At 43.7% G+C, this 105,394-nt stretch overlaps 3 protein-coding genes and 1 long non-coding RNA gene across 4 annotated transcripts; 2 read left to right on the top strand and 2 right to left on the bottom strand.

Annotated features, from left to right (window-relative positions):
* Positions 1-3,666: 3,666 nt before the first annotated feature.
* On the bottom strand, positions 3,667-48,458 carry LOC306978378 (NACHT, LRR and PYD domains-containing protein 3-like; the record flags this gene model as incomplete). Its single annotated transcript, XM_079576901.1, has 16 exons — positions 48,424-48,458; positions 36,079-36,102; positions 35,899-35,967; positions 20,324-20,371; positions 19,213-19,393; positions 13,418-13,516; positions 13,290-13,355; positions 13,045-13,226; positions 10,676-10,769; positions 10,328-10,604; positions 6,321-7,935; positions 6,087-6,251; positions 5,767-5,934; positions 5,509-5,676; positions 4,532-4,578; positions 3,667-4,169 (listed from the first exon to the last, which is right to left on the bottom strand). The coding sequence occupies exons 1-16, from the start codon at positions 48,429-48,431 to the stop codon at positions 3,667-3,669; spliced, it is 3,714 nt and encodes a 1,237-aa protein (XP_079433027.1). The 5' UTR covers positions 48,432-48,458.
* Positions 48,459-48,806: 348 nt separating this feature from the next.
* On the top strand, positions 48,807-63,337 carry LOC306978563 (heat shock 70 kDa protein 12A-like). The gene is made up of 4 exons (XM_079577191.1): positions 48,807-49,089; positions 59,469-59,693; positions 60,388-60,559; positions 62,108-63,337. Exons 1-4 carry the CDS (start codon positions 48,808-48,810, stop codon positions 63,163-63,165), a joined length of 1,737 nt encoding a protein of 578 aa, XP_079433317.1. The 5' UTR covers position 48,807; the 3' UTR covers positions 63,166-63,337.
* A 4,453-nt stretch (positions 63,338-67,790) lies between these two features.
* On the bottom strand, positions 67,791-75,512 carry LOC306978377 (heat shock 70 kDa protein 12A-like; the record flags this gene model as incomplete). Its single annotated transcript, XM_079576900.1, has 4 exons — positions 67,791-68,848; positions 71,404-71,575; positions 73,004-73,228; positions 75,231-75,512. The coding sequence occupies 4 exons, from the start codon at positions 75,510-75,512 to the stop codon at positions 67,791-67,793; spliced, it is 1,737 nt and encodes a 578-aa protein (XP_079433026.1).
* Positions 75,513-88,779: 13,267 nt separating this feature from the next.
* Positions 88,780-89,249, top strand: LOC306979035. Its single transcript, XR_013793934.1, has 3 exons — positions 88,780-88,881; positions 88,943-89,008; positions 89,072-89,249. It is a non-coding gene; the product is annotated as an uncharacterized lncRNA (long non-coding RNA).
* Positions 89,250-105,394: the final 16,145 nt, after the last annotated feature.

Raw genomic sequence — 105,394 nt, 5'->3', positions numbered from 1 at the left:
ATGTCGTTTTTAGCCCCGGTTTTTTAGCTCGCGTTGGCCACGGTCTGTGAGCAGCTGCTGAATCATGCGCTGCACCGCGCACGAGCCCCAGCTGACTGACTGAGCAGCGAGCCAGCCCGGTCACGTGACGGCTGTAAACACCGCGCGGGGAGGGGTGACGTCAGCGTGGTCAAACATTTCAAATAGATAAATACATGTGTGAATGTAATATGTGAAGTTTTATCCTTCGAAATGTTTTATCAGAAACAGACCAGTGTTAATTTCGTCGACTATAATATTTAGTCTTAATTTTAGTCAAAGTGATATTTTTGACGACTAAAATTGGACTAAAACTAAATTAAAAGTTTCTCATGAGACTAAAACTATGACTAAAATGTCCAGATATTTGAGTCGACTAAAATAAGACTAAATAAAAATGAAAAGGAGAGACTAAAATCATCCAAACTTCTATTGACCGTCTGAAGAGCCTCAGATCATATAAATTCACTGCCAACTGAGCAGCTCTGAGCTTTGTTCATGTGGGAGAAGCTCCATTAAGTCGAAGCCCTTGATTAAATATGATTATAATGAAGGAGGTGAGGGACAGGAGGGTGTTAGCCAAGCTCCCCTCCATCATGGACAACACCTCTCACCCACTGCACGGGACTGTAGAGGAGCTGAGCAGCTCTCTCAGTGGCAGACTGAGACACCCTCAGTGCAGGACGGAGCGCTACCGCAAAGCCTTCATCCCCACTGCTGTCAGACTGTACAATAAGACTGTAAAGTAACATGCGCAATAATCTCTGTATCAGCTGCACTTTATCCCCTGTACCAGCATCACTTATTGACATCCTGCACTAGGACTGTAACTTTACACCCCGATGTTTTACTTATATGACCTGTTCTAGTTTTTATCCTATTGTTATTGTTGTTGCTCACCTATTGTTGTATTTCTGCTGCTTGTTGTACATGGGATACCTCGTTTTTTATTCTATTTTACTGGTTACACATTTTCAGACAGGAAAATGTGTTTTTGCACAACTCTGAGTGAATTTTTTGTAAATTTTTTTCATTTTTTTTCTTTTCATTTTCTGTCATTTTTTTGTCATTTTTTTTTTGTCATTTTTTAATCTATTTTTGTCACATTTTTGTCACATTGTTTGTCACATTGTTTGTGATTTCTTTTTTTTTTCTTTTTTTGACATTTTTTTTGTCACTTTTTTGTCCTTTTTTTCATTTTTTGTCATATTTTTTGTCACTTTTTTTTCATTTTTTTTTCATTTTTTGTCATTTTTTTTTTCACTTTTCTTTTCTTTTTTGTCATTTTTTGTCACATTTTTGTCACATTGTTTGTCATCTTCATCATTGGAGAAAATGTGCTCGGTTCAGGTGGAAGTTAAGGGGTTAAACTGTGTACATGAAAAATGATCTGTGTGAGCAGAACTTCTATGATTGTCCAGTCCAGTTTCCATGTGACAGACGTGGCTGATCTACAGTGTGGTTTTGTCTCCCTCTGGCGGAAGCTCATGGCGTTACAGGACTCAAAAAAATCTAAAATTCCTATTTATCAGGGAAGTTTGACGTCATTGAATCTTTTCTTCAAAAGAAAAATCGAGGCAAAACCCCCAAGAAAGGTCATTATGATCAGCCCCGCCCCTTTGCATGCAAAACACACCGATATTTAGGCCACCAGAGGGTCCCCTCCCGACATTCTTGCTTTGGGCCCCCCTTGTACATCCAGAGCGTTTAAACATCACTGCTCTGTGTGGATTCCAGTGTGTTTTTCTTTACCTGGGCCATGTTCGAAGCAGAGACTAATAATAGATATATCAAATACATTAAATATTGTATGTACCCACATTGTACATTTTCAGTGTGATGCTCTCTGGCTCCACCTCCTGGATGTGTTTCAAAAATGCACTGTGCGAACTGAATAACCTGCAGACGCTTTACTGGTGGAAAGAGATGCCACTCTGATGTTGATTTGTCTGAATACTTAAAACACGGTAAAAGTTAGTTTTCCTTTACCTTAATTTTTCTGAATGTTTTTAAATGTGTTTGTTTATGTTTTCTTGCGGATAATTTGGTGTAGAATATTTAACAAGGCCACAAACCAGTGGTCAAGCTTAACCTCTTAACTCCCACTTTGACGGAGCGCGTTTTGTCCAGTTCAGCTTTACCCAAATCTAAAAGCTTCTTACAGCCTGCAGGTCAGTGTACATTTGAACGCTAAGACCTACAAAAATGATATAAGATTTTTCTTGTTGTGTTTCCATGCATTATCGTCACTTCTTTGTCGCTTTTTTGTAACTTTTTTTTATGCATTTTTATTGCGTTTTCATTTTGTTCACGTTGTGTTTTGAAGCTTTTAGATTTGGGGAATGCCTGGATACCTGGATAATAACTGGAGAAGAAGTGCTCGGGTAAAGTGGGGGTTAAGAGTTTTTAAAGCAGCTCCGTCTCTCACAAAAATATTACTTTTTGAAGCTATAATCGTGCAGAATGATTAACTTTGCTGTAAAAACTACCATCTCTGAAGAAGCTTGAAGGCCACACAAAATTGGTCTCAGGGCCACACTTTGGGCACCCCTGTTTTAGATCAATAAGGTGAGAAAAATACATTCTTATGACACAGAAAAGTAGAAAATATCGTGTTTGATTCCATTTTTATTCAATTCATTGTAGAAATGCATAATTTTCAAAAAGCGACACAAGTTTACAGATAAAGTCATGAATGATTTGATTTTCCGTTTACATTACATGACATTTATTAACATATTTTCTGAAATTAGGTTCCGTTTTCTTAAGACACTGATATGAGGAGAAAGGACAGTCTTTGACATTTCAATTTCACTTCTCTGTATTATAATCAATTAACAATGCCTGTCCCAAATCAGACATATACAAACAAAATGGGACCCAAAATAGAACCTTGCGGCACCACAGCTAATCAGGGGTCAGAGGATGAAGTCAAATCAACTATGCCGACCACAAAACTCTGTCTAAACGACACTGCAACCCAGTTTTGGAAGCAATCGATTAAAATCATATAATCAGCTCAGCAGCAATTAGGAGAATTCAAATGAGTTCTCACCTCGGTCAACAACTGAAACGAGGCGGACTTTCATGGTTAAATCATCATATATAATCATACACAGTGAGAACCAGATGTTTACATACACTTTATAAAAAGGCGCATTTGCATTTTTTTCTCACTCTCTGACATGAAAACAGAATTAACTTTTATTTTTCTTAGGTCAATTTTAAAAATATATTTGTCAAATTCCAGAATAATGAGAGAACATTTTCAACACCATTCTTTATTACTTTTTACAAAGTCAGAAGTTTACTATATCATCAATGTCATCACACGGATCAGAAAGAAGGCGGGTTCTGCGTCAGAGATGAACGAGCTGTGTCTGAAATGTGAAGGTCGACCCAAGAACAAAAGACCTGGTGAAGATGCTGAACCTGGGAAGAGTTTGTCATTATCCAGAGTGAAACAAGTCCTGCACCAACATGGGCTGAGAGGGAACTCTGCAGGAAGAAGCCCGACTGTGAGAAAAAAATATGCAAATGTGTCTTTTTATGAAGTGTATGTAAACTGGTTCTCACTGTAAGTAAAATGGTGTGTTTTGACTTATGTGAAACTGTTCACACACAAGAGTTAGTGCGAGCCTTTGCCGGTCAAGGCACCAGGGACAGGTTGCAGTCCCGTAGCTTGAACCCAGCACGCACAGGCTCAGTGAAGGTGGTGTGGAAAGTGTAAAGGAGCTCTAGTCTCCCGTAATCTTTATAAAAGGAGACGTATCCAGCCTCATAATCCAAGTACACGGCCACTCGTCCTGGGTAGGTGTATGGGGCAGGGGTTTCCAGTTGTTGGGACTTTCCATTATGATACACGCTGTAGCTTTTTGTGGTAACCCTCAGAGCCCAGGAGTGTGGGCTTTGACCCAAATCACTGTCTCGAATCCCGCTGTAAGTGACCGCTATACAAATACTAGATTTGGGTGTCAAGTTGAATTCCACCTCCCAGAAACAGCGGCCGGACAGGGCAGGGGAGCAGAGGACCTGGGGACTGGGGGCAGAAGATGACAGGGCTTGGCTCATAAACGTCACTGTGCGGTTGTTGTTTTCAACCTTCAGTCTCCTGTCGGCTGTGTTTGGGTCCAGGAAGAGTTCACAGAAATCTGGGATGAAGAAAAGTCAACGTTATTGGGGCTGACTATTCCAGAAAAAACATAGGCTCCCAAAAACAGTACAATGGTCAAATTAGAGGTTGATACACAAGACACAATAAAGATATTTGTCACCCTAAGTACAGTTTCTCATGATATTTGTACCAGATGTAATAACCCTGTGACAAGGAAGGTCTTTTGAATTAAGCGGATCCTTAAAGAGGTCAACATAAATATCATGAGTCTGACACCTGGTCTAGTTGCAGCAGGGGAATAATTAAACCTATACAATATAGGGCTTAATCTGCTCCACTAAAACAGGACACTGAGGGCTTCACATTGGTTCAGGTCAGTGGTACAAACAAAGCACCTACATTTGGTCAGGCCGTCTGTCAGAAACTGGGCTCCTGCAGGTTTCAGGCTGAAAGACAAGAAAACACTGTGACTGGCAGAACAGTTGATCTCTCACTCTAACATCCATCTGTAAATCCTCCAGTCTACAAATGTATCTGACCACTCATGTGGACAGATTCATTCCAGATTACATTCCCAAGGTGGGAAAGTAAACTCACCCCCAGTTCCACCCAGGGGGTGGGGAAGTCCACTTGGGCACACGGCACAGATATTGACGCTGTTACTGTTAAGGCGCCATATAAATACAAGTTCTTCTTCTACTCACCGCAGCAGATGCACCGTAATGACTCCAGCAAACTTAATTCCTGTGTCCTCATTTTGCTCTTCAGTTTCCAAAGCTTATTCCAGAGACCGGGCAGTGTTTGAGATTCCAGAAACTCAAACACCGGTGTTTGAGAAATTACGGCAAACTTCGGGTGCGGGTGGGTCGGGTTACAAAGCACACTTTTTTAAATTTCCTTATTTATTTATTTGTTATTTTTCATTTGTTGAAGGGCGAGTTTGGCTCATGGGGTCCTTTCAGGGAACCTGCGATGGCCAATTGTTGTTGCACCTTGTCACTGCTGCTGCAGTGACTTTATTCTCTTGGCTGTTTCTGTCAAATCTGTTGAGCCTCTGGGGGCCCCTGCTGGTTTGGGGGCCCCAGGCAGCTGCCTGCCTTGCTTGTGCATGACGGCACTTCTGACCCGAATTAACACCGTTTTTAGTGACAGTGCAGGATTTTAGAGGCAGTTGTGGTGAACAGGTCTGAGCTCATTCTACACATTAGGACATGGAGGAACATGTAGGGGGAGGAAAATACTTAATTTTAACATTTTTAAACTGCGTATAGTCCCTTTAAAATTATTAAAAGTATCAATACTTAGATAAATGTGACATTACAGTGATATATTGTAAAATGATGTTTTGTCCCTGCCCTTGGAGTCCATGGGCTCACCTGAGAGACTGCAGAGGGCCGTGTGGGGCCCGTAGAGCAGTCAGGTGCTCGGCAGAGGCTCCTGGATCGTTGTATCTTAGATCTAACTCTCTCAGACGGGAGGGGGAGGAGCTCAGAGCTGAGGCCAGTGAAGCCCCGCCCCTCTCTGAGACCCTGCAACCAGACAACCTACAGACACACAGGATCAGCCTCCAAAGGACGAATATTAAACATCTTCATTTTGATATTGGTTTGGGCTGTAAGGATCCTACGTCTCACCTGAGTGTCTCCAGGCGGCAGCTCTTCCTCCTCAGGCCCTCACACAGCTGCTCCACTCCTGAGTCCTGGAGGTTGTTGTTACTGAGATCCAGGTGTGTCAGAGAGGTGGAGCTGAGGACTGAGGCCAGAGAGCTACAGCTGACTCGGGTCATGCCACAGCTGGAGAGACTGCAGCAACACAATGAAAGACAAAATAAGTATCTTTTTTTACTACTTGGGTGTCCTGGTTTTTCTCTGTACACAAACAGAATTTCCCCTCGGGCATTAATCAAATAGTGTTTATGTCCCGATATCACAACACAGAATTATGTGTGTCTCACCTGAGTGTCGTCAGTCTGCTGTTGAGACGCTTCAGCTCATTACACAGTACCATCACTCCTGAATCTAGGAGGTCGTTGTTACTGAGATCCAGGTGAGTCAGAGTGGAGGAGCTGAGGTCTGAGGTCAGTGTGCTGCTCCATAGTTTCAAGTCACTGAAGGACAGACTGGAAACAAAGGAACGCCATAAATGCACATTTAAAGTAAAGCTTTGAGTAAACTCACAGTAAACTCACTCGGCTTTTCTTGAAGCCTTCACCACCGGCAGCAGCTTCTGTAGACCTTCCTGGGAGGGACAGAACTTCTTTAGGTCAAACTCCTCCAGGTCTGAGTCTGAGGAGAGTAAGAGGAAGCAGAGAGCAGAACACTGAGAAGAAGACATCTGTTTGTTAGCAGGACCTCCTTCAGTCATGATCTTCCGCGCCTCCTCCAGCAGACCGTGATTGTTCAGTTCGTTCAGACAGTGCAGCAGGTTCAGGCTCTTCTCTGTAGACAAACCCTCTTCGTTCAGCTTATCCTTGATGTACCCCACAATCATAGAGTTGGTTATTTGACTCCCTGTCTCAGTCAGCAGACTTGGCAGCAGCTTCTGATTGGTCGACAGAGACAGCCCCAGGAGGAAGCGCAGGAACATGTCGAGGTGTCCGCCTTGGCGCTGTAAGGCCTGGTCCACAGCAGAGCGGTAGAAACTTGCATCAGACTGGGAAGTGCTGCGCCGTAGTGACACTAGATTCTCTTTATAGCTGAAGAAGATGTGATGGACGTGAAGAGCAGCCAGAAGCTCCTTCATGTTTGGACGGGTGAAGCAGGCGACCTGAGAGTCATCCAGGTTAAAACTGCTCAGGTCAGAAACGTAGAATGCCTGGTTTCCATTCTGCAGCTTTTGAAAGGCCGTTGTTCCCAAAGGCTGAAGAATCTTCCAGGGAGTGGCCTTCTCAGAGGTGCTGTTCCTGAGGAAGTTCTCCTGCAGGAAGTGGATGTAGAGCCTGGTCAGGGTCATGGGCAGCTCGTGTTTCTTATTTATAAAGTTGTAGATGATCCAGCAGAAGTCTGGGCTGCGGCTCATGATACGGAGGCTGGGGTTGTTCTTGATGTGTGTGATGACGGCTGTGGCTTTCTGCTCGTCTCCGAACCTCTTCCTGAAGAACTGCTCCCTCTGAGGCTCGCTGAACCCTCGCACCTCGGTCAAAAGGGAGATGCACTTAGCAGGGATCTGAATGGCCGCCTCGGGGCGTGTGGTTATCCAGAGGCGAGTGGAGGGAAGCAGGTTCCCTCTGATGAGGTTCACCACTAGCTCCTCCACTGAGGCGCTCTTTGAAGGATCAGTCAGGACCTTGGTGTTGGTGAAGTCTAGAGGAAATCTGCACTCGTTCAGACCGTCCAAGATGAAGAGCAGCTGGAGGTCTTCAAAGCGGCACATTTCTTCTGTTCCACTAAAGAAGTGCTGGAGCAGTCCCTCCAGGCTGAAGCTCTTGTCCTTCAGTTTATTGAGCTCTCTGAAGGTGAAGGGAAGCAGCAGCTCGATGTCCTGATAGACTCTGCCTTCAGCCCAGTCCAGACTGATCTTCTGAGTCAGCACAGTTTTCCCGACGCCGGCCACGCCCTCAGTCAGCACTGTCCTGATTGGCTCTCCAGATTCAGATCGTTGTTTAAAGATGTTCTCAAAAGCTAGAGCGGGATCTGCTGGTTTCCTGACCCCATGTTCCTGATACATCTCTGTGATGTCGAGTTCCGTGTAGATCTCTTGCAAGGGGGCGGGGTTTCCTGCTGTAGCCCCGCCCTCGCACACCTGGCTGAACTTCTGCTGCAGGAGAGTCTTCAGTTTCTGGCGACTCACACGAGCTGTTGGCTCTGTTTAAAAGACAAAAACAGCTGAGTGAAGGTCGGGCCGACAGTGAAAGTCCTCATTATTAACCAGACGAGACACAGGAGCCATTTCATTTATGTGACATTTACTTAACCAGGAAAGTCCCACTGAGATAAAGAGTCTTTTTCCTTTAGTCGTGGCCCCAGCAGGGAACCTATCGTGCATATTTTTAGTGATGGGGAAACCAGAGTAGCCGTACGAAACCTACCCAGGACCAGGAGGTAGGAATGTGCGAGCACTTTCCAAAAATATATAGTTTATGGTACCCACAAAAGTGGGAACATGTTGTAAGGGTTTTGGGGATTATTTCTTCTTCTACTTCTTCTACTACAACTTCCGCAATTTTCAACCAGTGAACAATAACGAAACTCACAGATTTTAGCCCCAAATTTCTAAATATTGGCTCGATAGCACCACCTCAGTCTTTTTTAACATTGCGCGGTCGGACACGGCAAAAATAAAAATGGTCATAGAATTAAAAAATCGGTACAGACGTGCAAAAAATATTATGATGGCAACGCCTTCCACCATATTGGATGTCAGCCAAAATCTTCCTACAAAATCTATGTCTTTAGTTGTGGGTGGCATGGTAGCGCGGCGGTTAGCGGTCGTGCTTCACTAGGTCACTAGGCCCCAGGTTCGATTCCCACCTGGGCGGGGCCTTTCTGTGTGGGGTTTGTATGTTCTCCTCAAGTGCAGAATCCGTACTTGTGAACTCCTCAGGTCTGTTCCGCGGAGTTCACGAGTGTGGGCTCGGCTTGTTCAGCTTTTGGAGCGAGTGAACTCGATGACATCACAGGGAGTAGCTCATTAACATGGGTCTTTGAGCTTTAACAAAATGAATAACCTCATGTGAAAATAAAAAGGTGAAACACTGCAGGAGAAGTGGAAAGATGCTGTTAAAGACATCATTATAAACTTTTGGAGTAAAATAAAATGTTTACATTTTAGTCAGTTTCACATCATTTATACATTCATAGCCTACATAAATAATGCATTATCTGTAAAGTAATTAAACATTTAAATCTTATGTGCAAACTGAAATAATAATAAAAATAGATTAATTACTTCTTTTTTTTTGCTTTGGGGGTTACACATTTTAAACTTAAAATTGAAACTTTAAAATATGAAACCGTTTTTTAAGTTTCCATATAAAGATTTGTCTGCAACGCCCCCCTCAATAAAACAATGTACAAATAGAATGGCGGCGGCACGGTAGCGCAGCGGTTAGCGCCTCCGCTTCACAGCTAGAAGGTCCCGGGTTCAGTTCCCACCAGGACGGGGCCTTTCTGTGTGGAGTTTGCATGTTCTCCCCGTGCCTGCGTAGGTTTCCTCCGGGTACTCCGGTTTCCCCTACCACTAAAAACATGTGCAATAGGTGAATCCTCCAGCCAGGTGATTCTGACCATCAGCCTGGCTCCACATCATGGAGACGGGTCCCCGGGCGCGGCACTGCCGTCGACCACTGCTCCTGACGGGTCGCCCCAGCGGCATCGAAGGATGGGTTAAATGCAGAGGACAAATTTCCCTACGGGGACAATAAAGTATACAAACAAACAAAACAATGCAGGCCTAGAGAAAATGAAAGCATGACCAAGTTGTTTCAACACTTCTGCTCAGTAAAACCTGTCTGAGCTGGAAACTCTTCTCTAGGGATGAAACGTCACATGGCGGAGTTTATTTCCACAAAACGATGACGATGATTGGAACTGAGGAGTGGCCGCAGGCGGAGGCTCGCGGTGATCCACGTGCTCAAAGCCAAATGAATTGTGGGAAATATAGCTGGCGGAGAACGCACAAGTCTCCTCCGATGCATGCATGGTGTCCTCGGTGGAGCGAGTTTACAGCAGGGATTCACAGCAAACTTTCTGCTTTCACAGGTCAGGATGAATGATGTGGGTGAATGAATGATGGTGGTCAGAGGGACCGTTGGCACTTTGTGAGCATGTCTGTCAAAGGCGCTATACAAATGTATTTATTTTGATTTTTAGGGATTATTTGGTCGGGACGTTTATGAACATACATGGGTCTCATGCATGTAAATACGCCACACCGGATTGTAACATTGGGCTAATTTATGTCCGTTGTACTGTGAAACACATTCTCTTTCATCCTATTGTACATGTTTTTAGTGGTCGGGGAAACCGGAGTACCCGGAGGTAACCTACGCAGACACAGGGAGAACATGCAAACTCCACAGAAAGGCCCCGTACAGGTGGGAATCGAAATTATTGAACCCACAGAGCTTCTCTCTGCCTATCACAATGATAGCACTTGAATAAAAAAATATATAAATTAAATAAATAAAGTCTTTCTATAGCATTAGAAATGACTATAGTTTTGTAGAATAGTCTGTCATAACTGGCTTGGTCTTACTGCTCCTTGGATGATCTTCTTTGCGTGTTATGGCAGTGGAAGGCTTCGTCGGATCCTCTTCTTTGTGTTTCACTACAGTCAGGAGCCTCCTCAGACGCTCCGCCAGCTGCTGGTCCATCCTCATCAGGAAGTCCAGGGTGATGCTCAGCACAGCCTCTCTGCTGCTCTCCCACTCTCTCTCTGGGGCATCCTCTTTGGGGTTCTCTGAGCTCCTCAGGATCTGGCGGAACTTCGTCAGCTGTTCTTTTACAAATGTCACAATGTCTTTCTCCAATCTCTGCGTAAGACAGAGACAGGGTTTAAAGTTTAAACTGCACAAACCTCTGAACATGATTTAACAACACTTACTGCAAACACAGGATCCAGAGGAGTCGGCTGATGCTGAACAACATCTCGAGGAGTCTGCATAAGCTGACCGTCACTTGGTTTGTTCTGGTCCTCTCTGTGGAGAACAAAGAGGCAATAAGAGGAAACCTGTCAAATTAATCAATTGCATGCAACACATCTTTAGACACTTCCCATTGTTTTTCCCCTTTGAGCTGCCATTTATCGTGGTGGGTTTTTTGAAGTGCTTGAATGATCCTTGGAGTTATTTTGTCTGGAGCATTATGTCTCTGGTAGGGTCTCCCATGGCATGGCCCCAGGTGACGGGCCAGACTAAGAAACAGTCAAAACCCCTATGGACAGATATATGGGGCCCCGGCAGGTGCCTCAGCAGCCAATCCTCACACAGCATCTGACTGTGGGAATGTGTCAAAGCTCTCGATTTACCGGTTAATCTACGTTTCTACTCTCACCTATGTTCATGAGATCTGGGCCATGACCGAAAGGACAAGATTGTGGATACAAGCGGTCAAAATGTTTTTCCTCTGCAGGGTCTCTCTTAGAGAAAGGATACGATGCTCAGTGAACCAGGGGGAGCTTGACATAGAGCCGCTGCTCTCTCAAGTTGAGAGGCCCATTTAGAGGAGGCCCCGGGGAAGACCTAGGCCTCGCTGGAGGGACCATGTCCCTCACTCATTGACTATCTCTACCCACCTCCCCTCCCGTAATGTGTATTATCCTATATCATCCTCTTGTGTATAATTGTGTATGTTTGTGCTTTGCTTTATTGTGATTTCAACTTTCAGCAACAAAAAGGGGCGCCTTGTACGTCTGCCCTGGTGCGTTTTGCGCGTGTGCGCAAACACACCAGGTAAAACTCCTAGTTGTGAACCTGTTCATGACAATAGCAATAAAACCTATTCTGATTCTGATATCTTTGTGTCCTGGAGTCGCCTCAGGATCCTCCCAAAAAAGCAGGAGGAACGTCAGGGCATCTCTGCTAAGACTGCTGCCTCTGCGACCCATTAAGATGAATGGATGATGGATGAACAGATGGACGCCCCAAAAAATCTCATGAATTGTCTCACACCAAAGCTGGCCATGAAGAGGAGGCTCTGCTGTAAACTTCTACAGAAGCAACGCTCTGGACCTAAATATGTCTGAAACGAAGGGGATTGTGGTCGCGTAAGAGACAAGACACTCTCGTCTCATAGCAACAAGCGCCTATTTTCAATTCTGAGATACTAAAGATGGAAGAAATGTCTTCTGTTCTGAAACTGGATTCAATTACAGAGAGGTGAAGTTAGACTCGTCATGGCTTCAGCAAGAGGCAACTGTCCTAAAACACATTTTTGAACAAATAAATATAGACTTCTGATTCAAGCTGATCTTTTATTTGAAACACTGTCAGACAAAAGCAGAATCCAGCGCTGACCATCAGGATTTTACAGCACTAGCATTATCCCTGTGTTTCAGAAAAGAAGAAGATGCAGAGTTTAAAAGTCTGCAGCATAAGGGGAACTGTCATGGAGTCGTCTCCGCTTTGCTTTGGAAGAATGTCCCATTGTCTCAGCCTGACCCAAAGCTTCATCTGTGCGAAGAAGAGAGAGCGGAGGTACGTAACAAAGTCAGGTGGTTCTAAAGGAGAAAGTTCAAACCAGCCGATACCTGGGACAGATAGTTCTGAGGTCAAAGATGGAGCCTCGTGTTGTTGAGGTGGATCCCTACAGGGTTTGGAGGAAGCATTGGTCAAACTGATGAAAGTGTGACATGTGAGTTGAGGTAAGTACAGACATGGCTCTTCTCTTAAACCCGGTGAAGAATGTAAAATCGTGAGCTGCACTTGTAGCTCCGACCAAAGTTTGCTCTGCTTTTTGCGGTGCTGGTGATGTATTTTGCTAATGACCTGCCTGACAGAGATCATTGCCTCGATGAGAGGAGGCTCACTCTACGATCAGTGTCCAAAATATCAGACACTGCTTGATACTGTATGTGCTGCATCTCGTCTTTGTTTATACATGTTTTAATCTTTGTGACTGTCGCACTGAAACTGAACTATGGCAGAACATTTTGCCCACAACTTGTAATCTTTGTCTGAAAAGCCATAACTGTGTAGTGTACGGCTTTAGACAGATGTGACTGTGACTGTCATGATAGTCCTTTGGAAACAACGAGGATTTTAGTAAATCCAGTGTTTGTGAAAACTTCCCAAAGAGAGTAGGATTGCTGCTACAACTAAAATGTGTTGTGTCATGTTTTGACAGATGCCCCTGAAGCAACAAAAAATACCGTTTTGTTTTAATCAGGGATAAGGGTTCATCAATTAAAATCACATTGCTGAATGATAATAGATGCAAGACAAGAAAAATGATGCTGTGAACAAAGGCCAGTACCTTGCACAGTGTGTTGTGAGTTCAGCAGGGAAACACTCCCAGGGGTCGACTGCACTGAGGCTGTCCCACTGAGGCTGCAGAGGGGTTTTACTCAGGGCCATCAGACTGAATAACCAGAAGAGCTCAGACAGCAGCTCTCTGGACACCTCTGGAGCGTTCTTCACAGCTGCACTACGGAAGTCCTGAGAGGAGAAAGGTTAGTTCAGTTGCTGTCAGCAGGCTGTGTTTGTGTTCAGAAAACACACCTGTTTGTTGCTGTGGAAGAGCGCGAGCTGCAGGTTCTCCAGGCTGCAGCGCAGATGATCCTGGACCTAAAGGAGACATGGTTAACGTTGTGGACAGAGTTCTGTGATGACACTGTTGGATGAAATACCTTTTTAGGAAGCTCGTTCTGAGACATGGTTTCGGTGAATATTGCGTACAACGCCTTCTTCACCGAGTCCGTACGAGACACAGCTTCTTTGAAGACGCCCTGAAAGGTTCAGAAGTTACATTTAGGACAAAGTCACAGTTGAGTTTATATCACGGGTCTCCAACCTGGACAACAATTTCCCTGTTTCTCCAAGTCTTTCCACATTTCTACAGAAGGCGGACTCAGGGGGGCGCTAGCGAGCCAGCAATGGAGTAAGACGCTTTTGCAGAAGCTCCCGCTGAAAGTAAATTAAAAGTTCCTAAAAGCAGTATTTTACAACCTACTTCAATACATTCTGTACAGCTGAATAACGTTAAGACGCTAATAGTTCATTCCATGCTTTGTTTCTGGCTGAAATGTCGGCTGGTCTGAGGAAATACAGCTACCAAGGATCAACGACGGCAAGGCCTGGTGTATCCTCGGACCGGAGTACTCAGAAAAACCCGAAAGCAGCAACGAGCGCTAATGCCTAGCATGGAAGAAGAACGGCCTGAGCTGATCAACATGGACATCGTGGAATTAAAGTCTGAGGTCCTTTTGTCTATCATAAATGATATTGCCGGGGTGTTAAAGGAGGAACTTAAAAAAGCACTCGCTGAAGATTTTGAGGACATTAAGACGCAGGTGCAGAGTGTGAAGGATGAGATCGCCAGCTGGACCTTGTTCACTGTTTTATGGGGTTGGGAGCCAGCCAGACGATTACTTGTCTTTATTTAATGCAGTACTCATGTTTTTTTATTCCCATTACTTTCTATTTTTTCTCAATTACAATGTTTTCTGTAAACACCAGTAATGAGTGTGAGTGGCTCGCCTAGTGACTGTTTGATAAACATTGTTAGTTGGAATGTAAAATCTCTGAACCATCCAGTTAAGCGTAAAAGAGTCCTCTCCCATTTACATCAGCTGAAGTCTGACATAGCGTTTCTTCAAGAAACTCACTTGCGCATCTCTGATCAATCTAGACTTACAAGTAAATGGATAGGCCAAGTATACCACTCCAAATTCAACTCCAAAGCACGGGGAGCTGCAATTGTAATAAACAAATCATTACCTTTTGTGGCTACAAATATTGATGCAGACCCAGCTGGACGATTTATTATTGTTGTAGGGACATTATACGGCGTCCCTCTGGTACTGGCAAACACGTATGCCCCTAACTGGGATGACGCAGATTTTTTCAAGAATGTTTTTTCACGCCTTCCAAATATGGCGTCACATAATGTAATTTTTGGTGGAGACCTAAATAGTGCGTTGTCCTCTTTGGATCGCAGCTCCCAGAAGGTTAATTCGGTCTCTAAGTCAGTACGCGTTATCCGTTCTTTCCTGGATACGTATGGGTTGGCAGATGTTTGGAGATTTCGAAATCCATCCTTACGCAAGTACTCATTCTTTTCAAATGTTCATAAAACATTTTCCCGTATAGATTATTTTTTTCTGGATAAAAAACTTCTCCCTCTAGTCACAGACTGTGATTACAAAGCCATGATTATTTCTGATCACTCCCCTCTAGTTCTCTCCTTGCGGATTCCAAATGTAAATAGTAACTACCGACCATGGAGACTAAACCCGTTGCTGTTTGCAGATGAAGAATTTAACGACTTTATGCGATCTCAAATTGAACTATTTGTTAGTATCAATCAAACATCCGAAGTTTCACACTCAACTGTATGGGAGTCCCTCAAGGCATACTTGAGGGGTCAGATAATCTCCTTTTGCGCAAAACAGAGACGAATTGAAGCTGAACGCCTCAGTAAATTGGCTGATGAAATAGTTAAACTAGATGCCGTCTATAGTAATTCACCTACTCCCACATTATATAAACAACGATTACAACTACAGACCGAATACAACCTTTTATCTACAAGACAAGCCGAATATCTTCTCTCTAAATCTCGAAGTTGCTTCTATGAATATGGAGAGAAGACAGGTAGGCTTTTAGCACAACAACTACGACAAAGAACATCTAATCAAGCTATACCAGAAATACAAAACGATCAAGGAGTAAAATGCACAGACAATTTAGAAATAAATAATAGCTTTTTGAAGTACTATCAAAATTTATACAACTCCACGCCAACTAGCGATTGCTCTGGATTAGAACATTTCTTTCACAATCTCAACATTCCTTTACTGGAAGCAGATGCAACTAAAGGTTTGGAGGAACCAATCTCTAATGATGAAATTCAAAGGGCTTTGAAAAGCATGCAATCCGGGAAATCTCCTGGCCCTGACGGGTTTCCGTCTGAGTTTTATAAAGAATTTGCCCCTCAAATCACTCCATTGCTAAAATCAACATTTGACAAATCCTTTATTTCACAGTCTCTTCCCCCAACAATGCGTCAAGCAGTCATTTCTTTAATTCTTAAAAAAGATAAAGACTAAAGCCTAAATTGCAGCTCGTATCGTCCAATATCATCACTAAATGTAGACACCAAAATCCTTGCTAAGGTGTTGGCTCATCGCTTGGAGAGAGTCTTACCTTCCATCATCTCACCCGATCAAACAGGATTTATTAAAAATAGATATTCCTTCTTTAATATTAGACGCTTACTAAATATAATGAAAATAATGCCTCTGAAGCAGTAATCTCACTTGACGCCGAGAAGGCATTTGATCGGGTGAGGTGGGATTTTCTTTTCTATACATTGAAGAAATTTGGATTTGGGGAAAATTTTATTTCCTGGATAAGGGTGTTATACTCATTCCCTCTTGCAGCTGTTCGAACTAACAACAATCTATCTAAATATTTTCAGCTTCAGTGCGGCACAAGGCAGGGGTGCCCTTTGTCACCCCTCCTTTTTGCACTAGCGATTGAACCATTGGCAATTGCCTGAGGCAGTGCAGGGACATCAAAGGGATCCTTCGTGGGGAAACGGAGCATAAAGTCTCGCTTTACGCGGATGATATGCTCTTGTTTATCTCAAACTCTTCACAAAGTCTCCCAAAAGTTCTAGACCTGCTAAAGGAATTTGGAGCAATCTCAGGATATAAAGTTAATTTTGGTAAAAGTGAAGCCATGCCCATTGGCAAAGTAATAGGGGAATTATCAACTACTTTAGATCCTTTCAAACTTAGCTACAATAAATTCAAATACTTGGGTATATGGATCACACGCAACCACAAAGATTTATACAAAGAAAATTATCAGGTGTTACTATCCAAACTAAAACAAGATTTTGAGAGGTGGGAGTTGCTGCCCCTCTCGCTTGGTGGCAGAATTAATACAATCAAAATGAATATTTTTCCAAAATTTTTGTATTTATTTCAATGTCTTCCTATTTTCCTGACCAAAACCTTTTTTATCAATTTGAACAGCCACATTTCCTCTTTCATTTGGAATAAAAAACCACCAAGATTAAAATTAAGTATATTACAAAGGCCCCGGAGTGCAGGGGGCTTGGCACTCCCAAACTTTCAATTCTACTACTGGGCGTCCAATGTGAAAGCAATACTGTACTGGACAGAGGGGAATGATAACTTACCATCATGGGTAGCTCTAGAAAAATTGTCAGTAGAACATGTCACACTTGTATCTCTGTTATGTGCCAGGTTACCTCTAAAAAGAACAATCTCCAGCTTCACGTCGAACCCACTGGTTATTCATTCAATCAAGCTGTGGAACCAGTTCAGGAGGCACTTCAAATTGACCGAACTATGCCTCACCGCACCGCCGCAAAGACATTGTATGTTCCCCCCATCATTAATTGATGAGGCCTTTAGTGTCTGGACAAGTCTTGGAATAACATCGTTGCATAAACTCTTCATTGACAATGTTTTCAGTTCTTTTGAACAGCTGAGGACTAAATATCACATCCCTGGATCCCATTTCTTCAGATATCTACTGATTAGGAACTTCATTGCCTGTAACATGGACTCCTTTCCGTCTTCCCCATCCCCATCACTTTTGGATGATATCTTCAAGCTCAAACGAAATACCAAGCGCCTAAGTGTTATTTATGGATTGTTAAATAACTACAAAATGGTGACATTGCAGATACTCAAAAACAAATGGGAGGAAGACTTGTCTGTGCAGATTTCAGATGAGACCTGGAAAAGGATTATTAACAGAATTTTTTCATCATCTATTTGTCTCAGGCATGTTGTTATACAATTTAAAGTAGTACATCGCCTTCACTGGTCCAAGACCAGATTGAGTAAGATCCGAGAAAATTTCGACCCTACATGTGATCGGTGTAAACAAGATCCAGCCTCTTTGGTGCATATGTTTTGGACATGTACAAAATTACATAGCTTTTGGGAACACATATTTGATATTTTTTCTAAAACGTGTGGTTTTACCCTGAAACCCTGTCCATTTGTTGCATTATTTGGAGTGACTATGGATGCCCGTGTGACAAAGGCACAACTCGGCTTGATAGCCTTTGGTGCACTGTTGGCGCGTAGAAGAATTTTATTGAATTGGAAGGATGCACATCCACCTGTATATGGACACTGGGTTAGGGATGTCATGTTCTATATACAACTAGAAAAGATTAGATACACAACAAAGGGTTCTGTCCAAAAATTTTATGACATCTGGAGACCTTTCCTTACTCGGTTTGGGGATTTGGATGCAGGGGATATCACTGTGTAATGTGCATGATCTATTACTGCATTGTTTATTATTGCACATTTTGTATTGGGTCTGGCTGGCTGTGGGTGGGGGGTAGGGTGTAAACATAAATTCTCAATAAACACACCTTGATCAAAAAAAAAAAGAAGGCGGACTCGGATGTGATCACTGCCTTGAGCAAAAAACTGAAGTCACATTGACAGATGCGTTGTCTCTTTTTGTTTTGTGACTTTGTGACCAGATGTTTTTTTGATATATAAATATAAATATATACAGTTGTGCTCATCGTGCTCAAACCCCTCCACCACGTTAAGGTGGCGGTTGCAGGAGGGGGGATAAAATCTACTGAACCTCCACAAAAACACTGCAAATATGTACAAAAATATCCAGCAGAACAATGTGGAACAGAAACCACAAATGCAGTTTGCAAAAAAAGGCAAAAAACGCAGCTGTACCAAGAAAAAGGGTACACCCCAACCCCCACTCTGACATTGAGGTCTAATTGTCAGAGTGGGGCATTTCCATTTTTTATCAAACGTCCCAGCACTCCCACCTTTTTTCCCCCCCCCCTTTGTTGGAGTGGTGACACTTTACCTTTTGTGCAATGTCCTGCGATTCCGACACACAAGATAATTATTAAAAATACGTGGGCCGACGAGAATGAGCTGTATACACTCACATCCACTCACACAAGACAGAAGATTTCGAAAATTAAGTGTCACGTCACCCTAACCCTAGCGCTCAAAACTACTGTCGGAATGGGGGGACATCATGATGGAGGGTTGTTGGAAATGACACGGATTCGGTTTGGAGGGCTGTCTAAATGGAGAGTTGTCGAAATAAGGACTGGACGCCCCTTAGACCCTCATGACACAAGGCAGAGCACATGGTCCATTCTTAAAGGCCATTCATATTACTTTGTATTTTGTTTGCTGGTGCATTGCACCTTTTTATGTGCATCCCTGTTCAAATAAAGCACAAAACCGGCAGCCTACATGATTCACTGAAACAAATGAGAAGGAAAGACACACTGGTCACACACAGAGATGCTTGTTATTTTTATTTTATTTTATTATGCACCCTTTCGTGCCCCTGTGGATCTGGAGCTGAGCAGAAGAAGCTCACTGCTGTTTTGGAGCAAAGTTAGAGACTCCTAATCTATTAAAAGTCTGTACAGCTTTACCTGGATGATGGCCTGAGCTCTTTCTGGAGTCTGGCCCTCGCTTTTGAGGAGCTTCTTGACTTTGGGCCACTCGTTGATCCTCAGGTGTTGGTACTTTTCCTGGAGCCTGCTCTTATTGATGGGGCTGGTCATATTCTCTGTGTCTCCTGCTGTCAGGGAGAGGGAGATGTCCTCGGCCAATCTGTACAAGCACACACTTGGTTAGACTCTCGTTCATGTGACAGAATATTGCAAAGAGCCCATAGATTCAAATACTGTAGGTTGGATTTGAGTGTGGAATTATATATCGCTGTAGAGATTTTCAAGGCTCATCGATTGAGGCTTTTTCTCGCTCTATGGATGGGAGAAACATCTGGGAACTTTTGCTTAGCCACGCCCCCTTTTGGGAGGAATCAAGAGTTAAAACTTGCATTGATGTGTTTGTGAGAACAGGGATCAGTTCTCGTTCTGAGGATAAACTATTCCAAACCAGTGTCAGAACCTTGGACACATCAACTCACTGTCAGAAGACGATTGGCAGATGTTTTATTTTTTATGGGAAAAAATATAAATTCATTCATTAACGTATTAATATATTAATTTATTTGCTTATGTATTTATTTATTTATTTACTCATTTCCTTATGCACAGGCTATTCGCCTGTGCATGTATCTTTCTGTCACTGTTGCGACATAGATGTAATTCTCAAGTGTTGTGGTGTTAAGTGTTGGGACCAACCAGCTGCAACCACAACCCAAACAATAATATTTAAAAAAAAACATAAAATACGGTTTGACTGTTTGAAGGAGTTCATAAATTAATGTTGATTTAAGCACTGAATGTGGAATAAACCTCTAAATCTGAAATCATGATCAAACACATTATTGTTACAGACTCAGGTTGTATTCAATGTGGAAAAATGTTCTTGGAAAGTCTCACAACCCACTGAAAATGGTTCCACAAGTTACTATCTCTTTAACATTGCAGCTTCCTGAGGGAAAGGGTCAGCACTGCCATTACTACAACTACTGGACTTGTTTCCAAGGAGCTTAGTACTGCAGTACATTCCCACACTTGTTACTTGTGACTAGTATTAATTGAACTAAATCACTGATTAGTGATGCAATAGTACCTGTCTTTGAAGGATTGTAGTTCGTCCTCTGCCTTCTTCAGTTTGGATCTGTGGGAAACATATGCGCTACAATTAAATGTACACCAAAAAAGTAATAATTGTCTGATTTCTGGAGGTCACAGAATAACAACGTGGCAATGACATCAAAGTTGCACATTTCAAAAATAGCCCTGAGGGTTAACATAATCAAAGTTTATTTTCATTTTTATACATTGATTTGCTTGCAGCGAATAATAAAAATGTCAATATTTATGACACATATTTTTGTCAATATTCTTTTCTTCTTCTTTGTGAGGCAGGCAGGGACTGTGTCTCTTCTACAAATCTTATCTTCTGCTCTGTTGGCGCAGGACAATCAAATTAACCTGCTATACAGATAAACAATGTTTTGTAATTGTACACCTTCTCACCTTGACACAAACTGTTTGACCCTCTCCCCTAAGGAAGGAGCTTATGGTCCAATCCAAACCTGCAACCTCCACTGCAGTGCCTTTAAATGAGTGGCTTTATGGGGGTGCCTGCGCTCTTTCTCCTCACATTTCTACAGGCCAGTTGAATATGAATGACTACATGTCATCTAATGCTTCTGTAAGTACATCCAAGGATATTTGCCATAAATTGATAATGACGGGTGAGGAGCTCAGCTACCCAGGAGGAGCTCAGAGTAGAGTTGCTGCTCCTTCACGTCGAAAGGAGCAGCTCAGGTGGCTCGGGCATCTGTTCCGGATGCCTCCTGGTCGCCTCCCGCGGGAGGTGTTCCAGGCATGTCCTATTGGGGAGAGGCCTTCTGGAAGACCCAGGACACTCTGGTGGGACTATGTCTCCGAGCTGGCCTGGTGTCACCTCGGGGTCAGAACAGCTGGAAGAGGTGTGCGTGGATCGGGAAGTTTGGGCATCTCTGCTGAGACTGCTGCCCCCGCGACCCGGCCCCGGATAAAGCGGAAGAAAATGGATGGATGGATGGATTAAATAAATAAATAGATGTCAGTTAAAAGCTAAGCTAAAAAGGTGGGTCTTGAGCTGTTCTTAAAAACATGAACGTTCTCTGCAGCCCTGAGCTCCTCCGGCAGGTCGTTCCAGAGGCGAGGGCCGTAATATTGAGTCTTTTTGTTGAGGAATAACTAGGAGACCCCTGCCGGAGGAGCGAAGGGGCCGTGAAGGTTCGTAAGGTAAAAGCAGTTCTGAAAGATAAGAAGGACCAAGACCATTAAGACATTTAAAAAACATTAAAAGAACTTTAAAATCGATCCTGAAACACACGGGGCCAATGCAGCGATTCTAAAACCGGTGTAATGTGGTCCCGCCTCCTGGTCTTTAGGACTCGAGCTGCTGTAAACCTGAGATCCTCTTTTTGGGAAGAGCAGAAAGCAGAGCATTACAGTAGTCGATACGACTGGTGATAAAAGCATGCATGAGCGTCTCCGTGTTGGCCCGAGAGAGAACGGGGCGACTCTGGCCATGTTCTTTAGATGATAAAAACCTATCTTTGTGATATTCTTAATGTGTGGAATAAACGCCAGCTCAGAGTCAAAGATCACACCCAGGTTCTTCACCTGTGAGGAAGGATTAAAGACAGTGACTGTAGTTTGGGTAAAAGTCTCTCTCTCAGGGCCGATGACTAAAACTTCAGTTTTGTCCTGGTTAAGCTGGAGAAAGTTTTCTGCCATCCAGGATTTGATTCTAAAATGCAGTTAAAAAGTGCATCTATTGGCCTGGTGTCATCAGGAAACATGGAGATGTATAACTGTGTATCATCAGCATCACTGTGGAAGTTGACTCCATGTCTCCTGATGACATCACCAAGAGGGAGCATATACAAGTTAAAAAGCACTGGGCCTAAAATCAAACCCTGGGGCACACCACATGTAATTCCATGCACCTCAGAGGAGCAGGTATCCACACTGACCATGAACGTCCTGTCTGTGAGGTAGGAAGTAAACCATTTGTGTACAGCACCAGAGAGGCCGATGTTTTTTAAACGAGTTAAAAGAATAGTGTGGTCGACTGTATCAAAGGCTCAGATCCAGTAGAACCAACACTGTGACCTTCTGTGAGTCATAATGTAATCTAAAGTCATTTAAAATCTTTAAGAGCGCGGTCTCGGTGCTGTGGTTTACCCTAAAGCCGGACTGGAATTTCTCAAGGACATTATGTGCAGTAATAAAATCATTAAGTTGGATAAAGACAAGTTTTTCTAAGATTTTGCTTGAAAATGGTAATTGTTCAAATCTTTACAGTCCAAATTGCTCTTCTTCAACAGGGGCCTCACCACCGCCCCTTTAAACGCAGCAGGGAAGACCCCCGTCTGAAGAAAGCAATTCATGATGGTTAAAAGCTCATCTCTAAAAGTTCCATAAAATGTTTTAAAAACGGGGTTGGGACCGGGTCTAAAAGACATGTGGTGGGAAAGCTTTATCAAGCATCTCAGCATTAACCAGGACAAAACTGTCTAGTGTTTCCTCTGGAACAAATAGACAATCAGATGTATTTAGAACCGTGTTACTTTGGGTAGATAAAATATTACATCTGATAGTATCTATCTTTCCTCTGAAGTGTCTGCAAACGCCTCACAAAGGGCGGGCATCTGTGGGGTTAAAAGGAGTTTTGTTTAAATTAGGGTTTAAAACATTTTCTATCGTTGAGAATAAGACTTTTGGGTTATTTTTATGATTGGTGATTATTGTGGAAAATAATTTGTTTCTTGCATTTCTTATTGCTGTATTGTAGCTCTTTTGTTGAGCACGGAATATTTGATTATTTATCATTATTTTGCTTTTCCTCCATCTCCTCTCGGCCTTCCTGCAATTTCTCTTAAGTTGTTTTAGCTCCCCGTTTCTCCAAGGGGGAAGGGGTTTAGGATTAATCTTTTTAAGTTTGAATGGTGCAACTGTATCGAGGACAGTGAGTAGTTTACTGTTAAAGTTGTCAACAATAAAATCACAGTTAGCAGGTAAGGTCACTGGAGGAATTTGTTGTAAAGCATCAATACATTTTGCAGCCACTTCAGGGGTGAAATCACAGTTTTTGCTGAGGACTTTCGCTGAATCAAACCGGTGACATTAAAAAACATGCAGTAATGGTCAGAGACAGCCAAGTTGATGACAGAGGACACAGTAGTGGACAGGCCATACGTGATGACCAGGTCAAGACTGTGTCCTTTCTCGTGAGTTGGCTGCGTGATGTGTTGTGTGAAGTCCATAAAATTAAGAACATTCAGAAACTCGGTTGAAACGGGGTCTAAGAGGTTTTCTATGTGTAGGTTAAAATCACCGGTTAGAATTATCATATTAAAAGAGCTGTGTAAAATTGATAGAAACTCTGAGAATTCATTAATAAAGAGGGGACATCTTTTGGGCGGTCTATAGATAGTGACGCATAAAATCGGGGGGTTACTAAAAATAACTGCATTGTGTTCGAAACTCGAGTATTGATCAAATAAAATAGGTTTGGTGGCAAGAGTGTTTATGCATATAGAGGCAGTCCCACCACCACTTTTTCCATTTCTGGTTGAAAAGGCACTGCTAAAATTAGGTGGGGAGGCCTCTGCAAGAACAGCATTTGCATCCGCACCCAGCCAGGTTTCAGTTAAAAACAATCAAGAATATTATCTAAAATCAAATCGTTTACAATAAAAGACTTATTCGGCAGAGAGCGGACATTTAAAAGAGCCATGTTTACTGTGGTAGGGGGCTGAGTGTTTAAGGAACTATGAGATGACAGTGCCTTGGTGAGAGGTCTGAGGTGTTATGGAAATTATGGAAATCCAACTGTATATTATTATATGTTTATTGTAATCACATTACTTATCAACCCCCATGAGCTGCCACCTTAACGTGGTGGGGTTGTTTGAGTACCCGAATGATCCGAGGAGCTATGTTGTCCGGGGCTTTATGCCCCTGGTAGGGTCTCCCATGGCAAACAGGTCCGAGGTGACGGGTCAGACGAAGAGCAGCTCACAAGACTTCTATGGACGTACACCAATCAAGGACCGAGACGTCGCCCGGCATGGCGCAGCCGGGGCCCCACCCTGGAGCCAGACCTGGGGTTGGGGCCCGAACGCGAGCGTCTGGTGGCCGGGCCTCTGCCCACGGGGCCCGGCCGGGCACAGCCCGAAGGGACGACGTGGGCCCGCCCTCCTGTGGACTCACCACCCGCAGAGGGATCCATAGGGGTCGGGTGCTAAGAGGACTGGGTGGCAGTCGAGGCCGGGTGCCTCGACGACCTGGTCCGCATGCACAGCTTTTGGCGTTCGGGACATGGAACGTCACCTCGCTGGGGGGGAAGGAGCCTGAGCTTGTGCGGGAGGTTGAGAGATACCGACTAGATATAGTCGGGCTCACCTCCACGCACAGCTTGGGTTCCGGATCCCAACTCCTGGAGAAAGGCTGGACTCTCCATTTTTCTGGAGTTGCCCGCGGGGAGAGGCGGCGGGCTGGGGTGGGTTTGCTCATATCCCCCCAGCTCAGCCGTCACGTGTTGGAGTTCACCCCGGTGGACGAGAGGGTCGCGTCCCTACGCCTTCGGGTCGGGGACAGGTCTCTCACCGTTGTCTCGGCCTACGGGCCCAACATCGGTGCAGAGTACCCGGCCTTCTTGGAGTCCCTGGGAGGGGTACTAGATAGTGCTCCGACTGGGGACTCCATTGTTCTACTGGGGGACTTCAACGCCCACGTGGGTAACGACAGTGAGACTTGGGAGGGAGTGATTGGGAGGAACGGCCTCCCCGATCTGAACCCGAGTGGTGTTCTGTTATTGGACTTCTGTGCTAGTCACAGTTTGTCCATAACGAACACCATGTTCGAGCACAAGGGTGTCCATAAGTGCACGCGGCACCAGGACACCCTAGGCAGGAGGTCGATGATCGACTTTGTAGTTGTGTCGTCTGACCTCCGGCCGCGTGTCTCGGACACTCGGGTAAAGAGAGGGGCTGAGCTGTCAACCGATCACCACCTGGTGGTGAGCTGGATCCGCTGGCAGGGGAGGAAGCCGGTCAGACCTGGCAGGCCCAAGCGTGTTGTGAGGGTCTGCTGGGAACGACTGGCGGATACCTCTGTCAGTGGGGTCTTCAACTCCCACCTCCGGAAGAGCTTCACCCAGATTCCGGGGGAGGCGGGGGACATGGAGTCCGAGTGGACTCTGTTCTCCTCCTCCATTGTTGATGCGGCTGCTCGTAGTTGTGGCCGTAAGGTCTCTGGTGCCTGTCGTGGCGGCAATCCCCGAACCCGGTGGTGGCGCCCGGAAGTAAGGGATGCCGTCAAGCTGAAGAAGGAGTCCTACCTGGCCTTGTTGGCATGTGGGACTCCTGAGGCAGCTGAGAGGTACCAGCAGGCCAAGCGTGCTGCAGCTCGTGCGGTCGCAGAGGCAAAAACTCGTGTCTGGGAGGAGTTCGGGGAGGCCATGGAGGAAGACTATCGGTCGGCCTCGAAGAAATTCTGGCAAAGCATCCGGTGCCTCAGGAGGGGGAAGCAGTGCTTCACCAACACTGTTTACAGTGCGGGTGGGGGGCTGCTGACCTCGACTGGGGATGTCGTCGGACGGTGGAAGGAGTACTTCGAGGACCTCCTCAATCCCGCCTTCACGTCTTCCGATGAGGAAGCAGAGGCTGGGGACTCGGAGGTGGGCTCGCCCATCACCGTGGCTGAAGTCACCGAGGTGGTGAGAAAGCTCCTCGGTGGCAAGGCTCCGGGGGTGGATGAGATTCGCCCTGAGTACCTTAAGTCTCTGGATGTTGTAGGACTGTCTTGGCTGACACGTCTCTGCAACATCGCGTGGCGGTCGGGGACAGTGCCCCTGGATTGGCAGACCGGGGTGGTGGTCCCTCTCTTTAAGAAGGGGGATCGGAGGGTGTGTTCCAATTACAGAGGAATCACCCTCCTTAGCCTCCCCGGTAAGGTCTACTCCAGGGTGCTGGAGAGGAGGATCCGGCCGATAGTTGAACCTCGGATTCAGGAGGAACAATGCGGTTTTCGTCCTGGTCGTGGCACACTGGACCAGCTCTATACCCTCCGTCGGGTGCTCGAGGGTTCGTGGGAGTTCGCCCAACCAGTCCACATGTGTTTTGTGGACTTGGAGAAAGCGTTCGACCGCGTCCCTCGTGGTCCCCTGTGGGGGGTGCTCCGGGAGTATGGGGTCCGGGGCCCTCTGCTAAGGGCTGTCCGTTCCCTGTATGACCGCAGCAGGAGCTTGGTTCGCATTGCCGGCAGTAAGTCAGACCTGTTGCCGGTGCGTGTTGGTCTCCGCCAGGGCTGCCCTTTGTCACCGGTTCTGTTCATTACTTTTATGGACAGAATTTCTAGGCGCAGCCAGGGGCCGGAGGGTGTCCGGTTTGGGAGCCTCAGAGTCTCATCTCTGCTGTTTGCAGATGATGTTGTTCTAATGGCTTCAACAAACCAGGACCTCCAGCACGCACTGGGGCGGTTTGCAGCCGAGTGTGAAGCGGCCGGGATGAGGATCAGCACCTCCAAATCCGAGGCCATGGTTCTCCACCGGATAAAGGTGGTTTCCCCTCTCCAGGTCGGTGGGGAGTCCTTGCCTCAAGTGGAGGAGTTCAAGTATCTCGGGGTCTTGTTCACGAGTGAGGGACGGATGGAGCGTGAGATCGACAGACGGATCGGTGCGGCGTCAGCAGTGATGCGGTCGCTGTATCGGTCTGTCGTGGTGAAGAGGGAGCTGAGTCGGAGGGCAAAGCTCTCGATTTACCGATCGATCTACGTTCCCACCCTCACCTATGGTCATGAGATTTGGGTCATGACCGAAAGGACAAGATCGCGAATACAAGCGGCCGAAATGAGTTTCCTTCGCAGGGTGGCTGGGCGCACCCTCCGAGATCGGGTGAGGAGCTCAGTTACCCGGGAGGAGCTCGGAGTAGAGTCGCTGCTCCTCCACGTCGAAAGGAGCCAGCTGAGGTGGCTCGGGCATCTGTTCCGGATGCCTCCTGGTCGCCTCCCGCGGGAGGTGTTCCAGGCATGTCCTAGTGGGACAAGGCCTCGTGGAAGACCCAGGACACGGTGGTGGGACTATGTCTCCGAGCTGGCCTGGTGTCGCCTCGGGGTCCCCCCAGAACAGCTGGAGGAGGTGTGTGTGGATCGGGAAGTTTGGGCATCTCTGCTGAGACTGCTGCCCCCGCGACCCGGCCCCGGATAAAGCGGAAGAAAATGGATGGATGGATGGATGGACATTACTTATGTTTTATGAGCAACTGACAAGTATGCATTGTACCCTGTTTACAGCTAAAGGACACCTGCTTGGACACCTGCTCGGCCGGGGTCAGGACATCTTATCTAGAATTGGAGACAGGGTGTTTGTGTTCTTGTGTGGCGACGTTTGTCTAATACATGTCGTCAGTGTCTCTGAATGTCTTAGGTCAATCTGACCCATTACACCATTAGGCCATCGGCTAGCTCTCAGAAAGGGCTTAGAAAATGACTTTTGTTCCAGGAAATACTTTTGATTTTGATTTTTATCAAGTACAATAGTTAAACTTCTTCCACAAAAATTTCCACACGCAAACTCCCTGCAGTTAATGAGAAATTGGCTCCTAAAGCGGGGAAGTTTGTGAAAAAATGGACATTTTAGCCTCTACAGGCATTTTTGACTCCAGTTATTTCAAAAAGTGTAAAGGCCACAGACTCCAAATTTTACAATCATAAAGACAATACTAAAAATAGTCAATATGTGGAAAAAGAAGGTGGATAGGAGTTCTAGTTTTTAAGAAATAACTTTTGAAAATATGCCTTTTTTGAAATATGCGTCCTATTGAAACAAGCACACTATGGGACCGACCATTTCCACATGACATTTTCAAATTAGATTTTATGAACATAAATAACAAATTGCTCCAGATAAGTTTCAAACATTCTTTTATTTTTTGTGATTTTGGGGTTTTTAACCATCAGAAGCAGATCAAGTATATCTTGGCATATGGACGAAAGCTTGACTTCAGTCTTGCCTGTTAGATCTTGTAATTCATTCAATATAAGACATTCTACTGCAGTGGTTCCCAACCTTTGTTCTTGATTCCCCTCCTGTGCATGCTGTAGTCAGGCTGCGCCCCCCCCTCAGTCGAAACAAATACAATAAAAAAATCAAAACTTGAAAATATTTACCGATATGCATTTTAAACACATTTTCTGAAATTAGATAGTTTTATGCACCTGTTGTGATTTTTAACCATTTTAATTTGTGCAAATGTATGACCTGACACTCTGACCAGACAAAGCTCTGGGCCCCACCTGCCGTCCCAGGAGCCCCCGGTAGGAAGCCCCGCTCCCCAGGTTGGGAACCACCATTCTAACGCACTCTCTATCCAGGCAAGGAGGCTGAAAAGTTCTTGTCGTTAGGGTCCTTTAAAGGCTCTTTCTGATGTAGAGTGTAACTCCTGAATTACTGTCCTTGTTCAGTGTTTCAAAAGTTCACTATTATTTCGGTGATCGGAGGAAAATCCGCTCGAATCCTTGACATCAGCCGGTCCGATCTGAAATCAAAAAGTACCGTTAAGTTTAATTTACAACTAGTTTATTGTATGTTGATGGTAAATACTTCATATACCAATTTTTTTTAAATTACATTGTATGTACAGTTTTGGGGCCCATATGAGTAGATTATTAGTTAAAAAATAAAGTCTAGTATCTGGGATGATAATGGATGATTGTGGATCTGTGAGGGGTTAGTCGTGCCTTTTCTGAAACCCCGTCCTCCTTCCTTTTCCTACTCACTAACACTCGAAATGCATGTTCCCTCGAAGGAAAGGTCTGTCCTAAGCAGAACACGCAGCAGGAGAAGTGGTTTATAAGCATGGATGCCGACTCACAGGTGTGTGTTACACCAGAGAGCAGCCTCATGCACCAAACTATTTCTGTTCCATGTTTATTTACAAGAGTCACATTTTACAGTCATATAGATATTTGATAATGAAAAAGAAAGCAGAAATGAGACCTAATATTGGCAAGTTTTAAGAAGCTAAAATATAGTGTACATATGAACAATCTGAATCTGAAACTCTAAGAGGAAATTAATGTTCAGTTCAAGTGGGAAGCAAAAGGAAGGAGGCGGGTTCAGAAAGGGCCAAGGTCAGATGCCACAGAGTCAGACACATTTTGTTCTAGGCCCAAGTTAGAATTTGATGAAACAAAAGAAATCTCACTTCTCTGATATTAATTTAGGCCAACCCAATAAATCCCTGTAAATCTAAATGCATGACTTGATTATAAGACGGTGATAAACAGAAAAATACATGACATACCTCTAATCTGAGGCCTCTGACGAATCTGCAGTTCATTGATGATCTTTAGCAGAGTCTCATCAGGCTCATTTCTCTGTGGTCCAAAGTCCTCCAGACAATCACAGGAGATCTTGTATGTGTATGTGGCCACAGATGGCAGGTTCTCCCACTGTAAAAATACAGACAAAGCACATTTTAAGTTTTTAACAAAAAGTACAGTCAAGAATCAAAGCCATATCTGAGGAGCCAAAAGGACAGAAACTGAGAATTCAGAGCTTAGATTAATATAATATTTACGAGAATTTTCAGTCAGATAGTCTTCAAAACGTGTTAAGAATATTGCTATAAAAAGGCCTCTCGATAAGTGTTGGAGAGCAGTTTGCAGAATATGTTCAGCATTTTTCAATGTGAATGCAGTTGTTCCAAGCCCAGGAGGATTCATTCTGATTGTCCCATGAATACATACCTCACTCTTTCATGTTGAGTCTTTAAATGAAGTGAGGCGATGCTTTACAGCACCAGGCTCAACCACAACATGTTTTCATCACGTAATTGTCCTGGAAAATGAAGAAAGCAGATTCAACAGAAATAACTACAGCAGTAGGGCAGGCCTTATGTATCATGTACAAGTAACTGTACTAATATTCTCCATTTTATCATGGACTTAATTGGACTTTGGAGTGAAATAAGAGACTGAAAGGATCTTATTCCAGCAATAATAAACTATAAACCACAGTTTACTGCAGTGAACAACCACAGACTGTAAAAATAACAGAGCTGTTCACAGTGGCACTCTTTAATTTACTTTTTTGATTGATTTGCGCTTTATTATAGCAACAACATTTGACAAACTTTGATAGGTTCAAATGTCAACATGCTTAAACATCTTTTTGGTGTAACTAACTGGTAAAGTTATTTGCTATTATAATTTCTAAAGCAAATCAGACAAATGGGGAACTACATCCTGAATGAGAACAAACTACGAATTTTCTTCGGGTCAAACATGCAACGTGAAACAGTAAAACGTGAGGCACAACACGTGTGTCGCTCCCTCAGTCATTATTTGTATTAGCATTATACTACACAATAAATAAGAATGTACTCACGAGTAGGACAACCACCTGGCTGCCGTTTTAGGAGTCTTTGCCTGGGGTAGGTCTGACGATCTTTGAAGAAGAGTTTGCAGAAGTTTGCAGTTCATTTTCCTCGCTGTCCAGGGATTATAACAGGTCTATGGTCCAAATCCACTCGTTTGCGATCTTTGTGAGTGTTGCCCACTCTGCTCGAGTTGTTCTCGCTGCAGAGGATCTAAAGTTTGCCTTCAGAAAGCAGGATTTTCTTTACAATAGTAGCTAACAGCTGCGCTGTCAGTGAAGGCGCTCCTCTGGGCTGCGTGTTTACTTCCGGGTTGCGGTGTCAACGCGATGCGCCGATTGGTCAGAAGTAGGTCAGGTGACCCTAAAATCATACGCGCCAGAAGAAAATAGTTCCCATTTCACGCTGCAGGGTTTCTGCGTGTGGAAACTTTATTTGACCCCCTTTGTTTTATATAGTTTCAGAATATGCAAAGAAATTGTATTTCTGATTTCCTGGAACAAAACTTCACGCTAGAAAAGCTAGCCAATGGCCTACATTGGGGCATTCCATAATCGTGTGATCATTGTGCTCTTTGTGTATAAATACTGTGAGCTGTGAACTGTTCTTCAGAGCATCTTGTATCTCGGTACTTGATGTGTCTCCATGTGCACATGTTAAATAAACCTGCACGCTTGATTCAGGACAACTTCTCTCCGTTTTTTATTTAATATGGTCTCAATATTTACCATAACAGAGGCTATTATAATTAACAGTGCGAGTGGTCTTACCTTCGGTGCGCTCTCTGCTGATAAAGACAGGAATATCCGTTATGGTGGGTGCGATAAAAGCAGGAGTATCCGTTGGGTGGGTGTGGAGGGACACCTTCATGCTGCAGATTCTATTGTAAGTTGAATGTTCTGTGAAAACAGGTGGGATCCGGTGGCGTTGGGGTGTAGTCTGTCCTTTTTGAAAAGTCCAGGCCTGTTAAAAAAATGTGAAGAAATTGTCCATGTATGGGATGTTGTTCTTCGTGCAGGAGTTCTTTAAGAACAGATGGAGCAGCCTCGCTCTACTAAATTTTCCACCCCCAAAACGGGGCGCAGAGAAGGGTCCGGAAACTATGCAAGTTTTGTTATTGTTTTTGATGGTGTTGATGAGAGAAACGAAGTCCTGGTTGAGTTTTTCTGACTGCTGAAGTTTGAGGTCGTTGGTACCGGCGTGGATCACTGCTGTGGAGATTGAAGGATGATTTTGGATGTTTGGGGCAGAGTTATTGATGTCCTGCACGAGAGCACCTGGGTGGCAGGAGGTGTGGCCGTTAATGACCCTCACATCGCGGACCATCGACGTACCGAGCACAAGCACTGATGGATTTGGCTTCACCACGGCCTGAGCCGGGCTCCGAGTCTGATCCACATCCACAGGCTCCGTGCGGTTCAACGCGGGCCCGGACAGAGTAGCAGGCGTATCCCCACGCTCATCCCGAGCACTCGGCGGAGGGGGGGCGGTGGAGGCCCCTGGGCCATTGGCAGTTTGCGGACTCGAGGTGCGCGTGAAGTTGCCATGGTCTCCGGGCAGTGTCTGCGCACCACACTCGCATGATGTTTGTGGGCAGCCCAAGTCCGGGAACTGGCTCTCATGCCATAAGCCTCCAGGAGGGGGCGATGTGTCCGTGTAGAGCAGAGACTCCCGCGGTGAGGGGGGGTCTCGGACTGAGTGAGCCCCGGCTGACACATACACATATGCCTCTAAATTCACTTTATTTGTATTTTTTTTAGAGTGATCTGATGGTACAACAGAGCTATATCTAACATCAACACCGTTTTGAAACTTTCCCCTGTGATTTCAAGATCAATTTAAATGATTTAAAAAGTGAGGCGCCTTTGTCAGGCTGATCCCAGGTCCTGTCATCCCCCTTTCCACTATGGTCCACTATGGTCCACTATGGTCCACTATGGTCCACTATGGTCCGCTATGGTCCACTATGGTCCGCTATGGTCCACTATGGTCCACTATGGTCCACTATGGTCCACTATGGTCCGCTATGGTCCACTATGATCCACTATGGTCCACTATGGTCCACTATGATCCACTATGGTCCACTATGGTCCACTATGGTCCCACTATGGTCCACTATGGTCCGCTATGGTCCGCTATGGTCCACTATGATCCACTATGGTCCACTATGGTCCACTATGATCCACTATGGTCCACTATGGTCCACTATGGTCCCACTATGGTCCACTATGGTCCCACTATGGTCCACTATGGTCCCACTATGGTCCACTATGGTCCCACTATGGTCCACTATGGTCCGCTATGGTCCGCTATGGTCCGCTATGGTCCGCTATGGTCCGCTATGGTCCGCTATGGTCCGCTATGGTCCACTATGGTCCACTATGATCCGCTATGGTCCGCTATGGTCCGCTATGGTCCGCTATGGTCCACTATGGTCCCACTATGGTCCACTATGGTCCGCTATGGTCCGCTATGGTCCGCTATGGTCCACTATGGTCCACTATGATCCACTATGGTCCACTATGGTCCACTATGATCCACTATGGTCCACTATGGTCCACTATGGTCCACTATGGTCCACTATGGTCCGCTATGGTCCACTATGGTCCACTATGATCCACTATGGTCCACTATGGTCCACTATGATCCACTATGGTCCACTATGGTCCGCTATGGTCCGCTATGGTCCGCTATGATCCACTATGGTCCACTATGATCCACTATGGTCCGCTATGGTCCACTATGGTCCGCTATGGTCCGCTATGGTCCACTATGGTCCACTATGGTCCACTATGGTCCACTATGATCCACTATGGTCCGCTATGGTCCACTATGGTCCGCTATGGTCCGCTATGGTCCGCTATGGTCCGCTATGATCCACTATGGTCCACTATGATCCACTATGGTCCGCTATGGTCCACTATGGTCCACTATGGTCCGCTATGGTCCGCTATGGTCCGCTATGATCCACTATGGTCCACTATGATCCACTATGGTCCGCTATGGTCCACTATGGTCCACTATGGTCCACTATGGTCCACTATGGTCCACTATGGTCCGCTATGGTCCACTATGGTCCACTATGATCCACTATGGTCCGCTATGGTCCACTATGATCCACTATGGTCCCACTATGGTCCACTATGGTCCACTATGGTCCACTATGGTCCACTATGGTCCCACTATGGTCCACTATGGTCCACTATGGTCCCACTATGGTCCACTATGGTCCACTATGGTCCACTATGGTCCACTATGGTCCCACTATGGTCCACTATGGTCCCACTATGGTCCACTATGGTCCACTATGGTCCGCTATGGTCCACTATGGTCCCACTATGGTCCACTATGGTCCCACTATGGTCCGCTATGGTCCACTATGGTCCGCTATGGTCCACTATGGTCCACTATGGTCCGCTAAGGTCCACTATGGTCCACTATGGTCCACTATGGTCCACTATGGTCCGCTATGGTCCACTATGATCCACTATGGTCCACTATGGTCCACTATGGTCCGCTATGGTCCACTATGGTCCGCTATGGTCCCACTATGGTCCGCTATGGTCCACTATGGTCCGCTATGGTCCACTATGGTCCACTATGATCCGCTATGGTCCCACTATGGTCCACTATGGTCCACTATGGTCCACTATGGTCCCACTATGGTCCGCTATGGTCCACTATGGTCCACTATGGTCCGCTATGGTCCACTATGGTCCCACTATGGTCCACTATGGTCCCACTATGGTCCGCTATGGTCCACTATGGTCCGCTATGGTCCACTATGGTCCGCTATGGTCCACTATGGTCCACTATGGTCCCACTATGGTCCGCTATGGTCCACTATGGTCCACTATGGTCCGCTATGGTCCACTATGGTCCCACTATGGTCCACTATGGTCCCACTATGATCCACTATGGTCCACTATGGTCCCACTATGGTCCACTATGGTCCCACTATGGTCCGCTATGGTCCACTATGGTCCACTATGGTCCCACTATGGTCCGCTATGGTCCACTATGATCCACTATGGTCCACTATGGTCCACTATGGTCCCACTATGGTCCGCTATGGTCCACTATGGTCCACTATGGTCCCACTATGGTCCGCTATGGTCCACTATGGTCCACTATGGTCCGCTATGGTCCACTATGGTCCCACTATGGTCCACTATGGTCCCACTATGGTCCGCTATGGTCCGCTATGGTCCACTATGATCCACTATGGTCCACTATGGTCCGCTATGGTCCACTATGGTCCCACTATGGTCCACTATGGTCCACTATGGTCCCACTATGGTCCGCTATGGTCCACTATGGTCCGCTATGGTCCGCTATGGTCCACTATGGTCCCACTATGGTCCACTATGGTCCCACTATGGTCCGCTATGGTCCGCTATGGTCCACTATGATCCACTATGGTCCACTATGGTCCGCTATGGTCCACTATGGTCCCACTATGGTCCACTATGGTCCCACTATGGTCCGCTATGGTCCACTATGGTCCACTATGGTCCCACTATGGTCCGCTATGGTCCGCTATGGTCCACTATGGTCCCACTATGGTCCACTATGGTCCCACTATGGTCCACTATGGTCCACTATGGTCCACTATGGTCCACTATGGTCCGCTATGGTCCACTATGGTCCCACTATGGTCCACTATGGTCCCACTATGGTCCGCTATGGTCCACTATGGTCCACTATGGTCCCACTATGGTCCACTATGGTCCCACTATGGTCCGCTATGGTCCACTATGGTCCACTATGGTCCCACTATGGTCCGCTATGGTCCACTATGGTCCCACTATGGTCCGCTATGGTCCACTATGGTCCACTATGGTCCGCTATGGTCCACTATGGTCCCACTATGGTCCGCTATGGTCCACTATGGTCCACTATGGTCCCACTATGGTCCGCTATGGTCCGCTATGGTCCACTATGGTCCGCTCCCGCCTACGGAGCCGCCGTCCTGACTCTTCCCTCGCTTTCAAGATATTGACAACATAAATATTTGTAAGAAATGTCACTTGAGACTCAAAGTCTTTAAACAAATGCCCGTAAGTCTGATAATTCACGGTTGTGGCTAATGACAGAGTGGTTTGTTTGGGCCGAAATTAGGAGCCTGATTGGCCCACGCATGCGCAGTTGAGATGGACATTTGACTTATTATTGAGTTTTCTGATTTCTCTGACCATGTAGACATAGACACACAGTATGTTCTGGCGTGTGATCATTAGTGTAAATGATGGGAACTTACATGGTGTCATCCAGTTTCTTTTTGTAAAATTCCTCCATTTGAGCCATTTCCCCTCTCAGACGAGTCATGCTGTCACACAATAAAGTAGCTTCATGTAATTAGACATCTCACACTAAACTGTACACTTGTACATTGAAGCGTTAAAGTGATCAATGACAATGTGATAATTAGAACACAGACCTGGACTCTGGAGTTTCCTTTGCCCTGAAAAAACAAACAAACCAAACAGGACTTGAATTTAACACAAGACAACAATGAAGCATTTGACGATAAAGCATTTGACCCATCGTGCAATATCTTTGGGTTAATCAGAAGCACTCAGTGTGTGAATTGAACCTTACTGAGCGGTATAAAACTGCAGTCTGTGCCTTTGCCTTATTACATTACAATACATTGCCACATGGTGGTGCACTTTCCATGTACTGAGGCACACTTGCTCAACTTTGTGACATGAATTTGGCAGTGGACCACTGTGCTCTACATCATGGACCACTGTGCTCTATATCATGGACCACTGTGCTCTACATCATGGACCACTATGCTCTACAGCATGGACCACTGTGCTCTACATCACTGCTGTAACAAGCGCTGAATATGGTTTGTTTATGATATGTTTTTATGGAAAGTTTATCAGTGGAAATCAACAAGTCTCTGCTCTTCATCAGTCTGAGAGCACATCTGTGGCAGCTGCACCACATGTTCAGGGACCTCCTGTCAAAGGTCTGCCTCATGCAGGTGTGAAAGTGTCATGTAAATGGTCACAGTAACGGTTTAGAATACAGCCCACAAGTTCCAGGTGTAAGTACAGGTAACAAGAAAGTAATTACGCATGCAAGTACAGGTACTCTTACAACGTGTAACAAGGGGGACAGTGTGTAACAAGGAAGTAGAAAGTGTAGCAAGGAAGTAAAACGTGTAACAAGGGGAAACAGTGTGTAACAAGGAAGTAGAAAGTCTAACAAGGAAGTACAACGTGTAACAAGGAAGTACAAAGTGTAACAAGGAAGTACAACGTGTAACAAGGAAGTACAAAGTGTAACAAGAAAGTACAAAGTGTAACAAGAAAGTACAAAGTGTAACAAGGAAGTAGAAAGTGTAACAAGGAAGTACAAAGTGTAACAAGGAAGTACAAAGTCTAACAAGGAAATACAAAGTGCAACAAGGAAGTACAAAGTGTAACAAGGAAGTACAAAGTGTAACAAGAAAGTACAAAGTGTAACAAGGAAGTACAAAGTGTAACAAGGAAGTACAAAGTGTAACAAGGAAGTACAAAGTGCAACAAGGAAGTACAAAGTGTAACAAGGAAGTACAACGTGTAACAAGGAAGTACAAAGTGCAACAAGGAAGTACAAAGTGTAACAAGGAAGTACAACGTGTAACAAGGAAGTACAAAGTGTATCAAGGAAGTAGAAAGTGCAACAAGGAAGTACAAAGTGTAACAAGGAAGTAGACAGTGTAACAAGGAAGTACAAAGTGTAACAAGGAAGTAGACAGTGTAACAAGGAAGTACAAAGTGTAACAAGGAAGTACAAAGTGTAACAAGGAAGTAGACAGTGTAACAAGGAAGTAGACAGTGTAACAAGGAAGTACAAAGTGTAACAAGGAAGTACAAAGTGTAACAAGGAAATACAAAGTGTAACAAGGAAATACAAAGTGTAACAAGGAAGTACAAAGTGTAACAAGGAAGTACAAAGTGCAACAAGGAAGTACAAAGTGCAAAAAGGAAGTACAATGTGTAACAAGGAAATACAAAGTGTAACAAGGAAGTACAAAGTGTAACAAGGAAATACAAAGTGTAACAAGGAAGTACAAAGTGTAACAAGGAAGTACAAAGTGCAACAAGGAAGTACAAAGTGTAACAAGGAAGTACAAAGTGTAACAAGGAAATACAAAGTGCAACAAGGAAGTACAAAGTGTAACAAGGAAGTACAAAGTGTAACAAGGAAGTACAAAGTGTAACAAAAAGTACAAAGCGTAACAAGGAAATACAAAGTGCAACAAGGAAGTACAAAGTGTAACAAGGAAGTACAAAGTGCAACAAGGAAGTACAAAGTGTAACAAGGAAGTACAAAGTGTAACAAGGAAATACAAAGTGCAACAAGGAAGTACAAAGTGTAACAAGGAAGTACAAAGTGTAACAAGGAAGTACAAAGTGTAACAAGGAAGTACAAAGCGTAACAAGGAAGTACAAAGTGTAACAAGGAAGTACAAAGTGTAACAAGGAAGTACAAAGTGTAACAAGGAAGTACAAAGTGCAAAAAGGAAGTACAAAGTGTAACAAGGAAGTACAAAGTGTAACAAGGAAGTAGACAGTGTAACAAGGAAGTACAAAGTGTAACAAGGAAGTACAAAGTGTAACAAGGAAGTACAAAGTGTAACAAGGAAGTACAAAGTGTAACAAGGAAGTACAAAGTGTAACAAGGAAGTACAAAGTGCAACAAGGAAGTACAAAGTGTAACAAGGAAGTAGACAGTGTAACAAGGAAGTACAAAGTGTAACAAGGAAGTACAAAGTGTAACAAGGAAGTAGACAGTGTAACAAGGAAGTAGACAGTGTAACAAGGAAGCACAAAGTGTAACAAGGAAGTAGACAGTGTAACAAGGAAGTACAAAGTGTAACAAGGAAGTACAAAGTGTAACAAGGAAGAAGGGAGTGTAACAAGGAAGTACAAAGTGTAACAAGGAAGTACAAAGTGTAACAAGGAAGTAGAAAGTGTAACAAGGAAATACAAAGTGCAACAAGGAAGTACAAAGTGTAACAAGGAAGTAAAAAGTGTATCAAGGAAGTAGAAAGTGCAACAAGGAAGTACAAAGTGTAACAAGGAAGTACAAAGTGTAACAATGAAGTACAAAGTGCAACAAGGAAGTACAACGTTTTTATTTTATTTTTTATTTTTATTTACAACATGTACAAAACAAGTAGGGCACTATTGATGATCTGTTCAGATTACAATGTTCACAAGCAGTAAAAGAACAAACATACATAAATAAAACAACATGGTGCAGTATAGTTAGAGTACTTCCAAGGGGTTATACAGTTCTGGGTAGCTTACTCAGGAGTTCATCAACAGATTCGTTATTATTGGTGCTTATATATTTGAGGGATTTTAAATAACTGTCAAAGTCCACAAGAAACCGTTTAAAGTTTGGGGATGATTTAAGTATTTTTTGTTTATGTATAAAGAATTTTCCAAGACAGAGAATTAAATTATAACACAGTTCATTGTTCTTGTTCTGAAGAAGCGTTCCAAAAGTTATGTTGTCTCTTGAGATTGGATTGGAATTTCAATTTGCCGCTGTATGTTCTTCTTCTTCCATTATGTTTCGGGTTTGAAATATAAATTCTTTTGGCAGCGCCTTCAACAGTTTTGTAAATTCAGATTTAGGAGGATTGAAGTTGTATTTGATACAGAAGTCTTCATAATTTAGTGATTCACCATTTGTTTTCATCAAGTGTATAACAGACCATATATTCCTATTCAACCATTCTTCATAAAACAGTGACTTATTTCTATGTAGTATGTACCTATTATTCCACATTATCGTCGCATGTGGTGAATAATTGTGCACATACAATAGCTTCCAATACAGTAATACTTGGTTGTGGAACTCTGACAGTTTAATTGGCAATTTATTAATATTAAAATCAGACAGGAGCAATAATTTTAGACCACCTAGTTTGTTGAAAATAAAATTAGGGATACAGTACCAAAAACTATTAGAATTGAGCCAGGCTTTTAACCAGTTTACTTTCAGTGTACCATTAAGGCATTCAAAATCTATTACTTTCAAGCCCCCATCATTTATTTCTTGGACCATTTGATTTTTTCTGATGTAGTGTGGCTTGTTTCTCCAAATAAAATTGAAGTTAATTGTATTAATAGCTTTAATTAGGTTGTTTGAAACCGACGTACTACAGGTTGGGTAAATCAATCTCGATAGACTCTCCATTTTTGTCAAATAAATACGACCAAATATAGAGAGATCCCTCTGAAGCCATATGTTTAATTTCGATTTACAATTAGCAAGTTTATTTTGTATGTTCATAGTACAAAATAAACCCCCATGCAACCCCCATGAGCTTCCACCTTAACGTGTTGGGGTTGTTTGAGTACCCGAATGACCCGAGGAGCTATGTTGTCTGGGGCTTTATGCCCCTGGTAGGGTCTCCCATGGCAAACAGGTCCGAGGTGACGGGTCAGACGAAGAGCAGCACACAAGACTCCCATGGACAATGAAAGAACAAGGACCGTGACGCCGCCCGGCATGGCGCAGCCGGGGCCCCACCCTGGAGCCAGGCCTGGGGTTGGGGCTCGAACTCGAGCGCCTGGTGGTCGGGCCTTTGCCCACGGGGCCCGGCCGGGTACAGCCCGAAGAGACGGCGTGGGCCCGCCCTCCTGTGGACTCACCACCCGCAGAGGGATCCGTAGGGGTCGGGTGCAGAGAGGACTGGGTGGCAGTCGAGGCCGGGTGCGCCTGGTCCACATGCGCAGCTTCTGGCGTTTCGGGACATGGAACGTCACCTCGCTGGGGGGGAAGGAGCCTGAGCTTGTGCGGGAGGTTGAGAGATACCGGCTAGATATAGCCGGGCTCACCTCCACGCACAGCTTGGGTTCCGGATCCCAACTCCTGGAGAGAGGCTGGACTCTCCATTTTTCTGGAGTTGCCCGCGGGGAGAGGCGGCGGGCTGGGGTGGGTTTGCTCATATCCCCCCAGCTCAGCCGTCACATGTTGGAGTTCACCCGGTGGACGAGAGGGTCGCGTCCCTACGCCTTCGGGTCGGGGACAGGTCTCTCACCGTTGTCTCGGCCTACGGGCCCAACATCGGTGCAGAGTACCCGGCCTTCTTGGAGTCCCTGGGAGGGGTACTAGATGGTGCTCCGACTGGGGACTCCATTGTTCTACTGGGGGACTTCAACGCCCACGTGGGTAACGACAGTGAGACCTAGGAGGGAGTGATTGGGAGGAACGGCCTCCCCGATCTGAACCCGAGTGGTGTTCTGTTATTGGACTTCTGTGCTAGTCACAGTTTGTCCATAACGAACACCATGTTCGAGCACAAGGGTGTCCATAAGTGCACGTGGCACCAGGACACCCTAGGCAGGAGGTCGATGATCGACTTTGTAGTTGTGTCATCTGATCTCCGGCCGCGTGTCTCGGACACTCGGGTGAAGAGAGGGGCGGAGCTGTCAACTGATCACCACCTGGTGGTGAGCTGGATCCGCTGGCAGGGGAGGAAGCCGGTCAGACCTGGCAGGCCCAAGCGTGTTGTGAGGGTCTGCTGGGAGTCCGAGTGGACCATGTTCTCCTCCTCCATTGTCGATGCGGCTGCTCGTAGTTGTGGCCGTAAGGTCTCTGGTGCCTGTCGCGGCGGCAATCCCCGAACCCGGTGGTGGCGCCCGGAAGTAAGGGATGCCGTCAAGCTGAAGAAGGAGTCCTACCTGGCCTTGTTGGCTTGTGGGACTCCTGAGGCAGCTGAGAGGTACCGGCAGGCCAAGCGTGCTGCGGCTCGGGCGGTCGCAGAGGCAAAAACTCGGGTCTGGGAGGAGTTCGGAGAAGCCATGGAGGAAGACTATCGGTCGGCCTCGAAGAGATTCTGGCAAACCATCCGGCGCCTCAGGAGGGGGAAGCAGTGCTTCACCAACACTGTGTACAGTGCGGGTGGGGGGCTGCTGACCTCGACTGGGGATGTCGTCGGTCGGTGGAAGGAGTACTTCGAAGACCTCCTCAATCCCGTCGTCACGTCTTCTAATGAGGAAGCAGAGGCTGGGGACTCGGAGGTGGGCTCGCCCATCACCGGGGCTGAAGTCACCGAGATGGTGAGAAAGCTCCTCGGTGGCAGGGCTCCCGGGGGTGGATGAGATTCGCCCTGAGTACCTTAAGTCTCTGGATGTTGTAGGACTGTCTTGGCTGACACGTCTCTGCAACATCGCGTGGCGGTCGGGGACAGTGCCTCTGGATTGGCAGACCGGGGTGGTGGTCCCTCTCTTTAAGAAGGGGGATCGGAGGGTGTGTTCCAATTACAGAGGAATCACCCTCCTTAGCCTCCCCGGTAAGGTCTACTCCAGGGTGCTGGAGAGGAGGATCCGGCCGATGGTCGAACCTTGGATTCAGGAGGAACAATGCGGTTTTCGTCCTGGTTGTGGCACACTGGACCAGCTCTATACCCTCCGTCGGGTGCTTGAGGGTTCATGGGAGTTCGCCCAACCAGTCCACATGTGTTTTGTGGATCTGGAGAAGGCGTTCGACCGTGTCCCTCGTGGTGCCCTGTGGGGGGTGCTCCGTGAGTATGGGGTCCGGGGCCCTCTGCTAAGGGCTGTCCGTTCCCTGTATGACCGCAGCAGGAGCTTGGTTCGCATTGCCGGCAGTAAGTCAGACCTGTTCCCGGTGCATGTTGGTCTCCGCCAGGGCTGCCCTTTGTCACTGGTTCTGTTCATTACTTTTATGGACAGAATTTCTAGGCGCAGCCAGGGGCCGGAGGGTGTCCGGTTTGGGAGCCTCAGAGTCTCATCTCTGCTGTTTGCGGATGATGTTGTTCTGATGGCTTCAACGAACCAGGACCTCCAGCTGCTCTGGGGCGGTTTGCAGCCGAGTGTGTAGCGGCCGGGATGAGAATCAGCACCTCCAAATCCGAGGCCATGGTTCTCCACCGGAAAAAGGTGGCTTCCCCTCTTCAGGTCGGTGGGGAGTCCTTGCCTCAAGTGGAGGAGTTCAAGTATCTCGGGGTCTTGTTCACGAGTGAGGGACGGATGGAGCGTGAGATCGACAGACGGATCGGTGCGGCGTCAGCAGTGATGCGGTCGCTGTATCGGTCTGTCGTGGTGAAGAGGGAGCTGAGTCGGAGGGCAAAGCTCTCGATTTACCGATCGATCTACGTTCCCACCCTCACCTATGGTCATGAGATTTGGGTAATGACCGAAAGGACAAGATCGCGAATACAAGCGGCCGAAATGAGTTTCCTTCACAGGGTGGCTGGGCGCACCCTCCGAGATCGGGTGAGGAGCTCAGTTACCCGGGAGGAGCTCGGAGTAGAGTCGCTGCTCCTTCACGTCGAAAGGAGCAGCTGAGGTGGCTATAGGGCATCTGTTCCGGATGCCTCCTGGTCGCCTCCCGCGGGAGGTGTTCCAGGCATGTCCTAGTGGGACAAGGCCTCGTGGAAGACCCAGGACACGGTGGTGGTACTATGTCTCCGAGCTGGCCTGGTGTCGCCTCCGGGTCCCCCCAGAACAGCTGGAGGAGGTGTGTGTGGACCGGGAAGTTTGGGCATCTCTGCTGAGACTGCTGCCCCCGCGACCCGGCCCCGGATAAAGCGGAAGAAAATGGATGGATGGATGTATGCATGACGTCCTCTGTAGACCGCCTTCTGCCCAGCCTTTCGTGCCAGCTCCACTTTTGGCCACACAGCCAGCCGTGCTTCTCTCTCCTCCTTGGTGAGGTCCTCCGCGAATTTGATGTCGATGTCTCTGCAGATGGGGTGGCCCTTGGTGGCCCGCCAGAGTTCCTCCTTGTAGGTTCTCAGTGAAAACTGCATAATGATATGTCGGGGACGGCCATTGGCGGCGGCGCCAAGGCGATGCACGGAGTCCAAGATCAGATCCATCTTCTCATACCAGTGTGGCAAGATCCTTATAATGATATCGGCAACCTGTTTCCGTCTGTCTTCCTCCTTTCCTTCTTTCAGCCCGTTAAGGCGCAGGTTCCATCGTCTTTTGTATGCCTCCAAATCGTCCGTCTTTTTCTCAACGCGGGAAAGTTTCTCAGTCAGATCACTGTTGGTAGACTTCAGTTGTTTAATCTCCTCGGCCATCTCTTTATTCTTCTCCTTCAGATCTTTGATTTCACCACTGTTAAAGTCAACTGCCTTAACAAGGTTAGCGATGGCGAGTGTATTTTGCTTCAGGTCGCTTCTAAGCTCTTCAAATGAATTCCTCAGTCTTTCAACCGCAGCTAGTATGGCGCTCGTCTCAGCGTTAACGGCGGGCTCATTTCCTTTTTGCTTTTTGGGAGGCACGGGAACTTTACCTGGCGATGTTAAGATATTCTTGGTCTCCTTTACACTGGTCTCCATAGGTTCTTGACTGGCATAGTCGTGAACTAGCAGCGTTTTGTTAACTTTAACTTTGCCGTTAGCCATATCTTCTATTCGGTCGAGTTTTACTGTTATCTTGGATAGTTCTTGACTTTGGATGTAGATTGAAGTAGTTTTGCGATTCACTTATTCTTAAATAAAACTTTTTCAGGGTCCGCTACTCAGAGCTCCTCACTGCTCAACTGCTCGCTCTGCCATCTTGTTACACGTTGTACTTCCTTGTTACATTGTGTACTTCCTTGTTGCACTTTGTACTTCCTTGTTACACTTTGTACTTCCTTGTTACACTTTGTACTTTCTTGTTACACTTTGTACTTCCTTGTTACACATTGTACTTCCTTGTTACACATTGTACTTCCTTGTTGCACTTTGTACTTCCTTGTTACACTTTGTACTTCCTTGTTACACTTTGTACTTTCTTGTTACACTTTGTACTTCCTTGTTACACTTTGTACTTCCTTGTTACACTTTGTACTTCCTTGTTACACATTGTACTTCCTTGTTACACATTGTACTTCCTTGTTACACTTTGTACTTCCTTGTTACACTTTGTACTTTCTTGTTACACTTTGTACTTCCTTGTTACACTTTGTACTTCCTTGTTACACTTTGTACTTCCTTGTTACACATTGTACTTCCTTGTTACACTTTGTACTTCCTTGTTACACTTTGTACTTCCTTGTTACACATTGTACTTCCTTGTTACACATTGTACTTCCTTGTTACACTTTGTACTTCCTTGTTACACATTGTACTTCCTTGTTACACATTGTACTTCCTTGTTACACTTTGTACTTTCTTGTTACACTTTGTACTTTCTTGTTACACTTTGTACTTCCTTGTTACACTTTGTACTTCCTTGTTACACTTTGTACTTCCTTGTTACACTTTCTACTTCCTTGTTACACTTTGTACTTTCTTGTTACACTTTGTACTTTCTTGTTACACATTGTACTTCCTTGTTACACTTTGTACTTCCTTGTTACACATTGTACTTCCTTGTTACACTTTGTACTTCCTTGTTACACTTTGTACTTCCTTGTTACACATTGTACTTCCTTGTTACACTTTGTACTTTCTTGTTACACTTTGTACTTTCTTGTTACACTTTGTACTTTCTTGTTACACTTTGTACTTCCTTGTTACACTTTGTACTTCCTTGTTACACATTGTTCCCCCTTGTTACACGTTGTAAGAGTACCTGTACTTACATGTGTAATTACTTTCTTGTTACCCGTATTTACACCTGGAACTTGCGGGCTGTATTCCAAACCGTTACCGCCAATCCACAGACGACCCGCTCACCTGCACCAGTGCAAGCTGAATATAGCACAGTTGTGTGTGTGTGTGTGTGTGTGTATGTATGTATATATATATATATATATATATATATATATATATATATATATATATATATATATTCAGCTTCAGTAAGTTCACATACACATATCTTTTCTTGCTGAAATTAGTGACAGATTTATGAGTGTTTACAAATCCCTTACAATTTCCCGCATGCATACTCCTCTGTAAACAATTGTTTTACAGTATTTTAGTTTGTTTTAGGTTTTATATTTACAATTTATGATTAATTAAATGAATTTATCTTGTATCAGTGTTGTATGCTTGCAGGTTAATATTTAAAATAAAAAACATAAAATAAAAGAGACAATAATAACACACACAAAAAACATAAGTGATTAAATGAAAAGTGCTCCCCTCAGTGGTTATTAATGGTTTTACATCCTACTTTTTGATCATTTTGCCCCTTTTTAATACACGGTTTATTTCTTTTAGAAATGGTTTTCTTTAAGATATTCCTCCCACATTTGTGTCCTGCCCTCTTATTTTGAATGTTAGGTATTTGTTCCACTTCCTTAATTTTATCTCACTTTTCCTCCATTTATCTATAGTTTTCCTTGTTTTTTTGTTGCCAGTTGGTATAAACTACCTTGAGTGCACTTACCCTTAATATTCTGAGCAGATAATGATCTTCTTTACTAAACTCTCCCACTGATATTATGCCCAACATTATGGCAGTTTTGTCAATTTTTGTATCTATTTTCAACACCCTTCGTATTTCATTTGATATATTTTCCCAGTGTATTTTTAGAACTGGTCATTTACCAGAAAATATGGACGTAGTTTGCCATTTTCTCCCGACAGTCTCTCCAAGATTATGATGTCTGCTGAATGGGTTTTATGAAGTATCTAATTTGGAATTTCCATGCAAATTCTCTCCATGTTTGGGAGGCAGTTGTTTCATGTATCGACATATTTATTTTTACCATTCGTCTTCTGAAAACTTCTGTATCTTCTTCCCACTCTAAATTCAAGGAGTTTTCTCTGTTCTCGAGCTGCCGACCAGAAGTTAGATCTCGTTTTGACACTATTTGCTGGAAATTATTCTTCATTATTCTTTTTTTTCCTTTTTACATGACTGGTCTATCAGTGTGGATTGACAGTGTTTTTTTTTAAATTGTAGCAACAATTCACTTTGGGTGTGGTTCATTCAGATCCCAGTGTTTGCCACAATTATCAGCAATGTTGAATATAATGCAATCATTTAATAATTACCTTTTTTGATTGGCTGTTACATGTATACTCCTGCACGAGATACTACTACTACAGCACATACAGACTACTAAAATTGGATGTACCAGGATGAAAGTGTCTAACATATATTATAAAACACATCTTCATCAATTTTCATGGAATGTGAAAAAGCACAGCAAGTTATTACTCTCCTCATACAACAAGGCGCAAAGAAACACGTCGGAAACACATTTCAGCGAACGTTATGAGCGGCTAAATTAATACAAGAATACAATGCCTTTCAGCGTAAACTTTGGGGACACACAGCTTTTAGACACAATGGCCCTCATTTATCAACAACATTGCGTACAAAAACGGTGTACGTGTAGGTGTATTTGCGATATACGCCAGAGTCATTTGAATGAAACGCCCAAAAATATTCATAATCAGGAGGCCACGGGTTTTGTGGCACGCACGCACGAAACAGGCAAAACAGGAACATTTCTCCAACCAGGAAATGATAAAGAATTGTTTTTAACACAACAAATATGATATTTTTGCGCATGAGAAAAAATAAAGAATCTATTAGAAACCCAATAGCCTTACAGCCAATCCAAGATCACATTCACTGAAAAGAAATGAAAAAAATAAAAAACGTTTATTAAATACGCTGTAGGCCTAAATAGCATAGGCCTATATAAAAAAGGGTATAAAATTAAACCACAAAAAAAAAAGTGTAGTAAAAAGAAGAAAGCGTGGATGTAACGCTGCAGTCCGAGCAGACTCTGGACCATGAACTAAACCAGCGAAAAGCAGCTGTCAGCTCCGCGGACTCAGCGCTGGAGCCGGGGCAGAACTGCGCGTCTTTTGGCCGAGCAGAGCTTTCCTCCGGGAGGGAACAGGTGCGCGGAGAGCTCACAGCCAACCGGAACCTAACGAACCCGTCCGGACCGAAGACAGCCCTACGACGGGACGAGCCTCCCCTGAGGAGAGGAGAGCGCGCGGTCAGCAGACCCTGCGCGCGCCACTTCCGGACCTTACGACCCCGTCCGGACCGAGGAAAGCTGTGGTGCTGTCGGAGGATTTATTTGACACCCGGGTTGCTCGCGCCACGGAATCCGGTCCACAGACTTGACGCTCAAAGCAGCCAGAACACGGAGCAGGGCCTCGTGAAGACCCCGGTGAGTCCCGGTGTCCCGACGGCAGCGTCATGTGAGGCGGGGCAGACATCCACACTAAGTTTGCACAGCAGCAGCGGTCTCTTTTGTTAAAAAAGAAAATATCCCCGCAGTCCAGGTTCTAGTGTCTCTGGTCGGGCTGAGCCTTTGAGCTCGTCCCGTGGCGTGGAGGAGCAGGTCGATGCAGCGCAACATTGAATCAAGTCTGCCCATAAACCTTAACGCTGTAGCCTTGTTTCATGCGGTGTGGCAATGCAATTCATGCTGCTAAAAACTGTTTCCCAGCGCTGTTTAGTGTTTAGTTAATATTGGTGTATCATGTGCACCACCTCCTGACTTGGTGTAGGATCTGAGCGCACCGTACGCCAGGTGTACGGTGCGCTCAGATTGATAAATGCCAAAACAGGTGGGAATTTTTCGTACACCCCACATACGCTCTGATTTCACCGTACGCAAGTTTGATAAATGAGGGCCAATAAGACCAAATGGAGACACAGGAACATTTAATATAAGTTGGCTACATAAGATTATCTGCATAAAGACAAGATATAGTCCTTGAACTGGTGTAATTATGTTTCATTTTGTCCGATTGTAATTAAGTTTGATATATATAATTAAACACAACTGGCAAAAGTCTTATGTGAGAGTTAAAAGTTACAAAACTACCAGCGTTGGTTAATTGCCTGGTGGTAAATGAAAGCCATGCAGTGTTAGTATCAGAGCTTACCTGAACATGTTTCCGGGTGTGAAGTTGTTTGAGAGACTGAGCGCTCCGTGAAGGCTGCGCTCACACAGAGCAGAGGGCGGGGCCTTCCTGGCAATACTTTACCATGAAGAGAAGGGCTATTATTTTTTTTATTTAACATATGATAAACATTTCAAGCAGGTCAGGTGTATTCTACCACGTATATCCAATTCTTAAAGTATGTATTACTGCTGTTTGGCACGTACTTGTTACATACCAAACATACATATCTGTATAAACTGATAATAAGCTTTATTTTTGTTTCCAGAGTTTGTTTCTGCCTCCTAAGCCACACCCAGCAGTAGGCAGGTCTGGATATGAGCAAATACTGCTTACAGATCTCTCTTGGTTTAGAATAGTTCAACCATGGGTGAGTCCTACATCATCGCGATCGACCTGGGCACTGCGTTCAGCGGTTATGCCTTTAACCTGACCCCGAGACACAAAGACATCAGCCCCAATGTGAAACGCTGGGGCCTGGAGCAGGGCCTGGACACACCCAAAGCCCCCACCTGTCTCCTGTTCGACCGGCAGCAGAACTTCCAGAGCTTCGGGTACAAGGCCAGGGACACCTACATCAAGATGAAGGCGGCCGAGGCCAAACAGAGCTACTACTTCGAAAACTTCAAAATGTCCCTCTACGGAAAAGTGAGTTTCCCTTTTTACATAATGTGTTTAGTTGACTTTTAATGATTATATCACAAACTCAGGCTGTGTAATTAATTCATTATTAATTATTATTTTATAAAAATGAAAACAAAAATGTATCCCAAATCACAAGCAAGTGTGAAACCATCCATTAAACTTTTTTGATTTTAATTTTAAAAAAAAGTGTGTAAGTCTGGTGCAGCACTTACAATGATGCTGCTCTGTGATTGGCCCAAACCACGGGTGGGTTGGATTAAAACAAATCTGTCCGTGGAAGCAGCACAAAGAGGGATTCTTGTGTGTTTGTCAACTCACAAATAACATGAGAATTCAGCTGCAGGCGAGGTTAGTGCACAGCTTTTGTTTATGCACTATACGCACTTCAACCTGTCGCCCTATAAATGTGAGGTTAATAAACAGGGACACAGTGCAGACAGGTCCTGACCCTCTGTAGTACATCAATACTAAATTGAAGCTAGAGATTCATCTGAGCAGGAATCACCACATGCTGTCATTTCCTCAATCAATCAATCAATCAATCAATCAATCAATCAATCAATCAATCAATCAATCAATCAATCAATCAATCAATGGTTTTGTACGGCCCAATATCACAACAGAAGTTTCCTCACAGCTGCACCGAACATTAAGGGAATCAAACAGAGCAATAAATATGACAATATAAAGTTCAGGCAAACATAAAGTTCAAATAAGCGTCGGCAGCAGGTGGTGACGAGGGCGCAGGCGTCCCACGTCCTTAGACTCTCCAGCACGGCGAGGAAAACCTCAGAAAACCAGGGGGAGAAAAGAGAAACCTCGGAGAGAACCACAGAAGGAGAGATCCACTCCCATGGACGGACGTTTGGAGCCTAGTCTTAAATGTAGGGACTGTGTCTGCTTCTTTACTGTGGGCTGGGCGTTTATTCCCCTAAACCGGAGCTTGGAGCTGAAGCCTCTGCCTCCTACAGTGATTTTGGAGACTCGAGGAATCACTCGTCCCTGATATGGAACGAAACAATACAAAACATTGAATGATCAGACAGAGAGAACAAATGAAACCTTTTTACCGATTTCTTAAGAATATAGTAAAACCAAATACATTATTATTGAGTGTTCTACAATGTAGATAATACAGGGCAGATTGAAAAAGTGATACAAGTTTATTATTGCAAGTATGGTATATATGTATTTATTTATACAGATTTTTTATGTATTTTAAAAGTTTTTACCATAAATTGCACAAGAAATAGGTGTTAAATTGACAGTAATAAACCGTGATAAAACAGCTGGAATTGTTTTCAACTGTAATTTTAATGACAATTTTCCTGCATTTTTAACGATAAAAACTGGCAGCTGTGGTTGCCAGTTTTTTACTGTAAAATTTACAAATTTATTTTTTCTAAAATACAGATTTTTATGTATTTTAAAACTTTTTACCGTAAACTGCACAAGAAATGGGTGTTAAATTGACAGCAGTAAACTGTAATAAAAACAAATGAGACAGTGCTTCACTGTAAATTGAATAACAAGGATCCTGTATTTTTTACAGTAAAAAAATGGCAACCACAGCTGCCAGTTTTTTACCGTTTTACCGTTTTTTACAGTGTGTGGTATTAAAATTGGTATTGGATACTGAGGTTGTTTTTTGAGTGAAGCATGGGCCAGCGGGGCCGGTTGGTCACTTGACTGGACTGGAGGGAGGTGGTGTGGATGTCTGGGTATGTCCATGTGGGTTAGGGTTAGGGTGATCAGGGTTTGGCCTCCGGCTCTGAGCATGTGCTGGGGCGGGGCCGGAATGGGACTCACTTTCGAGACGAGGAACTGAAACTTGTGTATTCATACAAATGCAGGATTGCCATTTCTAATCAGATCTGTGCTGACATTAAAACACACAAGGTTAAATGGAAGATTTATTTAAAACTTTATAAACTGAAAAGTCATTAAAGCATTTTGGCGTATTTTCAAGTATTTAGTGTTTTCTTTCTTCTAAAATATCGGTGCGATCGTGAGTTAGCGCAGAGTTTATCAGCTGGAGTTGTGCTTTTAAACTGTGACGAATGAAAAAAAGGAATGAAATATCAGTTTGCTCAATAGTTTGTCTTTCGTCACCAGCCGAGTAACCAACCACTGCTCCTCAGCAGAACCCCCTCCCCACTGATGCCACAGACAGCGTGTGGAGGGGGCGTGTCGGAAAGGCTCAGAGGTTCTTAAAGAGACAGAGGCCTATTTCAAGACATTCACTACAGCCATTTTGAGAGAGACATTTTATACGCATTGAGTTGCCTTGTGTACGAAATGCGCGGTATAAATAAAGTTGCCTTGTCTTGCCTATACAAGGCAGTTATTCTAATTTACTGCATTTACAGACCAACAGAAGGTTTGTCATCATTGTAGTGTGATATAGACTGGTGCTATGGGACTGACAAAAGCAGAATACCCCCTCTTTAAATGATAATGATGGACTCTCTCATAAAGTAACATGGTGAAGACGCAGGAAATGTTGACACAGTAAAAATACTTTCAGTTGTGGTGGAAAATTCCCTGACAGTTCTAACTGATATTAAAGCACACACCTACAAGAGAATGTGGCTGGACAACTGTCATGCTCATTCCAAAAACTTATGACTTATGACAGAAAAACAGAATGTGTTTACCTGTAATTTACTGTTGGCCAATGTTTAATACAAAAGGTGCAGTCCGATCTGTGTTGTAGGATGTGAAACAGTGTGGCATCGTCTGTTGACTTTTCTTTTTTTTTTTTATTACATTTCATTCATTTGGTGACACAGCCTTGAAATCTTGGCAGTTCATTTCATACAGATGCACTTGAACATTTCACTCTCAGTAGCCCGGCTTGGAATAAAAACAAGGAATCCTGTTTTTCTTGTTGTTGTTCTTGTTGTTCTCGTTGTCATAACACGATGTGTGCTTTAGTATCAGTTGTTCTGCCAGGGAATTTTCCACCAAAACTGAAAGTATGTTTACTGTGTCACATGTATCATTTCATACAGATGCACTTGAACATTTCACTCTCAGTAGCCCGGCTTGGAGTACTTTGGCAACTTTCCATTTTGTTGATGATGCCACTCACTATGAAGATTTTTTTTTTTCAGATTGAACGCTTAAACCTCCAGTACAAAAAAAGAAGGCAAATGTATTTATCCAGCACATTTTATGCACAAGGAAAACTCAATGGGCCAGATCTTGTGACTGGTGCAGGTTTTGCGCTAAAGGCTGCGCCGCTAGGGAGAGGGCGTTATTTAAGAAAAAGAGGCGACTGAGGCTGGTTCATCACAAGCAGCACTCAGAGCTGCTCTTCTATGGAAACCTTCACATTATGTTCCTCTTTACATCGTGCTGCCTTGTTTTCTTCCTTAGAATCAACTCAAATTGAAAACAAAAGTGAAATTGCCTTGAAAAGTCTGTTTGAGCGTCGGTTACGCACGGGTTTACTTTGATGCAGTAGATCAACACACACACCCCTAACACCAAAACAACAACAGTTTTCCATAAATAAACCACACACGCCTCAAGTGCCACCAGGTCTGATCTGAGTTTTAAGGAGACATTTCCATCGTGTGTCAGTCTTTACCTCCTGATGATGCTCCTTGTGGAGCCACAGCTCAGTCCAGTTTTTTTTTTTTTCAATTCAGCCGCTCCAAGAATCCTGCAGCTGTAGCTCAAATGTTCCAATATGCTACAGTTTTCTTGCAGCTGCTGCATAACTCTGTAACTCCTCCACAGCCAATATGACAGTTTCTGATCAATTAAATCCTGTACATTTCGTAACTTTGCTTATTGGAACGGTGTCCAGGCGAGGCTGCTGCCTCTCTGTCCCGCCCGCTCACCTTGGATCTGCAGCAGCGGAGGGACACTTTTATTTCTTTAATCTTTATTAAACATTGCGCTGCATCAGCATGTTACGCGTGTACAGGAGAACCCCCCCTCGCAAACCACCGCCTTCCGCAGGTCTGGGGAAAGCATGGGGAGGGGGCGGCACCACAACATCGCAATTTGAGTCTGTCCCCCCTCCTGTCCTGCCCGCTTTCTGCGCCAGATATGACACTGAAGATTTAAGGAGCTCCACCCGTCTGCGCAGTCGTCTGCTCTACAGCCTGGCCCAATGTGCCTCACAGCAACACAGAAAAACACACAAACACAATAAAAAGCAAAGATCAATCGATACAATTCACAAAAATACAAATATGTATATATTAAAATGGGTTAAAATACAATCAAGTGTCATAGGCAGCAGAGTGTATCACATGATCAGGTGTTGAGTGTTTGTCTATATATTAGGGCTGGGACAAAACATCGGATCAGACTTGGATCGCAATACTTTGTGCTGCAACATCAAGAATCGATACTTTATCAAGTATCGCAATACTTTCAATACTTGTGTTTGGAGGCATTTTTATCACACACTCTTTTGTTTTCCAGAAACCCTTACACAGCACCTTGTTACTGTGTGTGTTAATGCACTTTTCAATCTTAACACTTCAGTAAATGGGTTTCTAAACTTTGGATACATGACTTTTTACACATTTTAAGGTAAATATGTTGCTCATCATAATTACTGGATCGGCCCCAGAGTATCGTGATGCGTAGCAAGCACCTGAGCCGCTGTTCTCCTGCCAGACCTGGCGCTTTATGAAAAACTGAGTGATTATTATGAGATGACGCTCGTGTTTCCTGATCATTTATTCAGCTTCAGCCTCTTCACTCCGACCATCGCAAACAAACATCTCTGCGCTTTTATCTTTATATTTCCCACAAATGCAGAGCAAATTGAGTGAAAGGAGAAAGGAAGCAAACATTTACCTGTCAAATGAATTAGGGATGCACCGATACCACTTTTTCTAAAACCGATACGAGTACTTTGATTTAAGTACTTGCTGATACCGAATACCGATACGAGTACAAGGCATTTTTCACAAACATTATTACTTTTTTCACAGCAGATTGGTTTGTAATTAGTTAATTTACTCATGTACATTTCCTTAAGTAAAGTCGGCGACACATTTAAGAGCAGTTATATTAGAATTGTGCTGATGCCATTTATTTATTTATTTTATTTTCATTCAATATAATTTTTATTTTTATTTTTGTTGCTCTGTCCATCATAGACAGAAAAGCTCATGTCCAAAAGCTCCCCAAAGCCAGTGTTTTATTCATTTATGTAAGGGATAATGTATAGAACGCTGGTCATTATCGGGAAAATAAGCACTGACAGGGCCCTGAAGGACCAGCGTTCTATACATTATCCCGCTTATTATTCGGCCATTTGCCAACTGAACACACACAACATAAACTTCGTACGCTTTTATGAAGGCCGAAAGGTTTATTTAATGACTTCCGTGACAAATAGTTCCCAAAAGTTTGCACGTTGCTCGGCAATGTTTGGCTAGGCTAGAAGCAGCTAGGCTAGCAGCTAGCCTTAGTTGAAGGCGCAGTTGGAGGAATGGTGGTGAATCTCTGGGTAAGTTGAAAGTCAGACTCACGCTAACTTCACGAGCGATTCCCCGACGTCTTTCTCAGTGACGGGACAGATAGTGTCGCTGCTACGTACACGAGGAGTGATGTGAAAGCACCAACTCCGTTGCCATTGGCAGCGTCATTATTTTTTTCAGAGGTCCTTTATCAGAAAATAATGACCAGTAGAAAGTTGGAAAATCCCATTCAAATCAACGGAGCTTCTACTAACGTTGTGAAGAGCCGTATAATCAATATTTTTATTTAGCAATAGTATTGAGATGTTACTTAAATGGTCTCTTTTCGTCTTTACTTCAGCTCCTGTAGATTTTCTCGTGTGTTTGTAGTAACTTAGCGAGTAGCTACAGCGTTTTCATTGTTCTGCTGCAGCTCATTTTCCCTCAATATAAACATGCTGTATGTCTTTAATTTGGATTTTTTAGTCGCTGGGTTAGTTTTTCAGATGAATAAACCCCTGGGCTTAAAACGGCGTCAGAATGGCCAAAACTGTTAGCTCGAGTTAGCAATGTTAGCCTGTCTGTTGTAAACACTGCAGACGCTGCAGCACGAACAACATTTAGCTCTGGTTAAATCCAGCTCAGACTCTGGTTTAGAGAGCGCAGTCTGTAATAAAGTCAGCTCTATGTGGATTATTGTATTTACACTAAACAATTCTCCAGTTTGTTGCTTCTTCTCTCCTCAGCTGAGAGCTGCGCCTCGTAGCTGCGCCTCGTAGCTGCGCCTCGTAGCTGCGCCTTGTAGGTCAAATGGTTTCGGTTTCTGGTATCGGGACCTCATGAATGAGTACGAGTATGAGTACATGCATGTGGTATCGGCCCGATACCCGATACTGGTATCGGTGCATCCCTAAAATGAATTGTTCTGATATTATTGGGCTAAGTTAGAGTCCAGACAGCAGGTTTATCGCGCGTGTCAGATCTGCCAGTCCGTCCAACGATCAGCCTCTTGTCTTCGTAGTTTATCCGTTTTTCACCAGTTTACAGAGCCATGTTTACATTTCAGCCGCTCTGAGGTGACGGTAGCGGAGCCGCATGAACACAGCGGAGCGAATGGAGCGACGTGGCGCGGATAATGCCAAAAAAACATAATTTTTTTATGGAAAAAAAGACGCGGGTCAGATTTAATTGTTTGTCCTCGGGCCCAGTCTAAACTTTAAGTAAGTGCTCCTGCTCATGTGCATATGGAGCTGTATCTCGTCACCCACACACTCCGCGCTCACGTAGGCCTGATGTGACTGCTGCACCTCACCTGCTCAGGGCGGCTGCTTTTTCATTTTATTTTCACCTGTGGCTGGTCTTTTTTGAGACTTTTGTTGTGAGACACTTGTTCTGGTTTATTATTAGTTCCTTTTCTGGTTAAATTTCGTTTACTTAAAGTAATTTTTTTTCCGTGGTGATGACGGTGAGGAACTCAGACCCGCGGTGTGCGTCACGTGACTGTGGTATGGCGGTAATCCGATTACCGCCCCAGGCCTAGTCATAACCGAGGCCAAGGAGGCCCGAGGCCTGTTTTTCTTGTTGTCATAACACGATGTGCGCTTTAGTATCAGTTGCTCTGCCAGGGAATTTTCCACCATAACTTAAAGTATTTTTACTGTGTCACATGTATCATTTCATACAGATGCACTTGAACGTTTCACTCCAGTATCCCGGCTTGGAGTACTTTGGCAACTTTCCATTTTGTTGATAATGTCTGAAGACGTTTTTCCAGACACGATTATATGCAAAAAGCTTCCAGATCAGAGAAACATGCACAGCTGGTATTCATGATCTAGGTGAAATAATATTTGTCATTTTGTTTTACTTTACTTTATTTTATATCAGGACTAATCACCAGCGTTTAGAACGTTACTTTTAAAAAGTAATTAGTTATACTGTTACTGTTACTCACTACTTGTTTCAAAAAGTAACTGAGTTAGTAACTGAATTACTCTATAATAAAAGTTACTCATTACCAGGGAAAGTAACTATTTGCGTTACTGTAAAAAAAAAAGTTCCTATATGTCAAAGATATTTTTTTGCAGTTTTCACAAGTCAGTGTAAATGAGCAGAACAGACAGGTGTTTGTATGTACGATCATGTTAAACATGAAACTGAACCGAATGGAATATGATATATTTGATTATTATTAATTATTATTACTTAATCTTTTTATTAAAGTAGGAATACGGTCCTATTCAAAGAGAATGTGTAGGAACAGGAGTAAAAGAAACATGTTTCAACCTCTCTGTCACCACTATTGCCACACGCTGGAGAACTCCACTGTTACATATTTGTCCTGATTTTCTGCGCATTTGTAAAAAAAAAAAAACTTGCCTTTCCCGCATTTCTTATGGTCCCTGAATGCAGGGCTGTCAAACATACGGCCCGCCGGAGATGATTTAATTCGGCCCCTGCTCTGTAGAGCATAAATTCCAGAGTATGTAAAAAAAAAGTAAGTCTCAAGCCCATTCCTGCAATAACAGAAAGCTGCAGACCCGGAGCCGAGACATCATCAACCTTTATTGCAGACAAAAACAAACAAAAACAAAACAAAAACAAACACACAACAACATTTAGAGCAGACAACTGTACCAGTGTGGCCACAGTTCAGACTGGTAGCCCGTGGCACTGACTTTGATGTTTGTCAAGCTCATAATAATCATATTGACACAGTTGTTGAGCCGACAAATAAATCTGTACATTAAATTTCTCAAACAGCATGAAAAGTTCTGATGCCAGCAGAAACAAATAAGTGGCTGGCACTCTCCCATCCAGGTCTTTTCAGCAAAATTCTTAGACAGACGTTATATGCCACGTTGAGTTTTCGTATGCTCGAACTTTTCCAGTTTGACCACAGGTGTGCCGTATAAAGTGGGGTACAATAGGCATTAAACAGTGTCCTTTTGATGCGGCACTGTCGAAGCACGTCATCATCATCTGCCAAATCATCAGAGATAAAATGTCCCAAATATTTGTATTTGCTGCACAAGGTCAGATTATTCCCGCACAAATTAAATGGAGAAAAGTTCAAAACCTTATATCGTCTCTTGTTCTGCAAATCATTATGACACTCTTGTTTGCATTATATTTGATGTCATAGTCCACACCATATTTGGAACACACGTTTAAAAGTTCCTGCATCCCAGCACTGCTTGGACTAAAAACAACAACATCATCGGCGTACATGAGATGATTTACAAGAGTAGACCCGATCATACAGCCGGTCCTGCACACATTTAACAGCTGTGACAGTTCATCCATATACAAACTGAACAGTGCAGGAGAGAGGATTCCACCTGGTCTCACTCCATTGGAAACACCAAATGGAGCCGACACACTACTGCCCCATCTCACCTGCATCACCTGGTGGGCGTACCAGTAGGCTAAGATTCTCAATATATACTTATATAATAGGTATTCCTCGCTGACGCAGTTTGATAAATAACTTTACATGGTTCACACGGTCAAATGCCTTGGATGCATCAATGAAGCATGTGAGCATAGAGGAGTTTTTACTCTTATACTTACTTATACTTTCAGATCCACGACAGTACTATTTGTTAATAATTTATGTTTTACAATTGTTAAATTGAAAGCTGGAGGAGGTGTGTGTGGATCGGGAAGTCTGGGCATCTCTGCTGAGACTGCTGAGACTGCTGTCCCCGCGACCCGGCCTCGGATAAAGAGGAAGAAAATGGATGGATGGATGGACAATTGTTAGGTTTAGTTTAAAATTGTTAGGATTAGGGGTGGGTTAAGATTCGGCGTTTGACACCTGTCACCACCACGCACTCTTCCAAAACATTAAAGATGGCGGCATGGCGACTGATACACTGTTTTCTTCTGCTCTTTTGTCTCTTTTAAATCATTTGGAAAATATTAAATCCCTAAAACCGGAGCGAGAAACAGCGTTGGAATAAATAAGGACAGTTTTGGAAAGGCTTCCTGCCACTTGTTGCTGCGAAGTGTCTAGCGTTGCTCTGATTGGTTGATGCCGTCTGTCAATCACGGCCTACTCACTGCTGATTGTGTAGTTATTCATTTAGACTCGCCACAGCCGCTGTTGGAGACAACGTCCACCCAACATCCGTGCTTCGCACGTTGTGCCTGTACCGTGCACTCACACTCACGCTCAAGCTCACACTCACGCTCACGCTCACGCTCACGCTCACGCTCAAGCTCACGCTCACGCTCACACTCGGGGGGAAGAAACAGGTATCATGCATATCACTCTGTTTTTGGACTTCATTAGTAGTATTGACAAAATTATATATATTTAAAATTTTAAAAAAGCTTATAGGCCTGTGTAGACCTTACAATCATTAGATGATAACATGTAAATTCTTATTTATGCATATAATATTTTCTGTTTCTATTTTGAAAAAGTGTTTTAATTTAATTAAAGATTGTTTTAAATATTGGGCTTCAGCTTCAGAGCTCCAGGATCATTCGGGCTCAAACCCCTCCACCACGTTAAGGTGCCGGTAGGAGGGGTATGGAAAATGTGAAGAAAAAAATGTTTTGGGAAAATAACCTTATCATAGTGAATCCTCAACCATGTTAAAGCATAAAGAACTCCAATGAAAGCTGTCTGAGAGATGTACGTTAATGTTAATTTTCCTCCCATGATGGAACCTCCAGAACATCATCTTCTGTCTGAGACATTCACTGAGCACGTCATCTGTTGGAGCTTGTTCCTGGTGTACTTATGGATCCCCCAAAGAATAGAACTCAGTTCAATGGCTAAAGTACTATATTGCAAAAAGAAACCTGAAAAAGGCTTTGGTTTGAGCGTCCAAATGTTCCTGGGATCCTTCCCCCACGACTCGGAAACGGACAAGTGGAAGAAAATGGATGGATGGATGATGATGTTTAGTATATCTTTAATCATGGTCTCTTTTGTAGCGCTCCACAAAAGACTCGTCCATTGAAGCTTTGAACGGCAGCTCCATGAAGGCTCTGACGGTGTTCACCGAGGCTCTGCGCTTCCTGAAAGACGACGCCCTGAAAACCATCAGCACGAACAGTAACAACCGCCAGTTCCTGCCCTCGGACTTCACCTGGGTCCTGACCGTGCCCGCCATCTGGGACGACAGCGCCAAGCAGTTCATGAGAGAGGCCGCCACAAAGGTCAGGTCTGCCCCCGATGGACACAGAGGGTAGAGTTTATCTTATCTTAGTAATGTTGATGAGAGAAGCCAGGCAGGTCAGGTCTGCCCTCTGCTGGACAGAGACAGTAGAGTTTTATCTTATCTTAGTAATGTTGATGAGAGAAGCCACACAGGTCAGGTCTGCCCCCGATGGACACAGAGGGTAGAGTTTATCTTCTCTTAGTAATGTTGATGAGAGAAGCCAGGCAGGTCAGGTCTGCCCTCTGCTGGACAGAGACAGTAGAGTTTATCTAATCCAGGTGAGCTCAGTCTTTTTCAAGTGGCCATTGACTTTTAACAATTACATTTAGGCTATTAATTATAATCATAATCAGCACTTAAACATTATTAAAATCATCATGGTTCACCTAAAGCATCCAGATTAATATTTGGTGGCATTATACCAAACCGAAATAACAGGAAGCAGTAAACAGAGATCCTAGGCTTTCTCCCAATCTATGCTGCCATCTTCTGGGGACAGTCGGTATTACATTGTCCACTTTCACATTATAGCCTCTGCTGTCTACTACTTATCCAAGATACAAAATATGAACAAATAAAAACTATATGCCCACTCACAGTGTGCGGCACTGGTCAAACTTTAAAGGGAAACACTGACTTAAAAATGTCAAACCATGAACTTTCTTGCAAACAAAGAGGTAACTGTGTTTCAGGCGGGGATCGTGTCCAAGGGCAGTGAGGAGAAACTGGTGATCGCCCTGGAGCCGGAGGCGGCCTCCATCTGGTGCAAAAAGCTCCCAGCGGAGGGTTTTCTGTCCGAGAACCACAACAGGACGGCTCTGCAGCAAACCCCGGGGACTCAGTACATCGTGGTGGACTGTGGAGGTGAGATCAGGTCTAAGCTTAGTACTTGTGTCACTAGAACAACTTTCAGAGTTAATTTGGTCAGACACTAGGATGAGAGATGTTGAAATGGACGGTCCTGACAGGTCCATCAGACTGGCCAACGCACACCGGTGACATTTCTGATGATGGCCTGAAGGTGAAGGTAAAGATTTCAACATCTCTTATCCTGTGTCTGACCAAATGAACTCTGAAAGTTACATGAGATCAGGTCTATGGAGGATTGAAAGTGCCACAATTAAATACACCATTAAATAATTAAATAAATGTGTCACTAATTAATTAAATGTTTCATTCATTAAATCTGGAATTAAATAAATAAATGCACCATTAGATAATTTATTAAATGTTTAATTAATTAATTAATTAAATATGGAATTAAATAAATCGATGTATTATCAAATGTGTCATTAATTGATTAAATTGCCAATGATTCTGTGTTAAAAAAAAGAAAAATATATATATATATGTATTTATATATATAATTTATCTATTTAATTCATTATTTCATGGTCCTGTGTTGCAGTGTTACATGAATTAATTTTATCTGTCAAACTCGGCCATCAAAGTTTGATGGGCTGGTCCTAACACCTGATTGGTTACCCTGCTCATCAAGTCAAGACACATCAATTCCAGAATAATGGATTGATGCAGAGCGAGTGTCTCGTGAACATAGCCTAAGCCTATACAGGTGGCCTGATTCACCCCTACATTGGTTTGAATACTCAAACCTTGATCATGGTTTTACACCAAGCGTCAAGTTTACATTGAAAATATATGGGGGATGTTTCAATCAGGAGCTTCGCCTACAGTGACGTTGGAGCTGAGCCACGTAAACTGTAACTAATGTGTAGTTACAGGAGAGCTTGGGCTGTAAACTGAAGTGAGACACTATTGCCTGTAACAAGCAGAAACAAGAGTGAAGTCTCCAGAAATAATCACACTATCAAAGTGTGTGCACACCATAAGTACATGTGATCTGATGATGCAGTGGTTAGCGCTTTTGCTTCACAGCCAGAAGGTCCCGGGTTCAACTCAGACGGAGCCTTTCTGTGCAGATGTGCATGTTTTTCCTCCTGGTTCCCCAACAACTACAAACAATAGGTCACGCATCAGCACAGAAAGGCTCCGTCTGACTTAGGAATGATGATTAAGCGCGATCATTTTTGGACACTTGTTCTTATTTTTGTTTCTGCTTGTTGCATATAATTACATGTTTAAATACTTTCAATATAAAAAAAAGAAAGAACAATCAATAAAAATGCCTGGGGTCATGTCTTCACTTCAGTAATACTGTCCTGCAACATTAAAATGTAACACAAAACCACATTCCCTTTGCCACAACTCTCTGACAGCTCAACACCATTAATTGTTCTGTTTCATTCATACTGTATTGGTTTGGCGGTTTTGTTTTGATTGTATGATGTCACTATTCAATGGAATAATTTTCTCCATGAAAAAATCCAAACAGACAGAAGTGAGAGCTTTTATTTTTCAACTAAAATAGGAACTGTGACTGTTTTGCTGCAGGCGGCACCATCGACATCACGGTTCATGAAGTCCTGAGGAGCGGTGCTCTGAAGGAGCTGCACAAAGCGTCCGGGAACGACATGGGAGGTCAGATCGTGGACCGGAAGTTCAAAGAGTTCCTCAGAGAAATCTTCTGCAACGGTATCTGGGATGAGTTTGAGGCCAACCATCCAGGAGACGTCCAGAAGCTCATGTACAACTTCACCTTCATGAAGCAGGTGGACCAGGAGGCCAGCTTCTCCTGTCCGTACAATCTGGTGAAGGCAGCCGAGAAAAAGAAACCGATCGATAAGTTCTTTGTTCAGGTCAAAGGCGTGTCCTGGAGTGACGGATCGGTCCAAATCTCTCAGGAGAAAATGAGGTCTTTCTTTGAGGAGAGTTTGAGCGGGATCACTGCCAGCCTCAGGGAAATCCTCAAGACAAAGCTAGAAATCAAATATATTCTCTTGGTGGGAGGCTACGCTTTGAGCAAAGTTCTCCGTGATCACATCGAAAGCCAGTTTGGGTCCCGGTACGAGGTGCTGTGCCCACACCTGCCACAGGAGGCGGTCATGAAGGGGGCGGTGATGTTCGGGAAGGACAGGGCCGTCATTACGTCACGTAAAAGTGGATTTACTTACGGCTACAGCTGCTGTGAGAGGTTTGACGCCTCCAAACACAGAGAAGACAAGAAGTTCGTCACCTCTGAGGGCAACTGGTGCACAGACCTCTTCAGTAAGATGGTGGAGATCGATCAGGACGTGGCCTTTGATGAAACCAAAGAGTACACCTTCAGCCCGGTAGAGCCGAACCAGATAGCGATGAGACTCCGATTTTTCCGCACCGAGCGAGAGAACCTGGCGTACATCGACGACTGGGGCGCGCAGCAGGTCGGGCAGTTCGTGGTGGACATGCCCGACACCACCGGAGGCTTGAAGCGCCAGATCAAAATGGAGGTCGTCTTTGGTGACACGGAGATCACCGCGAAAGCCACAGACCTGCTCTCAAAATCTGAGGGAAAGGTCACCTTAGACTTCACCTCCAACAGAGACATAAGAGACAACATGTTCAAAAGTTGAAGTTTAGGTGGAAATATGTAGGCTAAGTCTCAATAGGGAACAGGGGTCATATCATGTGCTTAGGGACAAATATTAATTCACTCGGTGATGGAAAGCTACAGTAGCCACAGCTGCCCTGTGGTAGATTTTGTTTTTGCAGTTACTTAAAGCACTTAACTGTTTTCCTGCATTGTTTTTTGTTGTATTATTTTATTTCATTATGTACAAAAATGGAAAATCAACCTTTGTTAAACTAATGAAAAAGTAAAAAGATTTAACCCCTTAACTCCCACCTGAACCGAGCACATTTTCTCCAGTTTGGCTTTACCCCAGTCCAAAAGCTTCTGGAAAAAAGCTGTGAAAATAGAGACAGAACTGAGACGAAAACAATGATGGAAATGTGACAAAAAAGTGAGAAAACATTGACAAAAAAGTGACGAAAAATGGATGAAAAAGTGGCAAAAATGTCACAAAAATGTCACAAGAAATTGACAAAAAATTGATGAAAAAATGACAAAAACATGTCAAAAAAGTTACAAAAATGAGTTGAATACCCAACAAAAAAATGATGGAAAAAAAATCTGATGACGTGAGGAAAAAGATCCTCTCAGTTCAGGCGGGAGTTAAGAGGTTTACCACTGTACTTCTGCTTTCTCCCATTGAGCTGTTTGTGTAATGAATCATTTAATCACTGATGTAACTGATGACGATTTTGCCTTTGACAAAAAATATCCAAATAAACAATTGAAACCACACTGACCAAATGTTTTAAATAAAATCACTTTGCTATAGAATCTTTGGAAGGAAATAAAATGCACATTGAGAGAAAACATGATCCAGAAAAGCTTTGCCCATAATCCACTAATTCCAGTTGAATTTTGGTAAAACAAAAACAAAAAAACTCAATGCATGCTCATGTAGAGAAAACAAAAACAAATAGAGAACAGAAATCCTACATAGGGTCCTACAAAAACACTAAAATAATAAAATAGGCTGTCTTATACTCTTTCATGCCCCAAGCTCAAGTTCCTAGAACTGCACTTTTCTGGACTGAGATGTCTGATGTATTTCCTGGGATCTGCTGGAGCCACTCCTCCAGTTTGGGGGTCACTGCCCCGATTGCCCCAACGACCACGGGCACTGCTGATGCCTTCACCCTCCAGACCTCCTCCAGCTCTTCTCTGAGCCCCTGGTTTTATACATACATACATATATACGTGCCCCAAGGCTGCTGAGTCACAACAACAGCAAAAACTAAAAAATAGCGATAACAGGGTATGGAATATCGATATATAATCATAATCATAATCCACTTTATTTGTATTGCACTTTACATCTTAAAGTGCTACAGATAAAAACACAGAACATAAGCAAAAACACAGAAAAAATATATTAAGAAAATGCATTGTAAAATAATTAAGTCTTTAAATAGACTGTATAGCGCCCGAAGTTTCTTCAGCCAGCGATGTGGTTTTCTAGATTAAGCAAAATGCATAGTTCTTTCAGCTGCTCATCTACTGCTGCCATTGCTAACATTAATGAGATTAATAAGACTTGAATCATAAATTATGATAATGCTGAGTATGTTAAATCAGGCTGATTATTTATTGATTGAAGAAGTCGTGATACACGGCCACTGGGTGGAGCTGTTTCTTGGATAATGACCCCTTGACAGTGAATAGTAATTGATAAAGTAGCTTATATTTCTTCCATACAAAACAAATGTATAAACTTTAGATCGTCTTCTGACAGTGAATTGATGTCTTATCGCACTGTTTTTTTGTTTGTTTAACTATTACTATGCACAAGTGTATCCTCCATCATGAATCATTCTGTATCTGTTTCTGGAAACCCTCAGAGCCCAGGAATGAGAGCTTTTGCCAAACTCACTGTCTGCTTTCCCCGTGTCAGTGACTGCTATAAAAACACTTCTACAATAATAGTTGGAAGTTACTACGCTCTTCCACAGGCACACAGACCAGACAGGTACACATCAAGCTCAGGTAAGAACATATCACACTCTGGGAAAACCATGGCCTGTTCCTTTAAATGTCATGATGAATCCACGAAACTACGTGAGAAACTCATCAAGTGGCCTCAAAACTTCATCTTATACTACAGCTCACATCTTACCTCGCCATATTTTGGTATTGTGCCTGGCTTCCCTATTCATTTGCATGGGGGACAGAACGCTCATTTTAAACAGGTCCTGGAGCCGTTGGTTAAAGGGGGGGTATTATGCAAAATCGACTTTTTCAAGCTTGCCATCATGTTATTATGTCATTCCCTCATTAAAAATATGCCTGAAGTGTTGCCTTGGCACATTCACGTATTTCTGAGTAATCTGTAAAAACTCTGATGGCGGCCATTTTAGGGATAGGTTTGCCTGAGTCCTCCTAGGAACGCCCCCACCTCCTGGAGACGCCTCCGAGCTTTCGTCACCAGCCGAGTAACCAACCACTGCCCCTCAGCAGAACCCCCTCCCCACTGATGCCACAGACAGCGTGTGGAGGGGGCGTGTCTAAAGGGTCAGAGGTTCTTAAAGAGACAGAGGCCTATTTCAAGACATTCACTACAGCCATTTTGAGAGAGACATTTTATACAAGGCAGTTATTCTAATGTACTGCATTTACAGACCAACAGAAGGTTTGGTCATCATTGTAGTGTGATATAGACTGGTGCTATGTGACTGAAAAAAGCAGAATACCCGCTCTTTAACAAAATGTATGCATTTGTAGGAACAGGCTTGGGTTTCTATGGTTAAAAACATCTGGATTGTTCATAATTTGCGATATTTTAATGGCTAACGCTAACGGCTATAGGAACAATGCACTGAGCAGTAATGGACTCACGGACTAGACTGGCTGAGTGTCCCCGGACATCAGGACCGAACGCCGCCTCTCCTTTTTATTTCTATGATAAAGATGTATGAACCGCGCACATGACCAGTGTGGGCGCATGAGATCCAGGATGTGTATATAGTGTATGTGTTGCTTGCTTTCATGACAAGTTCAAATGTACAATTTTATTTCATTATGTACAAAAAAAGACAATATCTGAAACGATATTCAACTGTTTTAAAACTAATGAAAATGGGAAAGGATTCATACTTCTGCTTTCTCCTGTTGAATAGTGATTTATATATTTATCCTTTTGTGACTGACGACTGTCTCCTTTTTTCTTCTTTCCATTAATAACCTCATTAAATATATTTTAAATTCAATAAATCTGAGAAGAATTTATACCTGGTAGAATTTATACCTGTCTAAAATGGGGGCTGACTTGTTGATGTAGTTCTCAGAGTGAACACCAGAGGTCGCCTTTGTCTCACTATTACACCTGATTCACCTCGAGCTGCATGTTTCCTCTTGTTTGGCAAAAACTAAAGCTCCAAACTGATTTTTCATTCAGATTTTGTTCACTCTTAATCAAACCTTTATGTCATTGTTTTAAAGGACCTTCATTTGCCAAATAAAGAGTGTTTTACGGTCAGCTGTAAGTTCTCTTTTCAAGACAGAAAACATTTGGTTAAATAGAAACTTAACTGGAAACAACAAGCAGATTAAACTCAAAGTATACTGTATGTATAAGTCGAGCCGTGCCCTTATTTTTCCATGAAATATTGATTTAACAAACACAATGCTTAAAATTAATCTAGTGACTTTTAGTGCTCTTTAATGCCCAGTAGAAATCCTGTATTATGTGGGTCCGTGTACTTTTGCGTTCATTGTATTTTCGATTTGAAAAGCAATATGCAAAATCAAAAATTTAGTTTCTACATATTGTTTACCGTTGCAATATAGAAAATACTGACTATTTTGTTTTTTCATTTGTCTATTCACCTTAATCCGGGGGCTCGCGTGGGCGCCACCAGTCACTACACGAAAACAAAGCTGTTTTCAGGCCGCACAGAGAAACCGTGCAGTGTTGACTTGTCGGTGCAAATGAACATAAGACATTTTACACAAATCACTCGACTAAACATCAGATTTGACCGGAGAATATTTTCTCTCATTCTCCGTTTAAATGAACGGGCTTCGCGCTCGACCGGAAGTGTCTGGACAACGGAAGTGCAAAGCAAAGCAAAAAGTGGCAAAAGTGGGCGGGGCGGAATAAGGTGAATATAAGACACTCACTCGATAATAGACACTGTCAACACAGAAAATATTCAACTTTATTGATTACGTTGAATCCTTTTCTGCATCAACTTGAATACCCAGAAGAGAAACTGTCCTGATTAGGAGAATATAGCGCTAATAAAACTTTAGTAGATCTGTGTCTCTGTACAACACTATTCAAATAAGATTCCCATCCCTATTAAGACTTGGCCTAAAAGATTTTGACTAAATACAGCTTGATAGCAAGGAGCTACAGTTGTGTTACTTTACAAGACTTTTTATGCAAGTACAATCTAAACACATTCTAAAAACTAGATCCCTGATGTAAAAAAGTGATGTCAAGCACATATGGCAGACAGAGGATTTATTTATTTGGTTTATTTGATAGGGACAGATACAGAAACATAGACAAGCTGTAACATAAGTGTGATGGATGTAGCATAGTGTTTATAGCAAAGGCTAATTTGCAGCACACACAAAAAACAGTTAAAAGGTACAAAACATGTTATCGACGAGTCTACTTCAACTTTAACTCTTGAACATGTTGTCTCTTATGTCTCGGTTTGAGGTGAAGTCGATGATGACCTTTCCCTCAGAGTTTGAGAGCAGGTCTGTTGCTTTCGCGGTGATCTCTGTGTTGCCAAAGATGACCTCCATTTTGATCTGGCGGGCCGAGCCTCCGGTGGTGTCGGGCATGTCCACCAGGAACTGCCCGACCTGCTCCGCGCCCCAGTCGTCGATGTACGTCAGGTTTGCTCGCTCTGTGCGGAAAAATCGCATTCTCATCGCTATCTGGTTCGGCTCTACCGGGCTGAAGGTGTACTCTTTGGTTTCATCAAAGGCCACGTCCTGATCAATCTCCACCATCTTACCGAAGAGGTCTGTGCACCAGTTGCCCTCAGAGGTGACGAACTTCTTGTCTTCTCTGTGCTTGGAAGGGTCAAACCTCTCGCTGTAGCTGAAGCCGTAAGTGAACCCACTTTTACGCGACGCGATGACGGCCCTGTCCTTCCCGAACATCACCGCCCCCTTCATGACCGCCTCCTGTGGCAGGTGTGGGCACAGCACCTCGTACCGGGACCCAAACTGGCTTTCGATGTGATCACGGAGAACTTTACTCAAAGCATAGCCTCCCACCAAGAGAATATATTTGATTTCTATATTTGTCTTGAGGATTTCCCTGAGGCTGTCAGTGATCCCGCTCAAACTCTCCTCAAAGAAAGACCTCATTTTCTCCTGAGAGATTTGGACCGATCCGTCACTCCAGGACACGCCTTTGATTTTATCGAAAAAATCATCAATATTTTTCTTTTTCTCGGCTGTCCTCACCAGATTGTACGGACAAGAGAAGCTGGCCTCCTGATCCACCTGTTTCATGAAGGTGAAGTTGTACATGAGCTTCTGGACCTCTCCTGGATGGTTCTCTTCAAACTCATCCCAGACCCCGTCGCAGAAGATTTCTCTGAGGAACTCTTTGAACTTCCGGTCCACGATCTGACCTCCCATGTCGTTCCCGGAGGCTTTGTGCAGCTCCTTCAGAGCACCGCTCCTCAGGACTTCATGAACTGTGATGTCGATGGTGCCGCCTGCAGCAACAGAAAAACAAAATCACATCTATCAACACAGTGTTTTTCAACCTTTGTTGAGCCAAGGCACATTTTTGTATTGAAATAATCACGAGGCACCGCCAGCAGAACATGTGTCTTGAAGTGTCTTGACTTGGAACACCGTATAGTCTCACGAGCCACAATGCCTCAATACATCACTAATTCTCTTGTCTCAAAGAAATTGCTGGGTGGCAGGTTCTAGAATATCATGATTTCATCGGACCCAGCGGGGGCAGGAGCCAGTTTTTCCTATTAACAGCATTACACTTTCACAAGTCATAGCTAAAAAGTAAATGTGTGGATTAGAAAAATTATCCTTAATATCAGTCACTGGGTCCATGATCTCTTTGTACAAGACCAAACATTTCCTCCATATAATAGTATAGGCCTTTAGAACGCTGTGATGTCGCCTGCAACCCAGCAATGACCTGCCGAAGCAATTCTGTTGGCCCGCCAGAGAGTGACCTACTTTTGCGCTGCGTGTGGTTAAAGGAATAGGCCACCGTTTTTACATACTGAGATATGTTCTTACCTTAGCTTTGACGAGTTCTTTAGGACCTGTCTGATCTTCCCCCGTGCCTTCAGTCACGTAAACACAGCACAGACGGGGTTAGCATTTAGCCTCTCCCTCTCTCCTCTATAGCTCCAAAACAGGTCAAGATAGAAGCTACCAAGCTCTTCCACGTTTTCCCTATTTAAATATGGTTACGTGAAGTGTTCCACTACAAAGTATAATTACACAAAATTAAACAATGTGGATTTTCTAAGCGGATAAAAGGGGGAACTATATTGTAAGCGTAATAATACCAGGAGTAATTTGGCATCCGCACAGTAAAGTGAAGATTGCTGCACAGATTTCGAACTCCTGGTATTATTACGCCCCAGTCGAGGTCAGCAGCCCCCCACCCCCACTGTAAACAGTGTTGGTGAAGCACTGCTTCCCCCTCCTGAGGCGCCGGATGGTTTGCCAGAATCTCCTCGAGGCCAACCGATAGTCCTCCTCCATGGCTTCTCCGAACTCCTCCCAGACCAGAGTTTTTGCCTCTGTGACCGCCCGAGCTCCAGCACGTTTGGCCTGCCGGTACCTCTCAGCTGCCTCCGGAGTCCCACAAGCCAAAAAGGTCAGGTAGGCCTCCTTCTTCAGCTTGACGGCATCCCTTACTTCCGGGCGCCACCACCGGGTTCGGGGATTGCCGCCGTGACAGGCACCAGAGACCTTACAGCCACAACTACGAGCAGCCGCATCGACAATGAGGAGGAGAACAGAGTCCACTCGGACTCCATGTCTCCAACCTCCCTCGGAATCTGGGTCAAGCTCTTCCGGAGGTGGGAGTTGAAGACCCCACTGACAGAGGGATCCGCCAGACGTTCCCAGCAGACCCTCACAACACGCTTGGGTCTGCCAGGTCTGACCGGCTTCTTCCCCTGCCAGCGGATCCAGCTCCACCAGGTGGTGATCGGTTGACAGCTCAGCCCCTCTCTTCACCCGAGTGTCCGAGACACGCGGCCGGAGGTCAGACGACACAACTACAAAGTCGATCATCGACCTCCTGCCTAGGGTGTCCTGGTGCCACGTGCACTTATGGACACCCTTGTGCTCGAACATGGTGTTCGTTATGGACAAAGTCCAATAACAGAACACCACTCGGGTTCAGATCGGGGAGGCCGTTCTTCCCAATCACTCCCTCCCAGGTCTCACTGTCGTTACCCACGTGGGCGTTGAAGTCCCCCAGCAGAACAATGGAGTCCCCAGTCGGAGCACTATCTAGTACCCCTCCCAGGGACTCCAAGAAGGCCGGGTACTCTGCACCGATGTTGGGCCCGTAGGCCGAGACAACAGTGAGAGACCTGTCCCCGACCCGAAGGCGTAGGGACGCGACCCTCTCGTTCACCGTGGTGAACTCCAACACGTGACGGCTGAGCTGGGGGGATATGAGCAAACCCACCCCAGCCCGCCGCCTCTCCCCGCGGGCAACTCCAGTGCTGTGCGTGGAGGTGAGCCCAACTATATCTAGCCGGTATCTCTCAACCTCCCGCACAAGCTCAGGCTCCTTCCCCCCCAGCGAAGTGACGTTCCATGTCCCGAACGCTAGAAGCTGTGCATGTGGACCAGGTCGTCGAGGCACCTGCCTCTGACTGCCACCCAGTCCTCTCTGCACCCGACCCCTACGGATCACTCTGCGGGTGGTGGGTCCACAGGAGGGCGGGCCCACGTCGTCCCTTGGGGCTGTGCCTGGCCAGGCCCCGTGGGCAGAAGCCCGGCCACCAGGTGCTCGCGTTCGGGCCCCGACCCCAGGTCTGGCTCCAGGGTGGGGCCCCGGCTGCGCCATGCCAGGCGACGTATCGGTCTTCAATCATTGTGTTACACCGTCTTCTGTCTCAAGCTGTTCTTTGCTGTGTTTGTAAGTAAATGGTGGAGCTCTCAGGAGTTTTCCAGCAAATCAAAGTTTATGTTTTTCAGTCCTGAACTGGACTGGGTTGTTTCTGATTTAGAATGTAATAATCTAAGTCAGCGATAGACAGTCTGCTCTCACCTCCACAGTCCACTACGATGTACTGAGTCCCCGGGGTTTTCTGCAGAGCCGTCCTGTTGTGGTCGTCAGACAGAAAACCATCCGCCGGGAGCTTTTTACACCAGATGGAGGCCGCCTCCGGCTCCAGGGCAATTAACAGTTTCTCCTCACTGCCCTTGGACACAATCCCGGCCTGAAACACAAAGCACTCAATCTGTCTTTCAATCTAGTATGGCTAGTCTTGGCCTGTGAGCTCTGAACTGTGATCCTCCACCAGGACCTGGTGTTTCACTGGTGCAACACATGCTGTCAGAGCCCTTTGTACACAGATGTTTCATAGAGCTATCGCTCAGCTGACAGAGCACCCCACAGTAGTGATGGGCTAAACGAGCCGAGACACCGCTACAAGCATGCGCAGAAAGCAATGCCTCAGCCGAGCTGTTTCACTGCGCGCATCGTTTTAAGAAAAGTCTCGTGACTGACACAGTCACTGTGTCATTTTGTATCATGTAGTGTCGTACGCAGCGAGAAGCAACGAGCAGCAGGGGGCGCAAGTTGACCAACACCTGGCTCATCTTGTCATGTGGGATTTATGCACCGGGCGCCGATCCCGCAGGTGCTCCCGGGGTCAAGTGCCTGCTACGGGGGCCATCCAAAACATTGGACAACAGGCGAATCTGCCCTGATAACAAAATTATTCAATAGAAAACGTGTAAAGCACAAGAGCATCTCTTTTCTTCTCCATCATGTCCATATTGAAGTGCAGCGCAAAAACATTGATAGGCTAGTTTAGATGTTCGAGTTCGAGTCAGTTGATGGACTATGGTGGTTTAGTCTTTTGACTTGACATCCACTGGTAACAAAAGCAGAAATACTTCTGTGTCACAGGCATTATCCTTTATTAAATCTTGGTCAGTGACTTCATTATTAGATGGTTGTATCACTGATACGTCTCATTAATTCTCATCTTCCGTCTCTGTTCTCATTATCCAGAGCTGTTTTTCTCTTTCTAAATTCTCACTCTCAGCTGTTAAACAGCTCATTTGGTTCACATTTCTGAATGAGAATCAATGAGCTCAGTCAGTGTTGAGAGTTTGCTGTTTTCAGTCTCATTGCTGTAATGCTTTTTCACCACCAGATGGCGCCTATAAGCCTACCAACACTGCGTGATACAGTGTAACACAATTTGTAAAACTACCCCATAGCGTTAATCGCGGGCTAACAAAGCTGGATGGATGTTTTTGCGGCGTGGTAGAGACTGCACTATAGACTGCACTAGACCCTTGTCTCTGTCCAAGAGGGGGCAGACCTGACCTGTGTGGCTTCTCTCATCAACATTACTAAGATAAGATAAACTCTACCCTCTCTGTCCAACAGGGGGCAGACCTGACCTGTGTGGCTTCTCTCATCAACAATACTAAGATAAGATAAACTCTACCCTCTCTGTCCAACAGGGGGCAGACCTGACCTGTGTGGCTTCTCTCATCAACATTACTAAGATAAGATAAACTCTACCCTCTGTGTCCATCGGGGGCAGACCTGACCTGTGTGGCTTCTCTCATCAACATTACTAAGATAAGATAAACTCTACCCTCTCTGTCCAACAGGGGGCAGACCTGACCTGTGTGGCGGCCTCTCTCATGAACTGCTTGGCGCTGTCGTCCCAGATGGCGGGCACGGTCAGGACCCAGGTGAAGTCCGAGGGCAGGAACTTGTGGTTGTTACTGTTCGTGCTGATGGTTTTCAGGGCGTCGTCTTTCAGGAAGCGCAGAGCCTCGGTGAACACCATCAGAGCCTTCATGGTGCTGCCGTTCACCGACGCAATGGACAGTTCTGTGGAGGCTCGCTGCAACAGACCATCATAAAGAGTGATAAAGGGTTAGAAATGAACACTCACACTTTTTTTATGTTTCTCTATGTGAAAACTGCAATATTTGATAACAATATCAGTTCTTACGTACACATTTTTTGTTGGCATGATAACCGCCTTAAGGTTGCACAAACCGCACATTAATATTTGGTTCTGGTCCAGAAGGCACAGGCTTGAATACAAGCAACGAATGGTCTCATTCATTATACTTCCACTCTCTTGAAGTATTAACAAAGCACATATTTAATCTCTCAAATATGAAATATAGAAATTGTATTCAGGTCATTTGAAACATCCCTGCACAGTTTCTAAAATAAAATAAAAACAATCAAATTTATACAGTGTCTTTCTACTTGCTTTAGGCACTCAAAGTGCTTTACAGTAAGGAACCAGTCACCCATTCGCTCTCTCATTTTCATTCACCTGTGCACGCACACACTGGAGGTGAGGTGGGTGAAGTGTCTTGCTTTGACCTCTTTTTATTGTCGCGACTAAAGAAAGTGGACAGTGAACATTGGTCTCGTTAATTATGAATGAAACTAACATTTGCTTATTTCATGTTTTATTTTTAATGTAAAGTAGCAAGTGTCTGGACCGGAACCAGAAAAAACTGTTGTGCACAGACTCAAAAACTGTTATTATACATATATGTATTTTATATAGCTTTTTTATTCAATTGCATTGCTTTTAGGGCTTTCCAGGCTTGTTTAAACTGTAGTAAATGTTGTAGCCTCTGTCACTTGATGCAAATACATGCAAATCTATTATAGAAAACGCAATTTCAATGGCCACCGCCTGGGCGCCGCCATGTTTATTTCCCATACCGACTTTGAAGCTAAGCAGGGAAGGGCCTGGTTAGGACTGGGATGGGAGACCGTTTGGGAACACCAGGAAGCCTAGCGACAGTACTGAGTGTGTGCGTGGTTGGCGGTGCTGCTGTCCGAGGACAACCCGCTGTCACAAAAACGCGAGTGCACGAGATCTGACTGCCGTGCGTGTGCGCGCATCCAAACAGGGCGATGTGTGTGTGCACGCGTGTGTGTGTTCGTGCGTGTGTGTATGTATGTGTGCGCGCGCATCCAAACAGGGCGATGTGTGCGTGTGCGTGCGTGTGTGTATGTGTGTGCGTGTGTGTGCGTGTGTGTATGTGTGTGCGTGTGCGTGCGTGCCCAAAACCTGCTCAAACACGAGCCTCTAATCAAACGCGCTGCTCCGACTGATTTATCCTCCGTGTGAGTAAAAGCGAAAATGAAACTACAACGAGCGCATGGCCTGCACTGCGTAGTTTTTTTCTTTTTTTTTACTTTGCTGCTGTACCATTTGTTTTCTATTTTGCTTTCACGTATTGTGAGCCCAGAGGTACATTTTATTCTAAAGCAGCTTTGAAAGCATTGCCAATTGTATTGTAAGGTTATAAATACTGTCTAACAACGATCATTAGGCTATTTCAGTTCAAAACCAACTTATTACTTTTTTTTATTGTGCACTACCGTGATGCTCCAAACCACGGGTCCTGCACCGTGAACCAAACCGTTAAAGCTGAAGCCCTAATATTTATCAATAATTATTCCACTGTCTCTTGATTCCTGTTCCCCGAGTTTAGCAAAAATATTGTCGTAGTTTATAAGAAAGGAGCACGGGTGCATCAAACACTCCAATTGCAGTTTGTTTGAAAACATTTTTAGCCTTCATTCTTTTACACATTTGTAGTGGCCATAGTTTTTGGAATGGGTTGGGAACCACTGGTCTACAGCTGAACTGTGTGACGGGTTGGACATTTCTTTGTAATCACTCATAATCTCAGAATATCAAATGTGGAGACTCGCGCGGCCCGGCCGAAGGCCGGGTCTCAGCTAGTAAATGTAGAACAAAATAACAATTTCCCATTTGGTTTACTAAAGTAAGAAATTGAAAAACAAAATATGTATCTCACAGCCTCACTTTGTGTATTTTACACAATTTAAAATCCAACACTCACTTTTCCGTAGAGGGACATTTTGAAGTTTTCAAAGTAGTAGCTCTGTTTGGCCTCGGCCGCCTTCATCTTGATGTAGGTGTCCCTGGCCTTGTACCCGAAGCTCTGGAACTTCTGCTGCCGGTCGAACAGGAGACAGGTGGGGGCTTTGGGGGTGTCCAGGCCCTGCTCCAGGCCCCAGCGTTTCACATGGGGGCTGATTTCTTTATGTCTCGGGGTCATGTTGTAGGCATAACCGCTGAACGCAGTGCCCAGGTCGATCGCGATGATGTAGGACTCGCCCATGGTTGAACTATTCTAAACCAAGAGGGATCTGTCAGTAAACTCTCTGTGCTCGCTCTTACCCAGACCTGCCGGGGCGTGGTTTATTGTCAACATTTCAAATCTACTTCATTTGCCTGAGCAGAGACTGAAAGGCCCTGGAGCAATACACATTTGTTTTGCATATAAAACAATACCTTCATTGAGAATTCTTTGTTAACTTCCGAAGTTTTTTCCATGCATAATCAGCACAGGTGAAAGTAAATGCTTAAAGATATGAAAGCTCTCTGAGTTGGGTGACTTTTCTTTACTTGAGCAAGAAAAGTTATTGCCAAAATGATGTCAAAATGAATTCAGCAGTGCGTGTCTTCAACAGCTTACGCCATCAGCTGTCACCAAGGAGCGTGTGGACAAGCGGCTCAACACATCTAAATCAGTTAGCCTACCCTACACGCACACATAAGAGTGTCATGGCGGTGCTCCCGGTCTAACACTCGATATCAGCTTTTATCAGCCTCTTGTTAACAGTCAGTGCACTAGCGCTGAATCAGCATTACAAATATACAGTGCCTCTCGTAGGTATTCATACACCTTGAACTTTTGCACATTTTGTCATGTTTACAACCCTAAACATAAAGATTTTATTTTGATTTTTTTACTGAACGTTCACACACAAGTCACAGACAACTGTGAAGTGAAAGCAAAATGATACATGATTCTGTTATTTTTCAAAAAATAGAAAGTGAAAAGTGAGGCTTGCACAAGTATTCATACAGCATTTTCTGAGTGCATTAAATTGCCTTTATAACATTCCTAATGACTCCAGAATGTTCACTCCTTGGCCTAACGGTTAAATAGAGGCCACCTGTGTGTAATCTACTCTCAGTATAATTTCAGCTGTTCTTTTAGGCCCTCAGAGCTGTGGTCGGAGTGTATTGGTCACTAAACAACATCATGAAGGTCAAGGAACACCAGAGAGGTCAGGGATAAAGCTGTGGAGAAGTTTAAAGCAGCGTTAAGTTATACAAAGATTTCCCAAGATTTAAACATCTCCCGGAGCAACTGTTCAATCCATCATTCAGAAATGGAAAGAGTAAAGCACCACTGCCAACTTACCAAGACACGGCCGTTCACGTAAACCAACAAACTGAACAAGGAGAACACTGGTGAGAAATACAACCAGGTGCCCCAAGATAACTCTGGAGGAGCTGAAGTCCTGCCGCTGAGCTGGGGGAAACTGTACATGGGACAACTATAAGTCTTACTCTACACAAATCTGGCCTTCATGGACGAGTGGAAGAAGAAAGCCATTATTGAAAGGAGGCCATAAAAAATCCCGTTTGAAGTTTGTAGAAGTCATATGGAGGACACAGCTCCATGTGGACGAAGGAGCTTTGGTCAGATGAGACAAAAATTGAACTTTTTGGCCCAAATGCAAAACGTTATGTATGGAGCAAACCTGACACTGCTCAACGTCCTGAGTGCACCATCCCCAGTGTGAAATATACGGGGGGGAGCATCATGCTGTGGGGCTGCTTTTCCTCAGCGGGGACTGGGGAGACTGTAAGAATAGTTGGGAAGACGGATGGAGCCAAATATAGAGACATTTTGGAGGAAAACCTGCTGGAGTCAGCAAGAGAACTGAGGCTGGGGCGGAGATTCACCTTCCAGCAGGATAATAACCCTAAACACAAAAATAAATCTACAATGGAATGGTTCAATAAAAACATATTAATGTGTTACAATGGCCCAGTCAAAGTCCTGACCAAAATCCTATTGAAAATCTGTGGAATAATCTGAAAACTGCTGTTCACAAACGCTCTCCTTCTAATCTGACTGTTTTGTAAAGAAGAATGGGCTAAAATGTCAGTCTCTACATGTGTAAATCTTGTAGAGTCAAACTCCAAAAGACTTTCTGCTGTTATTACAGCAAAAGGGGGTTCCACAAAGTATTAATTCATGCTGTATGAATACTTATGCAAGCCCCACTTTTCACTTTTCTATTTTTTGAAAAATAACCGAATCATGTATCATTTTGCTTTCACTTCACAGTTGTCGGTTACTTGTGTGTGAACGTTCAGTCAAAAAATCAAAATAAAATCTTTATGTTTAGGGTTGTAAACATGACAAAATGTGCAAAAGTTCAAGGTGTATGAATACTAACGAGAGGCACTGTACATCAGTGTGAACCAAAAATCCTCTACCAGAAGCCTTCTTTACCTCAGGCCTGGGATACAGTCAGGGAATAGTTACTTCTACAGATCCTTCCTTAAAATGTTTCAGCTCTTTGCACCAAATGACCTGGTGTTGTAGGACTGGAGCTTTAATCAACATGCAAATTCAAGTCACTTTGACTATGCGCAAAATTTACCTGGGATGGGCAACTTAATGCTCAGAGAATAAAACATCCCAGTGTTTGTGTAGCTGCTGCTGAAACACAGCCCCGCCCAAATGTAAAACTCCAACGGCCTTCACCTGTAACAACTTTTCAACCATCTCTGTCCTGGGGTTTGTCTCTATGTGCAGCTTTGGAAAGTAACCGAGTAAAAGTACTGCACTCAAAGACAGCTTTTCAGTAATTGTACAAGTAAGTATATTTTGCAATCAATACTTTAACTTTTACTGCACTCCAATTCAGAGTCTGTATGTGTACTTTCTACTCCACGACACAGCATGTGTTTAACTGGACAGGCCCAGTTCTAAAGGGTGCATTGTAGCCTCAAGTGTAGTATAATCAGAGTCAGTTTAAACCTCTTACCACCCGCCAAAACCAAATGCATTCCCTCCTCTTTGCCATTGTCATCACTTTTTATTTCCCCTATGTGTTTTTGTCACTTTTTTTTAATACTTTTTTGCTGCTCTTTTGTCACTTTTTTGTTGGATTTTTGTCACTTTTTTGCTGGATTTTTGTCTTTTTTTGTTATTTCTCTGTCCAAAGACAGAACAGTAACTCAAAGATCTTTCATTCCTGTTCATATTGAGTGAAGCAAGTTTGACAAAAATGGCTATGGCTCCATGTATAGAGATACAGAGTATAAATAACAATGACCTGTTCCTCTCTGTGGTAAAACTATTGCAGAGCAACGCCCCGCCCTCTGCTCTGTCTCGAAACAGGTCTGCACAAAGCCGTCAGCTTTCCGACGAATCGACTGGCAACATGTCTGGGTAAGATGAATGATCAGTAATATATCAATAATTAATCGCAGTTAAATCTAATAGGTTTTAAGTTGTTTTTCAAATAGCAGATCTCAGTTGTTTTGCAAATGTTGTTTTTTGTGTGTCTATGTGTCTATGCATGTCTGCTGAACGTGTGGTTTAACATTTACCAATGTGCTCTTTAACCTCTTAACTCCCACCTGAACGGATCCCATTTTCTCCAGTTTGTCTTTACCCTAATCAGAAAGCTTCTTGGGAAAAAAGCACCAAAACAGCCACAAAGAAATGAGAAGAAAACAAGGATGTAAACGCAACAAAAATGTGACAAAAATTCAACAAAAATGTGACAAAAATTCAATAAAAATGTGACAAAAATTCAACAAAAAATAACAAAAAAACAACAAAAATGTGACAAAAATTCAACAAAAAATGACAAAAATTCAACAAAAATGTGACAAAAATTCAACAAAAAAGTGACAAAAATTCAACAAAAAATGACAAAAATTCAACAAAAATGTGACAAAAAATCAACAAAAATGTGACAAAAATGCCCTCGCCTTCACCACACCCGGTTTACTCCCCTGTCCAGCCTCCCTCTCTGACCTCACCCTCAACGCCCATCTCTGCCCCTTCTCCCATTCGCTCCCCCTGTTCCCGCCGCCGGTTAAGCCTCGCAAGGAAAAAAACAACGCGAGGAAAAAGATCAGTTTTGTGGGTCTTAGCTTTCAAATGAGGTGTTACACAGCCAAAAAAAGGACAAAATGCATTTGGTTTAGGCGGGTGGTAAGAGGTTAATGCATGGGTTTATATGTTTGTATGTTTACAATGAGCACTGTGTGAACTGAGTGTTGATTTGAAATCATTGCAAATCAATCAGAAGATAAAATAGCCATTAGATGTTTCTTTAAACTTTAAACTGGATGACAAAGTGGGATTCACAGGGAGCGTCTTCAATGTTTAACCCCTTAACTCCCACCTGAACCGAGCACATTTTCTCCAGTTTGGCTTTACCCCAGTCCAAAAGCTTCTGGAAAAAAGCTGTGAAAATAGCAACAAAACTGAGGCGAAAACAATGATGGAAATGTGACAAAAAATGACGAAAAAATGACTAAAATTTGACAAAAAAATGTGACAAAAAAATTACAAAAATGTGACAAAAATGAGAAAAAAATGTGACAAAAAATGAGAAAAATGTGACAAAAAATGAGAAAAAATGACAAAAAAAGTGACAAAAAAATGAGTTGAATACCCCAATAAAATTTTGGAAAAAAAATCTGATGACGTGAGGAAAAAGATCCTCTCGGTTCAGGCAGGAATTAACAGATTGAAGCTCAGCACAGACTACACGATTTGAGCTTTAATTTTTTGACCCCGTAAAGTCCATGTTCTCGCCATTTACAACATCGACAATTTTCAGAGACTTTCGAGAGAGTGTTCCGGACGTTTGTGTTGGAAACTAGAAATGTCAAGCTTTCGCAAAAGCCCTCCCTGGTCCTTCTACGCCTCCGCGGAGCCGTGGAACATTGTCAGTAAATTTACTTCAAACGTAGAGGTTCATCCTCCAGGAACATTTCAGTTCAGTTCAGATTTTTTTTAATGAATAAATAGAAAACCATAATCTAACAATAGTAATCATCATACAATAAAATAAAACAAGCCTTTTCCACATCCAAACTGTGTCCAAAAGGATTGGAATAGAAAATACACAGCAAAACAAAACAAAAACTGTAGATTGCTATTTGGGCCATGGAAATTCAGAAAACGTTCACACAGTTCAGCGTTGCAGGTTCAAGTCCTGAACTTGTTTCTAGTTCTGTCAAATAGAAGTAAAAGTCGGCGACACAAAGATGCAGGATTATTTCCAGTGGATTTGATTAGAAAAGCAGTTCGACCTCAGCCCCCCGAGACGGAGGAGGCAGAGGAGAGACGCAGCTGAATAGATCGACTCCAAACTAAACTCTGTTTGTGGTTGAAATGGAGCTGAAAACAGTGGCTCTTGTGAACTTTTGGTGATATAAAGTTGTGCTGTTTGGCGTGGGGCTGTGTGTGCCGCTGTTATGACAGAGAAATGAAAAGGGAGGAGCTGCTGTGAGGTCACTTCTGGTGCAGGCTCCTCTGTCAGAACACCTCCACTGTGAGGTCGGGAAGTGCAGACTTTCTTTGGATGGGGACGGAGGGTCAATCAGGAATCAGAATCATTTTTTCCGTAGGATGGGAAAGGCCTGCCACTCTCTGATTGGCCAGTTGCCTACATCAGCAGCCAATGATATGTGGAGCTCCAACCATGATGCCACCACAACAAAAATACACTAGCTTAAACTAATCAGGTGGGGGATAAGAGGTTAATAGAGGTGTATTTTTAGTGGAGCCTGTGGCGGTGAGGACCTTACAGTGAAGGCCTGCAGGCAGGACCTCTTGAAATTCGGGCTGTCCACAGAACAACTATTAGTCGTTCACTGCACAAATCTGGTCTTTATGGCAGAGTGGCTAGAACAAGCCCTTTTTGAAAGAAAGCCACAAAAAGGTCCTGTTTCTGTTTGCCAGAAGCCACATGGAGGCCACACGGGGGCTTCTGGCAAACAGAAACAGGACTTCTTATGGTTTTCTTTTTAAAATGCCACTCTGTCATAAAGACCAGATTTGTGCAGTGTGCCACTAATAGTTGTTCTGTGGACAGTTTCCCCCACCTGAGCTGCTGCTCTCTGCACTTCAAACAGGGTCATCATAGGCTTCTTGGTAACAGCTGTGGTCAGTGCTGTCCTTGTTTGGTCAGTGAGTTTAGGAGGACGGCCGGGTCTTGGTAGGTTTGCAGTGATGTCAGACTCTTTCCTTTCCTGGATGGTGGATTTAACTGGACTTTGAGACATGTTTTTATAACCTAACCCAGCTTTATGCTTCTCAATAACTTTATCTGGTGTGTCCTTGGACTTCATGATGCTTCTGCTCCACAATAGTCTCTTCACAGACCCCTGAGACCATCACAGAGCAGCTGTATTTGAACTGACATTAGACACAGGGAGACTCTGTTTAGTCATTGGGTCAACATGTGATCATTCAGGAATCATCAGGAAACTTCTGAAGGCAATTGGTTTCACTAAAAGGAAAGGGGGCGGGACTTTTGCACATCACACTTTTCAGTTTTTTATTTAAAAACAAATCTAAATCATGTATTCATTTCATTTCACTTCACGATTGTGTGTCACTTAGTGTGTCTTTCACATAAAATTTCAGTTAAATATATTTATTTGGTCGCCCCACGTGGGAGGTGTTCCAGGCATGTCCTAGTGGGACAAGGCCTTGTGGAAGACCCAGGACACGGTGGTGGGACTATGTCTCCGAGCTGGCCTGGTGTCGCCTCGGGGTCAGAACAGCTGGAGGAGGTGTGTGTGGATCAGGAAGTTTGGGCATCTCTACTGAGACTGCTGCCCCCGCGACCCGGCCACGGAAAAAGCGGAAGAAAATGGATGGATGGAAATATATTTATTTTCATTGTCCATAGTATGGCAAAATGTCGAAAAGTTAAAGGGGCGCCCAAACGTTTGCATACCACTGTAGATACTGTTTATAGTACTGTATAATATACAGTAGAGAAGTAGATTATTCATGTTCCACAGTGGATTAGACTTCTCTTTCTAGCAACTTTACTAAAGTTTATTCCTTGTTTTTTTCCTCTCTAGTTGTGGCAAAAAACGACCAGCATCAGGGTAAGTCTCTCTTTTATCAACGTTTTTGAACTGATACAGTATGAAAATAAAAAATCACATTTTGGTTTCTTTAAAGGTCAGAGAAAAACAGCCCTGATCCCGGGATGTCTGCCAGGTGTGTCCTTGTGAAAAAGTTCTAAACACTTCAGTGCTCTGTTAAAGGGTGTAACATAATCTGCATTATTGTGTGACAGAGAGGCTCATCTCAGTAAAGAACTCGCTGATATGCACGAGTTTTACGAAAAGAAAATGTCCAACACCAAGTGAGTCTCCTGTTCATTCACCAAACCATAATATCCAGTCAGAACCCCGGGTACCAGGACTCTGTGTGCCCTCCACAGGTCAGAGCTGGAGAATGCTATAAAAGGGCAGAAGAAGGCGGAAGACGAGCTGAGGTCCTTCAAAGACAGGTCTGTAACAGGTTCATCTCAGGACATTTTACAACTTTATATTCTTATTTTCAAAAGCTCTCTCACCAAAAGTCAACACCAGTTGTTTTTCCGGTGTAACACTGTTTATTGTCCCACCAAAACATGGAAAACGGGTTCAGCCTCGACATTACTGTGAAAACGAGGCAGACAGAGGGAGAGAGATGAACACATGACAAGTCGACGAATCTGTTAAAGCCCGAGGAAGGTTACCGAAGTTTAGCAAACTTATACTAGATGTAGTCACGCAACCTGTTGGCTATTCAGAATGCATTTGGTTTAGGCGGGTGGTAAGAGGTTAATGCATGGGTTTATATGTTTGTATGTTTACAATGAGCACTGTGTGAACTGAGTGTTGATTTGAAATCATTGCAAATCAATCAGAAGATAAAATAGCCATTAGATGTTTCACGTTACTCTGATGAATTTGTTTTCGACATTTCAGGATAAACTGTCTGTGCTGGTCGGGCAAAATCAAGGGAACTTGAAACTGGATGACAAAGTGGGAACCACAAGGAGCGTCTTCAATGTTTAACCCCTTAACTCCCACCTGAACCAAGCACATTTTCTCCAATTTGGCTTTACCCCAGTCCAAAAGTTTCTGGAAAAAAGCTGTGAAAACAGCAACAAAACTGAGACGAAAACAATGATGGAAATGTGACAAAAAAGTGACGAAAAATTGATGAAAAAGTGACGAAAATGTCACAAAAATGTCACAAGAAATGGACAAAAAAATGACAAAAATGTGATAAACATTTGACAAAAAAGTTACAAAAATGAGTTGAACACACAAAAAAATGATGGAAAAAAAATCTGATGACGTGCGGAAAAAGATCCTCTCGGTTCAGGTGGGAAATAAGACGTTGATAGTACTTTGGATTTGTTTGCTTTGAAAAAATGGTTGATTGAAGCTCAGCACAGACTACACGATTTTTTCAGTCTCAAAAGATTTTGTGAAGAATGGTGGTAAATGAATTATAGAAGGACTGGAGTTCACACATAACGACTGAGAATCGTAAGAGCGGCCACACCGGTCTGTCAGACAGATGATGCTGATACTAAAACAAAGTGATGCGTCTCTGCAGGGGCATAGGCGACCCAGGCGGCTGCCTAGGGCGCCATCTGCTGGAGGGGGCGCCGAATTGAGCTTCAATTTTTTGACCCCGTAAAGTCCATGTTCTCGCCATTTACAACATCGCCAATTTTCAGAGACTTTTGAGAGAGTGTTCCGGACGTTTGTGTTGGAAACTAGAAAAAGCTTTCACACACGCCCTCCCTGGTCCTTCTACGCCTCCGCGGAGCCGTGGAACATCATGGTGAAAATCAGTAAATTTACTTTAAACGTAGAGGTTCATCCTCCAGGAACATTTCAGTTCAGTTCAGATTTTTTTTAATGAATAAATAGAAAACCATAATCTAACAATGATAATCATCATACAATAATATGAAACAAGCCTTTTCCACATCCAAACTGTGTCCAAAAGGATTGGAATAGAAAATACACAGCAAAACAAAACAAAAACTGTAGATTGCTATTTGGGCCATGGAAATTCAGAAAACGTTCACACAGTTCAGCGTTGCAGGTTCAAGTCCTGAACTTGTTTCTAGTTCTGTCAAATAGAAGTAAGTCGGTGACACAAAGATGCAGGATTATTTCCAGTGGATTTGATAAGAAAAGCAGGTGGACCTCAGCCCCCTGAGACGGAGGAGGCAGAGGAGAGACGCAGCTGAATAGATCGACTCCAAACAAAACTCTGTTTGTGGTTGAAATGGAGCTGAAAACGGTGGCTCTTGTGAACTTTTGGTGATATAAAGTTGTGCTGTTTGGCGTGGGGCTGTGTGTGTGTCTGTTATGACAGAGAAATGAAAAGGGAGGAGCTGCTGTGAGGTCACTTCTGGTGCAGGCTCCTCTGTCAGAACACCTCCACTGTGAGGTCGGGAAGTGCAGACTTTCTTTGGATGGGGACGGAGGGTCAATCAGGAATCAGAATCATTTTTTCCGTAGGATGGGAAAGGCCTGCCACTCTCTGATTGGCCAGTTGCCTACATCAGCAGCCAATGATATGTGGAGCTCCAAACATGATGCCACCACAACAAAAATACACTAGCTTAAATTAATCAGGTGGGGGATAAGAGGTTAATAGAGGTGTATTTTTAGTGGAGCCTGTGGCAGTGAGGACCTTACAGTGAAGGCCTGCAGGCAGGACCTCTTGAAATTTGGGCTGTCCACAGAACAACTATTAGTCGTTCACTGCACAAATCTGGTCTTTATGGCAGAGTGGCTAGATCAAGCCCTTTTTGAAAGAAAGCCACAAAAAGGTCCTGTTTCTGTTTGCCAGAAGCCACATGGAGGCCACACGGGGGCTTCTGGCAAACAGAAACAGGACTTCTTATGGTTTTCTTTTTAAAATGCCATAAAGGCCAGATTTGTGCAGTGTGCGACTAATAGTTGTTCTGTGGACAGTTTCCCCCACCTGAGCTGCGTCTCTCTGCACTTCATCCTTGGTCATCATAGGCTTCTTCGTAACAGCTGTGGTCAGTGCTGTCCTTGTTCGGTCAGTGAGTTTAGGAGGACGGCCGGGTCTTGGTAGGTTTGCAGTGATATCAGACTCTTTCCAATCCATTTTTAAAATCTAAATCAAGTATTAATTTCATTTCACTTCATGATTGTGTGTCACTTAGTGTGTCTTTCACATAAAATTTCAGTTAAATATATTATTTTCATTGTCCATAGTGTGGCAAAATGTCGAAAAGTTAAAGGGGCGCCCAAACGTTTGCATACCACTGTAGATACTGTTTATAGTACTGTATATATACAGTAGAGAAGTAGATTATTTATGTTCCACAGTGGATTAGACTTCTCTTTCTAGCAACTTTACTAAAGTATATTCCTTGTTTTTTTCCTCTCTAGTTGTGGCAAAAAACAACCAGCATCAGGGTAAGTCTCTCTTTTATCAACGTTTTTGAACTGATACAGTATGAAAATAAAATTTCCCATTTTGGTTTCTTTTAAGGTCAGAGAAAAACAGCCCTGATCCCGGGATGTCTGCCAGGTGTGTCCTTGTGAAAAAGTTCTAAACACTTCAGTGCTCTGTTAAAGGGTGTAGCATAATCTGCATTATTGTGTGACAGAGCGGCTCATCTCAGTAAAGAACTCGCTGATATGCACATGTTTTATGAAAAGAAACTGTCCAACACCAAGTGAGTCTCCTGTTCATTCACCAAACCATAATATCCAGTCAGAACCAGAACCCCCGGGTACCAGGACTCTGTGTGCCCTCCACAGGTCAGAGCTGGAGAATGCTAAAAAAGGGCAGAAGAAGGCGGAAGACGAGCTGAGGTCCTTCAAAGACAGGTCTGTAACAGGTTCATCTCAGGACATTTCACAACTTTATATTCTTATTTTCAAAAGCTCTCTCACCAAAAGTCAACACCAGTTGTTTTTCCGGTGTAACACTGTTTATTGTCCCACCAAAACATGGAAAACGGGTTCAGCCTCGATATTACTGTGAAAACGAGGCAGACAGAGGGAGAGAGATGAACACATGAAAAGTCGACGAGTCTGATAAAGCCCGAGGAAGGTTACCGAAGTTTAGCAAACTTATACTAGATGTAGTCATTCAGACACAGATACAGAACATAGACATATAATAAGAATATCATGAAAAAGTGCATTTACTTCTGTTATTCAACTTAAACTGTGAAACTGATGACTCATTACATGCAAGTGAGAAATGTCAAGCCTTTATTTGTTATAATTTTGATTACTATGGCTCAGCTTGTACAAACCCAAATTAAAAATCTCATAAAATTAGGATATTTTCAAATCAAATCATCAAAATTATAACAAATAAAGGCTTGATATCTGTCACTTTGCATGTAATGTGTCTATATCATATTAGTTCATATTTTAAGTTGAATTACAGAAATAAATGAACTTTTTCATGACATTCTATTTATATGACTCTTGTAACTAAATGTTTTCTGCTTGTGCAGATTGACTCTGGGCCTGTCTCCTGCACTGAATGCTGCAAAAGGAAACATGACCAGCCCTGTGAATATGACACGACTCAGGGAGATGTACCAACATCTGAGGGTGAACGAGTGGCCCAAAGTCAGAGGCAAACTCCGAAACGAGAAATACAGTCCGGAAACAGCTCGGAAAATCATCCAGGTACAGCTGTGAAGAGTTTATGAACCAGGGCCGAGAAACCTTTTCCCTTTGCCCCCAAAATGTTGTAAATATCAGTCAGATAAAAAGCCACACACATTCAGATTCATTCGACTCGTCGGAGAGTCAGTTGCAAACATTAATGCAAATACAAGGACCTAAACACATTACTAAAATTACCCAAGGTGGTCCATAGGAGCGGTGCATAGGAGTTTTTACAGCAGTCGTGTACAAACGGGGTTCCTAAGGCCCCTGTCTACACGAAGGCAAGGTGAGGACTAAACGCAAAATATCACTCCAGTGTATCATCCATACGAGCCCGGCGTTTTGGGGTTTTGTAAACGAACATTTTCCAAACATATCCCAGTGGAAAGATCGCAAAATGCCGTTTACGTGGCTCTGTTGTTACGTCTCCACAACTTTTACTAAAACTATGACATCACAGCCCCAGAGTCTGTGATCCATAATTGACCTTACTTCGCTCCTCTTTGCTCCACCGCGGTTCGCGAGCCACAGGCGACAAGCCACAAGTAGAAAAACTCTGCAGAGTCAGTCTGTGTTTTTGGACAGTACTTTTTACAGACATTTTACTTGGACAGTAAAAGTCTGGCCACTGACTGGTTTTTCTGCTTTAGTCCCGTTTTGTCTGAAGAATAAACTCTCCTCCTCATCTCTTCTGTAGATCTTAAATCCTTGAATCTGTTTCATTTACACTGCATCTACAACTTGTTCTATTATCTGTGTTATGACCCGGCTCAGCTAGTTAAAGGAAGTAACAAAAACCAAGATGTAAAATGGATAAATAAAGTTGTAATTTAATAAAAGGAGTGTAAAAGGTAAATTTAACAAAGGAGTGACAAAAATAACCAAACAAAGGCTATTTACAGTATTTACAAAAAGGTTTAACCAAAACCGTATTTGTCAAACTAAACAGACGAAATCAGGCCTAACAACGAGTGTCACTTGATTCCACGTCACTATAATATAATGAACATCCCAAGAAGTGACACAAACGAAACACAACACACAGAAGGCGTGGTCCCTGGATTCACAACATCCTTAACTACACTAAGGGACACAACACAAAAGGGCATACTGGCCACAGCCCCGAATATTGCAAATTGTGGGCTTTTATAGGTGTGGCTGCAGCAGGTGGTTGATTGGGGGCCAGGTGTTCCGATACCACACCAGGACCAAGAACGAGCCGCCAACCAGAACCAAGCCTGAAACAAGTCCTCCAATCGCAGGCCAGAGCTCTCACAGCCAGGTTTTCATGGAAGGAACGGACAGGTTTAGGCCTCACAAACAAAAATATACAAAAAGATTGAAGCCTGGAGGCCTGGAGCCGTAACAATCTGACTAGCTTCATTTGGGCACACACATTTACTGAGCTGGCTCCATGTTTACAGAGAGAGTTTCTGAAATCAGAAGTGTTTTGCCTTCGTGTGGATTTAGGCCCTGTCCATACGCAGTCAAGGTGAGGACTAAGATATTGCTCCTCTTGCCTCTCCCAACAAAGTTCACAGTGCCCCCTGAATCATGGCACGGGGCCGAGCGTCACTGCACATCCCTGCAACGTCAGTGTGACTTCTGTCTTAAAAAATAAGAGAGGAAGCTTTTTTACTGATGCGTTTCGGTGTGCGTGGCCTTTAAGATCCCCCTACGTAAATCTGTCCTCTGCACTTGAGGAGCAGTGGGCATTTGCTCCTCAAATGGCATGTGGGAAATGGAAATGGATGCCCACATGGACAGAACGGCTCGATTGATTATATTCACCTAAATGTTTGCAGATTGTTTGTGTTAAAGTGATTGATTATAACCCCTGAACCTTGCAGGACGTCTTTGAAGAAGCTGTGACTGGTATGGACTCGGTGAAAAAAGCTTTGTACACAATATTCACAGAAAATATGTCTCAGAACGAGCTTCCTAAAAAGGTATTTCATCTGCAGCGTCATCACAGAACTCTGTCCACAAAGTTAACCATGTCTCCTTTAGGTCCAGGATCATCTGAGCTGCAGCCTGGAGAACCTGCAGTTCGCGCTCTTCCACAGCAACAAACAGGTGTGTTTTCTGAACACAAACACAGCACGCTGACAGCAACTGAACTAACCTTTCTCCTCTCAGGACTTGCGTAGTGCAGCTGTGAAGAACGCTCCAGAGGTGTGCAGAGAACTGCTGTCTGAGAGCTTCTGGTTATTCAGTCTGATGGCCCTGAGTAAAACCCCTCTGCAGCCTCAGTGGGACAGCCTCAGTGCAGTCGATCCCTGGGACTGTTTCCCTGCTGAACTTACAACACACTGTGCAAGGTACGTTCAGAGCATTTTCACACATATGGAGTGCTCTGTGGACCGTCCGGAGCCCGCTCAATTTTTTCAAAATTAGTTCAGTCGCATTTACAGAATCTTGCTCCAAGATCCGCACCCCTTCAGTGTGTCAGATCTGAGCCAGGCGTACACAAATCACTACTGGAAAAATGATTAAAAGTATGGCCATACAAATGTATTTGTATAGCGCCTTACAACAGGCAGAAGGTGCCCAGGGCGCTTTCCAGAATAGAAACAAGAATCACAATAGACATCAATAAAAACACAAATGTACATAAAAACACAAGTCGAGTCGGTGGCTCTGTATCGAAAGCTTGTCTGAAAAGATGTGTCTTCAACTCTGATTTAAAAACACTCAACTCAGTCATGTGCTGCTCTAAACTGGTTTAAGTCCTATCTCGAGGACAGGACGTACTTTGTTGAAATTGGCAACTGTGTCTCAGACAAAATTGCCATGACCTGTGGAGTCCCCCAGGGGTCAATCTTGGGACCCCTCTTATTCAACTTGTACATGCTTCCATTGGGTCAGCTAATAAACAGCAACAATGTGTCGTACCACAACTATGCAGATGACACTCAGATCTACGTGTCACTGACGGCTGGTGAACATGGGCCTGTAGATACACTCTGTCACTGCATCCAACAGATCAGTTTGTGGATGCAAAACAACTTTCTCCAGCTAAACTCTGAGATCATTGTTTTTGTCCCACAGACTCAAAGACATCTCAAGTCTCTCTCTCTAAAACCAAAAAATCAGGTTAGAAATCTAGGAGTGATCATGGACTCAGACCTGAACTTAAAGTGTCAAAACCAGACTTAGAGAGACTTATCCATGGGTTTGTCTCCAGCAGGTTAGACTGTAACGGCTGCAGAACATCCAGAACCAGGAAATACGACCATATTAGTCCAGTGCTCTGGTCTCTGCACTGGCTTCCTGTCACTCAGAGACTTTAAAACAGCTCTGCTTGTTACAAGTCTTTTCATGGTTTAGCTCCAAAGTACATCTCTGACATGTTAGAACCGTGTGAACCATCTCAGGGAGGGGTCTCCTGGTGGTTCCCAGAGTCAGGACTAAACACAGTGAGGCTAAAGCTAAAATCTGGAACAGTCTTCACGAGGATGTGAGACAGGCCTCAACTCTGACAATGTTCAAATCCAGGCTGAAAACAGTTCTTTTTGCTCGTGAATATGACTGAAAGTATTTTATCTGCACTCGTGCGTTTTGTAATTGATGAATTTTATGTTGATGTTTTATGGATTTTATCTATTTTCTTGTCATTTTGTGAAACTGTGAAGCACTTTGAATTGCCTTGTGTATGAATTGTGCTCTACAAATAAACTTGCCTTACCTTGAAGCTGTACCAGAAGTGCGTTCCACAGCTTTGGGCCTTGGACGGCAAATGATCCAAACTTTTTGTATTTGAACTTGGAAGTGACTAGGGAGGTGTGTTCAGAGGAGTGCAAATATCATGACGGTCCCAGGTTCGATTCCCCCATATACAAAAGGCTGGAATAAATGTAGTGTGTGAGTGATTGGTAGTGGTCGGAGCGACCAGTGGCACAGATTACAGTAGCCTCTTTTCTATCAGTCTATCCCTGGGGCAGCTCCAGCTACAATGGCAAGGCAAGGCAAGGCAAGGCAAGTTTATTTGTAGAGCACAGTTCATACACAAGGCAATTCAAAGTGCTTCACAGTTGCATAAATATAAGAAAACAAATACAATCAATACAAACATCAACATAGAATCAATCAATCATAGTAAGAGGCAAGAGTGTAGATAAAATACTTTCAGTTATATGTATTTTTAAGTCTTGTTTAGATTCGCTCTGTCTTGAGCACTACTTCGCTCTCACAATGGTAGTTACAACCACAGAGTCTGGCGTGAATGAATAATGACTACAGCAAAGCACTTTGAGGCACTTGGTAACACAGGCTTGTAAAGCGCAATAGAAGTGTAAACCAATAATGTTGGGAATTTATTTTGTTTAATTGATTGAGTCAGATTCTTCTACTCTGCTCCACAGTGAGGATCCAAACAAACCGAGTGATGTCGGACAGCATCAGCTGATTTCTTTGGATGCTATGAAAATCGAAGAAGACTATCTGAAGAGGCAACCGTTAAACCAAAAAAACAGAGATTGTCATCTGAGGAGCAGTAAGAAATGGCCAGACTGGCATTTTTATTTATTCTATACAAAGACTACAGGATTAGGATTGCAGCTTCATTTGCAGAGTGCCTTTCACAGACATGGTCTCAGCACTGTACAGGGGACAGTTTACATTCTCTCCACTTCATCCATTCATTCACTTACACATTGTTCATCATCCAGGATAGTTCTCCTTTGTGATGCATGCACCAAATTTGTCAGGAATGTTCTCTGGGTGCAACTATTTGAGAAAAGCCCATGAGCCTCTTAACAATTTGTAGTAGAGATGTTGATTTTGAGAAGAAAAAAAAAAGCAGTTTATTGAAATTTTATTTGGAACGTAATCTTCAGAGTTGGCTGGATAGTAATAAGTTAAAACAAGAGGCGGAATTAAGAATATACAGTGGGCGCCCTTTTAACTTTGACATTTTGCCACATTATGGACCATAAACAAATTAAACTGACATCCTATGTGAAAGACACACACTGAGTGACACACAATGTCAAAGTGAAATTAAATGTATACATGATTTAATTTTTTTTAATAAATAAAAAAACTGCAAAGTGTGATGTGCAAAAGTCCGGCCCCCTTTCCTTTTAGTGAAACCAATTGCCTTCAGAAGTTTCCCGATGATTTGTGAATGATCACATGTTGACCCAGTAACTAAACAGAGTCTACCTGTGTGTAATCTAATGTCAGTTCAAATAGCTGCTCTGTGATGGTCTCAAGTCTATTAGAGACTATTGTGGAGCAGAAGCATCATGAAGTCCAAGAACACACCAGACAGGTCCGGATATTGAGAGGTATAAAGCTGGGTTAGGTTAGAAAAAGATTTACAAATCAAATAAAATCAAATTTATTTATATAGCACATTTAAAACAACTGTTGTTGACCAAAGTGCTTCACAAAAGGTCTACAGTACAGAAAAAATAAATAAACAAAACACAATATACAAAGCAGCAAAGCACTAACAGCTCAGATTTTGGCCAACTATGTGCTAGACCGTGTTAAAAGCTTTTGCATAAAAGTGTGTCTTAAGCAAAGCATAAAGCTCAAAGCTTTGAACATCTCTCAAAGTCCAGTTAAATACACCATCCAGGAATGGGACTTCTTATGGTTTTCTTTTAAAAATGCCACTCTGTCATAAAGGCCAGATTTGTGCAGTGAACAACTAATAGTTGTTCTGTGGACAGTTTCCCCCACCTGAGCTGTGTCTCTCTGCAGTTCATCCAGGGTCATCATAGGCTTCTTGGTAACAGCTCTGGTCAGTGCTGTCCTTGTTCAGTAAGTAAAGTAAGTTTAGGAGGACGTCGTCTTGGTAGGTTTGCTGTGATGTCCGACTCTTTCTATTCCTGGATGGTGGATTTAACTGGAATTTGTAAATCTTTTTTTTAACCTAACCCAGCTTTATACTTCTCAATAACTTTATCCCGGGCCTGTCTGGTGTGTTCTTGGACTTCATGATGCTCCTGCTCCACAATAGTCTCTAACAGACCTGAGACCATCACAGAGCAGCTGTATCTGAACTGGCATTAGAAACACACAGACTCTAACATGTGATCATTCAGAAATCAGGAAACTTCTGAAGGCAAATGGTTTCACTAAAAGGAAAGGGAGCGGGACTTTTGCACATCACACTTTTCAGCTTTTTATTTATAAAAAAAAAATCTAAATCATGTATTAATTTCACTTCACTTCATGATTGTGTGTCACTCAGTGTGTGTCTTTCACATAAAATGTCAGTTAAATATATTTATCTTTATGGTCCATAGTGTGGCAAAATGTGGAAGAGTTAAAGGGATGCCCAAACTTTTGTATACCACTGTAAATGTATTAATCTACTCATTTAACATGTTTTAATCAGAAATGTATTTTATTAGAGATAAAGCTAAAATTTGAATTTGCCTAGTGTTTAAAACCACGGCGAACCCAGTTGGCTAACAGTTGCCACCAAAAGGCAGTTTACAAATGTAAATAAACTAGAAGTCAAGGTAATCAAAAGACCAAAAATAACAAAGCAGCAACCAAAACTGTCAAAGCTAATCCCAAAGAAAACAAAAAAAAGCAAAACTATATATATATAAAAAAAAAAAAAACTAATAAACAAAACAGCAGCAGGTTAGCCTGTAAAAAAAAAAGGAAATTAGTTGACAAACAAGTGTGCTCATGGCACCCTAACTTACCACCCTTGACGGTTCACAGGGTCCTAGAGTAAACCAAAACCTGTTTAGTTTAATTTAACAAATATACTGAGATGAAACAGGAGCTTTTTACTACCTGATCATAAGAAAATCACAGCCACCACTCAGACCACGTAGCACACAGGACGCTATCGTGAGCTAGAGCCAGCACTAAGAAGAAATTGCTTTTTAGTTTAACATTAGCTTTTTACTTTTCAAAGGTAAAGAAATTTAGGACAACGGATGAAAATTATCTACTGTGCCAACTCCGGCATATTTACATTGATGCTCTTTGCTGACATGTTAATTAATATATACTGTCCTTATACAAACAAATAAACAAATAAATAAATTATTATTTTTTTTTTTAAAAGGTCTTGGATGCCTCAACACCAGGATTGGGGACATGCAGAAGGCACCCAGATAGTAGCTGCAACAGTATATTGGAAACAGGTGTCTTAAATTACCCTCCTAACTAGGGTGTTGGGCTAAAGAGCGGAGCCCGATGGAGCGCTTAAGAAACTGTAGGGGAAAAAGAAACCACCTCAATACAAATTCAATATTTTAAATGTTTGAAAACAAAACTTCCAAATGTCAGTAACACAATCTGTTAAAATATGTCCTCCTCACACTACAGAGCAATACCACAGCACTGCTCGTGTGTCGGTATAGTACAGTGGAATAACGCTACAGTACAAGTAACTGGAGAAAGTAGAATGGAGCAAGAACCAAGGCATCACGATCAAAGAAATTATATGCTTCAATAAATTATGAAAACAAGACACAGACTAATAATAATTACAAACATGTTTTAAACAAGATTTTATCCTTACATGAGGAGGGACAGACAGGTACTGCACAATCAAAGGCACACTTGTATTATTGGGCAAAGGTTAAATACAATTTAGAGCTCTGACTGAATGAAATATAAAGATCACGCATTGATGTCCTGCCTTTAGCAGCAGAGCCGCAGGTGACTGAGGCCCCGCCCACTGGAGCTCCGCCCACAGACCCACGTTACAAAGAAAATGACTCTTATCGGCCGATGATTGATCTGATCAAACATCAATATCAGGCTGTAATAATAAAACTGCCACACGTCCACATGATTGTGTTGGCGCTTCAGCAATGGGCGAGGAACATGCTTCTCTATGGTCCTCATGGAGCTGACATTGCTATAATACCGCCCCCTGGTGGCCAGGGGAGACTCCAAGAGACACTTGGGAGCTTTGATTCTAATGGGACTTCAAACGTCCCAAGAACGGCTTTAAAGTTTTTCTTTTTCTAAAAATGGCTATGACCCATGTGACCACGCTGGGGGAGGTGAAATATTTTTAACCACACTAGTTCTTGTTTATCAGCCTGAAATTTGGAAGCCTTTTCAGTACATTTACTGGTTCCAGAGTCTGTCAATCAAGCTCTGGAGCTCTGTGGAGGCTCCGCCCACCCCGTGAGTGCAGGACTTCCCGCCTTTTTGCCCTTTTAAGGAACAGAGCGGCCATTAAGGTTCACACAGGACTCAGGAACCTTTTTCAATGAATGGGACTGAATGAGACTCACTCATCTTTATACACTATATCTATGTGCTTCAGTCGTGTTTATGAGAAGTCGCAATAGTTAAGTTTGTCCACAAAAGTGTAGAATCAGATAGAATGAAACGGCTCAGAGACTTCGAAGTGTACGACACTTTTTTGCAGGAAAGCTTAACGTGTTACAAGGCTTCACTCGCCCATCACTACTTATACAACACGTGCAGTACACAGGGCTCGAGGACACATACATGAGAAGTGAGGGTGAAAATGTTGAAGTGAGTTTTTGGCCCACAGTGCGCTCACTCTTCCACAGTTTTACCACTCAGTTATCTTTTTCATCCAGCATGTTACGTCATTAGAATAAGGCTGACCTGTGGATCACAGATATAGTAAAACTATCAAATTACTAATTTATAAAGAGACAGATTAAATAAATATATTTGACCGAACACTAAAAATGAAAACAGCATGTGATATCAAGATAGGATAATCGGCTAACTAATTATACTAGCTATTATACTTTATTATGTAGTACACTGTTTAAGAAGAACGTTGCCTCAAAATAAATAAAAAGTAGTGATTGGCAAGAGGCTGCAGCCGAGGAGCCGCTCCAGATGCAGACGCCCCTTGGATGGTGTTTCCATACCTGGTTTATCTGTACCCAGCCTTATCTTAGCCTTTTGTCCATAGTCTCCACTGTTTTACCTTGTGTGTTGTGTGCTTGTGGGGTGTGTCTCTGGGTAGGTGGGAGGGGTGAGTGTGAATGCGACTATGTCTTTGTAGTTGTGGAAGGAGGTGGGTGTGAGAGAATGTTTTTAAATCTGTAAAGCCTTTTTTGTTACATGACATGTATGAAATGCGCTATACAAATAAAATTGATTGATTGATTGAAGAGACGTCCCAAAGTCAGTTCTGAATTCTACGTTCTTAGTGGAAAAAAACATCTTTATATCAGACGCTGGAAATGTCTTGTTGTGGGACAGTTCCTTATGCTCAACTGTCTTGAGAGGTTAACTGTTTAAAGCCGCTGTCGGCCCGACCTTCACTCATCTGTTTTTGTCTTTTAAACAGAGCCAACAGCTCGTGTGAGTCACCAGAAACTGAAGACTCTCCTGCAGCAGAAGTTCAGCCAGGTGTGTGAGGGCGGGGCTACAGCAGGAAACCCCGCCCCCTTGCAAGAGATCTACACAGAGCTCGACATCACAGAGATCTACCAGGAACATGGGGTCAGGAAACCAGCAGATTCCGATCTAGCTTTTGAGAACATGTTTAAACAACGATCTGAGTCTGGAGAGCCAATCAGGACAGTGCTGACTGTGGGCGTGGCCGGCGTCGGGAAAACTGTGCTGACTCAGAAGATCAGTCTGGACTGGGCTGAAGGCAGAGTCTGTCAGGACATCGAGCTGCTGTTCCCCTTCACCTTCAGAGAGCTCAATAAACTGAAGGACAAGAGCTTCAGCCTGGAGGGACTGCTCCAGCACTTCTTTAGTGGAGGAGAAGAACTGTGCCGCTTTGAAGACCTCCCGCTGCTCTTCATCTTGGACGGTCTGGACGAGTGTAGACTTCCTCTGGAGTTCACCAACACCAAGGTCCTGACTGATCCTTCAAAGAGCGCCAGAGTGGAGGAGCTGCTGGTGAACCTCATCAGAGGGAACCTGATTCCCTCCGCTCAGCTCTGGATAACCACACGCCCCGAGGCGGCCAATCAGATCCCTGCTGAGGGCGTCTCCATGGTGACCGAGGTGCGAGGGTTCAGCGAGCCTCAGAGGGAGCAGTTCTTCAGGAAGAGGTTCGGAGACGAGCAGAAAGCCACAGCCGTCATCACCCACATCAAGAACAACCCCAGCCTCCGCATCATGAGCCGCAGCCCAGACTTCTGCTGGATCATCTACAACTTTAGAAACAAGAAACACGAGCTGCCCATGACCCTGACCAGCCTCTACATCCACTTCCTACAGGAGAACTTCATCTGGAAGAGCATCTCTGAGAAGATTCTGGAGCCATTGGGAACAATGGCCTTTGAACAGCCGCAGGAAGGAAACCAGGCATTCTCTGTTTCTGACCTGAGCAGTTTAAACCTGGATGACTCTCAGGTCGCCTGCTTCACCCGTCCAAACATGAAGGAGTTTTTGGCTGCTCTTCACATCCATCAAACATCACAACACAATACTCATGCAGGTTTATATAGCACTATGGTGGATCAGGCGTTACAGAGTCCAAACCTCGACATGTTCCTGCCCTTCCTCCTGGGGCTGTCTCTGCTGGCCAATCAGAAGCTGCTGAAGGGTCTGGTGTCTGAGACAGGAAGTGACCAAATCATTCAGGAGATGGTGGAGTACATTCATATGAAGCTGAATGAAGTGGGTGCATTTACAAAGAGCAGCCTGAACCTGCTGCACTGTCTGAATGAACTGAACGATCACAGTCTGCTGGAAGAGACGCGGAACATCATGAGAGAAAGAGGCCTGTTTATTAAACAGATGTCTTCTGCTCAGTGGTCTGCTCTCTGCTTCCTCTTACTCTCCTCAGACTCAGACCTGGAGGAGTTTGATCTGAAGACGTTCTGTCCTTCAGAGGAAGGTCTACAGAAGCTGCTGCCGGTTGTGAAGGCCTCAAGAAAAGCCAAGTGAGTTTATGACAACTTTAGGTTTAAAACTTTGAAATATGTAAATTGGTGAAAGACATTTACTCTTTTTTCAGTTTGTCTTCCTGTGATTTGAAGTTATGGAGCTGCGCACAGCTGGCCTTAGTCCTCACTTCTTCCAGTCTAACTGACCTCAATCTCAGCAACAATGACCTCCGAGACTCGGGAGTGGAGCGACTGTGTGAGGGACTGAAGAGCACCACCTGCAGTCTGCACACCCTCAGGTGGGAAACATAATTTTAATGGCTTCTCTTTTACCTGATCAGGAGAGTGTACACATACATCTTGCTAGGGCATCGACGACTACAGATTTTTAAAGGTCGCCTTATTTGTCAAAATATTCTAAGTCGTGTCGACATCATTAATAGCAGAGGAATAACGCCTCATTTACATCGAGTTCATTAAGTCCACGTCCAAATCCGTCATATAATAATGTAGGCTCACATGAAAGCAAGTTTTGCAGCTTAGTGTTAAGATACAATATAGTGGCTTATTTCCATTTCGGTTTTAGGTGATGCTCAGTGTATAGTTCTCATGACTCCTCTCTCCTACTTTCCTCTTCCCTGCTCTAAATTGCAGCTTAAAATTATTTTTCTTTTTTTGTTGTACTAAAGTTGATGGTCTGTAATGGCCATAATCACCTTGTGAGTGCAGATTTTTGTCAGATCTGTAAATCTCAGCTGATTGGGCCAGATGTAAACAAGTGCAGATTGAGTTTGCATGTTCTCCCTGTGTCTGCGTAGGTTTACTCCGGCTTCCTCTACCACTAAAAACATGTACAACAGGCTGGAATTAATGAGAGTTTGAGTGATGAATAATGACTTCACTGTAGTGCTTTGAGAAAAGTGCAATACAAGTGTAACAAGAGGCGACAGACACTGACCTGCTTGTGTTTTGATGCTCCAGTTTGTCCGACTGTAACCTGAGTGAGAAGAGCTGTAGTTCTCTGGCCTCAGTCCTCAGCTCCTCCTCTCTGATTCACCTGGATCTCAGTAACAATAACCTCCAGGACTCAGGAGTGATGGCACTGTGTGAGGGACTGAAGAGCGCCCCCTGCAGACTGCAGTCACTCAGGTGAGACTCTCTCTGCTTCTGTGAGTTTATTCTTCTCAAAAGCTGTTCAAACTGTGGAGAGGCTGAAATGCTGTTCCTATCTCCACTTTGTTTTGGCTGTGTGCTCCTCCTGTGTGCACCGCTGCATGAAGCACATGAATGTAGGTCTTTCATGGGCAGAAGGCGCTTATTTAGGCTAAAATTACAAACAACTAAACATGTTTAATTTCCACATACTTCACATTTACTAAAGCCTTGAGTTTTCCATTGCGGTCTGCATCATATGAAAGGTCCTATATTATGCATTATTCGGGCTCCTACAACTCATCTCTACCTCTTTATAATTGGCCAGTAGAGGGTGTGCATACTTTCACAGTATGCTTTTGATCACTCAAACACGCACGAATGAAACAAAACCCCTCAAAGTATATTTTTGACGAGCTACACCATTATATCACGGCTAAAAGCTCGATGATTGTGACTGGCCCCAGGAAAAGCATCCTTAATCAGTAGGTTTGTAATGCTGTGTGTTTTTCAGGTTGTCCAAATGTCTGATCACAGAGAAAGGCGGGCATTCTCTTGCTGCTTTCTGCTCTGCCTTCTCCAATCTGCGACAGTTAGATCTAAGCAACAATAAATTAGGAGCTTCTGCTGAGCGCCTGACCGCTCTACAGGACCAGTCCAACCGCCGCCTCGTGATTCCCATGTGAGTGAAGTCATGCATTTGGTGAGAACCTTTGCCTGTAGTAAGACGGTATGTAAATTTCATAAACTCATTATATCTGTTGTGAGCATCAAAGGTCCCATGGTGGGAACTGTCAAAATGCATTTTTTTGGCTAATATCGCAGACATTGTTGGGACAATCCACAAGAAACATAAATGGTCCCAAAGTTTAACGTCTTCTCTGTCAGCGCTTATAAACTAAGGTCCAATATTTTTTTACAAAGGCGTCCAAAAGTGGTGACAATGTTCAAAAACATGAGTGTGATGTTAATCAGTAGAAAGGACTTTTAGCCATAAGAATAAAATGGTGGGTTTTTTAATCCAATCACTATCAAATAATTGATTTTGGAGATTTCCCATAATGTAAACACCATCAGGTGTTATAACAACTCGCGTTGGTTATAAAAGTGAATCCACTTTGATTCTGGTGAAGGTTCACAAACATCCATCAGAGTCAGTCACAGAAAAACACTATTTTGGTGAAAGTCACTGACTCACAGAGAGAAATTCCAACTTCTGGCGAGCGGCCTCTTCTTTAGGAAGGTTGAATAAAGTCCTGTAGCGATTTTCTCCGTGACATTATCGTTAGGTCAGAAAAAAGAACAGGCGTGTCCAGAGTAGGTTAGAAAGAGCTCCTTCTTCACATCCTTCAGTGTAAACATGACGGCTCTTCAGACGCTCAGGGGTGCGTTTGTTTTGTGTTTGTTTTCAGCCCTGACCTGGAAGCGCTTCCTTTTTTTTTTAAGCTGTTCTATAAATCAAAATTAAGCCCGTAAGGCATCACATTACAGACATCGGGCTCTTCCTGTTTGACACTCTGACGTAAAAACTGGTCACAACTCAGTCGTTCACCAGGAGAGGGCCTCAGAGAGCAGGATTCAGGAGGATTACTGAGAACTGTGTGAATGAAGCCACAAAACACTCTGGGGGTGTTTTTAATAAGGAAATAGCATAACAACAGGGTTTAAAGCTCCAAAAAGTCGATTTTTGCATGATATAGGACCTTTAACACTTCAATAAAAGGCATTTGGTTTAGAAACTCTGGACACGTGACTCCTTCCTTTTACACATTTTAAGGTAAAAATAGCAATGATGATTACTGTATCTCATCTCAATGTGGATCAGGTCGTGACAAAAGTGAATAATATATTCGTCTAATCATAATATTATGATCAGCCTTTATTATGTTTCTCAGTGTCTTTTAGTGAAACATGTTCTAACTCCAATTCATACTTTGCTTTTTTCATGCAGTGAGGATGTCCCAGAATTGATGGAAACGACGGAAGAGCAACATGACCTGTAGCTTTTATTGATTTATTGATTCCAGTCTTTCTTTCGACGCTACATTTCATTGACTGCACACATTTCTCAAAAACAGGACTCTGCTGTCACAGCCTCAAACACAGCTCATGGTTTGAGCACCGTTCTCATTTTTTTTTTTTTTTTTTTTCATTTGATCATACCTTTTTTGTTAACACATTATATTTGGTTGAAATTGAAAATAGATGGATTTATAGAGTGATAGATGTTTGTATTCTACTACTAATTGTTCTTAACACAGTAAAGATTTTTACCGTAAATTCCGGACTATTGAGCACAACTGCACCAACAAAATGTATGAAGATTTTCTTTTCTTAATCACATATATCAGAAGTTCAGGGGTTCAGCAGCCCCTGATGAGAGACCAACAGGCCCGGTTAGAACCATGAGGCCGTCCTCCCGTGGACGCACCAGCTGCAGGGGGCGCCATAAGGGGCTGGTGCAGTGTGAACAACCCGGGAACGGGAAAGTGGAAGAAAATGGATGGATGGCACATTGTATCAGCTACAGCTGCTCCAAGAGCCACTGAAAATACTGGACTTTCCTCTTCGTGCTTGGTCAAGAACTAACTGCTTGCATTTCAATGTAATTTATTTAGTAAAATTCTACGTGGTGTGGCTTTAATGTAACAAAATAGCGCACATGACCAGTGTGGGTAATAAACTGCTAAACAGTACCTGAAACAATATTAAACTGTTGTAAAACCAATGAAGGCCCAATGAGTTGCCTTGTGGACACAATGCGAGTTGCCTTGCCTTGAAAATGGGAAAGGATTCAGCTACTTCTTTACTGTACTTCAGGGGTAGGCAACGTCAGGCCCGGGGGCCAAATCCGGCCCTCCATCATGAAGCCTCTGACCCTCAAGATGATTTTGAGGAATATTATTACCCAAATCAGAGATCAAACGCCTGTCTCCATACCTTATCTCCATTTCGGCTTTACTCAAATCTAAAAGCTTCTCGACTGGAGAGCTTGGCCAGTGTAGCGCCTCATTTGAAAGCTAAGACCTGCAAAACTGATCGTAACTTTTTTGTTGCATTGTCGCGTTTTTTATAAAAAATGTTATGCATTTTTGTCATGTTTTTGTCCATTTTCTGTGGCTTTTTTGTAGGATTTTCGTTGTTCTCGTCATGTTTTTGTCGCTTTGATGTTGCTTTTTCATTACTCTTTACCGCATTTTTGTCTCTTTTTTTGTTGCATTTCATCCTCCCTATTTTGATGCTTTATTCAAGAAGCTTTTAGATTTGAGTAAAGCCGCCGAATTGGAGAAAATGTGCTCGGTTCAGGTGGGGGTTAAGAAGTCAAAATGCTCTTGAAATGTGAAAAACACTGTCAATCCCTTTTAACGTTTCTGAACACCCATTTAGGTCAGACATGACGTGTAACACTGTTATTTGTAGAAAGTGATGCTTTATTGGAGGGTCCGGCCCTCGGTCTTTGGACGGTGAAGAAAAACGGCCCTACACCGAGCAAACTTGCCGACCCCTGATGTACAGAGACATTAAAGTCATAGAGACAGAGATGTGCTGCACCAGATACAGCTAAAGAGCTATAGTTTCCAGCCATAGTCCCTGGTTAAAGCTAAATAAAGAGCAATAACAGTCGATCCCACTTTTTCCAATCGCACTGCATTTCATTTTGCATCAGTCCAATCACCAGTCCTATTTACAGACATATTAAAATACATGAACAGAATTCAGTGCTGCCCCCAGTGGTTCACAGTGAATGAGCAAAAGCTACATTTGGTCTCCTGTTGTAGTGATTTATGTATTTATCCTTTTGTAACAAGACAATAACCTCATTAAAGATGTTTTGAATTCAATAAATCTGCTGTAGAATGTTTGGCTTTAAATAAAAGTACATTTATTTAAGATCTTTATAAAGCGGGATCATAAACGCTCAATACATTTACACCTCACTTCAAGAAGGTCCTTGGTTCAATTCCCTGGTGTAATACATTAACACTGTAGCTCCCAGCTGAATGAATACGCGTACAAGTGGGATATGCCTTTTTTCCGTTTTATTTCCAGTGAGATCTCCGTATATCACCACCGTAAGAGCTAAAACATATATTACAGTGCATCAGTTTTAGGTTTAAGTAACATTGCAAATATAAAATAGAATACACATACCTTATTTCCCCATCAGCTAGGGCTAAGAGAACCATTCAAAACCATCTAACCATCCAACCCGCCATGACCTTTTAAACACTTCCTGCTTCTTCATAACAGGAAATGGCTTGAGCAATGCCGGAAGTTACCAAAATAAAATCCAAAAAGAAGAGGAGAAAACTTAGTCCAATACAAACACACTAATACACAGATCTGGAAAACTCTTTCTATATAAAATGCGGATGACTTGTTGTTGTAGTTCTCAGAGTGAACACCAGAGGTCGCCTTTGTCTCACTATTACACCTGATTCAACCAGAGCTGCATGTTTCCTCTTTCCTCTTGTTTGGCAAAAACTAAAGCTCCAAACTGTCAGATTTTATTCGCACTTAATCAAACCTTTATGTCATTGTTTTAAAGGACCTTCATTTGCCAAATAAAAAAATGTTCAAGACTTCCAAACAACAACGCGTAATTACAGGATTAAACAGTGAACATAGAAACTAAACTGGAAACAAGCAAGTGAGAAATGATTTAAAACTATTAGAAAATTGACCAGACAAAATGGCAGAGCTTGCAGTTGGGCATTTTTTGGAATATTTTCACTGAACCTAAAGTAAATGACGTCGAGCCGTGCCATTATTTTACAAGAAATGATCAGTCGCCTGCTGGGATCAAATGTAATTGGTTTTGTGACTGGATCCCAGGGTCAGGCACTGGTTTCCTCCTGTGGTAAACGTCTCCTCCTCGCGGTGAGCGGTTTGGACGCGCAGCCGAAACAGGTCAGGATTAATGAGATTAGTCTGGTCTCTCCTGCGCACCTTCACTACGGCCCCAAACCGGGTCCCAACCTGTGCTGCGGGAGGTGCAGGGAGATGCTGAAGCCGCAGACCGGAGCGGCTGCAGATTCAGGACATTGACATTGACCAGGATATTTTAGTCAATTGAAACCAGGCCCACTTTAATGTATCCATTGGTCCCGGGGCTTAAACAGAATTGTAGGCCCCCACCCCCTCCTCAGCACAAACCCTAAACCTGCTACTCCTACATGTTTCCCTCTGGGCCAGGTAGGGCGGGGCTACTCCAGGTACACACAGGAGCGCAGCGCAATCATCACATCCATGAAAATCAACAAATCATATTTTCTTTTTGATCCTTAATCCTATAGGCCTTTGACTTTGGTCGGCCCCTGGGCTCCGGCCCCTGGGCTCTGGCCCCTGGGCTCCGGCCCCTGGGCTCCGGGCCCTGGGAGCCCATTGGATAAGGCAGCTCTGATTGAAACTAAGAGATTTGTTTGACTAAATCATTAAACTAAATTACACTTTTCTTCAAAAGTCAAATTCAAAATGAACGCCGCTGCATGTCCCGACCAGAAGGAAGCAGTACTCAGTTACTTAAGTACATGTACTTGAGTAACTTTTTGAATTAAAAGTATTTCTTGGGGTAGTTTTCAAATGATACTGTGTCATGTAGGGCCGACTTAATTCTCAAGAAACATTATTTTTGTATATTTTTCTCGCCTTTCCTTTGGGAATACTAGGATTTGACATTTTTCATGTTTTGTTTTTCATCATTTGTGTCACAACTCACTCGTTAATCAGACTTTTACTCTTAAACATTACTCAGTCACAGTAGCTTCTTCCCCACCAAGATTAATTCCTTTTACTTGAATAGGCCTAATTATATTTTGGCTACTTTTTATTTCTTCTTGAGAAAAAATATCTTATAGACAAGGCCTGGTGGAAGGGTGATGGGAGTATGTCTCCGAGCCGGCCTGGTGTCACCTCGGGGTCAAAACATCTGGAGGAGGTGAGGCCTCGGGGTCAGAACATCTGGAGGAGGTGTGGCCTCGGGGTCAGAACATCTGGAGGAGGTGTGGCCTCGGGGTCAGAACATCTGGAGGAGGTGTGTGTGGATCTGAAGTCTGGGCGTCTCTGCTGAGCCTGCTGCCCCCGTGACCCGGCCCCGGATAAAGAGGAAGAAAATGGATGGATGGAAAAATGATCTTAAAGTAAAGCTAATCGTACCTTCCCGACCACTACTTTTATATTATGCATATAGTTATTACTAATATATTTGTAATAGGAGCTCCGTCACCAGAGAGAGAAGCTCGGAGTAGAGCTGCTGCTCCTCCACATAAAGAGGAGCAGCTATAAGCTACCGCCTCCATCAGGAGGTGCAGGCATGTCCTTTGGGGAGGAGGCTCAGGACATGCTGGACGGACCATGTCTCTGTGAACCTGGACGCCTCAGGATCTGCCCTGAACAGCTGACAAGAAGTGTCTGGGTAGAGGGAAGTTTGGGCATCTCTGCATCTCCAAGAAAATCGATGGACGGAAATAATATTTATGAAATATGAAGCCTATAGGCGTTAATTCAACCTAGGAGATGATTTTCAGCATCACCTCCAGCC

The sequence above is a fragment of the Gobius niger genome (genome assembly GCF_951799975.1).
Source record: "Gobius niger genome assembly, chromosome: 19".
NCBI classification, from domain to species: Eukaryota; Metazoa; Chordata; class Actinopteri; order Gobiiformes; family Gobiidae; genus Gobius; species Gobius niger.
The sequence above is the reverse complement of the archived record's forward strand: the minus strand, read 5'-3'. Positions and strand labels throughout refer to the sequence as shown.

What these genes read in the sequence shown, in the direction of transcription:
- LOC306978563 (XM_079577191.1), top strand. Translation starts at nt 48,808, where the DNA reads ATGGGTGAGTCCTACATCATCGCGATCGACCTGGGCACTGCGTTCAGC. An exon ending in AAATGTCCCTCTACGGAAAA is followed by an intron (nt 49,090 to 59,468) that starts GTGAGTTTCCCT and finishes TCTCTTTTGTAG; the next exon opens with CGCTCCACAAAAGACTCGTC. An exon ending in CATCGTGGTGGACTGTGGAG is followed by an intron (nt 60,560 to 62,107) that starts GTGAGATCAGGT and finishes GTTTTGCTGCAG; the next exon opens with GCGGCACCATCGACATCACG.